General features: G+C 37.3%; 1 protein-coding gene and 1 long non-coding RNA gene across 3 annotated transcripts; one reads left to right on the forward strand and one right to left on the reverse strand.

Moving 5' to 3' along the window:
* Nucleotides 1–15,926: 15,926 nt before the first annotated feature.
* On the reverse strand, nt 15,927–18,286 carry LDOC1 (LDOC1 regulator of NFKB signaling). The gene has a single exon (XM_045804235.2). It carries the CDS (start codon nt 18,152–18,154, stop codon nt 17,714–17,716), a length of 441 nt encoding a protein of 146 aa, XP_045660191.1. The 5' UTR covers nt 18,155–18,286; the 3' UTR covers nt 15,927–17,713.
* Nucleotides 18,287–18,457: 171 nt separating this feature from the next.
* On the forward strand, nt 18,458–120,786 carry LOC148106820 (uncharacterized). Of its 2 annotated transcripts, none has more exons than XR_015723422.1 (3): nt 18,458–18,647; nt 19,271–19,467; nt 120,729–120,786. It is a non-coding gene; the product is annotated as an uncharacterized LOC148106820 (long non-coding RNA). The 2 variants fall into 2 exon arrangements; XR_015723421.1 differs by lacking the exon at nt 120,729–120,786 and adding an exon at nt 32,326–32,661.
* The last annotated feature ends 23,393 nt before the right edge of the window (nt 120,787–144,179 follow it).

The following is a 144,179-nucleotide window of genomic DNA, read 5'->3' on the forward strand; positions in this document are numbered from 1 at the left end:
ATAAATTAAAATTGAACCTGGATATGAAAATCTTACTGCTACTTAAATTGTTCCAGTGCATAGTAAAAAGAAAACTTTCATTTTGTTGATGAATGAAGCATAATGTTGATACCTCAACCTGATAAAAACACACACACGACAACTACAAACCAATCTCATGAATACTGATGGAAAACTTGGAGTTACATGTACAAGCAGATTCCAATTACACATTAAAAATAAAAAGATGTTATGACCAAATGAGATTCATTCCAGAGATGCAGGGAAGGTTTAAAATGAGAAAATTCCTTATCCATCATTTAAATAAATCTAAGGGAAAAAACTATAAGATTTTCTCCATAGATGCTGAAAACAGGCTACACAAAATTTAACACTGTGAGGTAACATGAGTCTCCCTCTCTCTCTCCCACTCTCTCTCACACACACACACAAACACACACATATATAATACACAAATATATATTTATGTGTTTATAAATATGAAGGTAGGGAAACATTATGAGCACTGTCACTAAGGAGCAGAACAAGGGAAGAAGTCCCTCTACCTCAGCTACAGTTTCACAACAAGAGAAAAAGGCCTGAAAATTGGAAAAGAAGTTTTACGTATAATAAAATAATAGTATATATGGAAAAACAAAAAAAAAATAAAAAGAAAAAAGTAAAATAAATACAAAACTAAATTAAAGTTTTTTTGACATGACATAAAATCAGCACAGAGAAACAACAGCATACACACACACACACACACACACACACACACACACACAGAAATTAGAAGCTACTTAGGCAACACAGTATTCAAAACCTATATAAGAAAATATTAAAACTGGGGATGCCTGAGTGGCTCAGTCAGTTAAGCATCTGCCTTTAGCTCAGGTTATAATCTCAGAGTCCTGGCATCGAGCTCCATGTTGGGCTCTGCTAAGTGGGAGCCTGTTTCTCCCTCTCCATCTGACTGCTGCTCCCCCTGCTTGTGCTCCCTCTGTCAAATAAATAAATAAAATCTTTTAAAAAAGAAAATATTAAAACATTCCTGAAAGGCCTGAAAATAAATCTGAACAATTGAAAAAGCAGCTCTTGTACTTGGATAGGATAACTCAACTTTGTAAAGATGTCTTCCCAATTTAATATATTAATTTAATGCTATCTCATCAAATATAAGAAGTTATTTTTTATAAAGGTAGACATGTGGATTCTGAAATTCACATGGAGAAATTAACATGTAAGAGCTCTGAGAAAAAAGAGCAATAAAAGGAGAACTAGTGCAACTAGATGTTAAAACATGCTCTAAAGTTTCTATAATGAAGATTCTGTAGTAACGGCAGATAAATAGGCCTACAGACTAATTTTACTGAATAGGAAGTCCACAGATAGACAAAATGATACACAGAAATTTAGTATACGATAACTATATCACATAACTGAGAAAAAGATGAATGTTTTAACAAAAGGCATGGGACCCCTACATAGCTATTTTGGGAAAAGTTAAATTAGATACATCATACCTAGAATAAACACCAAATAGAACTGAAATGTAAGTGTTCAAAAACTGAAACCACATAAATATTAAAAGAAACATTGGGGGGAGTACAGTAAAGCAGATCAACAGAACTAGAAGCTGGTTATTTGAGAGAATCAATAAAATTGACAGACCACTGGCAAGACTTACCCAAAAAGAATAGAGAAAGGACCCAAATTAATAAAATTATGAATGAAAAAGGAGAGGTCACAACCAACAACAATGAAATTGGAAGGATTATTAGAAACTTTTATCAACAGCTATATGCCAATAAATGAAGCAATCTGGAAGAGATGGAGGCCTTCCTGGAAACCTATAAACTACCAAGACTGAAACAGGAAGAAATTGATTTTTTAAACAGGCCAATTAATTATGAAGAGATTGAGTCAGTGATAAACAACCTTCCAAATAACAAAACTCCAGGCCTGGACGGTTTTCCTGGGGAATTCTACCAAACATTCAAAGAAGAAATAATACCTATTCTCCTAAAGCTATTTCAAAAAATAGAAACAAAGGAAAGCTACCAAACTCATTCTATGAGGCCAATATTACCTTGATCCCCAAACCAGGCAAAGACCCCATCAAAAAGGAGAATTACAGACCGCTATCCCTGATGAATATGGACGCCAAAATCCTCAACAAGATCCTGGCTAATAGAATCCAACAGTACATTAAAAGGATTATCCATCATGACCAAGTGGGATTCATCCCTGGGATGCAAGCGTGGTTCAACATTCGCAAATCGATCAGCGTGATACATCATATCAACAAGAAAAGACTCAGGAACCATATGATCCTCTCAATTGATGCAGAAAAAGCATTTGACAAAATACAGCATCCTTTCCTGATTAAAACCCTTCAGAGTGTAGGAATAGAGGGTACATTTCTCAATCTCATAAAAAGCCATCTATGAAAAGCCTACAGCAAATATTATTCTCAATGGGGAAAAGCTGGAAGCCTTTCCCTTAAGATCAGGAACACGACAAGGATGCCCACTCTCGCCACTACTATTCAACACAGTACTAGAAGTCCTTGCAACAGCAATCAGACAACAAACAGGATAAAAGGTATCCAAATCGGCAAAGAAGAAGTCAAACTGTCTCTCTTCGCAGATGACATGATACTCTATACGGAAAACCCAAAAGAAGCCACTCCCAAACTATTAGAAGTTATAGAGCAATTCAGTAATGTGGCAGGATAAAAAAATCAATGCTCAGAAATCAGTTGCATTTCTATACACGAATAATGAGACTGAAGAAAGAGAAATTAGGGAATCCATCCCATTTACAATAGCACCAAAAACCATATGTTACCTTGGAATTAACTTAACCAGAGACGTAAAGGACCTATATTCTAGAAATTATAAATCACTCTTGAAAGACATTGAGGAAGACACAAAAAGATGGAAAAATATTCCATGCTCATGGATCAGAAGAATTAACATAGTTAAAATGTCCATGCTACCCAGAGCAATCTACACTTTCAATGCTATCCTGATCAAAATACCGAGGACATTTTTCAAAGAACTGGAACAAATAGTCCTTAAATTTGTATGGAAACAGAAAAGGCCCCGAATCTCCAAGGAACTGTTGAAAAGGATAAACAAAGCTGGGGGCATCACAATGCCGGATTTCGAGCTGTACTACAAAGCTGTGATCACAAAGACAGCATGGTACTGGCACAAAAACAGACACATAGACCAATGGAACAGAATAGACAACCCAGAAATGGACCCTCGGCTCTTTGGGCAACTAATCTTTGATAAAGCAGGGAAAAACATCCAGTGGAAAAAAGACAGTCTCTTCAATAAATGGTGCTGGGAAAATTGGACAGCTACATGCAAAAGAATGAAACTTGACCACTCTCTCACACCATACACAAAAATAAACTCCAAATGGATGAAAGACCTCGATGTGAGACAGGTATCCATCAAAATCCTAGAGGAGAACATAGGCAGCAACCTCTACGACATCGGCCAAAGCAAACTTTTTCATGACACATCTCCAAAGGCAAGAGAAACAAAAGATAAAATGAACTTGTGGGACTTCATCAAGATAAAAAGCTTCTGCACAGCCAAGGAAACAGTCAAAAAAACTAAGAGGCAGCCCACGGAATGGGAGAAGATATTTGCAAATGACACTACAGATAAAAGACTGGTATCCAAGATCTACAAAGAACTTCTCAAAATCAATACACGAGAAAGAAATAAACAGATCATAAAATGGGCAGAAGATAGGAACAGATATTTTTCCAATGAAGACATACAAATGGCTAACAGACACATGAAAAATGTTCAAAATCATTAGCCATCAGGGAAATTCAAATCAAAACCACACTAGGATACCACCTTACGCCAGTTAGAATGGCAAAAATTGACAAGGCAAGAAACAATTGCTGGAGAGGGTGTGGAGAAAGAGGATCCCTCCTACATTGTTGGTGGGAATGCAAGTTGGTACAGGCACTCTGGAAAACAGTGTGGAGGTCCCTTAAAAAGTTAAAAATTGAGCTACCCTATGATCCAGCCATTGCACTACTGGGTGTTTACCCCAAAGATACAGACATAGTGAAGAGAAGGGCCATATGCACCCCAATGTTCATAGCAGCATTGTCCACAATAGCCAAATCGTGGAAGGAACCGAGATGCCCTTCAACAGATGACTGGATTAAGAAGTTGTGGTCCATATATACAATGGAATATTACTCAGCTATCAGAAAGAACGAGTTCTCAACATTTGCTACAACATGGACGGCACTGGAGGAGATAATGCTAAGCGAAATAAGTCTAGCAGAGAAAGACAATTATCACATGATTTCTCTCATCTATGGAACATAAGAACTAGGAAGATCGGTAGGGGAAGAAAGGGATAAAGAAAAGGGGGGTAATCGGAAGGGGGAATGAAGCATGAGAGACTATGTACTCTGAGAAACAAACTGAGGGCTTCAGAGGGGAGGGAGGTGGGGGAATGGGATAGGCTGGTGATGGGTAGTAAGGAAGGCACGTATTGCATGGTGCACTGGGTGTTATACACAACTAATGAATTATTGAACTTTACATCGGAAACCAGGGATGTACTGTATGGTGACTAACATAGTATAATAAAAAAACATTAAAAAAAAAAAAAACAAACATTGGGGGGAATTCATTTACAACCTGTATATGGGGCCAGTCTTTTAACTATATCTCAAAATCTGGAAACAATAGAAGAAAAGAATTGTGACTTTATCTACATAAGAATGGAAAACTTCAGCACTGCAGAAAATAGATACCATAAAAAGAGGAAAAAGACAAATGAAAAACTGGAAGAAAATCCATTCAACTTATATCATAAACAAAGGGCTACTTCCCAAGTATGTAAAGAGCTTTTAAATGACGAGAAAAACAAGATAGGAAAAGTGGTCAAAAGACATGAACAGACAATTCATAGAAAAAGAAATAAAAATAGCCCTCATGATAGGAAAAGTACTTCATTCACAATAATAGAAGTGTAAATTAAAACTAAACTGAGATGCCATTTAAAAAAAACCTATCAGGGCGCCTGGGTAGCGCAGTCGTTAAAGCGTCTGCCTTCGGCTCAGGGTGTGATCCCGGCGTTCCGGGATCGAGTCCCACATCGGGCTCTTCCGCTGGGAGCCTGCTTCTTCCTCTCTCACTCTCCTGCTGTGTTCCCTCTCTCGCTGGCTGTCTCTCTGTCACATAAATAAAAATTAAAAAATAAAAAAAATAAAAAAAAATAAAAAAAAACCTATCAGATAATTCAAAATAGCTCTTATCCTGGTAATGCTACAGGATAACAGGCAGTCTCATCCATTTCTGATGGGCATGTAAAATGGCAAATCCACTGTGGGAGGGAATTTAGAAATATCTGACAAACTGCACAGGCACTTACTTTTTGATCTAGCAATCCTTCTCTCAGAAACTTACTGTAAAGGTATATCTCCACAAATATAAAAATAAAATATGCACATTGTCGTTAATGGTGAAACATATTTGTTATAACAAAATATTTCCCATACATAGCACCCTACATGAAAGAATTATGAATAACTATGGCAAATCCACAAAGTTAATTATGCTACTGCACAAAAATAGGGATGGTATCTATGAATTGACAGAGTTACTTCTGAATTTACAATTAAGTGAAAAAACCAAGTGCAAAGAAATGTATGTAGAAAACTTCCCAACTCATTCTATGAGGCCAATATTATTCTCATACCAAAACTGACAAGGAAATCACAAAAAAATTACATGACATTAATCCGTATGAGTATAGACAAAAATTGGCAACAAGATATTAGCAAACCAAAGCTCGCAACATATAAAAAGGGTTATATGACATGACTAAGTGTGATTTATTCCAGGAAGGCAAGATTGATTCAACATATAAAAACCAGTCAATGTAATACCTCATATTAGAATAAAAAACAGAAAATACATGATCATCTCAATACATACAGAAAGAGCATTTAACAAAATCCAACATCCTTTCATAATAAAAACACCAAACAAACTAGGAGTAAAAGGGAATTTCCTCATTTTGATGAAGGACATCTATGAAAACCCACAGCTAACCTTAGACTTAATGGTAAAAGACTGAAAACTTTCCCTCTAAGATCAAGAGCAAGACAAGGATATTTGCTCATGTCACCTCTATTCAACATAGTACTAGAGGTTGTAGCCAGAAAAATCAGGTGAGAAAAAGAAATAAAAGGGATCCATATTGGAAAAGAAAAAGTAAAACTATCCCTATTTGCAGATGTCATAATCTTGTATAGAGAATCCTATGCAATCTGCAAAATGAACTATTAGAGTTAATAAACAAGTTCAGCAAAGTTGCAGGATACAAGACCAATAAGCAAAAATCAGATGTATTTCTATACACTTGAAGCAATTTGAAAACGAAATTTTAAAAATTCAATTATGAGTAATAGCAAAAAGAATAAGAAACTAAGGAATAAATTTAACAAAGTAAGTGGAAGACATACAAATAAAAACAGCAAAACATCACTGAAACAAATTAAAGAAGACCCAAATAAGTGGAAAGATAATGTTCATTAATTGAAAGACTTAATACTGTTAAGATGGCAATACTCCCCAAATTGATCTAGATTCAATAGAATCTCTATTAAATCCCAGTTGCCTTTTTTGAAGAAATTGACAATCTGAGCTTAAGATTCATATTAAAACGCAAAGGATCCAGAAGAGCCACAAAAAAAAAAAAAAAAAAAAAACAACCAACTCTTGGAAGAAGAAAAAAGTTCGAGGATTCATGCTCCGCAATTTTAAAACTTACTATAGAACTACTGTAATCAAGACAGCTTGAGACTGGCATAAGGATAGACATACAGCTCAATGAAATAGAGATTTCAGAAATAAACCTATACATCTATGGTCAGTTGATTTTCAGTAAGGGTGCCAAAATAATTCAATGGGGAAATAGTAGTCTTTTCAACAAATAGTGCTGGGACAACTGGGTATCCACATGTAAACGAATGATTTTACACTACTACCTCATACCAACTATGAAAGTTTAACTCAAAATGGGTCAAAGACCAAAATAAAAGAGATAAAACTTAAAACTTTGAGAATTTTGAAAACAGAGATGTAAAACATAACTATGAAAACATAGGTGTTAATTCTTGTGACCCTGCGTTAAGAAATGGTTTCTTAAATATGACACCAAAAGCAGAAAGAACCAAAGAGTAAACAGATAAATTGGATTTCATCAAAATTAAATACTTCTGTGTACCAAAGGACACTATCAAAAAAGTGAAAAGACAACCTACTGAATGGGAGAAAATATTTGTAAATCATATATCTGATAATAATTAGGCCTAGTATGCATAAGTATTTCTAACAACTCAACAATAAAAAATCAACCCAATTAAAAAGTGGGCATTTCTCTAAAAAAGGATATACAAATGGTCAATAAGCACAAGAGAGAATACTCACCATCATTAATCATTAGGGAAACACAAATCAAAATCACAATGCTATACCACTTCATGCCAACTAGGGTGGCTGCATCTAAAAACATGAACAATAGGTGTTGCTGAGAATGGGAAGAAATTGTAAAACCCATATAATACTCGTGGGATTATAAAATGGCAAAGCCACTTTGGAAAACAATCTGTCAGTTGCTCAAAATGCTAAACATAGAATTCCATGTGACCTAGCAATCCCAGTCCTAGATATAAACCCAACAGAATTGAAAACAGGTGTTCAAACAAAAACTTTTACATGAATATTAGAGCCAACAGTATTTATATTAGCCGAAATGTGAAATAAGCCAAATGTCCATTAACTGATGAATGAATAAACAAAATTTGGTAGTCATACAATGGAACATTATACAGCCATAAAAAAGAATGAAGTACTATGCATGCTACAACATGGATGAACCCTGAAGATATTATACTAAGTGTAAGAAGTCAATCGCAAAAGGGCATGTATTGTATCATCCCATTTGCATGAAATGTTCACAATAGGCAATCAATCTATCAAGACAGAAATTATAATAACAATTATTATAATCTCACCAGTAGCCAATATTTGATTTTATTTTTTGAGATGATGAAAATATGCTGGAATTAGATAGCCATGTTGGTTGCACAACTTTGTGAATATTCTAAAAATACTGAATCACCCACATAAAAGGGTGAATTTTATGGTATGTTAATTATAACTCAATAAAAAGAGTAATCTAGACATAAATGTTATGTTAAGGAATTCCAAAATTTTCTGAATGTGGGGATCACTGAAGGATTTTGAATAAAAATGTGGTAAATTAGATTTAAGTTTCAAAAAGACAACACTAACAGCAATGAGAAGAACAGGTTAGAAGGAAGAGAGCCAGTAAGAAGAAGGATCAGGTAGGAGTCCATTCAAATAAACCTGGCAGGCAATGAGCATCTGAACTAAGGCAACAGTAGAGGAAAAGGAAGGGACGACCTGAAGAGGTATTAGGGGAATGTACTGGTATATCCAACTGTACTGACCTGAGTTACCACTAAAGTAAATGTTTGAGTATAGCTTGTTTTCATTGATAAAACAGAGTTTTATTATCTACTGTTCAGTAGAATTAAAGTAACATAACAGAATTTATAAAACCAATTATCTGTATTTTATAACAAGTTGTGAATCAGTTTATGGTTCCTACAATATGAATCGTTGTTTCCAAAAGAGCACTATTTTATAATAGTACCAACAATTGTTTTTCATTTGCACCATAACTTTTCCAGAATAAGTGCTAATTCTATTTGTTTTCAATTACATTAGTACTCACTGTACTAAAGATGAGCAATATAGAGTAAAAGAGCAAAAAGATTCCTTTCATGCTACTCCCTCCTCTAAGGTAAACACTTGAAAATTTGGCATTTATCATTCTGTTCTTTTCACCTTTTATACAAAGGCATACACACATTCATACACATATAGGTTTTAAAATATTCATAAATGGTGGGGCACCTGGGTGGTGCAGTCAGTTAAGCATCTGATTCTTGGTTTCAGCACAGGTTGTGATCTCAGGGCTGTGAGATCGAACCCCACGTCACACTCAGCATGGAGTCTGCTTGGGTTTCTCTCTCTCCTTCTCTCTCTGCCCCTCCCCACTAAAATAAATAAATAAATCTTAAAATATGTGTAAATGGCATCACACTTTACATGCATCTGTGAATTACCTTTATCCTTAACAATTCCTATCAGAACTTCCCCTCATAAATATAAAGTAAATATTAGTTTTACCCCAGCATTGTACCTCATAGAGGGATGTAATTTATCCTAAATTATCTAAATTTATCTCCTTTGATAAACATTTTGGCATCGTTGTTGTTGTTGCTGTTAAAAAATAAAAGAGTAATCCCAGCATCTTTTTCAAAGTTCATAACAGTTCCTGCAAGTACTAGTGTTTGTATAAAATGGGGATGGACTCACAGAAGTTCAGAGTTGGAGGGGACAGGGGCCGTTGCTCATTCTAAGGGCTATTTTGTTAAATAAGAGAAGGACCTGAAGAGTTACCCACTAATGAAAATATTTCAGGTTATAAACAAGGAAGCAAAGATCTATGAGATAGAAACAACTTGAACAAGACATTACTTTCAAAGGCAACATGAAATTATAAAAAGAGCACCAGACTTGGGGTGGGAATTTCTGGCCCAAATTCTGACATTTTCTACCATGGACAAGTCCTTGAGCATCTCTATCCCAAATTGTAAAATGTAAATAAAAATCCTTCTCCTCTGAGTTGGTGTGAGTCTCAAAGAAGAAAATGAATACAAAAGTGACTTTTAAAGTGTTAAATGCTGTTCACATGTTAATTAATCTTTAATATCTACTCCTGTGAATTTCCCTCTGGTATTACTGTTTAATGTGTTAGATAGCTTTTCTCCTGATACTCCACATCTCCCAATATTAGTATCTCTCTGCCAGAACATTCGAGTCTACCATAACAGTCCATCTTACATTCCCATTTTACTAAATAATATCTACTGGAGAAAAGAAGAAATGAAGTTAACATTTACTGACTATCAGATAAGATACTATGCAGTTTTTTCTTGTATTAGTCCTGAGATGTAATTATTCCCATGATATAGGTACAGAAGATTGAGTCAAGTAAACTGTCTGGGGTTGGCAGAATAAATCTCTAACAAAGCCACAACAGGGATCAAAAGTCTTTCTGATCACCAACACATGCTCGTTGAACTCAAACTTTAAGAACAATCTATTCTCAACTCACAACAAACCGATCTTTCCATATATACTTGTCTATCTCTTCTAAGGTCCATTTTCTGATACTAATTCCAAACTCCCCAACTTTTATTCCAATGAATAACAGATTTCTTTCTTTTTCCCATATACATGTTGATCAGATTTCTACACAAGCAGCTCCTCTACTGTACAGGTGCCTAAAACCCTTCCAATTTGTCTTCTTGATACACAGGGGTAGAAAAGCTTGTTCCAAAACTTGGTAGTAAAATTGATTTATGAAACATACACACACACACACACACACACACACACACACACACACACACACACACAGCTGTAGTGAGGAAGTATTCTAAGTCATTAATATTTTAATTACCTTCCAGGTTCTTCCACCCCCAGAGCCGAGTCTTTTTCAATCCCTCTCAAAATTTAGCTTGACACTTCCCAGGAACATAGAGTACCTCAGGTGATTGAGATACCAGAACTACTGAGCAGCTGGGGTAAGAACAGAAAGTACAGAATGTTGACTCTGAAAATAATGTCAGAAATCATCTAGGTACATTCAGGTACAATGGAAACAGGAAAGTGCTATTGAAGCGACCCATGAAATGTTAAAACAAAGGGGTAGGGGGTCAGATTTCTTTCATCTCCGGAAAGTGGGAAGTATGCAAGGTACAAGCCACCAATGCCGACTTATCTGTGCCGGAGAAAATTATTTTGGGACTGGACTGAAAAAGACAAAGAAGGCTGACTATCCTTACTGAGGAAGAGTAGCATTACTAGGAAGTAGACAAAATCTTGAAAGGATTCTTGGAACACTGCCACAGGGGAGAAAATGGCAAATAACACTTCATAGAAAAATACTGCCAGGAAACAGATGTGACTTACCATATCACCGACATATATCATAATATCTCATATCACCATCAACTTTAAAAAGGAATCATAGCTACACAACAAGAGAACAAATCAGAGATCTGAGCTTCAGGAATATGCAGGAGTCAACAGAAGCTGAAACATGAGCTGGCAAAACTGGGCAAAGAAGTAGAAGAAAAACAAAACTATCACAGAAATAAAGTCAAATTGGAAGCAACACCAATAATGATGGATACTCCTGAAACCACTATAAGGCACATAGAAAACAGGATTGATAAAAGTAAGCAGAATAAAATAAAAATGAAGAAAACATTTTAAAAGCCTGAGAACAGGGGCACCTGGGTGGCTCAGTTGGTGAAGCGTCTGCCTTCGGCTCAGGTCCTGGGATGAGCCCTGTATCACTTCCGGCTTCCTGCTCAGCAGGGAGTCTGCCTCTCACTCTCTCTCTTTCCCTCTGCCCCTCTCCACCACTTGTCTCTTTCTCACTCTCAAATAAATAAATAAATTTTTTTAAAAAATTAAAAGCCTGAGAACATTTAAAATACCGAGGGTAGATAAAAGGGGGAGTCAACATAAATATCAGTATATATTATATGTATTTAAGAAATAATTCAGACAGCTTTTCATAAATTAATCAGGCCTTGAACCTACATATTAAATGGTCATACCAGGTTCCATAAAATATAACAAACAATAAATAACACTCAGATATACCCTATTCAAATGTAAAGAAAAAATATCTGGGAACTCAATAAAAATATCAAATTGATTATGAGTGAAAAATATTAGGGTGACCTCAGACTTCTACAAAATAACAGACAATGCTAAAAGTTAGTAGAGCAATGAAAGAAAAGAAAGTGTGTCCCACCAACTCTACCCATAACAAAACCACTCACCTTCAAAAATTCAGAACACACAGTTCCAGGAGGTTCTTTTTTTTTTAAAAGAAACAACTAAAAAAGGAAAAAAAAAAAAAACCTTGGCTAACCAAAAGACGTTGTGAAAATTGAAAAAGATAATTACTTCATTTATTAGATATATTAAGATTACAACAAGTGGGGATGATGGTCACAGAAAAATATGTAAATGTTACAAACATGAACACCATAGAAATGATGTAACTTACAAAGTTGATAGGGAAATAGAATTAGTGCATATGTTGAGTTCCTCATCTTTCATGGCTGAGAGTCAAAACAGATCATTCGTATCTGAAAAATAATAGAGGTATATACACTATTTAAAGGTATAAACACCAAGAGAAAAAAATGTAAGCACATAAACTGGGAAGTACAGAAATGGGAGGAGAGAGTGGAAAAAATGGAAATATAGTAAACATTTTCACAACAGCATGAAATATAAAGAAAGTAAAAAAAATGACAAACTGGACATAAATATTTGCAGCATATATCACAGGTCCCTAACAAATAAGGAGTTTCTAAAAACATTGAGAAACATCAACAACTCAAGAGAAAATTTGGCAAGGGTATGAAAAAATAAAGCAAATCCAGAATATAAAAAATTCCATAGGACAAATGACCCAGTTTTCTCAACAAATAAATTATAGGAAAAAAAAGGGGGGGAGGGGAACTGTTACCAATTAAAAGAAGGTTAAGAGATATATAAACCAAATGCAATGTGTTGACATTTTTTGAAAACTAATTCAAGCAAATAATTAAAAAGGCATTTTTATTTATAATTTAAAAGGTATTTGAATATGGATTGAGTATTAAATATTAAGGAGTTATTGTTAATTTTAGTACATGTGATGATGATATGGATTGTTTTTAAAACCTTTTCTGTTACAGGAACATACTGAAGTATTGAAGTTACCCTTCAAATTGATGTATCTGGAATTTGATTTAAAATATTCCAGGGGCGTCTGGGGTAGCTCAGTTGGTTAAGCATCCTACTCTAAATTTTGGCTCAGGTCATGATCTCAGGTGTGAGATCGAGCCCCCATGTCTGGCTCCACGCTGGGTGTGGAGCCTGCTTAGGATTCTCTCTTCCCCTCTGCTTTCCCTCTGCCCCTCCCCTCTCCCAACTAAAAAAAAAATAATAAAATATTCCATAAAAATTGTAAGAAAGAAAAAGGATAGATGTAGCGGAAATGTTCATAGATTTTGAATCTGGAGATGGGTTTAAGGTGCTCATTATACTATTCTCTCTACCTGTATATATGTTAAAAATTTAACATACATTAAAATGAACATTTCTTTTTTCTCTTCAAATGAACATTTCTAAAAGTCCTGTATGGCAATGCAATTATCTATGTCTAGAGAACAGACAAATCAGAAATATCACAATTATTTCAGGTACCATTGAAATATACTTCCCTTTGCTTTCCTTTACTGGTATTATTTGTTTTAAAACTAAAGATTTAAAATGACGCACATAAAAAAATTAAAAAATAAAATTTGGCACATAAACAGTCCTGTGACAGTTTTTGATCTTGAGCTGAGTGGTTGACTCTGAATTGGCTGTTCAATTAAACTAACTGTATAAAGACTTTGGCTAAAATAGAAGACATATTACTGCAATTTGTTGATGAAATAATTTACCATTTAGGGAGGGGAGGAAGTATGTAAATGTTGTAAATAGTATCATAAGAAAAATAAATTTGTTACGGATCACAACTCAGACACCAGCCCAAGGGTAGAAAGGGAGATACACAAACATTGCTCTCTCTGGCTATTCTGAAATCCTCTTTGCAGTACCTTGCCAGCCCCCACCCCATACACTCATCCAGGGGAGGGCTTCTGCTCCATGAACAAATCTTACTATGATATGCATAATTACTTCAAGCAAGCTATCCATCCCAGGGTAATTACATCATTTTAAAAAAAAGTCTTCGGACAACAGAACATCTGAAGACAAAAAAAAAAAAAATTCCTAAGAGGAATTTCAGACAGGAGGGGAAAAAAATGCAAGGGCCATGATCAGGTTTTCATTAAGGGAAGTAGGTGGTTACCAGCACTGTCAAAGGACACCAACCAGTTCACTGTATCTACCTTTAGACCTAAGTAGTCATTAAGACTATAAGAAATACACTTTACTCAGTAATGCAAACTACCAGACACTTTAAACACAACTTGAACAAAATTCATATTTCAAAGCAAATAATAAATATGCTCCATACAATTATCTCACCCTAATGACCTTCTCAGGACCTTGAATTGATGCCTCTTTATTAGCTTTAATTGCTTTAAGAACCTAGAAATTTTCTTAGAATTCATTCGTTAAAAAGCAAATGTTCCACTAATTTCAACAAGACATCTCCCTCTATTCTGCCTACTTCCAAATTACTGAGGTTTTTACTATGTTGTAATAGCAGAAAATAATCAAATACAATGTACATAATGTACCTCTAATTCATATACCATCCTGCAAAACACAGCAACACAGAAGGGATGGAAGCGTCTACCTATTCAAATGATTAAAGAACTCTAAAATACATTGGTAGATTTACTATGATTATAACCTTTAATATGATTAATTTCATTTCCTTGATGGATAATGTCTGTGACCATTTCAAGGCCAGTATGACCAATATGAGAATTCCGGAGTCTGAAGTTCATATTTGCTATTTCAGCGTTTCTACCTACATTTAACAGTTTGCCTCCAAGTGGTGTTTTTATCTTTAGACACGCTTATTTACTTCTTCATTCTCTTTTGCTCTGCCTTATGCCACTGCCGTGAATTTCATCCTGAGTGGTAGAGTGCTTGCCAAAAACCGTGCTTTTTTGCAGAATCTGTCCCCAAAGTAGCCAGATTCTTACACTGTTCTCTACAGCTCACAGCATAGCGTGCTCTTCCATGGTATAGGAAGGACATCACCCCCGCCCCACCACACACATCCACACACTCAGAGCAAGCTCATGCACGCGCACACACATGCATGCATGCACGCGTGTGCCCAGGGTTTGTGCATTTCATATCTCAGAAACTCCTTGGCCTAGCTTTTGTGGCTGCTACTCAGACGTTGCCTTGGCATGGCAGCCTCACTGTGCAGAAATCCCTTCCTTCCCCACAGAGTATGTGCTCACTTGATTTGGTGGCAGGGAATAAACCTCATCCACTCATCTTCGACTTCCCCCCACCTCCAGAAAGTTCACTCCCAGATCTAATCACAGTCCAGATTCTCTTTCTGGACCTTTACCTGTAGCTAGATACCATCCCAGTTCTGGCTCAAGGCACCATAAAAGCAACAACCTGGAATCACTGTGAAGGCAACCACCTTTCATTCACCACTCTAATTCCTCTCGGTATACCTGGACCACTGAGAATTCTGAATGACTGATTTTTGGTCTTCCTGGGTCCTTTACCCAGCTTTCAGCTCTTGCCTACCACTTCCCCCATCTATCCCCCGTTCGGGCCTCACCTCCTTTGCTAAACCATGTCCACCCATCCTTACCCTCCAGAAACAACTTTCCTAGACCAGATAAATCGCTCCTGCCCTAAACTTTCTCCTGTTGACCAAGTAAACTTTCTGACTTTATGTCAGATCCCAATGAGTAAATGATGTCTCACCATGCTCATTTCCGCTCTCCCTGAGCCTGTCCCGTTTCTGTTCACCCCTGACATTTTCCTACTAAAGCCAAACTCACAGCAAGACACCTGCTTCACAAGCTAGACTTTTAATCCGAGGTCTGGGAGTAACAGCCCATGTTTACTGAATGCTCACCATGTAGTAGGGACAACTGTAAATACCTCATGGGTGTGATCTCAACAAATCCATGCCTGTGAGGTAACCAGTATGATGACCAGCATCTCATTTAATCCACACTGTGAGGTTTACCAGTAAAAATAAAAGAATAACCAGCCTTAAAATGTCTTATGTAATAGGGAAGTTTATTACCTAAATTAGAGATCTTAAGGTAGGGCTGACTCCAGTTATGGTACAACGAGTGCATTTGGGCAGATATAGATGAGATCTCTGAACCCCTCAAATCCTCCTAAATGTTCCTGGTTGGCAGAGGTAGCTCCCACAAACCCCACAACCAAACTTCTCTGATTTAACATTTCAAAGAGTTCTTCTCAGCACCCACCCCACTCCCTCAATGCCTCTGAGCCCTTCAGGCCCACGAAGAGGTCTCAGCATAGCCCAGATAGCAGGACAAGGTCTAGGTGAGGAGATAGCCAGGCATCTTGCCAATTTCCACAGGCAGGAATCTGGGACATATGTAGGAGTGGGGATTCTAAGAGTGTTCCCCCAGGGTGATGAAATGTTAAGATCACTATTTACTATGGGTACACTCACCCAGGACCCAGGATTTCATGTTAGCTCAAGCACCTGAAAGGGGCATTAAAACAATATGCTACATCGTTAATTGAAGTCTGAACTCAGTAGCACCCCACAGGCAATAAGAATTAAGGGACAGATTCTCCGGCAGTGTTGAGGAAGGAACCCAAAGGCTCAGGAAGGTAGTAATAGTGTATGTGTCCAGATTTACACCCGTTGTCCCAGTCTAATTATTAGTAGTGTCCCCTTCACTCTCTAATGTCCCAGTTTGGGATGGTATGCCACCTGCTCAACCACCCTTACCCATGCCACCCTGGAGGCCCCAGAGGACACACTCCTCTTGCCAGTGCTTTAGGAAATGCCTTGGTGAGGAGAGTACCAGAATCCCTATAAAACCCTGTGGTAGCTGTCCTCTGTAGCCTAGAGATGACAGTGGTGAATACTGGGATTGAATTACGTTCCGTGATCTCTGGGGAAAGAATGGGAGTCAGAGTGATACTGGTAGAGGCCAGTGATAGCACTTAACCATTAAAAGACACTCCTTTCTTCTTCTTCTTTTTTTTTTTTTGTAGTGCTTGATATTTATTGAAAAGAACGTAAATGCTTTTTCCAGGTGGTACTGAGGAGCTGGGCTGAGTGCCTGTTTTTGTTTGTTTGTTTTGTTTTTAGTATTTTTGTCCAAATGCACACATCTGTTGGGACTGCTGCAGTTTTGAAAGAAAAAGGACAGCTGTGCAAAACTGGTGCATAGGAGAAAAGAAATGTCAACAATTTGGCTGCCAGGCACACTAGGCCCCTGCACCAATCTGGTGGGGAAGGGGGAGGACTCTGGGGGTAGGTAGGGAACTAACCAGGCTGAAAGACTGACCCCTTCAGGGGTTGGTGAGCTGTCCAAATTAATGTCCGAGGAGGAGATACAGCCAACTCAGGCATCTTCTAGGTTGGTCCTTATTTTCAAAGGCCGTGGTCTGTCGCTGGAATGTGGTGGATGGTGGTGAAGTGGCAGCGTAGGTCTCTGGGCAGATGGAGGCCTTGCAGTCAGCAGGGCAGAGCTGTGCGTAGTCTGACCAGTTTGTAACAGGGGCCTGCCCTATAGTTGGTGCTCAGGACAGAGTCCAAATTAGCAAGGGAGGGTCCTGGGGCTGGCCAGAGTGGGTGGCGGCCCGCTTCAGAGCGAGGCCCCAGCAGCAGGTAACTGGAGCACTGTTCCTGGAACAAAGGCAAGCACTACGGGGGGGATGAGGGAGAGAACCGGAGGGTAGGGACAGGGATCGGAGGGCGAAAGGGAGCTTGGCGGCTCCGGGCCGGGCCGGGGAGGGGGGAGAGGAGAGCGGCGTGCAGGGCCCTCCCCCCTGGGCCGGGGGGGTCTCCCGGCCTAGTAATCATCTTCTTCTTCGTCGTCGTCGTCTTCTTCGTCGTCATCCCAGCCAAAACACTGTTTCATCTCATCGAGGAAGGCCCGGTAATCACCTAGGATGGGGCTATCCATCTCAATGTAGGGCACCACCCACTCCTCGGCTTCCCCGGTGAGCAGGCTGATTAGGAATGCCACCTTCATGGCGTCGTTGCAGAATCGGTTCTCGTTGACGAGCATGTAAGACGCCGTCTGCACGATAAACTCGGGGAGCCGGGAGCTCTCGCCGCTAAACGTTTCGGGAAAGGGCACCGGGCAGCTCGGCGGACGTACCTGGCGCAGCAGGGTGGCCCTCTCGCACACCAGCAGCCGTAGCTGTTCCATGAGCTGGCTGTTCTCGATGCTCAGGGCGCGGTGCCGCATCAGGAGCGCGTGCAGCAGTAGCACCAGTTCGTCCACCATAGCGAACGACTTGGAAGTGCAGAGCTGGGTTCGGCTTGGTTCGGCTAAGGTGCGCACGGAGGCCTCGCAGGAAGTGCGTGTCCGCGGAGGCTCACGGTGGCCAGGGGCGGAGGGCGGTGCGCGCAGGGGTCCGGCGGCTGCGCAAGCTCCGCCCGCACAGCCACTTGGGCGGCCGGCGCGCCGGCGCGGCCCGGGTCGGGGGGCGTGGTCAGGGAGGCTACCGGCACCGCGTGGGGGCGTGGCCGGGGGGGGCCGGGGCGCCGAGACATGGTCGGGGGAAGGGGCGGGCAGGGTCTCCGGGTGGCGGGCGGGTAGCTTTCCAGGCCGACGCGTGTAAAGGCAGGGGACCCCGGTGGAGCCCCGGATGTGGGCCCGGCTTTAGCCAGGAACGAGTGAGTGCTAAAACCCATCTCTCAGAGAGGGTCAACCTGCTCAAGTTTAAAGGATTCATCGCCCTTCAACTCAGCCGACTCGCACAATTCAGTATTTCTTGGTGGGTCTGTGGCTACTAGATTCCACTTGAGTGTTTTGTTAACACATTTCCTTGCTTATTTAACTTTCACTCACCCAGAGAACTGTTAGCACTGCTGGCTGCACCGCGGGAGTCACACACTCTTTCAGAGTTTTGAAAGACGCTTAGGGCTCCTCTTTCAAAACAAAACAATATTTAAAAGGGGGATTTTTCTTTGGTTGGGAAATAATATTGTGTAGTTACCTCCTTTTAAAAAATTATTTTTCTAAACAGTGAAATATAAAAAGTTTTGCAAAATCAAAATTGGAGAACCATTTGCAGGCTCTTGCCTATCTTTGGCCCTGTAGTTCATGAGCTAATATCAGTGTCCCTTGGCCATCATTCAGACATTATTCGTTGCTTAACAATGAAGACTTGTGTTTTTAAATGGTTTTGGTGTTTTACTTTGAACATGATTATTCAAATAGTTGCTGACAGCTAAGTTGGGCCCAGGACCTTAGAGCTGACATTATATTGGCTCTGCTTTTAAAATATATCCCCAGTTTAATTACTTCTTGTAACTTCTACCACTAACACCCTGACCCAGCCTTCCTTTCTCACCCAGACTGCTGCAACGGTTAGCTTTCACTCTTCTCTTCCTACAGTATGCACAGGAGTTTTGCTTTCTGGTGGTTTCAGTTACCTGTGCCAATGGTGGTTTGGTCTCGAATCAGTTGACCCTCCTTCTGACCTACCTTCAGGAAGTCAACGGTGGCCTGATGCTGCGTCACAATGCCTATGTCATACACCTCACTGCATCTCATCACTAGGCATTTTATCACCTCAGATCATCACAAGAAGGGTGAGTACAGTACAATAAGATATTTTAAGAGATATTTTGAAACTTGTAGTAAAGTGTTATAAACATTCTATTTTATTATATTAGTTGTTAATGTCTGACTATGCCTAATTTATTGAAACTTTATCATAGGTATGTATGTATAGGAAAAAACATAGTCTATATAGAACTCAATACTATCCTCAGTTTCATTCATCTACTGGGGATCTTGGAACGGGTCCCCTGTGGATATGGCCAGGGAAGGGGTGGGTAGTGTCTCAGGGGAGTGGCTCGTATTTCTCTGTGCCCACAGATAAAGGCAAAGAACTTCTTCCCAGAGTAGGCACAGGAATCCTTTAGCACAAAAGTGAGAACTTTTTACTCCCCTACTCAAAATCCTCCCAACAGTTTTTCCCTCTCACTTGAAATAAAAAGCAAAGTCTTGGTCGTGGCCTCCCTGCCTCATCTCCTGTGCCTATTCCCATGATCATATTATCCTTCTTGCTTATTCTCACCACACATCTGGCCTCAGGATCTTTGCATTTTCTATCTTTTCTGCCTTACGAGGCTCTCTCCCCAGTTAGCTGCCCAACTCCTTCTCCCACGTTTTCAGAGAAGACCTTCCTGATCACCTCATCTATCAGAGCGCCCCACTGTCTATCAGTAATCTCTAACCCCTTACCCCGCTTCATTTCTCTACATAGCATTTATCATACTAGCAGCCATCATATTGTATAGCACTTTGTTCATCAGCTGGCCTCCACTTTAGAATGTAAGTCAATGTGAACAAAGACTTTGCTTTGTTAGCTGCTCTATCCTGAATGCCTGGAAAAGTGTCTGGGCCAGAGGAGAAGATCCGGAAATGTTTGGTGTGTGAAAGAATCTGAGGGTACAGATGTTGAGATAAAACATAGAAGTGGTGGCTGCACAAAGTGTTCAAAATACTCTTCAAATTGTCCAAAATGTTCTATCTCTGATCATGAAACCGTGAAATGATGACTGACATAATAAAAATGGAAAAATAATTTTTAAAACACCGTATTTAGTATTTTTACAATAGAATTGGGTGGGCATCCATGGAAGTGAGAGGCTGAGAGGAAAGAAACGGGGCAAGGTCCAAGTAGAAAGAGGGGGACAGATCACACTACTGAGAGAGTGCACAGGCAAGAGAGCATGTAGGAGGGACTACGAGGCTTGGACTCTTCTGTGATATGAGCTCCCGCACTAGATAAGAAGCCCCTGGGGGCCAGGCAGAGACCTCTCTGTCTTCTGTTCAGCATCTCAAAGTTTTTACTGGGTACCCCATGAGTGTTCAGTGGATGGAAAGAAGGGACAGGAAGTGTCAGATGCAGGTTTCTGGCCATTCTGCCCATTCACAGCTCTTGGTGGAGGGTGGACCTGCTGCACAGTAGTGAGTGTCCAGCTCTGCTTTCCATGTGTAGACCCTAATACAAGAAGAGATGCCCAGGGTTCTAGTCCCAGTAGCAAACGGTCTGTGGTGGGCACCAGTTCTGATGATTGAAAGGAGCTGCCTCAGTGACCCTTGAACAAGGACCATGCACAAGGATGAGCGCTCTAGGAGCCTGAGACCCAGAAGGGCAATACATTGGTGGCACGGTACCACAGTCTCAGCTTCTCTGACATGCACATGCCCTTCCATGGAACGATTGTTATATACTGGACTTCTGTGAATAAGGCAGGTCTGCTGGGGACCCAGAGATAATTAGGCTCGTGCTACCCTCATCCTCTTCCTTATAACCATATGACAGAGGAAGTCTGGAAGGAAAACAGAGGAGGCAACCACTAGTGTCACCTCTGAAGGGGCTCTGAGCTCCTAGAAAATAAGAAATGCCCTGACCAGAACTGATCACAGAGTTGAGCAGTGACTTTGGGAAGTGCTTCCCAACTTGGAGGGAGGGAGAAGAGACAGGCAGTTCATCAGTGACCCAAGGGGGAAGCAGCTGGGAAGAGGTGAGTGATATCAATAGCTAAATTGTATAGACTCATAATGTTCATGTTAACCAGCTTTCTGGTACCCCTGATACTCTCCCCACAATGCTAAGGCCTGCTAGCCCTTCCTTCTCCATTCACCTTGCTTAGGGCTGCACGTCACTCTCCTTACTCCCTCTCTCCTCTCAAGTGACCCTTGACTGTTCCTTTTCAACTGTGTGAAGATGCTGGGGGCAGAGGCAAAGTACACTGTGTGTCTTATTCAGGCTTAGGAACTTAATCAGGACAGCTCTGGTTCAGAATGTCCTGTAGTGTTTCAGACTCCAGTATTTAGCAGGAGCATCGATCTCTGGTGCTTATCTCTTCTACCACCTTCCAAGCCTTAAACTCTGCCCTGGTATAAACTAATAGCCAGACTTGTAACATTCCCTTGAAACAAACATGAAAGTATCCCTTGGTTCTTCAGCCTCCAGAGGGGTGTGCACAGATTGGGTAAACCAACCTGGCACTGGAATATGCAGCCAGGTGCAGAAAGCCCCTTTGGAGGGGATATCTGTGAAAGGGTCACATGGGTGCCACTAAGATCCAGGCTTCTGCCCATAGACCTCTCCCCCTCCTTCTCCTTAACCAAGTACACCTTGGACTACTCTTTACAGTAACAAGAGGGCTATGGAGACCTCTGGCTTAGAGAGAGGAATAAGAAGGTGTAGCTTCACCCTCTCCAGCTCACCAAATGTCCTAAAACATTTTTACATGTTTATTTAAGTACTAAATTAATGTATTCTTATGGTTGAAAGAAATTAATACCAGTGTGTTAAAATAAAAAGGAAACGTTCCTAGTACCTCTCCTTCCCCCTACAAAATCTCACTTGAAAATTCAAAATTCAGTTTGTCTCCTTCCAAATAGATACATGAGGTTCACAGAATCCAAATACACATAGCTCTGCTAACAAATATGTTGAATGAGTCATGTTGAGTGATCAAGATACATGTCAGGAGACACAGATAGGATACACAGATCTATCTTCTTCGTGATTGCATAATAGTCCACCTGAATTTCTCAGATACACTTCTGCCTCAAAACTAAAGAGACCCGACTTTGTTCAGATTCTCAGATGATGAAGGAGAAGGATAGTGCCAACTACAATCACAGTCCCAAAGATACAGAACTAGAAGATCAGATTTCTATAAATGAATGTCTTCTTACTGAGTAATTTGTGTTATTCATGTATGTGTTTCCATTGTGCTATAATCTAGACTTTATTTCCTTCAGTATATTGCGCTAGATTTTTATTCCCATTTTTTCTCAATCCTAATTATTTTAATATAATTAGTCACCTTGAACATACAAGAACTTATATACTTGGTTTGTTTCTGGCATTTGCATACATTTTAGAAAGTATCTGACATCGTGATAAATCTGAGGATACTGCATGTGACACATGCGTCATTGTGTGAGCGGTCATATCCAAGTGGACATGTGCATATTGCTGCCCTCTACCACCAACGATGCTGCTTGTGATGAGAACCGGCAGGGTCACAGTATGGCAAAAATAAAATCAAAACTGGCCATGTTTTCTCTAAGGGATATATATGCTATGTAAAAGGAGTGAAGCACATTTCAGGGCAGCATCAGGGAAAGAAAAGAACTTTTGAAATTTAGGTTCAAATCGTCATGCTCTTGTTTACTATGTGGCTTGAGCTAGTCACTTAATTCTTCTGAGCCTCGGTCTCCTTTTTAATAAATGTGTATAATAATAGGATCTAAATCATAAGACTGCAGTGAAGATCAAATGATAAAACATAAAAGTATTTGGCAAACCATAAAGTGCTATACACAGATTGCATATTATTTTTCACTGGAGAATTGTGATTTATTAGTCTTGCAGTGACTATATTACCTGCATTTTAAACTTAATGTGTAGTTAGTTCACCTCTCTTATTTCATCCTAGTATCTATAAATTTAATGATAAAACTTAAATTAAAAAATGTTTACTGTTGAACAAGAAGTAGTTGGAAAAATAAAATAAGGTTTCATGTTGGTCTTGCTTTCTGTCAGTTCAAAGTATGCTACTCTCATAATGATGAGACATGCTTTTTTAGGGAAAAAAGTGTCCATTGTAACATTCTGAGGGCTACCTTGTAACATTTTCTGTTTTCTCTCTCAATCATGGGTGAATTCCTGCTACATCTGGGTTTGGATATATCATGCTCTCACAGAGTAAAGAGGCAACTGTACTTCCAGAAACCTTCTTTCATCACTGTGCCCCCATGGTGGTCCTCCTGGGAGAGGCCAGTAGTCCCAGGGGCATCTGAGAGAAGGAAACAGTGTTTCTCTCAGCTCTAATAACATCTCTGGTTGGCCCTCAGCTGAGTTCCAGCACCTCCTCTCAGGTTCCCTAAGCTTTTCTGCTAGCCTCCTTCAGCACCCTTGGCTCCTCCGGTCCACTCCGTGCCTAGTTCTCTCAATATGGAAAATGGACTCTTTGAGTAAAAATCCTCCCTAGGTAAGAGGAGGTGTGTATCTTTCTCAAGTCTCATACTGGTTCCCACAAGCACCCCAGTGTTTGTGCAGAATGGGGATGGAATCACAGAATCTCAGAGTTGGAGGGGACACTGCTAGTTGCTCATTCTAAGGGCTATTCTGTTGTTAAATGAGAGAAGGACCTACAGAGTGGCCCACTAATGAAAACCATTCATAGCTGAGGAAATGAAGTTCCAAAGGAGATGAGTAACTTGCATAAGGCAAACATGACATGAGCAGGAGGGGTAGGGCAGAGTGAGAAGTTGAGAGAGAATCTTAAGCAGGCTCCATGCCCAGTGTGGAGCCCAATGCAGGGCTCCATCTTCTGACCCTGAGATCATGATCTGAGCCAAAATCAAGAGTCGGACACTTAACTGATTGAGCCACCCAGGTACCCCATAAGACATCATCTTTAAAGGCAGCATGGAATTGTAAAAAGAAAGTTGGACTAGGGGTGAGAATACCTGGTCCAGGTTTTACATCTGACATGTTCTTTCATAGATAGGCCATTGAGCATCTCTGAAACCCAATTTCCTTATTTGTAAAAAGTGAATAAAAATGCCCTCTCACAAAGTTGGTGTGAGTCTCAAGTGAAAACATGAATATGAAAGTAAATTTTAAAGTGTAAAGTGTTTTTCACACATTAATTCTTTTTTAAATTTACTTTTATTTAAATTCAGTCAATTAACATATAGTGTATTAATTACTTTCAGAGGTAGAGTTTGGTGATTCCTAAGTTGCATATAACACTCCGTGCTCATTACATCACGTGCCCATTACATCACTTGCCCTTCTTAATGCCCATCGCCCAGTTACTCCATCCCCCCCACCCCCTCCCCTCCAGCACCCCTCAGTTTGTTTCCTATACTTAAGGGTCTCTTATGGTTTGTCTCCTCTGATTTTGTCTTATTTTATTTTCCCCTCCCTTCCCCTGTGATCCTCTGTTTTGTTTCTTAAATTCCATATGTGAGTGAAATTATATCAGAATTGTCTTTCTCTGGTTGACTTATTTCACTTAGCATAATACCCTCTAGTTCCAGCCACCTCATTGCAAATGGTAAGATTTCATTCTTTTTGATGGCTGAGTAATATTCCATTATATATTTATATATATGCATGCCACATCTTCTTTATCTATTCATCTGTTGATGGACCTCTGAGCTCTTTCCATAGTTTGGCTATTGTGGACATTGCTGCTATGAACATTGGGGTGCAGGTGCCCCTTCAAATCACTGTTTGTATCCTTTGGGTAAATACCTAGTAGTGCAATTGCTGGATCGTAGGGTAGGTCTATTTTTAACTTTTTGAGGAACCTCGTACTGTTTTCCAGAGGGACTGTACCAGCTTGCATTCCCACCAACAGTGTAAGAGGGTTCCCCTTTCTCCTTATCCTCGCCAACATTTGTTGTTTCCTGAGTTGTTACTTTTAGCCATTCTGACTGGTGTGAGGTGGTATCTCACTGTGGTTTTGATTTGTATTTCCCTGATGCTGAGTGATGTTGAGCATCTTTTCATGTGTCTGTTAGACATTTGTATGTCTTCTTTTGAGAAATGTCTATTTATGTCTTCTGCCCATTTCTTGATTGGATTATTTGGTTTTTTGGTGTTGAGTTTGATAAGTTCTTTATAGATCTTGGTCACACATTAATTTTTAATTTCCATTCTTTTAAAATTTGTTTTGAAATAATTTCAAATGTAAAAAATACTTGTAAGATTTTTATAAATTCCTACGTATGCTTCCCTCAGGTGAACCAGTTGTTAACATTTTATCCCATTTGGTTTATCTTTCTCTCATAGTCAGTGTGTGTGTGTGTGTGTGGGAGAGAGGGAGAGAGAGAGAGAGAGAGAGAGATCTTTTTTCCTAAACCATTTGAGACTTGCAAACATGAAGACTCATTTCTGCTTATTACAGCATGCGTTTGCTATAAACAAGTACACTGTCCTGCAAAACCACAGCCCAACTATCAGAATCAAGGAGATTAACACTGATATAATGCTACTTTTAATAAATCCACTGACCCCATTAAGATTTTCTGCAGTTGTCACCAAAAGGAAATGTTTAGGTTGAGCATCCAGTCCTGGATCGTGTGTTACATTTAGTTGCCATGTCTCTTCAGTCTTCTTCAGTCTGGAACAGTTCTTCAGTCTTTCTTTGATATGACCTTGATAGCTTTGTAACTTTACAGATGTCCCTCAATTGCTCGTATTTCTCCATTATTAGATTTATTTTATGCACTTTTGGCAGGAATACCACAGAAGCGTCACTGTGTTTTTCTCAGTGCATCATATCAGAAAGGACACGATGTCCTTTTGTTCCATCGTTGGTGGTAGTAATTTTATCAGTTAGTTAAGAGAGTTTCTGCCAGGTTTCCCCCCTCCGAAGTTAAGATAATTACTTTGTAATTATAAAGAAATATTTAATATTAGTTTACATTCTACCCTAAAAGAGAGTTTTTCATCTTCTTTTATTCATATCTTTATTTTTATCAGTATGGTCCCTTGAATTCTTATTTTATACAGTAGATTATAATCCATTACTGTCTTTATTCATGCTGATGTTCAAATTTCCCAGATTTGAAGTGGGAACCTTTTTAAGCTGGACCCCTGTCCTTTTAACATGCTTACTTTATTCTTTAAGCACTTTCATTCTTTCTGAGACAATAAGATGTTCCTGGCTCATGTTGTACTTTTCCTGCCCCAGCTCTGGAATCAGCCATTTCTCAAGGAACCCTCATTACTTTTAGTGGAGAATGGTTTTCAGAAATAAAGATATCAGGGTTAGGAATGCAAATTGACATTATAGATTTTTCACTTCTAGAACAACTATATAGCCATATGGGAAAGAAAGATAAGCTTCAACTCTTACCTCACTTCATATATAACCATTAACTTGAGATAGATAGACTTAAAGTAAAAGCTAATAATATGAATGAAGCTTTTATCCATAAAAGAAAAACTTACAAATTAGATTCATAAAGATGAAAAATATATTGCTCATCAAAAGATGCTAAGAAAATGAATAATGCAGTAGAACTTAAGAGAGTATCAATTTAAAATTGACTGCTATATACATATATACATATGAACATCACGGTAACCACAAACCAAAAGCCTGTAACAGATACATAAAATGCAAAGAGAAATGAATCTAAACATAACACTAAGGAAAGTCATCAAATCAAAAGGAAAGAGAACAAGAGAAGAACAAAGAAACAGAGAAGAACTACAAAAATAACCAGAAAACATTGAACAAAATGGGATCTTTTCTGACCACTACAGTATGAAACTAGAAATCAATTACAAGAAGTAAAACTGGAAAAACACAAACATGTGGAGGCTAAATAACATACTACTAAACAAGTGGGTCAATGAAGCAATCAAAGAGGAAATCATAAAATACCTTGAGACAAATGAAAATGGAAGCACAATGTTCCAAAAATCAATAGGACACAGCAAAAGCAGTTCTAGGAAGGAAGTTTATAGTGATACAGGCCTACCTCAAGAAACAAGAAAAATCTCACATAAACAATCTAATTTTATACTTAAAGGAACTAGAAAAAGAGCAAACAAAACCTAAAGTTAGTAGAAGGAAAGAAACGATAAAGATTAGAGCAGGAATAAGTGAAATAGAGACTTTAAAGATGGAAAAAAATAAAGAATCTAAGATCTGGTTCTTTGAAAAGATAAACAAAATTGATAGAACTCTAGCCAGACTCATCAGTAAAAAAGAGAAAGGGACCAAATAAAAAAAATTAAAGAAATTAAAGAGCAGAAATTACAAATGACACCACAGAAATACAAAGGATTGTAAGAAACTAATGTGAACAATTATGTGCCAAAAAACTAGACAACCTAGAAGAAATGGATAAATTCCTAGAAACATAAACTACCAAAACTGAAACTGGAAGAAATAGAAAACTTAAACAGACCAATTACCAGCAAAGAAATAGAATTAGTTCTCCAAAGCCTTCCAACAAACAAAACACAAGACCAGACAGCTTCACAGGTGAATTCTACCAAACATTTAAAGAAGAGTTAATACCTATCCTTTTCAAACTATTCCAAAAATTGAAGAGAAAGGAATGCTTCCAAATTCATTGTATGAGGCCCACATTACCTTGATACCCAAACCAAACAAAGATACTACAAACATTACAGGCAAATATCCATGAAGAATACAGAAATCCTTAACAGTATTGGCAAACTGAATTCAACAATACATGAAAATGATCATGCACCACAATCAAATGGGATTTATTTCAGGGATGCAGGGATGGTTCAATATCCACAATCAATCAATGTGATACCCCCACATCAACAAAATGAGGTATAAAAATATGGTCATCTCAATAGATGCAGAAAAAGCATTTGGCAATATTCAACATCCATTCATGATAAAAATTCTTAACAAAGTGGGTATAGAGGGAACATACTTCAACATAACAAAGGCCATGTATGACAAAACCACAGCTAACATCATACTCAATGGTGAAATGCTGAAAGCTTTTTTTCTAAGATCAAGAACAAGACAAGGATGCCCACTCTCTGCTTTTATTTGACATAGTACTGGAAGCCCTAATGATAGTGATCAGACAAGAATAAGAAATAAATGGCATCCAAATTGGTAAGGACGAACTAAAACTGTCACTGTTTGCAGATGACGTAGTCTATATAGAAAACTGAAGACTCCACCAAAAAACTATTAGAGCTAATAAATGAGTTCAGTGAAGTGGCAGGATGCAAAATTAATACACAGAAATACGTTGCATTTCTATATACAAATATCAAACAATCAGAAAGTGAAATTAAGAAAATAATCCCACTTACAGTTACATCAAAAAATAAAATCCTCAGGAATAAATTTAACCAAGGAGGTAAAAGACCTGTACTCTGAAAACTATAAGACAGCAATGAAAGAAATTGAAGATGACACAAATAAATGGGAAGATTTACCATGCTCATGGATTGGAAGAATTAATATTGTTAAAATGTCTACACCACCCAAAGCAAATCTACAGGTTCAATATAGTCCCTATCAAAATAGCAATGACATTTTTCACAGAATGTGAACAAATAATCCTAAAATTTGTGTGGAACCACAGAAGACTCCAAATAGCCAAAGTAATCTTGAAAAAGAACAGAGGTGGAAGTATCACACTTCCATTTCAAACTATGCTACAAAACTATAGTAATCAAAACAGTATGGTACTGGCACAAAAACAGGCACATAGATTAATGGGACAAAATAGAGAGCCCAGAAATCAACCCATGCTTATATGATCACTTAATCTACAAGAAAGGAAGCAAAAATATACAATGGGGGAAAAGACAGTCTTTTCAATAAATTGTGTTGGGAAAACAGGACAGTTACATACAAAAGAATGAAACTGGACCATGTTATTGCACCATATAAAAAATTAACTCAAAATGGATTAAAGACCTAAATTTTGACCTGAAATCATAAAATTCCTAGAAGAAATGTGGATGGTAAACTCTTGGACATTGGTCTTAGAAAATACATATTTTTTGGACCAGTCTCCCCAGGCAAAGGCAACAAAAGCAAAAAGAAACAAATAGGCTACTTCAAACTAAAAAGCTTTTGTGCAGCAAAGGAAACCATCAACAAAACAAAAGGCAACCTACTGAATGGGAGAAGAGATTTGCAAATGATATATGTGGTTAATATACAAAATATATAAAGAACTCATACAACTCAACACCAAAATCCAATTAAAAAATGGGCAGAGGACCTACACAGACATTTTTTCAAAGAAGGCTTACAGATGGCCAACAGACACATGAAAAGATGCTCAACATCATCAGGGAAATGCAAACCCAAACCACAGTGAGATAGGAAAATATAAATTAACATGAATTAGTAAGAAAACAAAAAACAAAAAATCTATGATGAGATGTTATGTTGCACCTGTCAGAATGGCTATTATCAATAAGACAAGAAATAAGTGTTGGTGTGGATGTGGAGAAAGGGAACCTTTATGTACTGCTGGTGGGAATGTAAATTAGTGCAGTGGAATATAGTATGGAGGTTCCTCAAAAAATTAGAAATAGAAATACCATACAATCCAGCAATTCCACTTCTGGATATTTACCCAAAGAAAATGAAAACACTAATTTGAAAAGATATATCTATCCCTATGTTTATTGAAGCATTATTTATAATATCCAATATATGAAAGCAACCTAAGTGTCCATAAATAGATGAATAAAGATGTAATATCACGCACACACACACACACACACACACACAGTGGAATATTACTGCTCAGCCATAAAAAAAAATAACGAAATCTTATCTTGTCATTTGCAACAACACAGATGGACCTAAAGAATATTATACTAAGTGAGATAAGTCAGACAGAGAAACACAAACACCTTATGATTTCACCTATATGTGGAATCTGAAAAACAAAACAAAACAAACAGACTCATAAATACTGAGAAAAAAACTGGTGGTTGCCAGAGGGGAGGAGGATAGAGAGATGGGCAAAGTAGGTGAAAGGAATTAAGAGGTACAAACTTCTATTTATAAAATAAATAATTCATGAGGATGTAAAGTACAGCATAGGGAATATAGCCAATAATAATCATAATAGCATTGTATGGTGACAGATGGTAACTAATTGTGGTGATTATTTCATAGTGTGTGTACATGTTGTGTCACTATGGTGTATACCTGAAACTAAAATAATATTGCATGTCAATAAAAAATCTATATTTTACAAAGCTTGCTTTTATTTGGAAGCCAATATAAATAAATTTCAAATTATCAGAAAAAATGAACAGATAAACCACTGAACATATATATACACACATAAACACACCAAGGACTAATATATATAATAGGCAAATATATTTTAGAATATATAAATAGGACATATATATCAGGAATATATAAGTAAGTAAGTTCTAAAAATCAAGAATAAAAAGACAACCCTTAGGAGATAGTTTGGCAGTTTCTTATAAAGCTAAACATATTCTTAGTTAATAATAATGTGTCACTATTTGCTCATCAATTGTAACAAATATACCACACTAATGCAGGATGTTAATAATAGAAGGAACTTGTGAGGTGATGGTTGAGGAAAAATGTGAAACTCTATACTTTCCACTGAATTTTCTGTAAACCTTAAACTGCTCAAAAAATGAAGTCTATTTACTGAAAACAAAAGGCAAACAACTCAATTTTTTTAAATGGGCAGAAGTCTTGAATAAACTAATTTACAAAAGAAGACATAGGAATGGCTAATAGGTATCTGAAAAGGTGCTTACTATCAGTAGTATAAGGGAAGTAGAGTAAAATACTATTTTATACTCATTAGAATGACTTTTTTAAAAAAAACCTGATAATTCCAAATGATATTGAGAATGTGAAATGATTGCAATTTTTATACACTGCTGATAAGAATGTAAAATGATACAGCCATTCTTGAGAACTGTACTATTTGGTAATTCCTTTTACAGTTTAAAATATATCTGTTCCTAAAATAAAAATATATTCACAAAAGATTTCTCCTAGAATGCTCATAAAGCATTGGAAACAACCCAAATGTCTATCAACAGAAGAATGGATAAAACAAATTGTGGCACTTCCTATAATCAATACCATTCAGCAAAGTACTAAAACACACAGCACAAGATGAGTCCCCAAAGCATTTTGTTGAATGAAAGAAGCCAGCCATACTTGTGTGGTTCAATTTATATAGAATTCAAAAACAGACACAACTGCTCTGTGGCGATAGGAATCAGAACAAAGGTTGCTTGGGGCTGGATGTGCAGGAGAGATTGACTGTGAAGAGACACAAGGGAAATTTTGAGAGTAATTAAAGGGTTCTAATATTTTAACTGTGGTGATTGTTACATGGTTCTATACAATTGTTAAAGCTCATCCAACTGAACACTTGAGATCTATGCCTCCTAATTTATATAAATATGCCTAAATTTAGGGGGAAAATATTGGCGTGTTCAAAGATCTTAAAAGAAAAGCTGACATAAGAATTCTAAGCATAGCAAATCTGACATTCAAATATTAAGACACAGAGTGTTTTTTGCACTTAGGGGAAAGTAATGGAGCATATTTCCCAAGAGTCATTTTTGAAGATACTGCTAAAATTCAAAATTTAGCTATATCTCTGTGAGGGTCTGTTCAGGTAAACAAAGGACACTCTCTTTTCATACTATTTATATATGCACAAATTTCAGTTATTGTGTGTTGTGGGCTGAATTGTGCCCCCCCCCACACACACACCTAATTCATATGTTGAAGTCCTGAGCCCGGAACTCAGAATATGACCTTATTTGGAAATAGGGAATTTAGAGAGGAAATTAAGTTAAAATGAGCTTATTAGGGTGGGCCTTAATCCAATATGACTGGAAAATTTGATTGCAGACACATATAGAGGGAAGATGATGTGAAGACATGGAGAAAATGGCCATCTACAAGCCATAGAGAGAGGTCTGGAACAGATCCTTTTCTCATGGCTCTCAGAAGAAACCAATCCTGCTAACACCTTGATCCTGGACTTTTAGCCTCCAGAACTGTGAGAAAATAAATTTCTGTTATTTAAGCTGCAAATCTGTGGTACTTTGTTATGGTAGCCCCCAAAAACTAATGGACTGCGATTTAGTTAATTAACACCACTGCTCAAAAAATGGTTCAAATGTCAGTTACCACAGTATATCAATTGAATAATTGCATAAAGTACAGATTTTGCTGCTAACTCTTCGGTCCACATATGACTATGTAAATAACAAGTATGCATCATGATGAATGACCATATTACTTCTTACACAGTCTGTCAGTGACTGGTCACTATACACTTGATATTCAGTTCAGGCACAGACAGCAAAGCCTGCTAATTGTGTTGCATATTTTCCTTCCATTGATAAAGCTATGTGACATTTTATAAAAATGGATAATAGAGAGATGGAATTAATCAACAAATGAAAGTATATCAAAGAAACAAACAAACAAATAACACCTAGCGTGAAATGGGAAAGTGGTTGTAATGAGAAAGATAAAAATGTCACGAAGAAGTGACATGGGCAAAACCCCTCACATTAAAGTAACTCTTAAAGAAATTTCACAATATTGAAAAATGCAAAGGATAAAATGTTGGGAGCTGATCTATACTTAGAGAAGAGTATGATAATTTGCCAAGGTATAGAAAAGATGTTTGTTTTATATCATCAGTTGTATTACTCATATGCTGGGAAGTTATTGTGATTTTTCAAGAATCTTGAGGAATCTCCCAGTATCTATCTCTGTCTGCCACTACAAAGCAGATGTCTCTCAAGAGCTTATTAGGAAGTTCCTGTAAATCTCACATCTGCCTGTGCATCTGGCTGCAACTGCTGATACAGTGTAATATACTGCTCTGTTCCACCTTCTAAATCTCATGCAAGTGCCTCTCACAGGCAAAATTTAATACAGAACCATTTAGGAAAAGGAATTCTGGGAAATTTGTCTCTGGCTTCTCTTCTATGATACGAAGAAAACCTTAAAATGGTGTGTGGGTTGTCATAGGCAGAATAATGGCCACCCAAAGATGCCCAGTTCCTGGAATCTGTGAATATGTTACCTTTCATGTGAAAAAGAACTTTGCAGATGAAGTTAGGGTTACCTTAAAATAGGGAGATTATCCTGGATTATCTATGTGAGCCTGGTGTAATCATATGAGCTCTTATTAAAGCTGGAAGAAGGAGGCAGAGGAGTAGAGCTCTACAAAGCCAGCAGTGGTGGTTTGGAGTCCCTCTCACGCTGAATGTCTACAATCTGTCAGCCAAGAAGGAAACAGGAACCCCAGCCCTACAATTACAGCAACTTGGATGTACAAGGAAACCATTGTCACGTAGAGCATTCAGCAAGGAATGCGGCTCTGCTGACTCGCTGATTTTTACCTAAGGAGAAACTTGTCAGACTTTGACCTACAGAACTATAGAATGATAAATTTGTGTTGTTCAAGCCACTGAGCATGTGGTTATTTGTTACAGCAGCAGTAGAAAACTAATACAGTGGTCATGCTGCATTCATGAGGAGATGAGTGAAAAATCTGGCAAAAAGACTAATAGTAAGCATTGAATCCATTGAAATGTAGGCCTAAAAGTAAAACAAATATGGAGATTATAATTACAGATAAAAAAATACAAATTCCATAAACCCTGTTAATGTAGAAAAGAGGTCATTAAGGAAGAGAAGGGCTGGAGTAAAATGGCTTGTGTTCTTTATAGTAGCAGGTTCATCTTTCATAACTGAGGTCAAATCATGGTATTCTAATTTGATAAAATAATTCATGTATCCAGATATTTTAAAAGATAATGATAAATACTCGGATAAATAAGATAACTAAAATTTGAGTAATAGGTAGAAAAGAAAGATGGAGAAAGTGAAAATACACTAATTCCACCAAAGTTCATTATCAGCAATGACCACTACCTGAAATAGCAGAGGATTAAGTGTGTTCTTTATAATTAAAGGAAAACTACAAGATTAAAAATGTAATCTTTTGAAAGTATCAGCAGAAATACACAAAGAAATCAAAGAAAATATATTAAAGGCAGTAAAAACGGAAAGCATAGCATATAATAATTTGACAATACTAAGTCCAAATATGCTTGCCATTTCAATTTTTTTTTAAATGGGCTTGAATAGACATTTCTCCAAAGAAGAAATACAATTAGCCAATAGGCACATGAAGAGATGCTGAGCATCATTATTCATTAGGGAAATGCAAGTCGAAATCACAATGAGATACCATGTCACACCAACTAGGATGGCTATAGTAATAACAGTAATAAAAAACACTAAGTGTTGCTGAGGATGTGGGGAAACTGGAACCCTCGTTTATTGCTGGTGAAATTGTAAAGCAATGTAGCTGCTTTGGAAAAATCTGGCATTTCTTCAAATGGTTAACCATAAAGTTACCACTTGATCCAGCAACTCTATTCCTAGAGAATATTCTCACACCTCTGAGAAATGAAAACATATGTCCACACAAAAATATGTACACTGTTGTTCATGGAAGCATTATTTATAGTAACCAACAATGGAATTAACTGAAATGTCCACCAACTGATTAGATAAGTAAAATGAGATCTATCTATACAAGGGAATAAAAAGGAATGAAGTACTGATACATACAACATGGATGAACCTTGAAAATACAATGTTAAATGAAAGAAGCCATTCAAAAAAGACCATGTATTATATGATTCCATTTATATTAAATGTCCAAAATAGGCAAATTCATAGATATAGAAAGTAAATTAGTGGTTGTTTAGTGCTGGGTGGGTGGCAAGGATAGATGTGACTGCTAGAGGATATGGGGTTTCTTTTTTTTGTTTTTTGGTGATTTTTTTATAGTCATTTTTTTATTATGTTAGTCACTATACAGTACATCATTAGTTTTTGATGTAGTGTCCCATGATTCATTGTTTGTGTATAACATCCAGTGCTCATGGGGTTTCTTTTTGGATGAAAATATTTTAAAATCGATTGTGGCAGTAGTTTCACAGCCTTGTGAATATAATAGAAATCATTACATTGTACACTTTTAAAGGGTGAATTTTATAGTATGTAAATCATCTCTCTCTCCCTCTCCTCTCTCCCTCCTTCTCTCATATATATATATATATATATATATATATATATATATATATATATATATATATGCATATACATATAAGTACTCATAGTTACACTCAGTTTAGTATAGGATTATGCAGTGTGGCCGTCCATGCACATCATCACAGATCTACTTCCTCATCTTACTGGCATAGGTATTAGAGGCAGGTTTGCAGCCCCTTCAGCTCCCCCTGGACCTTCAGCTTCAGCTTCTCTGACTTCTGGACCAGGTGTGTGTTCAGCTTCCTGAAAAAAGACATTGGCTCCCCGTGCCGCTTATTTGCATCATCAAAGAGGTGGCAGGAGACTGACATGGCTTCTAGCTTATCCTTGGAGATTCTGGTTTCTCCTTTCTTCCCTCCATTTAACATGCATCTTTCCTTCCTAACTACCTGCCCTTCTATCTTCAGGGCAAACACAAGACTCAGAAACAACAGATGTATAGATATCACTTCACCAGTCCCCACATTAGCACACAATCAAATAATTCCTATAATGAGTGCTTTATTCGATATAGAATAAATATAGTGATATAACTTGTAAAGGTTCTGATGCAATTGCCATATAGGTCTGGTTCATAGCGTTTGTGTCACTGACATCTCTCTGCCTGAACAATATGATTGCGCACGTCCCTTACCCACATTACTAAACTACATGGTGGTTCTTTCAGACAGCTTTTACCTTATGACAATATTCTCTCAAAGCAACAGATTCCTTAAATCATGTTTTGCCTCTCTCAGTATCTTCCACAAGACAGCAATATGAAAATAATACTTATTATATTGATTTAAATGTGCATTATCAGATCATTTTTTGTACTCCAACTATTCTCGGCTCTGTCTTATAAGATCTCCTAATCTATGAACTTTTTCACTTAAAATGAGAATTTTATGTCCATAGCTTTCATTAAAAGACTATGTCCTCAGGCTGAGTGGAGGTGAGAGAATATTAGTGTCCACACATACAGATTTTCACACCAGTGAAAACCTGGTAATTTCTCTGCTAGTTTTGGGCAGATTTATTTTGGCAGCCTGGTAGTGACTCTTAGAAATGATCAACACAAGCCTTAGATATGGCAGAAAGTAGAGATAACACTCTGGGGTTTAAGCTAATCTCCTGTGAGATATGGTTTCTCTTTTCATTTAAGAATGCTATTTTGCTTGGCCTCAAAGACAATAGAAAATCATAGTTTAAAGGAAGAAATGATCAAAATAAAACCAAAAGCACTCAGTTTCTCTATATTGAAAAGCCCAGTCTTGCTATTAAAAAAGAATGGCCAATAAACCCTTGAGTAAATTGGGCCCATTTTGTGAGCAAAGTAAAACAGAATTGCAATGTGGAGAATTTAGCACTACTTGTTCGTATAACAAATTAAACTAGATATGCACATTATTTCAGTGAACAACTGCCTTAAGTGATTCTTCAGAGGAGAAGTTCATTATAAACAAAGAGATAAAATATGAAAGTAGCAGAAACTGATAATGATTTTTCAAAATAACTCTTATCAGACTTTCAGAAGAAACCACTGCAGACAATGATAAATCATAACTTTTCAATAGCAGGTCCCTAGGCTTTCAGAGAAAATAGGATGGATACACCGAAGGTAAAATTAAAGTTTGCATTGCTGTTAACTTTTAATTAATCAATTCTAACTACATCTGAAAATATAATAGCACTGTATGGACAAAACCTGTGTGTTACTTCTGTGTGATGAGACTCATTATCACATCAGAGCAGCCCAATGCCAAAAGGAGCTTTGTGACTTAACCAGAACTGAGGACAAAGCCATCTAAGTAAACACTGTGTTTCACTAGGGTTCAAATGAAGGAGTGCTCTCAGGCATTTAGATGATTTGGAAATGCATTGCCTCATTATCTCGTGGAAGCCTACAGTTCTTTTTATTGAAATATATTTGACACGTAACATTGTGTATATTTAAGGTGTACGACATGTTGAGTTGATATGACTATATTCACTGTGTTATGTGTTAAATATCCAGGATTTATTTGTTTATTAGTTGCGAGTTTATACCTTTAAACAACATGTCTCCTATTTCCCTACCCTGAGCCTCACATATAAGTGATATCGTACAACCTTTGTGCCCATCAACGGATAAAGGGATAAAGAAGATGTGGCACTTATGTACAATGGAGTATTATTTATTCATCCATAAGGAAAAACGAAATCCTTCCATTTTCGATGATGTAGATGGACCTTGAGGCATTATGTTAAGTTTGATACGTCAGAGAAAGACAGATAGTAGAAACCTATAGTTTTAGATCGGGAAGGACCTTGGAGGTCACAAAGTCCAAGGCCTAGAATTTGTAGTTTTGTTCCATTAACAAAGGTAGAGGGCAAAAATTACTAACAGTAAGGAGTTGTATGCACTTGTGAGGAGATAACCACAGGACCAAGTGAAGGTGATTGGAGGATGGTTTTGAGTCTCAGTACTTTCTGACCTTGCTGCTGTGTACCAGGAAAAATATAGGGTTACCTTATGCACTTGGGGGTAAGCCATCAACATTATGATCACTCCACTTCCAATATATTCAAGATCTATGGGAAAGGACCTTCAGAATGAATGAGAGACTTTTCTGAGGAAGGTTCTTATTTTACATGTGGATCTTCTCACTGAATCCTTATCTATTCAGATCAGAAAACTAGAGATAAGACTATTTTTCTGATTTTTCCTTTCTTTTACTTTTTTTTTTCATTTTTCTTTCTAGTTTTATTAAAATTGTTCTGTTTTGAAAATCCCGGTTTGTCATATCTTTGTTAAAAGGAGCGAAAAAAGTTTTATTATTATCATTATTATTATTATTATTATTATTATTATTATTATGTTAGTCACCATACAGTACGTTATTAGTTTTTGATGTAGCATTCCATGATTCATTGTTTGTGTATAACACCCAGTGCTTTAAAAAGCTTTTGTTGTTTAGTCTTTGGCCAGTAAGAAAGTGGGTAAAGCTTTCTCTTGACATGGGATATAATGAGACAGTAGGAAGAGAGAGAGGCCAAGGGGAAAGCACAAACTCAGAGTGAAAGAAGAGAGGCCTACCAGCCTAACCTCTCACAGGGACTTCATGAAATTGCTTTAGGAGTATCTCTTGGCTCCAACCATGAAGAGCTTATAAAAGGTGGCAGCAGGGGTGCCTGGGTAGCTCAGTCAGTTGGGTATCTGACTGTTGATTTCAGCTCAGGTCATGATCTCAGGGTCATGGGATCAAGCCCTGCATCAGGCTCTGTGCTCAGCATGTAGTCTGCTTGTCCCTCTCCCTCTGCTTCTCCCCTTGCTCTCTCTGTCTTTCTCAAATAAATAAATAAAATCTTTTTTTAAAAAGGTGGCAGCCTTAGAGTAATGGTAAGAACACTGTGGATAATAATGGGTAGGTTTAAGTTAAACACTGGTGCTGCCATCTGATTTTAGGTAAGCCCCTTGACTTATCTACTACAGCTTCCCCTTAGGAAAAATGTAAATAATATTGCCAAACTTGAAAAATTATTATGTATATTAAATAAGATAATGTATATTGAAATAGCTCACAGATAATAAGCATTCAATGGATGTTTATTATTGTCACTATTTGAGTATGGGTGAAATAGAGTATTTCTTCTAAACACATTATATTAGTTTCTTTGGCAGGTTGCTCTTTTTTTAAAAAGATTTATTTCTTTATTTGAGAAAGAGAGAGAGAGAGCGTGCACGAGCAGGGGGAGGGGCAGAGAGAGAGGGAGAGAGAAGCCTCAAGCAGATTCCCTGTTGAGCACGGAGCCCGACACGGGGCTCCATCCCAGGACCCCAAGATCATGACCTGAGCTGAAGTTGGATGCTTAACCAACTGAGCCACCCAGGTGCCCTGGGCAGACCGCTCTTAACACAGAAATGTTTGGGTTTTTTGGATTCTCATATATGTTTTTAAATGTCAGTTTTGGACGTTGACCTTCCATCTGATTTTTGTCATAATGGAAACCGTCTTCCATTCGATTTTGTAACTCTCTGTGTTCATTATAATTTGTGGCTATTGTAGAAGTATTCACAATGTAACTGACATGCCTATTACCCACCAGAAATATAATCTAAACTACCCAGTTGAGCTGGAACTAAATCAACTTTTCCAAAAATGAATCATAATCCTTACTAATATACTTTGACTGCTGTTCATTATGCTTGTAATTGTGGCTGATACATTTATTGAAATATTTCCATCTAATTGGACACTCTCTGAACCAGTTAGCATATGATAGATACTCCCTCCCTATCTACTCTTCTAATACTGAGCAAGAGTAAGGAACTAAATGCCAAGAAAGTTCTAGGTTTAATACTCATGGTCCTTTGTATAAGCCATAAAAGAAATTCTCTCTTAAAAGGAAAAAGGATATTTTCTATCACTTTTGTAAATCAATAGATTTTTTTTTATTTTAGAGCAGCTTTAGGTTTACAGAAGAAAATGAGCATAAAGTACTTCTCTCTCATTTTTCTGTGTTGTGAAAACCTGATGTTGAACCATTTCAGGTGAGAAGTTTATTGTCTGCTCCTTTCATTCCTGAAGAATTCATTTTCAGTCCTGCTCCAAAATGAAATGGCATTCAATAATCACATATTACTTCCTATTATGGGCTCATCAGAAGTGTAACTTTCTACTACTGATAACCAGTTCCAAAGAAGAAAAAGAATGAAAAATATAGGATTTGCAGTTCTGAATAAGAAAAGTATCCAAAAGAGATTTCTGTGAAATCTTCCTGTGCCGATAAAAACGCCAACTTCAGTTCGAGGAACGTAACTGACCCTGTGAGCTGAAAAAGTCACTTTACTGGCTAAGTCCCACTTTCCTCAGCCGCAACATGAAGAAGTGAGACCAGCTCTGTGGTTCTCAACCTTTGCAGAAGCATATTGTAGCCTTCTAAAATGTTCCTCGGTCTCGCTGTGGCTGGGCATCAGAAACAGTTTGTATAATATAGGATCATCTCTTCCTGAAGGTTTGGCAGAACTTGACTGGGATGTGTGCATATGGGTTTGTGTGTGTGTGTTGGTGGAGTTTTCACAGGTAGATTTTAATCTGCTGATTGAGTTTCTTTAGTGGTTATAGGTTTATTCAGGTTTTCAGCGTTTTGTGAAACACTTTTGAGAAGTCTTGTTTTTCTAAGAAATCATCTATTTCATGCATGTTTACATGTTTATTGGCACAAATTTATTACTAGTACTCCGTTATGCTTTTTGAGTCTTCTGCTCTATTTTCAGTAATGTTCATATTTTTTTGCTCTTAATATTGTTTATTTGGCCCTTTTGTCTTTCTTTTTTGAGCCATGTTTCCAGAGTTTTATCTGGTATACTTACTTTTTATTAAAAAAAACAACTTTCTGTTGTTTCTCAGTTTTCTTTTTCCTTTATTTTTGTTTTTTGTATTCATTTTCTTCTTACTTTCTTTAGTTTTATTTTGTTCTTTTTATAATTTCTTGTGTTGCAAATTTTGCTTACTGATTTGAAGTCCTTTCTCTTTTCTGATGTATGCATATGAGTCTACAAATTTCCCTCTTAATACTGCTTTTGCTATATCTCACAACTTCTGATATGAACTGCTTTCATTATCATTCAGTTTGTCGCATAAATTATTAGAAATGTATTTTAATATTTCTAAGTATATTGGAAGTTGGTTATCTTTTAGTTATTTATTTCTGTTATTTCATCTCATATTAAGCAAAACGAATACTGTCTGGTCTATATGATATTGATTGGTATTTATTAACATTTTCTTTCTGACCTAAAACATAGTTAATATTTTTCTTGATGGAATCTGATTTATTTATTTATTTTTACATAACTTTCCATCTTTTATTGAACTATAATTGACAAATAAAATTACATATATTTAAGGTATACAACTTGATGTTTTGATAGACATTGTGAAATCATCAACACAATTAAGCCAATTAATATGCCTTTTACCTCACATAGTTACCAGTTTCCTTTTTTTCTTTCTTTCTTGCTTTTTTTTTTTACATGGATGAACTTGGAGAACATTATGCTAAGTAAAATAATCCAATACTGCATGATCTTCCTTGTATGTGGAATCTAAAAATAGAAAAACTCATAAAAGCAGAGAGCAGTAGAGTGCTGGTTACCAGGTGCTGGGGTGGGGTGGAGAATGGGGAAATGCTGCTCAAGGAGTACAAAGTTTCAGTGATGCAAGATGAATAAGTTCTAGAGATCTAATGTACAGCAATGTGAATATAGTTAGCAATATTTTATTGAATACTTGAAATATAAAAATGTAGATATTAAGTGTTATCTCCAATAAAACTATTTTTTAAATAAATGTTCTATTTGTGCTCTGAAAAAAAAATTATTCTCTAATTGTTGGGTGTGAGATTCTAAATATGTCCATTAGGTAAACCTTGCTAATTTTGCTATACAAAATGTTATAGCCTTAATACTTTTACTGCTTGCTTCATTAGTTTCTGAGAGATAAATATTAAAATCTCACTGTGGTCATGGATTTGTGATTTTTCTCTTTGTAGTTCTGATATTTTTGGTGTAATGTATTTTGGTGCCATCTATGTATTATATGATTATAAATACCCAATAATATGTCTTTAGTATATCTTTTAGCATTATTTTATCCCTAATAATACTTCTTTCACCTTAAAATTGATTTCATTTGATATTGATGTTTCCATGGTATATGAATCCTGATGTATTTTCTTCCATTTTTTATCTTTAGCCTTTCTAGGACTTTGCGTTTTAGGCATATCTCCTATAAACAACATACGGCTAAATGTTTCTATATGCAGTATAAGAACCTTGATTTTAAGTAACAATTATAGGCATTTATATTAATTGTGATTACAGATATATTTGGATTTATTTCTATCTTTTTTTTTTGCTTTTCTTCTTTTCTATACTCTTTCTTTGCTTTAGTTTACCTCTCTGTTCTCCTGCATTCGCTTTACTAATCCACTCTTCCTTGTTTACCTTTTTCCCTTCTACTAGTACAGTTGACCCTTGAACAACACAGGGTTAGGGGTGCCGACCCCCTGTGCAGTCAAGAATCTGTGTAACTTGATTCCCCAAACACTTAACTGCTAATAGCCTACTGTTGACTGAAAGCCTTACCAATAACACAAATAGTTGATGAACACGTCTTGTATGTTATATGTATTATATACTGTGTTCTTACAATAAAGTAAGCTAGACAAAAGAATACGTTATTAAGAAAATCATAAGGAAGAGAAAATATATTTACAGTACTGTACTGTAAAGAAATCCATGTATAAGTGAACCCGTGCAGTTCAAGCTCGTGTTAAGGAGTTGTATATAAAGAACACATTTTATTTCTGTTATTTTAGTTGTTAACCTTAATATTTTAAGGAAATGGTTTAGACTATAAATTTTAGCAGTATCTCTGCCCTCCTTTTGGACAATTCAAAAACCTTAGAACATTCTTACAGAGATCATTTTCTTTCATTCTTAGATGTCTGGTATTTTAATTCCATTTGGCTTTATACACCCTCTGAAATTAGCCATAATTATTATTGTATATAGTCCATGCTTAGATTACCCACTTATTTATCACTTTCTTTTTCACCATTGCTCCTTACATCTCACTCTTTCTGAGCTGAATTTCTATAATATGAAGTAGTTCTGTTAATAGTTATTTTAACAAGTGTCTAGGACTGGTGAACCCTCATTCTTTATTTCTTTGGAAGTATGTTCATTTTTTTTTAAAGATTTTATTTATTTATTTGACAGAGATAGAGACAGCCAACGAGAGAGGGAACACAAGCAGGGGGAGTCTGAGAGGAAGAAGCAGGCTCCCAGCAGAAGAGCCTGATGTGGGACTCGATCCCATAACGCCGGGATCACGCCCTGGGCCGAAGGCAGACGCCTAACTGCTGTGCCACCCAGGCGCCCCGGAAGTATGTTCATTTTTACATTACAAATTAGCTAGTTATAGAATGTTAGGCTGACAGTTACTTTCTTCTATTACCTGCAGGAATGATTTCATTGTCTTCGGGCTTTTATTACTGCTTTTCAGAAGTTTATGCCTATCTAATGGTCTGCCATTACTTTGTAGGTAATCCTTCTTCCTCTGGTTGCTCTTAAGATGTTTCCCTGTTGTTGGTCTACAGATTCACTATTATATATCTACAAGTAGTCTCAGTTTTATTTATCTTCTTGTGATTCATTATACTTCCAGAGTCTGCAGATTTATATTCATAAATTCTAGAAAAATATTTGAATATTGCCTCATCCCTATTCTATTTTCTCTTTCCGGAACTTCCGTGAGATATATATTGAAATATTTCATTCTATCTTCTATGTCTCTTGATATCTCTTTCACATTTTCTATTTCTTTATCTCTTTGAAATGAGCTCTAGATAAACTTTAAATGTCTGTATTCTAGTTCATGAGTTCTAAATGGATAATAGACAGTTATGCCCACTATATTGTGATTTTAAGTTCAAAGACCATATTATTTATTTCTGAAAGTGCTTTTTGGTTATTTTCCAAATATACTCATTCCTTTTCTTTTTCATATCATCTTGTTATTTCTTATGGTTTTTATTCTAACCAGATTTTTAATTATCATAAACATATTTATTTCATAGTCTCTCAGATTATTTTAAAATCTACCGAGTGGATGGAGGAATGAAGGAAAAGTAGGAAGCCTCTCTTTTGCTGTTTCTGCTTATTCTCACTCATGACAAATTATCTCCTCCTGTGTTCTTAAATTTTGGATTGTGAGTTATTTTCTGTAGAGCCTTGTATGAAGAAATTGTGGGTCACTGGGCTGGAGGCATATCCCTTCAGGATGGTTTTATGTTTGCTAATGTCCAGGGATAGTTGCAGCTCACCCCCAATCTTATGCTGTTTTCTTGGCTTGGAATTTCTTGCATCACACAGGTGGAGCATAGAGTTCTTAACTGAAATCCACATGTGGTACAGACCTAGAGTTTTTAACTATTAAGAGAGATATTTTGATATTTTTCTACCCAGGTATATAGAGACAGAAATTCTTCCTCATCATATCCCTGGGCTGTTGGGAACCTTGATTTGTTTTCTTTCTTTTTTTTCTCATAATTCATCAGTTAGCTGAAAATGCAGCTCATGCAGCTCAGTGGTCCTAGCTTTAAACCAGCTTTTTACTTCAAATTATTTTTCCTGTGTGAGCCCAAGGGCTAATCTCCCATCCTCAGGTGGATATTAAAAAACCCAGCCCTTAGATTATTGATACTCATAACCCCTTATCCTTTCTATCCCTATAATACTTAAGGTATTAACTCATGTACTTCCTGCTCTGGTTTTCAGTTTTCACTTCGTTCCCGATGCCAGAAATATGATCTCATCTATGTACATGAAAGAATTTTTGTTATATCCAACTCAGCATTACTAGGTGTTCATTACAGGAATATTTTCAATTTTCTTTGTCATTTTGCCACAGTCAGAAGACTATTTTGGGGTTCTGTCATTTACAGTAGACTGAGAACTTCTCCAGGTTACAACTAGAGTCAATACTTCATGGAATGTGTGGCAGGGCATTCCAGGCGATGATAACAGAATATTCAAAAACATGGAATTAAAAAGTCTATACTGTTTTCTGGGAATAGTCCAGTGTAGTTTATCTTTTGGTTATGTGAGGATAGGTAGAGGAAGCTATGACAGGTACCAAAGGTGGTGCTCATTTCATTTCATAATGAAGAATTTGGATTTATCCAACAGTAAAACTGAAGCCATTAAAGAGATTTAAACGTGGGATGACATAACCAGATTCATGTTACAAGTTGATCACTCCAGTTTCTAAGACTGGATTGAGTGTAAGAGACAGTAGATGTGAGGAGACCAATGAGATTACCACCATAGTACAGGAAAGAGTGAATTTTTAATGAGTTTTTTTAGTAGTACAGTTTGACCTCTAGATTTCTGGGAAGCAGAGAAGATACTTTATAGAAATGTACTGTGCACACATATACCACCACTTACCCCAAACTTGAAATAAAACTTGGCATGTTTCCATACTCAATAAGTCATTAATTACTAATTGATTTGACAAAGCAATCTACTATTCCATAGCTTCACCCCAGCTACAATATCAAGCCCTTATGAATCATATTAATCTTCCCAATAGCATGAAAAGAAACTAAAGTTTAAAATAAATAAAAGATAATGAAATCCCTGAGAAAACTCAAGTCAGAAGACATGAACATACACTTCTCCAAAGAAGACATACAAATGACTAACAGACACGTGAAAAAATGTTCAACATCATTAGCCATCAGGGAAATTCAAATCAAAACCACATTGAGATACCACCTTACGCCAATTAGAATGGCAAAAATTAACAAGGCAGGAAACAACAAATGTTGGAGAGGTTGTAGAGAAAGGGGAACCCTCTTACATTGTTGGTGGGAATGCAAGTTGGTACAGCCACTTTGGAAAACAGTGTGGAGGTTCCTCAAAAAGTTAAGAATAGAGCTACCCTGTGACCCAGCAATTGCACTACTGGGTATTTACCCCAAAGATACAGATGAAGTGAAAAGAAGGGGCACATGCACCCCAATGTTCATAGCAGCAATGTCCACAATAGCCAAACTGTGGAAGGAGCCGAGATGCCCTTCAACAGATGAATGGATAAAGAAGATGTGGTTCATATATGCAATGGAATATTACTCAGCCATCAGAAAAGATGAATACCCACCATTTGCATCAACATGGATGGAACTGGAAAGGATTACGCTAAGTGAAATAAGTCAAGCAGAGAAAGACAATTATCATATGGTTTCACTTATATGTGGAACATAGGGAATAGCATGAAGGACATTAGGAGAAGGAAAGGAAAACTGAAGGGGGAATCAGAGGAGGAGACAAACCACGAGAGCCTCTGGACTCCAGGAAACAAACTAAGGGTTTTAGAGAGGAGGGGGTGGGGGATGGGTTAGCCCGGTGATGGGTATTAAGGAGGGCACATATTACAATGAGCACTGGGTGTAATATGCAAATAATGAATCATGGAACACTACATCAAAAACTAATGAAGTACTGTATGGTGACTAACATAACATAATTTTTAAAAAAAGGGAAAAAAAAGAAAACCTGTCAGAAAAGTAGCTATATGCTTATCTGTGGGAATGGTGCTTGCTCTATTCTGGAGACATTCAGCTAAGCTCTATCACTCTGCTGGCATACTGTGGCACTAAATCAATTGCTTGTATGGATAATTATTTCCTTCTATCAGTGAATTAGCAAGGGTATGAGAGTTCACCCTCCTATCAAGTTACTCTAAGACCTAAAATAAAATCCCTCCTTATATAAAAACTTATTGTCTTCTCTAAGTAACCCACAATGAATGATTTCTGTAGGAGAGAAGCTGGCTGTCAAGATCGGTCTGTTTTCTGAATCTCCCATCTATCCTCTAGTGAATACCTTTCAGCACATACTCAGGCTTGCCTTTCTCAACCAATTCCCTAGGTCGTCTGATGGCACAGAGATCTAGTGATGTCTAAACCTGTTTTAGTCTCTTCAAACAGCTACTGAAGACAGGTGGAGTCCACACTGGTCAGCTCAGAAGGAAAAAAGTTATATAAAAATATACCCAGGTGGGCACAACATGACATATTCTTTCAAATATTCTGTACTTGTGGTCTCCCAAACATTTCAAGAATATTTTCTACCTTATTTGGATAAGGTTTTCCTGAATAAATGAGCCATACAAAAAACACCATGAATAGGATAAGAGATTGATAAGGTATTGAGAATTAGTAAGCAAGCTGTACTCATAACACTATCCATATACTGTTTACTCAGCTAAGAGTACCGTGACTTTTTAAAATTTTTTATTTTGCTGAGAAGATACACTTTCTATCTCTCATCCTTATTTATCTCATTCATGATTTTTAAGGCTCATGAGCAATTCATTGTTTTCTTATTTACAATGATGGCCTGTTGCTTTTAGATATGAATATTATGTCAGGAACAGGAAAATTTCCTTGAGAATACTCCATCAACAGTGCTGCACAATTCTAGGAAGGAAGGGTATGGAGACATACAGCTAGTTGTGATGATCATGGAGAAACATCAGGTATCTTTGGATACCCTTGTGTGGCAGTCTGTGTTTTCAGTGGGTGCAGTCATTGCCTGCTGGTACAGGGGTCTTGTTAGCCTCTCTTGAAGAGGTTATCTTCCATAAGTGCCATCCACTGAGCCTATGTGTGCCCTATCCTTTGTGCATTCATTTAGCAAACATGTATTGCACTCTTAACATTCACCATGCTCAAGAGACAGTATAACATGATGGTTTGGACCAAGAGCTCTGGATCTGGGCAGTCAGGCTAAGTTCAAATCTTGGCTCAGGCAGTTATTGCTTTATGACCTTGGGCAATATGCTTAATATCTGTGCCTTGCTCTTTTCATCTGCAAATCAGAGGGTAAAAATACCTCTTAGAGTTATTTGTTAGGATTAATTACTTAATATACAGTCAGTGCTTGGAAAAGTACACCAACACTAAAATACTGGTTTATTATTGCCAGACACTGGCCTAAGCACCGAGGATATCCTTATCAGGGTCCCTGTTCTCAGGAACCACAAAATCCACCTGGAGAAATAGATACCTAAACTGGAATAACAAGAATATGGCAAGTGCTTTGAGATGGAAGTTCAGGGGGTTATAGAAACTCCTATGAGGAGGATCTAATAAATTCTCAGGTGAGTCATGGACAACTTAAGTGGCATTGAAGCTAAGATCTCTGAAGGATGATTGGAGTTAAAAGATTATGCATGTGGGAGTGTGTGCTCTTATTGGCTTGAGGGGGGGAAGTTCAGGCAGATAGAAGCTCATGTATCAAAATCTGAAGAAGATCTTGATATGGTGCAGAGTAGGAAATGAGAAAGTTTGACTGGGCTAGCTAGGCCAAAAACTGTGAGTGAGTTTGGGTGCTGGGGAACATGTAGGGATAAGGGCAAGAAATGAAAATGGAGATGACAAACAGATAATGCAAAGCCTTATAAACCTTGTAAGACATGCAAACTCTGATTAGCCATTAAGAGTATGGATTTTGCCCTGAGAGCAGTGGGAACCCCTGAAAGATTCTAAGCAAGGAAATTATATAGTTCTTTTTGAGTAATAGGAATATTGTTTTGGTTGAAGTGGCAGGATCTGTTCACTTATTCAACAATTTTTTTTCATTTAAATTTTAGTTAATTAGCATACAGTGCAATATTGGTTTCTGGAGTAGAATCCAGTGATTCATCACTTTCATACAACACCCAGTGCTCATCACAAGTGCCCTCCTTAATATTACATCACCCATCTAGCCCATCCCCTACCCACCTCCATCAACCTTCAGTTGGTTCTGTATCATTAAGAGTCTCTTATGGTTTGCTTCCCTCTCTTTTTTTCCCTTCCCATATGTTCATCTGTTTTGTTTCTTAAATGCCACATATGAGTGAAGTTGTATGGTATTTGTCTTTCTCTGACTGAATTATTTCACTTAACATAATACAGTCTGGCTCTATCCACATCATTGCAGATGGCAGGATTTCCTTCTTTTTGATGGCTGAGTAATATTCCATGTGTGTGTGTGTGTAAAGATAGAAGCACTATAAGAATTAAGACTGCTGGGGGTTGGCTTGAAAGTTTAAATGGGCCTCATTTGAGAAGGTGGTATTTGAGTAAAGGCTTGATAGTGAAGAGGAAATGAACCATGTGTCTGTAGGGGAAGGGTCATTCTAGACAGAGGAGATAACCAATGAAAAAGCCCTGAGGCAGAAGTGTGCCTTGCATAATAGTATGAAAGCTAAGGAGACTAGAATGCAGTAAGTGAACTAAGAGGGGTCATAGGAAATGAGGGAGAAATATAATGGTGGGGTATGGGACCTTTGCATGCCATCATAAAATTGGCTTTGATGACATAAGGAACCTTTGAAGGGTTTTGAATATAGGAGTGATTCAATCTTACATTTCAACAGAAACATTTTGACTACTTGGTTAAGAATAAATGATATGATGACATGTAAGCAGGGAAACCAGTTAGAATATTACTGCAATAATGCAGGTGGGCGATAAAGATGGCTTTGAACTCAGTGGGACCAGTCTTAGGCTACCCTAAAATGTGTGGTGCTTAGGGAAAGAGTCTAAATGAAAGCCCACATGTGTTAAATATGACATAGTCTTTCTTAGAAATATGCCTTCATATCAAGAATTTTTTAATGTATAAATATATACTTTTTAAATAACTGAAAGCTGGAAAATGTCTAATATGACCAAATTTATATATTATTGTGTGTATCTGGGAGTTCTGTTAGTGGATTAACAGTGTATGTGTTATTAATAGCATAAAACATGTATTTCATGGTTTATTATCTATTTATTCTATATATGTCTATTCTATAAATTTTTTCTTGTCTTTATTTCAGCAAAATCATTGTTGTTATAATCAAGATTTTAACATAATATTTGTTCTGTTCATGACAATGGCAGATATCCTTTTTTGAGTCATTATATTATTACTATATTGTTTAACCTTTATCTGTGAGGCAGTAGCAACTGCAATTGCAATAAAATTGTTAAAGCAATACATAGATTCATAAATGAACCATAGATTTTACTTACCACATTCAAATACTGTAACAGAGTTCATTTGGCAAATCTTCATTATTGCAGAAAATATTACAATATATTTAAATTTCATCATTTAATTCTCCAGGACATATACAAATTTCACAAACACTTAAAGTAATATATAGATGTGTATGGTAGTTTTTAAAATTGGTTTCATGCTTCCCACAAGTTAGTGAAAATTTAAAGAAATTTACATTTTAAATTTAAGCAAATATGAATTGTCTAATATGAAAAAATATTCCTCAGATGCCATGTCCAATTGTGAACACTGAACTAATTTATAACTCCCTCTGGAACCATGAGCTAGAACACAAAAGAAAGCAAGAAAGCGGACACTTGGCACTGCTGGGAAACCGTAATTTCTTACTCAAGATTCTATTACATGTATGCTATTTGAGAGGGAGGATTTGCTAAGTTAATTTGTTCTTTTCATTATTTAGGAGCTTCTGCCTCTCCTATCCTCCCTACACTGTACTGCAGCGTCCATCTTCAATTTCAGCAGCCACACAAACTGTGATTCTTCAGAGCATTTATATGCAGTTACTCATTTTTTCAGAATACAGAGCAAGTAACGTAAGTGTTTCTCTGGTGCCTGAATGATATTAATCAGGAAAATAGATATTACGGTTACAGGTTATATTTTGTCAGTGCTGAATGTTTGTTCTCACATAACAAAAGTGTCCATGTGTTCCTTAATAAATTTATTTTTGTGTGTTTGGGATAGGCAGGGCCCTCTAAAGAAGTAAGCCAAGAGAAAAGCCACCTCATTTCTGGGTCTGAGGGTGGTGGCACTGGTAAAGAGGTTCAAAAGGAGGCAGATTGAGTTATATTTAAAATCTAGCCAAAGAATCTGCCATTAACTGAGATGGGCAGGACTGCCCTGGGAGCAGGCTTTAGCGTGGGAAGATCAGGAGCTCTCATTTTGAATCCTGAATTTGCGATATCTATTAGACATTTATTAGACATCCAAGTGGAAATGTCATGTAGACAGCTGTATACAAAAGTCTGGAGTTTAGGAGAGAGGTCTAGGCTGGAGATATAGAATTGGGAGTCATTAGCATATAGGTCGTATATACATGAGATTGGATGAAATCACCGAGAGAGTAAGTGTCTTTTAGAGAAGAGCTAAGAGTAAGGATCCCTTGGTCCTCCTACCTTAAAGGTTGGGTAGAAAAGGAGAAGACGGCAAAAAAGAGTCAGAAAGAAAAGTCTATGAGGTGAAAGGAAAAGAATAAAAAATACCATAGAAGCCAGATATTTTAGCCAGAAAGTGTTTAAGAAGCACTATTCAAATGCTTCTGGTAGATGAGAAGTGAGACTTGACCATTGTCTTTAGTAATGTGGTCATCATTGGTGACCATGAGAAAAGCAATTTGGTGTAAGTAGTAATAGTGAAAGCCTGGTTTGAAGATGAGAGAATGGAAGAAAAGGAATTGGGTACAGCAAGTATAGAAGACTCAAGGAATTTTGCAAAGGATAAAAAGAAAATGTGGTGATGCCTGGATGGCAAAGTGTGGCCGAGATTATTTTTTAAAGACAAGAGGCATAGCAACAGCTTTGTATGCTAATGGGAATGATCTGGTAGAATGGAGAAAAATAATCATGTAGGAGAGATCAAGAACTGCTGGAGCAGTTCAGTGTCTAGAGTAAGTGAGAGGAAATGGGAACTAATGCATACACCAGAAGGAATGGCTTGTGATAGAAGTACGCATAATTAATCAATGGTAACAGGTGGGAAGGTAGAGTATGTGAGGACAGCTGCTGGTAGGTGAGTGCCATCAGGTGATGGTACAAGTATGTGGAAATTTGCTTCTGATCACTGCAAATTTCTCAGTGATAGAGTAAGCAAGTTCATCAGCTGATAGTAAAGGTGTGGTACGCAGTCGTAGAGGTTTAAAGAGAGAAGACATAGTAAAAGTATGAATGTTGGAGAGTGAGGGAGTGTATGGATTACATTAAATATCCACATGTACTTACTGGGCATGAATTTAAAGTAATTCCAGTAAGCATAGCTCTGTGATATTATCCAGCCACATTCGGTTGCATAGGTACTGGTGCACAAGAGGAAGAGAGTTGGTTTTCACCAGGTTATTGTCCTTCTAGGGGAGTACAACAAAGTAAGAGAGTAGCAAGGGAGTTCAGGGTCATTGAGAAGGAAAGATTTTAATATTGGACTCTGGAGTTTAATCTGGTCAAGGAGGTAAGAGAAAACATGAGGATTGAAGAAAACATGAGCAAAGCTGGTAGAACGACTTATGTCAACATGAGTTCAAGAATCATTTGAGTTGATATAAGAGAAGGAATCAGATGGACAGATGGGAGGTAGTGGACAGAGAGTGTTGATTAAAATGGAGATTATGGAAGAGCGGACCATTAGTTATGATAAAATCAAGGTTATGACCATGAGAACGAGTATCCAAGTGAGACTAAAAACAAAATCATTAGAGGAGAAAGCTTTAAGGAATTGAGACATTAGAATGTTGGAGTTTCACTTATGGCTATTATGAAATTGTTAAGAATTAAGACAGGAATCATTTTGGGGCGCCTGGGTGGCACGGCGGTTAAGCGTCTGCCTTCAGCTCAGGGCGTGATCCCAGCATTACGGGATCGAGCCCCACATCAGGCTCTTCCACTATGAGCCTGCTTCTTCCTCTCCCACTCCCCTGCTGTGTTCCCTCTCTCGCTAGCTGTCTCTATCTGTGTTAAATAAATAAATAAAATATTTAAAAAAAAAAAAAAGACAGGAATCATTTTAGAGAAAATGTCAACACACCAGGAAATAACATCTTTGGGAAATGTTTGGGGAATAGCCCAGCAGCCATTAGAAGTCACAACAATGAGGGGCGCCTGGGTGGCTCAGTGAGTTGAGCGTCCAACTTGATTTCGGCTCAGGTCATGATCTCAGGGTCGTGAGATCAAGCCCTGTGTGGGTCTCCCTGCTCAGCAGGGAGTTTGCTTGAGATTCTTTCTCTCCCTGTCCCTCTGCCTCTCCCCCTACTCTCGCTCTCTCTCTCTTTCAAGTAAGTAAATAAAGTCTTTTAAAAGAGTCACAACAATAGGGCAGAATGAGTAATTTAGCCTAGTGACAGGAGAATTAAAACTGTCAGTGTTTAGGGAGGAGTAAGGGAGAGTGGTCTGGATACAATAATGAGAATTCAAAGTAGACTGCACTCTGACCTTCAGATATAGTGTAAAAGGAGACAGTGGGAGAAAAATGAAGCACAGTGTAAGAAGACAGCAGAAGAGGGGCGCCTGGGTGGCACAGCGGTTAAGCGTCTGCCTTTGGCTCAGGGTGTGATCCCGGAGTTATGGGATCGAGCCCCACATCAGGCTCCTCCGCCATGAGCCTGCTTCTTCCTCTCCCACTCCCCCTGCTTGTGTTCCCTCTCTCGCTGGCTGTCTCTATCTCTGTCGAATAAATAAATAAAATCTTTTTAAAAAACAAAAAAAAAGAAGACAGCAGAAGAAGCAACGTGCTCATGGGAGATATAGGTTTTAGTTAGAGAAAGGGGGAAAGGGAAATTTCAGAAAAGAGATGGTGGGTTTTGATGATGATGGAGTAGTAAGTTTCAGAGGACATAGAGGAAGGCTTTCCAGAGTCAGGGAAAGGTCGGAGAAATGGACAGGATGGAGGTGGTGGTGTGGAATTATATGGAATTTAGATTGGGGGAGATGAACCCTGGGAATCTAGGGCTTCATGTGTGTAACTGATGTATCAGGGATAAAGTGACATAGTTCTGGTGGTCTCAGGACAGACTGTGGTGGTGAAGCTGAGTGTCAAAGAGTGTGGAATGATGAGCGTTGGAGAGTGAGAGAGCACATGGATTGCTTTAAATGTCTGGGACTAACTCTTGACCCAGGAAATGCAAGAGTATGAATTGGATTAGTTTGTATGTATATGTATGATTTTCAAGAAGTTCTATTATAAAACAGATATCAGTTCTTCTGCCATTGGTTTAGTGACTACCTTTGATTTGTTTGTGTGTGTTTCTGCATGTATGTATGACCATCTGATGCCATTAAACCAATTGTTTTCATTAATACTAATTAATTAATGAATTACTGGTATATTCACAGAGCAACTTCCTTGGACCAGAGTGCCAGCCACAGGGACTGAGAGCGGAATATTGCCCCTACTTTTAAATAGCTCACAGAACATTGAAGTAGAATGAGTAGAACAATGATTACAGTTATATATAATTAAAATTCCTAAATGTGGTATAAAAATAGGCTAATATATTGTCCACCAGACAGATGATTGCTTTTTAAAATTTTCCTTCAATGACTCCATTTACTTTAATTTGTTGATCCATAAAAATAAAAATTACATCTAGATACCAGGTGTCACAAGGCTCTTTTCAGCTTACTGTCCCAAGGAATCTTGGGCTTGAGTGGCAGGGTATTTAATATAATTCGTGCTTCATGTCAGCAGAGTGCTTAGTGGGAAACAGACTGGAATGGGAACAGGAAAACCTGGCCTAGCTTCGTGGCCATATATTGGATCTCTGTTTTCTTCCCTATAAAATGAGTGCATTGCCACTAACTTAGGTACAAGAGTGGGCTTAGACATTAATTCACAAGGCATTTATTGAGTACTTATTATGTATAAGTATTTCTAGTAGAAAGCAGGATCAAAAAAGATAAGTTTCACCTCATACTCTGTTGCCTAATAATTTCACAAATGCACAGTGTGCTTTTCATAAAGAAATAGAATTTCCTCATGAAAAAGCTTAGAATAAGAAAAAAAATCCACCCCCCTTTGTTTTGGCAGGCAGGGCAGTAGAACTCATTCCTGCTGAATACCATTTAAATCCCTGACAAAAGCTTGACTGAAGAACTAGGTATTAGTCTCCAATTAGCTGATAATTAAGGTGCTAACTGAAAATTAGGGGGTTGGTTGATAATGGGTCAATTTTTTAATACTCCTAACCCAATTATGTTGTTGAAGGGTGGAAAGTGAACAAAACAACATGCTGCTTTCTTGCATTTCCTGTTCCAGCATTTCATTGCTTAGCAATGGAGAAAGTGTTATTTTCCAGGGTTGAGGGGTAGTATCCAACTTGACACCAGCCCTTTTTCTTTTGGTTTCATGCTTCAGATGCCTTGGCATATTCCCTTTCAAGGGAATTGAAGACAGAAAAAAAAAAAAAAACAGAAAGAAAAGATGCTAAACCCTGCCCTACAAGAAACATAACTTTACAGAAAACAAAAACAAACAGCAACAGAAAATCACCCTGACAATTTCTATTTCTCCATAGCTTTAATTCAGATACATAAAACATCACATTACTTAATACCATTGCTCAGGCTATTTAATCAAGAGGGTGACAGGGACACCTGTGAAAATGCCATTGCAGCCCAGGAAGGTATTCTTTAAACCAGCTGAACAGCAAAACTGATTTTATGCTGCTTTATCTTAAGGTAAAACCAACAGTTTTACGATGCCTATATGCCATCACTAACACAATGTAATGTTTTGGAGGTGGAGGAAAACCTGTAAGAGAAACGAGCAGTGATTATCTTTGAACATTCATTGGAAAGAGCTGCTGTTTCAGAGCTCAAATCATGCTCACCTGAGAAAAGCCATAGTCTCTAGGTAGAGGGCCAGCTAATACCCCAGAGGGAAAGGTATTTTTATGTGCACTGAGGCTCAAAGAACAGTCTTTACATTCAATATTTGTTCACTTGTAAAGGTTCAGCCCTTTAGGGACAGGATTTTTGGAGCTTTTAGTCTTACCCAATCTTCCTGGGGGGAAAAGAAGACCATCTTTCACAGTGGCTTTGTCAGCTTTGGCCAGCTTGCCTCTTTAGAGTTAGCAAATATAGGTTGTCGGTGGGGAAGCAGGAACTGAACTAGAAGTATACTTCTGGGAGAAACGTAGCTGGAAAGACTTCTAATTCTTCCAGGAAGAAGACAGTGTCAATATTAACAACATACTGGGTAAGGCAACCTCCACGACTGACAAGAACCTTTATTCATGGATTTATCCATATATTTAACAAACAGTACAAAGTACCTATTGTTGGCAGGCTCTACTCAATCAATACAAAAGATAAGTAGGTGAATATTAAACCATCTCTACCATGTAGGAGGTGTCTAGAGTGCAAGATTAGTAAGTAGATAATTACAATATAGTACAAACAGGGTTTTGATAGGGTAATCACAGCTTGCTATGGAAATACATTGGAGAGTCACCTAACAAAGACTTAGCTGGTATGTGATGGGGTATAGGGAAGGTTTTGCAATGTTTAAGCCCTTTTATTTGTACTCAGGTGACTCCTTCTTGTCTTTGTGTCAGGGGAAATCAATTATTTAACTAATCCATTTAATAAGTATTTACTGAGCATTCACTATGTTTTAGGTACCATTCTAGATATTGGAATAATGAATAAGAAAGAAAAAAATTCATATAGTCTAACAAACAGAGTCAGGCAATAAACAATATAAATAAGTAAAATGAATAGTATGTTAGAAAGTTCAAAGTGTTATAGAGAAAGTGCAACAAGGAAGGGAAATAAAGAATGTCAGATGGGCAGAGTGTCAGATGGGGGGAAGGTTGCAAAATTTAAATGCTTTTACTCTGAGTGAGATATGGATGAAAAAATTATGTTCTAGCAGAGGAGTGACAAGATTTGATTTCTCCTTCAGCAAGATGACTCTGGTTGATGTGTCAAGAATAGACTTATGAGGCCAAGTTGGGAAATAGAGAAGCTATTAGAATAATCAAAACAAGAGAAGATGATGGCCTGGATTAGGTTTATAGCTACAGGAATTGTGAGAAATGGATAGATTCTGGATATATCTTGAAGATATTACCCAGGAGCATTTGTGGAGGGTTTGGGATGTGAAAGGAAAAAAAAGAAATCAAGGATGACTCCAAGAATTTTGGACTAAGCAACTAGAAGGATGGAATCACCATTAACTAAAATGAAAAAGAATGAGGAAACAGCAGGTTTATGAGGGGAAGATGAGAGATCAGGCATTCAGTTGTGGACTTAATAAAAGGTTGAGGTGCTTATTAGCCAAGTGGAGATGTTGATTAGGCAATTGGATAGATGAGTCTGGAGCTGAGGGGAAAGCTTGGAGGAGAGATATAAATTTGGAAATCATTAACTTATAGATATTATGTAAAGGTCTAAGGCTGCATGAGATCACCTAGGAAGTGAGTGTAGACAGAGGAAAGGCTCAAAGACTGGATAAACCCTATGGCACTACAACATTAAGAGTTCGGGGAGATGAGAATGAACTAGCAAGAAAGACTGAGAAGTACTAAGTACTGACCAGTGGGGCAGCAGGAATATTAGGAGTATGATGTCAGCAGCTAAACAAAGATAGTGTTTCAAGAAAGAGAGAGTCATCAACTATTTCAAATGCTGCTAAAGATGAAATAAGTTGAGCAAGGTAGATTGAACACTGGATTTATCGATGTAGAGATGTTCCCTGGCCTCCACAAAAGTAATTGTGGTAGAATGGTGGGGTCAAAAGCCTGATCAGAGTGGATTCAAGAAAGAATGGAAAGTGAAGAATTGGAGACATTACATAGACAATTCTTGGAACATCCTCTGTTTGATATGTAAAGGCATCCCCAAGTAACCCTCCATTCTTTTCCTGTACTTTGGAGGACATGGAGTCTGAACTAGGAGCTTTCTTTTACAGGAGAGAGGGAAGCAGGGAAAAACTATTTGGGATGGAATTCAGTAGGAGGTTCTCAAATTCAAAGAAGGCAATAATGTTATTGGAATCTTTCAGTTTGCAAGGAACAGAAATGTGTTCAGGTTGACTGAGTTCAAAAGTGCTAATTGGAAAAATACACAGAGAAACGAAGGACAGGAAAGAGTTTCAATAGCAGCCCTTGGAGAGCTGGAATATTACTCAAGATACAACAAGCAGGGACCCAGTCTTATTGCCATCCCCTCACCAACAGATGTTCATTGCTCCCTATTTTAACAACTCTACCATATTCCTAACTCAGCTTTTCCCTCTCTCTGCTTCCATTTGTTCTACTTGGGCTACTACTTCTGGACATCTCTGTACTCCCTTATCTCATGGCTTCTGAATAATTATGAACTCTACTGCCTTGTTCTTACACTTCCTGTTTTGTCTCATCCAGTTTCTGCCCAACAACCAATCACTAACTTTTTCTGTATCTCCAGATTAAAATTCCCCAATAGAGGGGTACTTGGTGACTAAGTTGGTTGAGCATCCGACTCTTGGTTTCAGCTCAGGTCATGATCTTATGCGTTGTGAAAATGAGCCCCAAGTCGAGCTCCCCACCTAGCGGGGAGTCTGCTTGAGATTCTTTCTGTCTGCCCCTGCCCACCCCCTTTCTCATAAATAAATAAGTAAATAAATAAATCTTAAAATAAAACTCCCCAATATAGAGAGGATTATATTGATTTACCTAAGAGAGAGTAACCATTCTAATGGGCAAAGTTCTTTTTTTTTTTCAAAGTTCTTGTTCTATATATGACTGGTTCTGATCTCTGGTTGGTTTTGGTCGGGGTGTTGGACTCATGCTGTTCCTATTCATTAAGAAAGAATCATGGGAGTGGTGTCAGGGGCATTGGTAGGCATTCAGAGCTTCACGAACTTTTGAATACAGTTGGCTGAAGGCAAAATAAGTTGGAAAAGTGATAAATACATGGAAAATATGGTTAAAATGACTTCAAATTCAATTGTATAGAACTTTTTTAGAAATAAAAGAACTATTATGTGTTATCGAAGTATCTATATAAACAAGCATAAATGCAGAGGTGGATCATATTCCTATATAGAAATACTCTATATTATAAAGATAATTCCTTCCAATTAAGCCATCAGTTCAATTCAATTCAACTGCAACCGAAAACCTAGTGAAAATTTCTTTTGAAACTTGACAAGTTGATTCTAAAATTCTTATGGAAGAGAAAATATGTTGAGGGAATTTTGCCCTACAAATATAAAAATCTACTATAAAGCTACAGCAATTAAAAGAGTATGATCCTGGAACTAAATAGAATAGACAAATAGATCAGTTAAACAGATGGAGATTCCACAAACAAACAAGCAAAAAAAATGTGTGCGTTGTAATTCAATATGCGATAAAGGTTTCATTTTCTGTCCTCATTAAATATATAACGATGACACAACAAGCTGGGGGAAAAGGAATGAAACAGAGTTAAACTGTACTTCATACCATACATCAACAAAAAATCCACATAAATTAAAAATATAAACATAAAAGTTGAAACCGAAAAATAGAAGAAAGCAAAGGAAACTATTAGTATAATCTTGGAGTAGAGAAGGCTTTCCTAAACATTAAATCAAACATATGTATTAATACATAAGGGAAAATTTCTTGTATTTGACAACATAAAAATTAAAAACTTGGGCAAAAGTTACCATAATAAAGTAACAACAGCAGCAAAATATACAGGTGGGAGAAAATATTTGCCGTATATGTGAAAACCAAAAGGTTAATGTACAATACACAATGATACATTAGGAACCCGGCAGAAAATGAGCAGACATTATGTCCTATCCCTTCTCTTTTTGAGGTTCAGAAAAGGGTATGGTGTCCATAATTAGAAGTGGTGTGTACAGATACATGTTCTGCTATTGACAATGCAAGCAAACCACATCATTTAACTTGAGATACCAATCATACCTAATTCACGGGGAAGGGGGCACTTACTTAATTCAAAGACATGAATCACCAGTGATGCCATTTCAAATATCAATGCAGGGCTACTTGTTACCATGGGACTATACCATGACCTTCAAATGACATCTATTCACTCTGTGCAAGCAGATTCAAAAGATCTCAGTAAAGATTTTAACTTCTCTTCTTAGCTTCCTTAGGCCCTTCAAAATAGTGAGTAATTTCTGTGGGTAATTTTATTACCCAAATCCTTACCTTCCAGCACTTAAAGCCTCTATCAATTCACCCTGGATGCCTTGCTTACAAATGTACCTAAGTTGTAGAGTACAGCTCCCAATTGGATCATAAATTTTTCTAGGGCAAGTACCACATCCTTGGCTTCTTTTGTATTTCCTCCTGGTATTTAGTGGAGTTCTCTTCACACACACAATGAATGGTTTTTGACTACATATATCCACATCTACTTCCAGACACAGCTACAAAAGGGAGCTTTTGATGGTAATGGAGAGTAGAGTTACAAATGAATTCCTTATAAGAAATGAGTTTCCCTCTAATTCAGGGTTATATGTGCAAAATCCAAGGAGACTTTGGCTTAATTGATTTTTCACTATAACCATTAAACCTACATTTTTCTGGATTATTTTTATTACTAATTCTTACTCTATAGAAAACTAAAGTGTGAGTTACTCTTCAACATGTGTGAAAACAAAAGTAAAAATATTAGCCCCAGTATGTCTTAACTGTTATGGGCCTGATTGTTCTTTTTCAGCTGCACAGTGAGGATATTAGGGATGACATCACTGTGTATATACAATATATTTCAAATCCCCATTTGGAATGCAGTGACAATCCTAGTGCCATGAAAGTATTATACTACTAAATAATTAACTAAGAAATTATGAAAAACATAATGGAGAATAAAAGACAACTGCAAAAGCATCTATCACAACAAAATAGTTGTCTTTTATAATTTATTCTGTTTATTTTTCTGTGACTAAAGAACAAAATATCAATTATGGGCAGATGGCCATTAGCATAATCCATAATGCCAGAAGACAAAACAATGCTTTGTATCTATCACCTTTGATTAGTAGCATAATGTTTTATTAGACTCTGTATAAATAACACCGAGTAACAGAATATGGGCCTTGACAAAGCAACAGTTTGTTTTCAGTAGTAGCATCTCTGTTAGAAAAGAAAAGAAAGGAAGAAAATACTGTCTAAAACCTCAACCATAGATCAAAATGTAGGATGTTCCTAGGTCCCTTAAGAAGTTAAAAATTGAGCTACCCTATGATCCAGCCATTGCACTACTGGGTGTTTACCCCAAAGATACAGACGTACTAAAGAGAAGGGCCATATGCACCCCAATGTTCATAGCAGCAATGTCCACAATAGCTAAATCGTGGAAGGAGCCAAGATGCCCTTCAACAGATGACTGGATTAAGAAGTTGTGGTCCATATATACAATGGAATATTACTCAGCTATCAGAAAGAACGAGTTCTCAACATTTGCTACAACATGGACGGTACTGGAGGAGATAATGCTAAGTGAAATAAGTCAAGCAGAGAAAGACAACTATCATATGATTTCTCTCATCTATGGAACATAAGAACTAGGATGATCGGTAGGGGAAGAAAGGGATAAAGAAAGGGGGGGTAATCAGAAGGGGGAATGAAACATGAGAGACTATGGACTATGAGAAACAAACTGAGGGCCTCAGAGGGGAGGGGGGTGGGGGAATGGGATAGACCGGTGATGGGTAGTAAGGAGGGCACATATTGCATGGTGCACTGGGTGTTATACACAACTAATGAATCATCGAGCCTTACATCGGAAACCGGAGATGTACTGTATGGTGACTAACATAATATAATAAAAAATCATTAAAAAAAAACAAAAAACAAAAACAAAATGTAGGATGTTCCTGATTTGCTCAAACCAAGAACACACACTCAGTATATAGCAGTCCACTTAAAAAATTAACATTTTCATAAAAATATTCTTTAACAAGATGAAAAACAATTTGGGCTTTTTAACATAAACCACACAGCTTAAGATGAATATATCCATGTTCTAAGTGTTTGAAGGAAAGTTTATGCTTTCAAACATGGCGGGTTTGGAATTCTCGTCTTAGATTTTACCTAATAGGCCTTAGACAGCTTCTACTCTATGTGGTTTTCTTTTTTTTTTTTTTATTATATTATGTTAGTCACCGTACAGTACATCCCTGGTTTCTGATGTAAAGTTCGATGATTCATTAGTTGCGTATAACACCCAGTGCACCATGCAATACGTACCCTCCTTAGTACCCATCACCTCCATTGCCCTCCACTCTATTCACATCAGGAGGGAAAGAAATCAAAGGCCACAGACAACAAAGCCTACAGAGCTTCCATCCTTAAAATTTAAGATACTCCTGTGGCTTAGATTGGCTGACTCACAGCTAATAGCAAATTCAGGTGAACATCTTTTCTAAATAAAATCTCAGAAGGAAGAATGGGCAAAGGCTATAAAACATGAGACTGCAAGTTCTTTAATTCTACTTGAGTACAGAAGTTACAACCATTTTATAACCTTCATGAAACAGAGGAAAGCACCAGCAAACCTGCAAAGAGACCAGTTTTAACTGGAACTGTGTCAGCTAAGGGGATGGTTGCTGGTAGAGAAAGCAGAAGATCTCTGGGGGGGAAGGGGACGCTCAAGTGATGGGGGAGGTTCTTTGAGGCAGCACTCAGCAGAAACGCTTTCTTTCCTCTACCTAGGTCCAACAAGGTAGCCATTTTGCAAATACATTTTTCAGCAAATGCATTTTGCCAATGGCGTTGGCAGAGCCAGTTTGCACTAAAGGAGAGTTGCAGTGCCAGCATTCCATAAATCTGTGAAGATAGCAACTACAGTCATAGAAATATAAAGACAGGATGTTGAGCAACTGCCATTATATAAAAACTCTCTGCAGTTAATATTCTGGAACTTACTGTCTAGACCTTGCACACCAAGTAAGGAGCCCCTTCTCATTATCTGATAGTACTTCCCCTCCTAAAAATCTCTATCGTGGTCTTAACATTTACGGTTTTATTGTGATCATGAGTACATATGTGCTCAACATGGAAATTGTAAAACACCTAAAAATATTTTTTAAAAGGGAATGAACATTCTATCATCCCAGGATAATGCAGTTTCCATGTTGGCATATATTCACCCAGGATTCTTCTTTCATTTTTCATTGTGTGTGTGTGTGTGTGTGTGTGTGTGTGTGTGTGTTTCAAAACTAGATCATATTCCAGAAATAATTCTGCATCTTTTTAAAATGAGTGCATGAGATTCATCTCCCTTGTCATTAAGTATTCAGATTTTCCCCCTGCGTACTATTCAGTATAACTATTGAGCATTAGTATAAAAAAAATTTTGCTCTATCTGTAATTATTATTTGGAATATTAGTTAATGCAATAAGACAGCAAAATTAAATATGTAGTATACATTTTAGAACATGAGACAAAATCAGTATTATTTTCAAATATTATGATTGTGTACCTAGAAAACTCAAAATCACCATGTAAATCAACAATCAGGATAAGGAAATTTAGGAAGTTGACTAGAAGTCAGATGAACCTTATTTATACTGACAATATACAATTAGAAATTGAAATGGAAAGAACAAGAAATTTATTAACAATTGCCACAAAATCTATGAAATACCAAGGAAGAAATTTTATAATGAAAAATTGTAAGAACATATTGAAACCATATTAAAGTACCTTAATAAATAAATAGACATCCATGGTCCTTAGAAAGGAAGAGAGTACCTTAAAGATGTAATATATTCCTAAATCTAAAGTTTCTGTTTCAAAATACTATTGAGTATGTTTAAAATGTTATGAGATAAAATGTAAATCACGTGGCTTACATGAAAATAATTTTGGAGGGCTCTGGAGATCACCTCCAGGAATAAGGCAAGTGCCCTTCAGAGCAATTAACACTGAAGCACAAGATATCCATGTGACTACTCATCAGTAATGACATGTAGGAGGCTATAGAGACAGAAAATATGTAAGCAGCAAATCACAGGATCAGACATTATGAATTACAGATTTTGATTTGCAGTCAACATGATTTTTCCATCTGAATAGCAGTCTTTAAGCTTAAAGAGGTAAGATGTATTTGTTTAGTAGTAGTTGATAATAGCAAGGCTGGGCAATGGAGTTAGTATATTAATTCATTTTCAATCAAAATCCAAGTGGATTTTTTTTTGCAATTATAAAAAATAAATTTAGAGTTCTTATGACAGGAGAAATGCAGTAAGTGCCAAGATTTTTTAAGAAGAATACTGTGGAAGAACTAGAACTATCAGATACCAAAATATATCATAAAGCTTCTATGATCAAAGGACTATGCTATTGACGAAAGAATAGATAAATGGATGACTAGAACAAAAAACAGAGTCAAGGAACAGATCCAAACACATACAGGGATGAAATATATTTAAATGGAAGTAATCAAAGATGTGAGGGAATGAAGGATTATTCAGTAAATCTAATTGGGCCCATTGGAGTATGTTTGGAAGAAAATATATTTATATTTTGTTTTTTAATTTAAATTCATATACATATATTTTAGAACGATTAAAACTGAAATGGAAAAAAATCAATGTTGTAAGAAGATAATAATTTGTAAATTCGCATGGATAAGGATTTCCTAGCAAGATAAAAAAAATATGGTTTCACTTATATGTGGAACATAAGAAATAGCATGGAGGACATCAGGGAAAGGAAGGGAAAAATGAAGGGGGTGGGAATCAGAGGAGGAGATGAACCATGGGAGACTGTGGACTCCAGGAAACAAACTGAGGGTTTCAGAGGGGAGGGGGGTGGGGGGATGGTTTAGTGTGGTGATGGGTATTAAGGAGGGCACGTATTGCATGGAGCACTGGGTGTTATATGCAAACAATGAATCATGGAACACTACATCAAAAACTAATGAAGTACTGTATGATAACATAACATAATAAAAATAATTAAATAAATAAAGACAAAAATATAAAGGGAAGCCAAAAGAAAAAATCCAGAAGGAATAAAAACCTGATCACTTTAACCACATAAATATTAAAATTTCCTGTATATCAAAAGACTCAATAAATAAATTCAAACAACAAAAATGAGAATAAAAGATTTTTTAAAATACAACAAAGCATTCACATCTCTAATAATACAAAAATCTAGCAAATCAATAATTAATAATCTATTATACAAAATACAATTAATACAATATAAAATAGGCAGTGTGAATACAGTATTTACAGAATTAAAAAATAATCAATAAACATGAAAACATGCACAACCTCAGTAGTTTTCAAGGAAATGAAAATTGAAATATCAAAAGCATATGATTTTTTTGAAAATTAGAGTAGAAAAAATAGGTTTTATGGTACCTACTGATAGTGCAGCTACAGGAAAAGGGCAATATCTCACAGATGTTGGCAGGAATATAAATTTGCTCTAAGCCTTTTGGAAAGTAATTTGACAGTAACTATGAACATTTTAATAGTGCATACCTTTTGATCTAGCCACTTTACTTGTAGGAATCTACCTCACTGGTATAAATGGATATGTATGTACATGAATGCTCATTATAGCACCCCTGAGATTCCTAGACGTTGCAGAGGCTCTTTATTGTCCAAAATCACTTGAAATAATTTGTTTTTCTGATCCAAGATAATTGACCTTTGAAGTTTTACCCCAAAAGCAGGCATCCAAATAATGCTATCAGGCTGGTACAACCCACCCTTAACTAACTAAGGCAGTCAATCCTTTTGTAAAATGTATTAAAGCACATTGAACTTCATTGAAACACTTTCTTAAAATCCCAGCAGTAGACATGGGCATTAGGGGTAGACAAAAAAAAATTGTTCAGTCTGTACCATTGTTAGATCTTTCATCCAGCTTCATCCCTTTAATTCTTTTCCTGTGTATAAATCTTTAGATGTGGAGTTAAAATTTATGATACCACATGATATAGTGTGATTCCAGTCTTCCACTAATCTTCTTACTTCCCAGTTGACAGAGATATAAGATGAACTCAACTATTAAAGAAGTTTGGTCTAAATACTTTTAGTAAGTTAGTTTGGATATTTATATTACAATATCACCAGCACAAATTAGACCCTCAATAAATTTTGATTGAAAGGATGAACAAATAACTTTTATTGAGGGGAATAAAAATATGAAACATGGGAGGGGAAAGACAGAAACAATTTACCCAGATATTTGTGGTATGTCTTAACTTATGTTTTTCTCCAAATATTTGTGATGCACACTTTGTGTCAGGTACCGTTCATTTATTTGATGAATATTTCTTGAATACCTACTATATGCCAGGCACTGTTTTAGAAACTGAGGACACAACAACGAATAATATAGATGATGGAGCTTTCATTGTATGAGAAATCCTAGCCTTATACATACACTACTTACCTAAAAGTTTTTCCAGCATGTTTCGGAACACACACACACACACACACACACACACACACACACACTCGTTTGTGCATCTCCCAATAGGAACTTCCTTAAAACTGCAAATTGTTTTAGATTTCATTCATTCAATCAAAACATATCTACTGAATGTCTGCTACTGTGAGTCAGGCACTGTTCTTGGCACTGGGGAAACATCAGTAAATGAGAAAGACAAAATCTTCGTCCTCAAGGGGATTGTGTTCTTAAAAACAAAAAAGATAATTTCAGATATTGATAAATGGCATGAATAAAATAAAGAGGGCTATATGATAAAAGTAACTGAGGAGAAGGGCTAAAAGCTAGGGTGATCTGTGGTGGTGACATCTGAGCTGAGACCTAAATGACAAGAAGGAGCCAATCATGGGAATATATAGAGGAAGAGCTAGAGCCAGATCTTTCTAGGTGAAGGGAACAGCTTCTGCCAGAATGAATAAACTTGAGGTGTTCTAGAAATAGGCACAAAATGATCAATGGAGAGAGTGGTAAAAGATGATTTCAGAGAGATGTCAGAAAGGCCAAATCATGCTGGACCTTGTAGGCTAAGATAAGGAGCCTTACTTTTATTTTAATATATGCTGGAAAGTCATTGGAAGGTATTGAATAGGTAGGAGAATGATGGAATAAGATTTACATTTTTTGAAGATTGCTCTGGCTGCTCTTTAGAGAGTGGGAAATAGGGAAGTAAGAGTGGAATCAGTATTGCATTATCCCAAATGACAGATGATGGTAGTCTGGACCAGAGCAGGAGCAGAAAAGATGGTACAAAGTGGTTAACTTCTGGACATATTTTGAAGATAGAGTGTTTCAGGGGCCCCAAGACCACCTTCAACTGTTGGTTCACTACAAGGAGTCACAAGATTCAACAGAAATTCAATGTGAATGGCAAATTCATTACAGTAGAGGCTACAGAGCAAAAGCAACAGGAAAAGCTATGAATTGGGCAAAGTCCAGAGAGGCTAAACATAGGCTTTGAAGTCCCTCCCCATCTGGGGCCACACAGGACATGGTTTCTATCTAGCAGCGAATGTTGGAGACAGGTGTGCAATATATCGGTCTAGGGAAGTCCATTTTAGTCTTTTGGTCTGAGGCTTTAATTAAGATCAGGTAACATAGGCACATCATGCTACACGATGGTACTCAAGCCACCATACCTACCTCCCCATCTGTCTTGATCCTGAAAAGTAGCCACACCACAGCAAATGTGCAGCAGAATATCATGAAGACCTAAGGCCCTAAAGCATATGGGTTAGAACTGAAACAAATAAAATGGTGAAAAGGGAAAATTTAATAGCCCTTCACATTTGAATAGATTTACAGTATACAAAGCTTTTGTTTTCATGTACAAATTTCCCTGATTTATGTAGCCCAGAGTTTGAAGTAGGGGTGCAGTCATCATTTCCATGGTCCTTGTACTACTAGCCTCTGAAAATTGCCAACTAAGCATGGCTTCTTATCCTGATCTAGAAGCCCTGCACTGCGCACTGCTTCATCCATTGAACATACCCACCTTTGGTGAGACCCACTGCTGTTTCCATGGGGCTGCCATCTCCCCCAGAAACAACTGGTGAGATCAATTCCCTAGCGCCCTCAAGGTGCCAAAGCTTCGGAGTTTTATAGGGAAGTGGGGGAAGATCACTTCTTTATCCTCTTCTACCATAATCAGAGAAGTCCCAGAGCAATAAATACTATGTGGGTCCTAATATATTACGGGCTCTTTTATGAAATACCTATGTCAGTTTTTGCTCCCAGTTCTCTACTTTCTTTGGACACAGACATAAATCTGTTGGCAGGAGTGGATGTGGAGTGATGTCCCTTCCCATGGCATCATGTTCCTAAATGGAAGGACCTGCACTAGGGTAGCACTCTCAGCCTTTCTTCACAGGAGGAGGAACATCTTCACTCAGCTCAACACTTCTTGCTTCTCCCTTTGAGACAGGCCTTCTGTCAGGGAACAAATAGTCTTAATTCTGCACACCATGAATTTTATAAATGCAAGTCCCCATTGAGGGGGGGTGTGCTGCATTTGTTTAGTGCTGCCTATGACTAGGCAAATCTAGCTAATTCTGGGTGCAGTACTAGGAGTATGTTGCTGTACACATAAATTATGTTCTCCAAACCCAGCAGGTTTTAGAAATAAAGATGATATTTTTTATCTTCATCTCCCTGAGTCTTTTAGTTCTGAACTCAGGTGGAAAAGAGTTATTCCATTTCTTGGGCCCACCAAATTCCGTGGTCTATGGGAGCTAAGCTGGAGAGAGTTTCCAGTGACAGACTTTCCTTAGAACTACTGTTCTTCTCTTGTCACTGTATTACTTTTCATTAGGCTAACTAGTTGCCTATAATTTCTTAGGAGAATTAAATATAATGATATTTGCAGTGTTGTGTTGAGCTCCCCATTTCTTGCCTCCTATTTGCCTTCAGTAATATTTTATTGAATGCATATTCTGTTCCAGGCACTGTCCTTAGCTCTGGCAATGCAACAGTGAACAAGAGAGACATAGCACCTGCTCTCATGAAGCTTAGAGTCTAGTAGTCCAAAAGACATTAATGATCACCCAAGGCTTATAATGTATAATATCAACAAAATGAGTGCTGAAAATGCCCTGAGCTCTAATATAGTCTGAGGGACCAAGGAAGTCTTCCCCCCGGAAATGATGCTTTAGCTGAGATCTGAAGGATGAGTTGGAGTTCACAAGACAGAGGGATGGGGTAAGAGCAAGAGAGTATTTAGGGAAGGGTAAAGGAACAAACAAAAGCCCTACTGTCGCAGGGAGGTAGTGTGTTACTATGTGCCAGAATTTGTACACATCTGTCATTTCAATTCTCTCAACAATCCTTCCTACCAAGTACCTAAGAACCCCATTTTACAGATGAGGAAAACTGAAGCACAGAGAGTTACTAGCAGCATGACCTTGGGTAAGCATTAGAGCTAGCATTTGAAGCCAGGATTGAATGCCTTTAAGGCAGTGGTTCTCAATTGGACTCCTTCCCCTAGGGCACATTTGGCAATGTCTGGAAACAATTTTAACTGTCACAACTCCAGGGGTGGTGCACTACTAGGCTGAGGCCAGGGATGCTGCTAGACTCCTACAATGCACAGGACAGCCATCACATTAAACAGTCCAGCCCCAAATTTCAGTCGTGCCAGGATTGAGAAGCCCTGGCACTATTGAAATTTCGGTTAAGCCCAAACTCAACCCTTCCACACATCTGCCTTTCTCCCTTGAGGCTTCTCAGTCCTTTGCGCAAATAGACTTCTGGTCAGTCAGCTCCAGTTAGCCATACGTGCCATGGTGAGCATGGACCGGACTGAAGCAGGGACCTCTGTGACCCAGCAATTCCTTCAGTGATGCACACCAGCTTTGTATTATCAATCCCATCTCGTAGATGAAGAAACAGAGCTGAAATAACATGCCTCGAGTCCCAGAAACCACAGTGACAGAGCAAGTGAGAACAGCTCTTTTAAAATTGTATCAGATACCGTTTTCCCTTCATAACGCAGCCCTTCAAAGGACAAATGCTTCCTCTCAGCCTCCTCAGGTAACGTCTGGGTCTGGACTGCCGGAGTGCTATCAAGAGTTTGTCAAGTTGAGTGCCTGCATTATTTTTTTTTAGGAGCTTGAAAATCAGCCCCATGTTATTCAGTTTGAATTCTTCTCTTGCGAGTCTCAAAGCACACCAGACACACAATCTGCTGTTTGTGTTGAGAATGTGTCAGGAGAGAAAAGAATAGCACCCACATGCGAGCATCTGCTCGAAAAATCCATCTCACCATTAACTATACAATTGAGTGAGAAAAACATCTGTGCCTGCTATTGCAGATGTAATCATAAAACCCAAATGTAGCAATGGAACAAACTAGAAGGGGGCAGAGGACAAGAAACAGGAGAAACACATAGCTTTAGTGTCAGAAGGGGATAGGTCTGTGTCTGGGCTTCTCTACTGAATACTCTTGCCTTCACCTTTCAAACACGACACCATCTGTAGGAAATAGCAAGATTGTAAGCAGGAAAATTAGGCAAGACAGCTCCAAGGAAGTAATAAAGAAGACAGAGGAATCCCAGAGACTGTAAATCAATAGCAAAAGATATACCTAACTATATGTTGGTGGTATTTCAATGTTAAGGCTAATGACTTAGAATCATGGAGCTAGAGAATGTAAAAAATGGCAAAGCCGAAGGGCCCTCAGAGATCAACTAGTTCAATCCCCAGTCTTACTCATGAGGGTGCTGAGGCCCAGAGAGGGATGTGACTGCCCAAGGTCACAGAGTTAGTTAGTGGCAGATGATTCTGGGTAGTTCTGGGAAAATATTTTTTTTTCCAGACTGGCAAGGGAAGGAACACTTCACAAAACTTTACAAATAGCTGAGAACATCAGCTTGAAAGTATAACTGCATTGAAACAATATAAATTTATACCTTGATTCTGGGAGCCAAAGCCAATGCTGATTACCCATCTTCGCCCAAAGTGCTGAGGTATAATTCTGCCACTCAGAGTGGAATAGAAACACCTACTAGATCACAGCAAGTGACACTGCACATCTGCTTTGCAAACATTTCTCAAATGTAAATGTGGCTCTGCATCTGCTGGGCTGCCCATTTTAAAATAGCACACAGTGCTAATCTAAAGGTGGGGAGAAAGGGCAACCAACCAGTCCCATGGCACCCCATGAAGAATCTGCATCTGGAAAGTCAGGATGGCTTTAGCTTCCGGTTCTGCCTAGAGCTAGCTACATGACCATGAAGCAAATACAGACCACTTGACTTGAGCCCTCCAAAACCTTTCTCTTCAGGGGAGAAAGGATAAGAAGGAGCAAAAGGAACCGAGAAAATAGAGCAATGTATGGGAAGAGATGGTGGGAAGAAGCAGGGTTGTCCTCTTTCCCTGCCCCATGCCCCCAATTATCAGCATAACTAGGAATATTTTATGAAACCTAGGCAATGCCCCTCTTAAATTTGGCCTTGGTTGCATCATTCATTTGATGGCCATTTGTGGCCATCTTCTTTTGTGAAATATCTCTTCAAATCTTTTGCCCATTTTTATAGGTTGGTTGTTTTCTTATTAATGAATTATATGAGGTATTTATATATTCTGGATACAAGTCCTTTGTCTGATATAAGGGCTCTGAATATTTTCTCCTATTCCAAGGAGAAAATTCCATCATTTTCTCAACAATATCTTTCAAACAGTAAAAGTTTTAAAGTTTAATCACATCAAATTTATCGGTTTTTTATATTTTTGTGCTTTTTGTGTTCTATCTATGAACTTTTGCCTACCCCAAAGTCACGAAGATTTTCTTCTGTTTTTTTCTAGATGTTTTAGAGTTTGGAGTTTTACATTTAGGTCCATTTAGAATCCATTTACCTTTGTTATCTATCTTGAGTTGATTTACATGTGACATAAGGCAAAAGTTGGTGTTCACCTTTTTTTTCTGTATTGATATCCAGTTAACCCAGCACTATCCACTAAATTGCTGTGGCACCTTTGGTCAATTGACCACGTATGTATGACATCTTTCATTTTTTAGCAGATCTATCCTTCAAGGACACAATCAAGGAGGATATAAATCTATGTGTACATTTGCTCTAATTATGTCTTAGTGGGGCTCAACTCATGAGGCCTGACTATCCAGGACTTCACAGTTCTGCCCACAGGTGAAGGGGGGGGTGGAAGGACAGGAGGCCACTCAGAAGAGTAATTAGAACAGGTACAGTTGGGGGGCACCTGGGTGGCTCAGTCGTTAAGTGTCTGGCTTCAGCCCAGGGCATGATCCCAGGGTCCTGGGATCGAGCCCCGCATCGGGCTTCCTGCTCTGCTGGGAGCCTGCTTCTTCCTCCCCCACTCCCCCTGCTTGTGTTCCCTCTCTCACTGCCTCTCTCTGTCAAACAAATAAATAAATATTAAAAAAAAAAAAAGAACAGATACAGCTGGGACAGTCCTTTTCTGCATTTCATATGCATCACATCATTGATCCTTCAAAACAATCCTATGAAAAAACAATCAATACGATCTCCAGGATTTAAAGTGAAGCTCTGAGAGGTTACCTTAACTAAGGTCATATAGAGCTGGAGAGCTGGAATCTGAACCTAGCCTCTGATGCCAGAGCTATGCCTTCAATTACTGTTTCTGTTGCCACATTACTTTTACCTCCGTAATGCTTGGTGATGGTTCTCACTTGAAGCGATCTCATGTTGTTCCCTTCCATCCCAGCTGTTGAGGGCTAGATAATAAAAATAGTCACTATTTGTTGAATACCAAAGGGTTCAGTCTTGTTACATTTATTAACTCCATCATCCCAACTGTCCTAAATGAGTTATATACTATTGTCATCTTCATTTTAATGGTGTGGAAACTCAGGCTTAGTAAGTTTATATAACTTGCTCTAGATCACACAGCTATTAAATAGCAGAGCCAGGATCTAAAGCCAGATTTACCTTCCTCCCAAAATCTCTTGCTCATAACCATTACAATACACTGCTTTCTAGACTTCAGGTAGATTGTCCCTGCATGGTTGCACAGGATGAGATAAGGACACTGGTCAATCACTAATGTGCTGTCACAGGCCACACACATTGGGGAAAAAAGGTATTCACCCTTTCCCGGTCAGCACATAGTGGCTACTGTGTTTTTGCAATTCTGTCCTGTATGACCTTATATATTTTATCACTCAAAGCCATAGTGGGGAGGGATGAGCACTCAGGAAGTTATTACAGCAGACTTAGAATTTCCATGGAACTATCTACTCTCGGAAGATCTAAGGCTTCCATATTATAAAGCTGTATTCTGCTTTGAACTTCAAGAAGAACAACATATGCAAAACAATTCATTTTGGGAAGCTGGTATGACCTAACCTAACAACAAAGAAATTATTCAGGATTTTCCTAATAATTTTTTATGTTTAATCTTTATGGTCTTTAAAAGCTTTTTCATCAGTGCTCTCTTACTTGGTGTTTCATAACCTAGCAAGACAAGCAGAAGAGATCCTACTATCCCCGTTTTACTGATAAAGAAACTGAGCATCCCATGGAGATAAGTGACTTGTCCACACAGCTAGTATACAGTGGAGCTAAGACTGAACCCTAGGTCCTCTGATAACCTGCTACTTATTTTCAAATTAAAAGCCACTGATATAATAATCATCGTCTTTTAATATTATATCTCAGCATATTCAGATGGAGTGTATAGCATCACCAAGGTCTCTAAATATTTTCTTTAATAATTCTTTCCCCAAATTGTGAGCATCCTAGTATCACTCCCTGGACCACTAGGATAGAGACAGCTGCTCCCATGACTTTTCAAGTGATGTCACTTTAGCAAGCTTTTAAAACAGAATGGGCCAAAGAAAAAGATTCCTGAGAGGAAGAACATGTTACCTTGAAGAGTAATCAATTATGCGAATGGTTTCACTGCCTGTTATACCATGGATTATGCTTTCATTTTTCATATTAATGTTCTTTATGTTTTTCAATTAGTCACGGCAAATTACCTGTCCTTCGCCTTGGCAAGGGCAGCTCAGTGGTCCTCGGTGGAGTATTTTCCAAGTTCTGTCAGTGAATTCTTGATCAAATTCTTCTTGAGGTATTAACGTGTAATTTTTTGAATGAATGAATGTGTTCCATTTGACACCATCTCATTCATGTAGGAAATTGCCTATTGAATAAGGAATTGAAAAAATTTGCCTTTCTTTTTTTGCAATGGTGCATTGCAAAAAAATTATTTTCGCTTAAATATAAAAAAAGAATTAGAACATTAAAGAAAATTAAAATTCATCTAATAATTCTTAGTCATTCTAACAGAGAGGGCTTGTGGCATGGAACATATGCAAAGTAGCAGATACTCCAAATTCCTTGTCCACCTCCATTTCCCCCTGCCAGACCCTGGCAAAGTGCCTGCCCCTCCTCTGCACTCCATTTCACTGCCCTGCATATTTCCCATACCACAATACCTAACTATCTGCATTTTAATAGCCTGTTTAATAGTCAGCTCCTGCCGCCCCCCCCCCCCCGAGTAGATGAGAAACTCTAGGACAGGAATAATGTCTTGATCAGGACTGAATCTCTATCTCTTAGCACACTGCACAACACAGAAGTAAGTACTGAGTAAGTAATGGGTGAATGAAGCCATTTGCCTTTGGAAAACATGAGTACATGCTTGTTAGCTACAACCTTATCTCACAAATTAGGCTTTGCTCAGTCTGTAATTTAACCATTATGTTGTATTTCCACAATCTTCTCTGGGTGGGAAAACCAAATAACTTCTCTGCCCTTGAGGATTTCACAGTCTAACAAAACTCTGCCAAATGTTACCTTTCTAAAGGCCATGTGGTAGCCTCCCTTCAAAATACTTTGTCAGGAGCTGCCATTTTCCTTTTCCTTTGATGTGTGGAATGTTCCTTAAAATTAGCAAACTCCTTCAAACACTGCTAGGATGGTGCCTCATAAGTCAAATACTTTGCTCACAGGCTGGTCATTCTTTGGAAGGACTTCAAAATATGGTGGGGACAAGGGCAGGCCTCTTCCTCAGACTGGTTTTGTTATATTTTGTAGTATTTTTGGCTGGGGGGTGCACTGTAGAAACTCCAACCCAAGGCCTACCCACAATTATATCTTTGGTCTTCACCAGAGGATAATTTAAATTTTTTTACACTCCAGTTCCTTTCCTAGTGTCATTTTATGACTTTCGGGAGGGGAGGAGGAGAGAGCCTCTGTGGACTCTCTGAGTCTCTAAAGAACTCTGAGTTATTCTTAAACCAATATCTTTACTACTAAAATCCCTCATTGTTATTAATAATTCTTGCAGTCACCAGAGTGGAGAATTCTAAAAGAAAATGTTATTATTTGTTCAAACTTTAGGTTAATTAAGCCAAACAAATGATATAAACGTAGATCTGAAAATATCTCTAATTTTTATGCATTATGCAAATAAATGAAAACAAATAACATCCACTGAGTGAGTGCTTACTTCACTTGAGATACAACTAAAGTGCAAAAGACCTGAAAAAGAGCCTTTAAGGTCTCTCTTCCCAGAGAAGTCTCTAAGTGATACTCACTGGTAGTGGAATAGCATGTGGAAACCATCAGAGGAATAGTAGAGTTGAAGAGTTGTGAAAAGCTTAAGAGAATGTCTGTTTTCCTTGGCTTCAGTAGAATGTACGATCAGTGTAGTTTGGTACAATAGAGGATTATTTGCCCTTCTCTAGAACTCTCCAGGAAGCAGAAATGCCACATAACCCTCAGTTACCCATTCTTGCAACTTAACACACCAACAAGGAAAGTTCCTTCCTATGACTAAAGAACACTTTTCCTGCTTTGATGTAATTTCAGTTCCTCTTATTGTGATGTTTTGCTGAAAAGAATACAACAGTTCCCTATTCCTTTTGTGGAAATTTTTCATGCCCTTTAAAACCATAAATAAGATGACTCTGATCCTCATAATCTTGACGAGACAAAATCCATCTAGTTCGTTTCCATCCTTTTTTTTTTTTTTTTTGGTAAGTTAAAGCTAAGTAATTTATTTTATTTTTTTAATGATTTTTTATTATGTTAGTCACCATACAGTACATTTCCGGTTTCCGATGTAAGGCTCGATGATTCATTAGTTGCATATAACACCCAGTGCACCATGCAATACATGCCCTCCTTACTACCCATCAGCAGTCTATCCCATTCCCCCACCCCCCTCCCCTCTGAGGCCCTCAGTTTGTTTCTCATAGTCCATAGTCTCTCATGTTTCATTCCCCCTTCTGATTACCCCCCCTTTCTTTATCCCTTTCTTCTCCTACCGATCTTCCTAGTTCTTATGTTCCATAGATGAGAGAAATCATATGATAGTTGTCTTTCTCTGCTTGACTTATTTCACTTAGCATTATCTCCTCCAGTACCGTCCATGTTGTAGCAAATGTTGAGAAATTGTTCTTTTTGATAGCTGAGTAATATTCCATTGTATATATGGACCACAACTTCTTAATCCAGTCATCTGTTGAAGGGCATCTCGGCTCCTTCCACGATTTAGCTATTGTGGACATTGCTGCTATGAACATTGGGGTGCATATGGCCCTTCTCTTTAGTACGTCTGTATCTTTGGGGTAAATACCCAGTAGTGCAATGGCTGGATCATAGGGTAGCTCAATTTTTAACTTTTTAAGGGACCTCCACACTGTTTTCCAGAGTGGCTGTACCAACTTGCATTCCCACCAACAATGTAGGAGGGATCCCCTTTCTCCACATCCTCTCCAACAATTGTTGTTTCTTGCCTTGTCTATTTTTGCCATTCTAACTGGCATAAGGTGGTATCTCAGTGTGGTTTTGATTTGAATTTCCTTGATGGCTAATGATTTTGAACATTTTTTCATGTGTCTGTTAGCCATTTGTATGTCTTCATTGGAAAAGTGTCTGTTCATATCTTCTGCCCATTTTTTGATTTGTTTATTTGTTTCTCGTGCATTGAGTTTGAGAAGTTCTTTGTAGATCTTGGATACCGGTCCTTTATCTGTAGTGTCATTTGCAAATATATTCTCCCATTCCGTGGGTTGCCTCTTAGTTTTTCTGACTGTTTCCTTGGCTGTGCAGAAACTTTTAATCTTGATGAAGTCCCATAAATTCATTTTATCTTTTGTTTCTCTTGCCTTTGGGGATGTATCATGAAAAAGGTTGCTTTGGCCGATGTTGTAGAGGTTGCTGCCTATGTTCTCCTCTAGAATTTTGATGGATTCCTGTCTCACATCGAGGTCTTTCATCCATTTGGAGTTTATTTTTGTGTATGGTGTGAGAGAGTGGTCAAGTTTCATTCTTTTGCATGTAGCTGTCCAATTTTCCCAGCACCATTTATTGAAGAGACTGTCTTTTTCCCACCAGATGTTTTTTCCTGCTTTATCAAATATTAGTTGCCCAAAGAGCCGAGGGTCCATTTCTGGGCTCTCTATTCTGTTCCATTGGTCTATGTGTCTGTTTTTGTGCCAGTACCATGCTGTCTTTGTGACCACAGCTTTGTAGTACAGCTCGAAATCCGGCATTGTGATGCCCCCAGCTTTGTTTTTCCTTTTCAACAGTTCCTTGGAGATTCGGGGCCTTTTCTGTTTCCATACAAATTTAAGGACTATTTGTTCCAGTTCTTTGAAAAATGTCCTTGGTATTTTGATCAGGATAGCATTTAAAGTGTAGATTGCTCTGGGTAGCATGGACATTTTAACTATGTTAATTCTTCCGATCCATGAGCATGGAATATCTTTCCTTCTTTTTATGTCTTCCTCAATGTCTTTCCAGAGTGATTTATAGTTTCTAGAATATAGGTCCTTTACGTCTCTGGTTAGGTTACTTCCAAGGTAACGTATGGTTTTTGGTGCTATTGTAAATGGGATGGATTCCCTAATTTCTCTTTCTTTGGTCTCGTTATTCGTGTATAGAAATGCAACTGATTTCTGAGCATTGATTTTGTATCCCGCCACATTACTGAATTGCTCTATAACTTCTAATAGTTTGGGAGTGGCTTCTTTTGGGTTTTCCCTATAGAGTATCATGTCATCTGCGAAGAGAGACATTTTGACTTCTTCTTTGCCGATTTGAATACCTTTGAAATCAATCAATCAGAAACCAGAAGTACAGTAGAGCAGATCAACAGGACTAGAAGCTGGTTCTTTGAGAGAATCAACAAAATAGACAGACCACTGGCAAGACTTATCCAAAAGAAAAGAGAAAGGACCCAGATTATTAAAATTATGAATGAAAAAGGAGAGGTCACGACGAACACCATTGAAATTGGAAGGATTATTAGAAATTTTTATCAACAGCTATATGCCAATAAACTAAGCAATCTGGAAGAGATGGAATCCTTCCTGGAAACCTATAAACTACCAAGATTGAAACAGGAAGATTGATTTCTTAAACAGGCCGATTAATTATGAAGAAATTGAGTCAGTGATAAACAACCTTCCAAATAGTTCGTTTCCATCCTAATTCCCTTTAATTTTACTTCTTTAATCCTATTTAAAGACCAAAACAACAACAGCTCCAGAATCTACTTTCTCTGTTCCTGGTTCTCAGAGCTACTGGAAACTGATACAAACTGGGTCCTCCACCCACAAGTCATTATACTGTGTCTACAACTGCACATAAATAATTGCCTCGCTTGAAAAAAAAACCAGATATACAAAGAATCCTGGAAAGAGGCAGGCTCTGTGTGTGTGTGTGTGTGTGTGTGTGTGTGTGTGTGTGTGTGTTTCATTAAGGGTTAGAATGGAGTAGACATGCAAATTTTGTGGCATTAACTCTGAAGTGGACAATTTCAAAAATGAACAAGAAATTAAGGGCAGCTAATTTGGAGATATAAATTTGATGGCCAAAAAATAGGATTTTTCAGATTCCTAGAGAAAGGCAAATCACCATCAGTTGAAATGCCCACTAGACAGAAAGTTCAATAGTATTACACAGACGTGGTAGAGAAGAAAAGAGGGAACTAAGGTTTATATTTTGTCTGATGTTGGGTAAGTCTCTTAATCTCTATTATCCTATAGTAAACACCTCTTGGAATGGTCTCCCAGCTGACAGTTCTCCTTCCTCTGAGAATGGCCTCAATATGCAGGGATGATAGGCCACCGGTGCTCATGTTAATACTTTGAGATCCTGATTCCTTCACTATGGTTATTGCTCCAGGGTTGGGCACAGGATCCAAACCAAGTAAATAAGATTCTTTCTTTCAGGATTATAAATCTTGAGCAGAAAGGCACAGTGTACTGTTTGCAGTTTGGTGTCGAGTCCTTATTTCATTCTGCCTAGCCCATCCACAGTAAGTTCTTTGCATGTCTTTAACTTGGATAGGATATTAATTTCTTTCAGGTCAGGATCTTTGTCATATATCCCTCTACAGGATAACAGAAATTCTTTTATATTGATGTAGATATTCATTAGTTTGACTATGATGGTGAATTCCTGAGTCTATACCTATATCAAAAACCATCAATTTTTGCACCTTAAACAAGTACAGAATATTATTTATCAATTAAACCGAATAAACCTCTAAAAAATCTTATGGAAGCCCATGGGAAGGAGCAATTAATTTTGACTGGTGTGAATATGGGAGAGATTTGTTTCAGATAAGAATGTTTTATGGTTTTCCAGTCCGCTCTGAGGATTTTGTGCCACACTCACTGTCCTCTTCTAAGGGAAACTGCTCTTTCCATAGTCCCTGCTAATGAAAGCGTCATCAGGCTGCTTCTTGAGCAAGGGATAGTACTTACTGTATCATCACTGGACCACCTGACCAGAAGATGGCTAATCCTATTAAGTAATTAGCTAGACCAATCAAACTCTTTCCAGCCAGAAATTGATTGGATAATAATATAATCTTGTTTGTAATAGAAGAAAATGTTTGGAATGAAGAGAGAGAAGTCAAGATGCCATGAGAGAGAGAGAGCACCCTGAATCAACAATGACACCTTGGTGTCCCAAACAGAGTATCAGACCAGTTACTATGGCAGCTTACAATAACTCCGTGATTTAGGGTAACCTGAGTGAGACTATAACTTTCTAATTAAAACACTTGAATTATCCCAACTTAGCATTACATTGTCAAGATGCCCACCTGGGTCGGAGCAGCACGGGATCTGATTAAACTTCTCCCTCTTGCCATTCCCACTTCTTGTCAAATAAGAACACTTCTTAGGAGAAGAAAGGGATAAAGAAAGGGGGGGTAATCAGAAGGGGGAATGAAGCATGAGAGACTATGGACTCTGAGAAACAAACTGAGGGCTTCAGAGGGGAGGGGGGTGGGGGAATGGGATAGACCGGTGATGGGTAGTAAGGAGGGCACGTATTGCATGGTGCACTGGGTGTTATACGCAAGTAATGAATCATCGAACTTTACATCAAAAACCAGGGATGTACTGTATGGTGACTAACATAATATAATAAAAAATATTATTATAAAAAAATAAAATAAATAAGAACAATTCTTTAGCAGTAGCAAACGTACTGGTGACTTGCAGCATTAAAAAATCTGCCCCAGTTGATGCTGTACATCATTAGTTTCAAGCAAGTTGTTTTAAGTCACTTTTAGAGTAGATGTTCCAAATTTACCTGTTTGGATATGAAACAGTTTTATTCCTTTTTTGGCAGGGGGATGGTGATGGACAATACTGGATGTTCACTGTTTGCTCCCTCAGGATTCATTTTCTGTCTTTCTCTGCCCCTCTTTAAGCCCTTTGTTGACTGACATCATTGAGTGGCTCATCCAGGCTCCCTTATCATCTGGCTTTCATTTGGGTTCAGCCCGTGGGAAGCTCTAGCAGAAGATTGGAGAGAGGGAGGAGGAAGAGTTGGCAGGGGGTGCTGTTGGGCAGGGCCTGTGTTCTTCTACCTAAGACCACAGTTCCTATATGGCCCCTCTTCTATAGCTCTCAGTATATTCCAGTAATGGTCCTCTTAAGCTTAGGGATGATAATGGCTTCCACCATTGCTAAAATCTATGATGCTTCACTATTCCTTATTGGTTACCTTGCCTTTAAATAGTTCTTTTATTAAACTCTTTTCAAATACTCTTTTTGAATATGTCATCTATTTCTAGTGGGATCCTAACACAGGGGACTGATCAAATTTAACTGTGTAAGTTTGGAGCACCAATGAAGCTTTTCTTTTCTATAAACCTGCTAACTGACAGTAAGGGCCAACATACACCTCCTATTCTAGACACAAGGAATCTGTTTGTCTTTGTATCATTTACCCCCAACACCATACCTGGCACAGAACAGGTGCTCATCAAAAGTGTACCAAAAGATATCTGTTAACGGATGAGTGATTTTAAATTAATTTGAATTCTGCAATTAATGCTTGGATAACGGTTTTCTGAAATTTTACATGAACTGTTCTAATTTGTGACAGAAAACAAACTGAGCTACCTCAGTAGTAATTTAGGGAATGCAAATTAAAACTGCAATGCTGTAACATTCTGCACCTATTAAATAAACAAATTTAAATTATACCACCAAATGCTGGTATTGTAGCAAAGCTGTATATTCAAATACTGATGGTAGCTGTATAAATTGGCATAGCCCATTTTAAAAGCAATATGGCAATATGTATCAAAAGCCATAAAAATGACCCAGTAATCCCACTCTTGGGGCTTCATCCTAAGGATATAATTGAGGAGAAGCAAAAAGCCACATGCGCAAAGATGTTTAATGTAGCAACACCTATAACATCAGCAAAACTGGAAACCACCTAAAATACCCAACATGCATTCCAGTGCATCAACCTAATGGAACCCTCTGCTCCCCCAAAAAACATGTTTCCTATAGAGGTGGTAACAAAAGAGAAAAGAGTTCCATATATAAAAAGAAAGAGGAAATTTGGGCACATAGACACATACAGAGGGAAGACAATGTGAAGACACAGGGAGAAGGTGGCCATCTACAAGCCATGGAGAGAGGCCTGGAATGGATCCTTCCCTCATGGCTCTCAGAAGGAACCAACCCTGCCACTACCATGATCTTGGAGAACTATTAGAAAATAAATCTGTTGTTTAAGTCATCCATGCTATAGTATTTTGTTATGGCATCCCTAACAAACTAATACAGAAGCAAAATTCAAAATTATGAGTGCACTATAACTATTAAAATATAGATATATGTCAATGGACAAAGACAAAAAGTGAATATACAAAGCCAAAATACCAAAATTAGTTATGGTAGTGGGATATGTGTGATTCCTTTATCTTGTCAAATGCTGCAATAGCTACATTTGTCCATTTAAAAAATTTGCCACAGGGAGGGAAAAAATGTGTGTCAGAAGTTTATCGCAGCAGCATTTATGAAAAACAGACTTGATGGCAGACTTTGTACCGATGATTAAATGTATCCTATTCTTCCTCTCTCCCTCTCTTTCACACAATTTCAATAGCTTTGCATGCTGTACTTGTGTAGTCACTTGTAAGTGATGATCTGTTGAATGACTAAAACATGGCAAATGCAAATTAAGGTGGGTGTTGTTCTTAATAATTTTTTTCCCCTGAGGAATTAAGGTTTATTCCTTTCCCCTAGGAATAGGCTGGAAACAGTTGAAAACTTCATGCTGTTGAACCACAGCTCTACAGTTGGACCTCTGTCCCTGTCTAGCAATACTTTTGCCCATCCCTAGAGAATCTTGACTGGCTCTCAACTTCTTCGGGCCTCTCCTTTCAACACCTGGGGTCATCAGCTTGTGTACCTATGAAGTCAGCCATTGCAAACCAAATCTGACCTCAGGCAGGGGAACGTAAACAAGCCTGGGACAGTTTGGCAAGGCACCTTATTGTGAGTGTGCCCTTAACCTTGTGTCACAGCCGTCTCTCATAATTGGATCTTGTCTTATTTGTGCTTGAAGCTATATATTAATAATGTATCAAGTACCTCGGCCCTCTCAGAGGCCCCTGTCTTATTCTATCTAATACTCAGAGTTCAATTTCTGACCCTCAATCTAGAGTTTGTAATCCTGCTACCTGCAGTAATTGCTATCCTGTCTGGTCTCCCTGATCCTGGAATTGCCCCTAACTCCAATTAACTACCACCATATCTACATGAGGACCACCTGCATCTGAAAAAAAACTTCTCAGTTCTTAAAATGCACATGTGTGAGTTCCATGCTCTCTTCTCTGGGAGTGGAACCCATGAATCTGCATTTTATAAGCTTCCTGGGTTATTCTGAAGATCACTCAAGTTCAAGAACAATTGTTCTTCACAGCAGCCAGAAAGATCTTCCTAAAATTCAAATCTGACACCTTCTCTGCTTTTTTAAATAATTTTTATTTTGTTGTATTAGTCACCATACAGTACATCCCAACCTTCAATTTCTCATTACTTCTAAGTTTAAGTCCAAAATGCTTAAGACAGTTTTGCGAGGTCTTCCAGGACCTGACTCCTGTCTGCTTGTCCACCCTCATGTCTTTCTGCTCCCTGTTGTTCCAGTGATACTCAACTGCTACAAGTATGTAATTGTACCTACCATGCTGCTGTAAGCCTCTGTGCCTTTGCTTAGGCCCCATCTGCCTGGTGAATATCCATTCTTCAAAACCCTATTCAAGTGCCCTATACCAATACTATAAAGCCTTTACAAACAACACACACACACACACACACACACACACACACACACTTAATTGCTCTTTCTCCATCCTTACTGTGTATGTCATTCTGGTGTTGCATTTAACCCAGAGAACCTGCATTTCTTTTATTTATTTTTACAACTCTTCTACCCATCTCCTGTCACTACTCCACCCTCCACTAGCCTGTGAGTTCTTAGAGGGCAAGGACACTGTCTTAATAATCTCCATACTCAGAGTGCCTTACACATAATAGGTGCCTTATAAATGTTGACTAGAACTCGTTTGCACTCTTAAAAGCATCCAGATTCCAGATTCCAGTGAAACTCTTTCTGTTATGATAGTTAATTTCATGTGCCAGTTTGATTAGCCACAGGATGCCCAGATTAAACATTTCTGGGTGTGTCTTCAAGGGTGTCTCTGGATGATATTAGAATTTGAATCAGTGGACTCAATAAAGTAGATTGCCCTCCCCAGTGCTGGTGGTAATCATCCAATCCAATCTATTCGAGACCTGAATAGGACAAAAGGTGGAGGAAGGAGGAATTCAACCCTTTTCTTTCTGTCTGGTTGCTTAAGCTAGGACATGGATTTTCTGCTGCCTTCAGTGCTCCTCATTCTCAGGCCTTTAGGCTTAGACTGGAGTCTACAACATTGACATCTCTGGTTCTCAGACCTTTGGACTTCGACTGAATTACACCACTGGATTTCCTGGGTCTCCAGATTACGGATGGCAGATTGTGGGACTTCTCAGCCTTCATAATTGCATGAACCAATTCCCTATAATAAATCTCTACAGATTATCTTTCAGGATATATGATATATATATGTATCATTCTGTTGTTTCTGATTCCTCTGGGGAACCCTGACTAATACATCCATGATATACTGATCTAGGAACAATTTCTGACTATCTTGCCTCCTGGATTGCTACTTTCATGCATGCCACTTCCTCTTTATAAAGTTTACTTATTCCACATGACAAAATTAGGTTTATTTTTCAAGTCCCATTTTTGGTACACAGCATATCTCTTTGCACCTCTATTGTTGTGATGATCATGCTCTGTTTAACACCACGGTTAATTGAGGACCTATAGTTTTACTCAACATTATGTGTTCAATGACTGCCGCCTAGTAGGTGCTCACTAGTTAGCCATTGAATTAATAACTGACCATAGACGTGATGTTCTTTTGCAAAGGTCATGAAATCTTATTTGATTAGAAACCTAGAAATGGTTTCCTTTATTCAGCAAAGACTGTAAATAGTATGTGACATCGATTTTATTTTTTGTAGATTGAACTGTGACATTGATTTTAAAGTATTTTGCTTCCCCTTGTCAGTTCTTGATTAGATGGTTCAGTGTAATCCGTCATTTTGTATTTGGTCATTCTCAAAATTAATTAATTAGTTAGTCCCAAGTCTTCATGGCAAGCAGGTTACCATTCAGAAGTACAAATAACTCTGATTTGAAAAGTGATGCCTTTAGATGTTATCTTGTGCTCTTTATAAGATTGAGATAAAATATTAAATTTCATTTAACTTGTCTTACACCGAAAAGTACTTTGGGATGAAAGGTAGAGGGTGGGAAGGAAGATAATTAGCATTCCCTTAGATCCTACTATGTTCTTACTGTAACACGGCAATATAGGTATTACTGTCCCCTTGACTGTTAAGGACAATGCAGCTATGATACCAATTTCCATTTTAGGAATGCAAAAAAGGAAGTTAAGGAATATGAAGTATATTTCTATCACTCAACTCAAGCAGAAGAGGAAGGATTCAAACCCAAGTCTGACAGCCACTAAGACTATACACTTTTCAGGAAACTAACTGCATCATCTGCCTTAGAGCTGTTAAGCCTTTCCCAGTAGCAAGATAAACAATGAAAATAAACTGTTAGATAAAACCTTTGCCACAGAGAGATTAATACCTGATCTTTTGTATGTGTTTTCAACTTTGTGTGCGCTGTTCATTCAACAAATAGGTACTGAGGGTTCTCCTTGTGTAAGCCACTGTGCTGGGAGCTGGGGGTACAGCAAGTTCAGAGACTAGCACAGTCTCTGCATTCAAGAAGTATACATTTGAGAGGGAGACTTTAAAAAAGAATTACCAAGCAAATCTTTCATTACTATTTTCAGTAAATGCTACAAAGGAGAAGAACAGGGTGCTGTGGATCATAGAAATGGGCCTGACCTCCTCTGGATGTGTTAGAGAAGGTTTCTCTGAGGATGTATGTTTTAGAAATAAGATTTGGTGGGTGGCAAAAAGTTGACCAGGCAAAGGATGAGAGAGAGTTACAGACAGTGGGAACAGTGTGTGAAGATCTTTTGAGGCAAGAAAGAACATAGAATTTTAGAAGAACTGAAAGATAAAAAGACAGACAAAGGTAGGCATAGAACGAAGATTTGCATCCTCAGCCTCAGCAGTGCTAAGCTTCTCCAAGTCAGCACTGGGTCCAGCCAACTAAGGTGAAGCATATGCCCACACTCAGTTGCAAGGAAAACAGGGACAGCTGGTGAGATGAGCAACAAAGTGGGTACATGCCACAGTTCATTTACCCTGGGAAACAACCCAACATGGCAAAGAATTCCAGGCCCTTCACTCCTGAGTCATCAACACCATCCTGTGTTCCCAGTGAACATCAAGACTCTGCTCTTGTATTTGAGATGAGAGCTGCCCAACTTCCTTCTCATGATGCCAATTTTTTAACCTACTCGGTGTATCCATCACCTGAACTAAACCTAGAAGGGTCATCCCACCCAGCTTTGAGCTAAGTAAACTGTTCTTCAGAAGTTTTATATTCCTATTTCTATTCATGACTATTTTCTAGTCATGAATGGTAGACGCGATCTCTCAGGGCCACATTTAGTGTAAAAAAAGACATAATTCAGTGAAGATTTTTCTGAGTCTCAGTGCCCTGAACAGTAAGGAAGTCAATAAAGTGTTGGTTTATGAGGATTACAGTATAAGCTGAAGTTGATCAAATCCCCAGGGAAGTCATCTAGAAAGAATACATTTAGATAAAGTTGTAAGTCAAGGCCCAACAGCAGAACAAACTGTGGAGCCTTTCAGGCCAACCAATTCCCAATTTTTATTCTTGAAAAGTAGTGTAAAATGATCATTCTAAATGAAAAAACATGACATGAGTAATCATTTTTCTTAAAATTCAAGAGGAAAATTAATTCAAATATTGCTCTACTTGAAGTGCACAATTAGCAAAGTTTTGGAATGGCCCCAAGTGACAGCTTCAATCTTAGCTCTTCAAATAAAAGCCAACATATTTTTAGACAGAAGAACTGACTGAGATATAAGTGGCTCGCAGTTAGAGTAATTGCATATCTGGTGGTGGTAAGTGAATTATAGAAGTGACAAATGCTGTACTTAAATAATTTCAGGCAAACAACATCTCCCTTCTGCACAGAACACGTTCAAAAGAGCAGAAGTCAGTAAAAACATCTGCCTCATTTATTCTGTTCTTGCCTACATGGCTGAGGCCCAGTTCCCAGTTTGAGCTGGAGTTACCCAAGCACACAATACTGACAGCAATGGCCTCCAACCACTACCCTGAAAAGAGCAGATATGTCAAGATTGATTTCTAGCAGCAGTCAGCTTACTTTTCTTAAAAGTGAAAACATGATGAAAGTATCTCTAAATGTAGAACATTCAACCTTGACAAAAACTTTTCTTCCAGTTTCAGTGAAAAGGACTCCACTGTCCAAGAAATGTGAAGAATACCACTCTGCCTGGAATGCTTGTCATTGCCAACTCTCCATGTAAAGCATCCTTTCTGTCCTTCAAGGCCCAATCAAATTCTACTTCTTCCTTCAACACTTGTCGCAGTGAATTTCCCCTTCCCTTGCTTTCTATAATCCTCGGTCACGTGCTGGTGCTTGTCATTCTGTCTTCTTTTAGCTATGCAAGAATCCATCTCTCTTCCTAAATAATTTGCTAAGTTATAAGGTTCTAGAAGACAGGTACCATGATCTCAACTCCACCACCAATATCTGAAAGACTTTTGGGCACATAGTATCATTTAATAAGGGCTTTTTGAATTAGATGCCAGGATTTAAGATCTTCCTTAAGCCAATCATGCTGAGAATTTTGAGGTAATACTTTGAAAACAGGTTGCATCAACATGCGTAGTGAAGAAACTATTTCTGAACTATTCAGCTGACCCTCTTAGTCAGAAACCAATCGACCATGATCCAAGTATGCCACAGTGACTAGGGCTCTACATCTTTGAGTCTCTATCAATCATGTTCTTCTAGAATGTTCCTAGCTGCTATGTTTGACAAATTCATGATTGGATTGGTTTGGGGATTGTTATGCCACCCATGTGGTAAACAGAGCTTCTATGTTAAAAGAAGACAAACTTTAATTTCTGGAGATTTGAGGGGAGAGGGCAGGAGGAGGAAATAACAAAAATTACAAAAGAAAAATTCAATTCTGGTATCTCTCTCTTTTTAAGCTCACAAATATTTATTTCCTTGGAAAGTACCAGCCTAAAGAGCACTAACTTGCTCTTTAGAATAATTAAGAATATAAATTTGTTTGATATGTATTTTTTGATTATCACAGTCATTGCATTGTTTCCATTAAAATATGCAACCAGATTATTGATTAAATGCTTGTTTACTCGTTCAGCTAAGCTAATAAGTTATGTAGCTTCATCATCAGCTTCTGCAGCTGGATCTCTGAGATATGAAATTGGATCAGCATGGTATAACATTTTGTTAATAAAATATGCAGGAAAGGTAGCAAAGTGTATACCCTGATTATTAAACTTGTAGACTCAATCAGCATAAAAGTGTGATTATGTAAGTGCAGGGCAGAATCGATGAAGTGTGCCATATGAGCCACGCGTTCTGCAGCATAATTCTCAAATTACACCCCTTTGTCACTAAGCTTATCTGGAACACTACAAAACTGTATCAAAAAACAGGAACAGATACCTGCCCGTATGACATTTATGGGTCTTCCAAAAGAGAAAGTTTTTTCAACCTCATTTCTTTCCTCCTAAGATTTTACTTGGCAAAATAGTGACACTTAGTGAAATTGGCAAAGTTATATCTAAATATATGCACAATTTGGCTAGACTTAGGCATCACTCAGAAAATCCTTAACACCTTTATAAAACTCTTTTTGATCAAGGGTGGTAGGAGCTTTTCACCTTTGCACTTACATAAGGAATTTTTTGAAGGTTATTCTGTCAGTCATCTGGAGGCTTAGGTCCCACCAACCATTCTTAAGTACATATTAGATTTTTTTTCTTGAGGTTAAGTGATGCAGTGGGACCAAGTACCTTAACACAGATATTGGTCTTATTTACTCATAGAATGAACTTGTGGACAAAGGAAGCAGACTTCTTTCTCTTTCCCATCAAAGATATTACCTTGCCATCACCACTTTCTCTTCTGCCTTGTACTGATGTACCCTTAAGATATACAAACAGTTGGATGGGAAGCTAAACATTACCCCAGTCTGGAGAAATTTAGGAGTACAAATAAAATCCAAGTATCTAGCACTTTCTTCAGTCTGGACTATGATATTACAAGATTCATATCCTAGGATTCACATAATCCTTTTATTTATCTATGTACTTTCCAGTTTCAATGAGATATAGTTGACATTTTGCATCGTGTAAGTTTAAGCTGTGCAGCGTGTCGATTTGATACATTAATATATAGCAAAATGATTACCACCATAGCATTAGTTAATACCTCCATCCCATCACATAATTACTATTTCTTTTTTGTGGTGAGAACATTTAAGATCCGCTGTCTTGGCAACCTTCGAGTATATAATATAGTATTATTAAATATAATTACCATGCTGTGCATTAGAACCCCGAACTCATTAATCTTATAACTAGAAGTTTGTACCCTTTGAACAATATCTACCCATATCCCATACTCCCCAGGCCTTGGTAACCACCACTCTACTCTCTGTTTCTCTGAGTTTGGCTTTTCTAGAATCCACATATAAGTGATATACAGTATTTGTCTTTCTGTCTGACTTGTTCACTTAGCATAATGCCCTGAAAATTCATCCAATTATCACAAATGGTAGTATTTCCTCTTTTTTATGGCTGAATAATATTTCATTGTGTGTATCTACTGCATCTTCTTTATCCATTCATCTGCTCATGGACACTTAGGTTATTTTTATACCTTGGCTATTATGTATAATGATCCTGTAATGAACATGGGGGCATAGGCATTTTTTTGAGATCCTGTTTTCCTTTGTTCTTCTTTCTCTGGATAGCTTTTGCTCTTCAGTGTTTTTTTTTCTGGCTCCATGCAAATTCTAGTATTATTTTTTCTATTTCTGTGAAAAATGCTCTTGGAATTTTGATAGAGTTCATTGACTCTGCAAATGGCTTTGGGTAATACGGACATTTTAATAATATTATTCTTCTGATGCATGAACATAGGATCTCTTTACATTTGTTTGTGTCTTGTTCACTTTCTTTCATCAAAGTCTTGTAGTTTTCATGTACAGATATTTCACCTCCTTAATTAAGCTTGTTCCTAAGTATTTTATTGTTTTTAAAGCTATTGTGAATGGAATTCTTTTCTTTAGTTTCAGATGTTTTGTTATTTTATATAAACACAAATAATTGTGTGTGTGTTGATTTTGTATCCTGCAACTATACTGAATTTGTTGATTAGTTCTAACAGTTTTTGGTAGAGTATTCAGGATTTTGTATATATAAGACCATATCATCTACAAAGATAATTTTCTTCTTCCTTTCTTATTTAGACATTTTTTATTTGTCTTCCTTAATTGCTCTGGCTAGGACTTCCAGTACTATGTTTAACAGAGTGGTGAGAATGGGCACTCTTGTCTTGTTCCTGATCTTGGAGGAAAAGCTTTCAACCTTTCACCATTGAGTACACTGTTGGCTGTGGGTTTCTCATATATGGCCTTTATTATGTTGAAGTGTGTTCCTTCTATACTCCATTTGTTGAGCATTTTTATCATGAAAAGATATTGTATTTTGATAAATGCTTTTCTACATCTATTGAGATGATCCTATGCTTTTTATCTTTCATTCTATTAATGTGGTGTATCCCACTTATTGATTTGCATATGTTGACCCATCCTTGTACTCCCATTTCATAAATCCCATTTCATCATGGTGTATAATACTTTCAATGGGCTATTGAATTCAGTTTGCTAATATTTTGTTGAGAAATTTTACACTTATATTCATCAGGAATATTGGTCTGTAGTTCTTTTTTTAAAATATTTATTTATTTATTTTTGATGTAAAGTTTGATGATTCATTAGTTGTGTATAACACTCAGTGCACCATGCAATACATGCCCTCCTCACTACCCATCACCAACTTATCCCATTCACCCACCCCCCTCCCCTCTGAAGCCCTCAGTTTGTTTCTCAGAGACTGTAGTTCTTTCTTATTATAGTATTCATGTCTGGTTTTGGTATCAGGATAATGCTGGCCTCATAAGTTTGAGAGTGGGCCCTTCTTTTCAGATTTTTTGGAAGAATTTGAGAATGATTGGCATTAATTCCTCTTATAATGTTTGGTAGAATTCACCAGTGAGACCATCTGATCTTGGGCTTTTCTGTTTTGGGAGGTTTTTGATTACTGATTCAAACACTTTACTCATTATTGGTCTGTTAAGATTTTTCTATTTCTTCATGATTCAGTCTTGGTGATTTGTATGTTTCTAGGAACTTATCTGTTTCTTCTAGGTTATGCAATTTGTGGCATATAATTGTTCAGTTATTTCTTAAAATCCTTTATAATTCTGTGATATCAGTTATAGTGTCTCCTCTTACATTTCTGATTTTATTTATTTGAGTCTTCTCTCTTTTTTCTGAGTTAGTGTAGCTCAAGGTTTATCAATTTAGTTTATCTTTTCAAAACACCAGCTCTTCGTTTTGTTGATCTTTACTATTGTTTTTGTGGCCTCTCACTTATTTCTGCCCTTATCTTTTTTATTTCCTTCCTTCTGCTAACTTTGGACTTAGTTTGTTCTTTTTTCTAGCTTTTTGAGGTGTAAAGTTAGGTTGTTTACTTGAAATCTTTCTTAATGTAGGCATTTAGCACTATAAACTCCCCTCTTAGAACTGCTTAAGCAGCCTCCAATAGGTTTTGATATGTTGGGCTTCCATTTTCATTTGTTTCATAGTATTTTATTTTCCTTTTCATTTCTTCGTTGGCCTTTTGATTTTTCAGGAGGATGTTGTTTAATTTCCACATATTGTGAATTTTCCAGCTTTCCCCCTATTACTGATTTCTAGTTTCTTTCCATTGTGATTATAAAAGATACTTAGTATGATTTCAATTTTCTTAAATTTGCTAAGACTTTTTGTGACCTTTCCAATGTTCTGTCCTGGAGAATATTCCATGGACACTAAAAAGAATGTGTATTCTGCTGCTGTTGAGTGGAACGTTCCATGAATGTCTGTTAGTGCCATCTGGTCTAAACCGAGGTTCACATTCAGTGTTTCTTTGTTGATTTTCCGTCCAGATGACCAATCCATTATTGATAGTGGGGCATTGTTACTATATTTTTACTAATTATTATTATGTTGCTTTCTGTCTCTTTAGATCTGTTAATATTTTCATTATATAGTTAGACACCCTGATGTTGGGTGCATGTATATTTACAATTATTATTTACTCTTGATGGATTAAACTAGGTTTTATCCTCCAGACTGATAATAATTATTGTGTATAGATGTGGTATCCTTCCTTAGTTAAAATGAATTCCAAATGAAGAGAGGATAAGCTCTACTAATCATTTGTTGTATGGTAATATAGTTTATAAGGAATGCATATGTGATGATTTGCTTATTGTCGCCTATAGGAATCTGTACCTACTATGGCAATGTTGATAACATCATGGGGTGGAACCCCATTGAATTTTGTTTTGGATTCTTTTATATTAGCACTTTATCTATGCTATGTTATACTTCAATTTTTTTAGTTATTATTTTTTTCTCTTTTTCCCCATTGGATTGGGTACATGTATTTCTACTGGTAACTGAATAGCACCATTCTGGAAACAATCTTGTATAAGGATTAATTGAAAGATATAAGTATAAAGTTGCTGTTCTATTCCCTACTCCCCTGCTTGGATAGCCTGACCCAGTATGATGATAGGCATGAAGATCAATGCAAAGAGCAAGCTGTCTAAACTGTTGTAAACTTCAGGGTGCCTGGGTGGCTCAGTTGGTTAAGCATCTGCCTTCAGCTTGGGTCGTGATCCCAGGGTCCTGGCATTGAGCCCCACCGCAGACCCCCTGCTTAGCTGGGAGCCTGCTTCTCCCTCTACCTCTGCCACTTGCCCTGCTTGTGCTCTCTCTCACACGCACACTCTCTCTTTCAAAGAAATAAATAAAATCTTTAAAAATAAATAAGTAAACTGTTGTAAACTTCATACAGTGTATCAGGAGAGTGTGTGTCTCTTTTCTCAATTTAAGTTCCCTAATTTCTCAAGTCTCTTCCTAAGTACTGATGACAGAGTAGACCAGTAACATGGTGTGTATGTATAACTTTTATCTAACACTGATTCCATCAAAATTAGAGAGAGAAGCAACAATGTAGTAAGCATGTAGAAGTATGGGCCAAGTTAAGTTTTGTATTTAAGTCTCCCTTCGTAACACAATTTTTTTTTTTTTTGCATCATGTATATCTCTAAACTTCTTTCCCAAAGTTCCCTCAAGGAGGAACTAGCTATGGCATGTCACTCCAGCCCAATTATTGTTTACTTTATTTACTTGTAGTTTTCCTGTTGTAATGCTGTTAACATAAAGATGGAGACCTAGTGCTAAATAGCTGAAAATGGACTATGAGCAGTACAGCTTTGACTAAGACCTTGCACTTTGTTAAGATTCTTATTCTGCTCTTGGCCGTCAGCATTCTTATCATTAGTAGAACTCAAGCCATTATTCAGCTCTGTCTTTTACTCTGTGTGTTTGTCTCTTTCCCTCCAAGGTCTTTCTCTTGCCGCAAGCTCTGGCTGACCAAAATAGCTTGCTTTCACTTTATTAATTTAAGTCCTTTCACTTCTATGAACTTACCCACATGCCTTTCTTTTCGTTTAGTCAATACTTTTCTTCTCTGATCTATAATTTCCACTTAATATTAAGTACATGTACTGAATAAAGAGAGCTCTCAATTACTAAACACTGCACATTTAATTTTAGTTTTTAATAAGTACAGTTGCAAAATAACAAGGCCAAAAAAAATCAAAGGCAGGAGGAAGGAGCCAATAATGATAAAAGCAGAGAGTAGTGAATTGGACAGCAGTAATTAATAAATTAAAAAAATGGTTATTTCAATAATTCCAATAACTTAGACAAATCTCTGGCAAGTTTAATCTATTCAGCATTAGCTGTAAAATGGTTGAGGGGCAGGTTATAACCACTATACCACATTTTAAAAAACACTACTCATATATAATGTTAAAAGGTATAAAATTCTCAAGGAAATAGATCATTATTTTTTAAAACAAAAATTAACGCTGGCTCAAGAAGTAAAAAATCTGCAGTAGACATGGGGAAAATGGGAAAGAAGTTGTAAAAGAACTATCTCGTATGGATAAATGGATAAAAAAGATGTGATACACACACACACACAGAGCCATAAAAAAGAATAAAATCTTCTTATTTATGACAACGTGGATGGACCTTGAGGGAATTGTGCTAAGTGAAATAAGTCAGACAGAAAAAGACAAATAAGGTATGATCTTACTAATATATGGAATCTGAAAAACAAAACAAATGAATAAACAGAAGAAAACTCATAGATACAGAAAGCAGAATGGTGGTTGCTAGTGGGGAGGGTGGTTGTGTGGTAGATAAAATTGGTGAAGGGTGTCAAGAGGTACAGGCTTCCAATTATAAAATAAGTAAATGAGGGGCATGTAATGTACAGCACAGTGACTATAGTCACTTAAAAAAAACCCTAACAAACTAGGGATTTCTCTTTTTAAACTCTGTAATTTCTTACACTTAAAATTAGAAAATTCTTTCCTAGTTTAAAAACTTTAAAAAAAGAACAAAAGAACTACCTCAGTAAAATCACCAAATTCCAATTGTTTTACAGATATTTGTTTCAAATCTTCAATAAATGTACAATTTCTATGTATTACATTGTTTTAGAGCACATGAATACATATATATTTTCTTTTCAAATTTGAATAGTTTATGTAGCATAATAAAGTCCTGGCTTTGGAGTCAGGCATATCTGGATTCAGTTCCTAGTTCTGCCAGTTACTAAAATTGCATGCATTTGAACAAGTCAGTTAACTGCTCTGAGCCTTATTTTCCTCATTCGTAAATAGGGATTACACCTTTCTCTGTCTTGGTCTCTCTCTCATGAGTTCTTTTTTTTTTTTTAAAGATTTTATTTATTTATTTGACAGAGAGAGAGACAGCCAGCGAGAGAGGGAACACAAGCAGGGGGAGTGAGAGAGGGAGAAGCAGGCTCCCAGTGGAGGAGCCCAATGCAGGGCTCGATCCCAGGACTCTGGAATCATGAACTGAGCCGAAGGCAGACACTCAACGACTGAGCCACCCAGACGCCCCACTCTCACACACATTCTTACCTCCTCATGTTATTGTACAAATTAAATATGTAAAACATTTTACATTTTGCCTACATCTGGTAGCGGTATGAAAGGAAAGCAATTACTATTAACAATCCCATTTGTTAAGCTAATAAAACCTGATACTGAAACCTGACAACAATAGAAGAAAAAACTACCCATAGATTGCACTTACAAATTCACATGCAGAATCTCTGGTTATAATAGCAAGTTATATCCAGCAGAATATCTAAAAAAAAATCTTCCAAGTAGATTTTATTCCAAAAATGGCTCAATATTAAGAAATCACTTAGTATATTTTATACCATTAATAGGTCAAAGGATAAGAGCCACATTATCATATCAATAGATGCCAATATGATAAAAATCCTAATACCATTTGATAAAAATCTAACATCCTTCTCTGATAAGAAGCCTGTTCATAAGTAGTAAAGAAAGATACTCTCTTACCATGTTTTTCTTAAAAATACCTAGATCAGATGGACATTGGGGAGGGTATGTGTTGTGGTGAACACTGTGTGTTGTGTAAGACTGATGAATCACAGACTTGTAGCCCTGAAACAAATAATACATTATATGTTAATTTAAAAATACCTAGATCAAGCATTCATCTAGCTTCATATTAAATGATCAAACAATTGAGAGATTAATTTTAAAGCTATGGTGAGAAAAGACCATCATTATCTCTATTATTGTTTAATACTAGCCTAGAAGTTAAAAGAAGAACCAAGAACCATGGTCTTGGTTCCTAGATTCCAGTAACCTTCACATTTACTTCACTCTCTAGACCTTGTCATCAGCTGGAATTGGTCCACTGTTGACATCTTACAATTCAAATATGCAGTTCTCTAGCTATTATTTTCTACCACTCCTACTCTCTTATTCCATTATTCCCATTCTACTTGGTCCTTAACTTCCTTTCAGTCCCCCCATTCCTTATCCTCTTCCACTTCCTCCAATCCTTTTATCTCTTTGCCACCTACATTCATAAGCCCTGAACTTTACAGTTAGGTGCCACCACAAATCCATGGTCTCCAACCTTAGCTGGACCACCAACCCTGCTTGGAAGCTTATCTACATGTTCCTGATCGGATTTCTCATTCTCATTGCCTACCTTTCTTTCCCCACAAATGATCTTATTTCCTACTTCACTGATTAATTAGAAGTAATCAGACATGAAAAGCCCTAAACCTACAACTCCTTCCCAGGCAAGATAAATTTCTGTATCTAGAATCTTCTGTGTCTTAAGTGTATTATTAATAATAACTAATTGTGTGCCAGGCACTGTGCTAATGTATGTGCTTAACATGTATTATTTCACATAATCCTTCAACAACCCTGTGGGTTAGGAACTATTATCATGTCCACATTACAGGTAAGGAAAATGAATCCCAGAATGATCAGGTAAATTGCCCAAGATCACACAGTTAAGAAGTAGTGGAGTCAATGATGAGTGGATAAAACAGATGTGGTAGATATATACAATGAAATATTACTCAGCCATCAAAAAGAATGAAATCTTGCCATTTACAACTATGTGGATGGAGTTAGAATGTATTATGCTAAGCGAAATAAATCAATCAGAGAAAGACAAATGCCATATGATTTCACTCATATGTGGAATTTAAGAAAACAAGTGAACATATGGGAGGGGAAGAGAAAGGGGAGAGGGAAAAAAACCATAAGAGACTCTTAATGATAGAGAACAAACTGAGGGTTGCTGGAGCAAGGTGGGTGGGGGATGGGCTGGATAGGTAATGGGGATTAAAGAGGGCACTTGTGATGAGCACTGGGTGTTGTATGTAAGTGATGAATCCCAGAATTCTACTCCAGAAACCAATAAAGCACTGTATGTTAACTAAAATTTAAAGAAAAATTTAAATAAAGAAGTAATGGAGTCAGAAATTAAACCTAAGTCTGATGTACTTCCATGCCTGTGCTTTTCAATAACCACTCTATCATTTACCAGTTATGAACTTTTCTCTTTGTCTTTAACATTTTCTCTTTATTGGCACCTTTCCTTTATAAATACACTCAGTCCTCTCCTATCTAAAAATGCTTTCCTACACTGATCTTATATTTCACTCTACTTACTGTATCCATATCCTTGCTTCCTTTTGCTCCAAGCCCAATTTTATCTGCTTGGATCGGCACTGTCCAATAGAATTATGTGAGCCATATGTGAGCCACACATGTATTTTTAAAATTTCTAGTAGCCACATTAAAAAAGTAAGAAAAAATAGGTAAAATTATGGTTAATACTATACTTTAAGACAATATATCCAAAATATTATCATTTGAATGGAGATCTGGGTTCTTTCCATATTTTGGCTATTGTGGACATTGCTGCTATAAACATTGGGGTGCAGGTGCCCCTTCGAATCACTATGTTTGCATCCTTTCGATAAATACCTAGTAGCGTAATTGCTGGGTTGTAGGGTAGCTCTACGTTAACTTCTTGAGGAACCTCCATACTGTTTTCCAGAGTGGCTGCACCAACCTGCATTCCCACCAACAGTGCAAGAGGGTTCCCCTTTCTCCACATCCTCGCCAACATCTGTTGTTTCCTGACTTAATTGATTTCTGCCATTCTGACCAGTGTGAGGTGGTATCTCATCATGGTTTTCATTTGTATTTCCCTGATGCCAAATGATGTGGAGCATTTTTTCATGTGTCTGTTAACATGCACATTAAAATTTAAGATGCACAGATCTCTATAGCTATTCCCCTCTGTTGCCTTTCTGTATTATGTTTTCCTGGAAATTGTATTGTTACTCTCTAAAATTCAGCTCAGGTTTTACTTCTGTGAGGTCTTTTCTAAGAACCCTCTACATTCCCCCTAATGAAGAGCCAGGTACCCCCCACTTCTCTTTGCTCCCTGTACATTATATCTCTATTAGTGCATCTATTGTATTGGAGTTATTTTTCTACTTAAGTGTTTTTCCCAGTAGAAGATGATCTCCTTGAGGAGAAGCATTTTAAGCATTTTGTTTAGCCCTTCTGGGATCATTCATCTTCATGCCTTCATTTCAAGTTTCTTGTATATATCGGGGGCTCAAAAATGCTTGTTAAATGAAAGAGCAGTGGGACATGGGCAAATAACTTGCCCTTTCTGAACTTCATTTTTTTTCTGACTACAAAATGAATTTATTAATAATACCTCCCTTAATAATAACAAGTTGTTTTGAATAGTAAATCAGAACAAATACAAGCTTTCTGTTTCCTAAGTAAGGAAAACCACCTTAAAAGTCAGTAAATAGACAGGTCAAGTCAATCCAAATAAAGATCTCAAAATACTTGCATCTAAGTTGGGTTTTATAGATATACTCACATTTCAAACCCCTTCTGTGATACCTCGTTATTAGGCCAAAATGCAAACTCCATTGAAGTTCTGGAGTTCCTTACTTCTAACCCCCTCCTACAATATCCTGAATTTCTTGACTAGAAATAAATATGTTTTGATTTATTAAATTCTTTCATCATTAAAGTAGCTGGTGAGAAAGAACATAATCATGACCAGTAATTTTAGATTGAGTTCCTTTCACTAGTTGCTCTGCTAAATCCTTCCCCTGCTTAAAAAGACTCAGAATCACCAAGGAAATGTTGACAAAGAAAAACAAAGCTAGGGGCATCACGTTGCCTGATTTCAAGCTATATTACAAAGCTGTAATCACCAAGACAGCATGGTACTGGCACGAAAACAAACACATAGATCAATGGAACAGAATAGAGAGCCCTGATATGGACCCTCAACTCTATGGTCAACTAATCTTCAACAAAGCAGGAAAGAGCATCCAATGGAAAAAAGACAATCTCTTCAATAAATGGTGCTGGGGAAAATTAGACAGCTATATATAGAAGAATGAAACTCGACCATTCTCTTACACCATACACAAAGATGAACTCTAAATGGATGAAAGACCTCTATGTGAGACAGGAATCTATCACAATCCTAGAGGAGAACATAGGCAGAAACCTCTTTGACATTGGCCACAGCAACTTCTTTCAAGACATGTCTCCAAAGGCAGGGGAAACAAAAGCGAAAATGAACTTTTGGGACTTCATCAAGATAAAAAGCTTCTGTACAGCAAAGGAAACAATCAATAAAACAAAGAGGCAACCCATGGAATGGGAGAAGATATTTGCAAATGACACTACCAATAAAGGGCTGGTACCCAAAATGTATAAAGAACTTCTCAAACTCAACACCCAAAAAACAAATAATCAAGTCAAAAAATGGGTAGAAGACATGAACAGACACTTCTCCAAAGAAGACATATAAATGGCTAACAGACACATGAAAAAATGTTCAACATCATTAGCCATCAGGGAAATTCAAATCAAAACCACATTGTGATACCACCTTACACTAGTTAGAATGGCAAAAATGGACAAGGCAAGAAACAACAAATGTTGGAGAGGATGTGGAGAAAGGGGAACCCTCTTACATTGTTGGTGGGAATGCATGTTGGTACAGCCACTTTGGAAAACAGTGTGGAGGTCCCTTAAGAAGTTAAAAATAGAGCTACCCTATGATCCAGCAATTGCACTACTGGGTATTTACCCCAAAGATACAGACATAGTGAAGAGAAGGGCCATATGCACCCCAATGTTCATAGCAGCATTGTCCACAATAGCTATATTGTGGAAGGAGCCGAGATGCCCTTCAACAGATGACTGGATTAAGAAGATGTGGTCCATATATACAATTACTCAGCCATCAAAAAGAACGATTTCACAACATTTGCAGCAACATGGATGGGACCGGAGGAGATTATGCCAAGTGAAATAAGTCAAGTAGAGAAAGACAATTATCGTAAGGTTTCACTTATACATGGAACATAGGGAATAGCATGGAAGACATTAGAAGGAAGGGAAAAATGAAGGGGGGGGAATCGTAGGGGGAGATGAAACATGAGAGACTATGGACTCCAGGAAACAAACTGAGGGTTTCAGAGGGGAGGGGGTGGGAGGGATGGGTTAGCCCGGTGATGGGTATTAAGGAGGGCATATATTGTGTGGAGCACTGGGTGTTATAGGCAAACAATGAATCAGGGAACACTACATCAAAAACTAATGATGTACTGTATGATGACTAACATAACATAATAAATTTTTTAAAAGCTATCTTCACCCCTAATATTTTCAAAAATTTTAGAAAGAACCATGTCATAGTTTTATCATCAGCTCTCTCTGGAACCTTCAGAAAATGAGTAGTGAAGATTTTCCTCTGATTTTCTAGCACCTCTGTACTGCAGAGTGCTCAGTTATCCCTTAGAAGTCTATTTTGCACATTAATGGTTTGCCTTGTTTTTCCCCTCTGGATTTAGTTTCTAGCAGTTGTAACTGTATTCCATCCATATTTTGCAGTGGAGTAGTTTCCATCTCATTGGTCTGTTCGTTTTCCCTTGACGAGTTTGTATTATATGTCTTCCCAGCTTTATCTGCTGTGAAAGCAGAAGGGAGGTAATGATCAAACCGGGCAAATATCCTGATCTCTAGAGGGGTCATGCATGCTGGACACTAGCATTACCAAAGCCAGCTTGACTATTTCCTTGTTCAAGGGCAATCATGATAACACAATGTGTTTCTTTCTGAAGAGAGACCATGGAGTGCAATGAAAAGGCTTCTCTTACTAAAATTTTTAATTGTTTTTATTTGACTACAGCAGCAAACAAGCTTCTCCAACACTGCAAACAGGTGGGCTGGTGATCTGGGGGAAGAATAAGCAAATGAAAAAAATACAAAAGAAATTTAGAAAACAAGTCATTTGATATATATAACATGACCTCTCCTTTGGGTCTTACAGTTTAGACATCAGTTGTCTACTCAGAGTGAAAGAGGTAAAGGCTTGTTTTAGTTCTTCATTAAAAATAATCTAAGAGTTTGCTAATTTTTAAAGCATACACCACACACTTATTTCAGTTAGAGGTAAAGAAATAAAATGTAAAAGTCAAATCTTTATTTGCAAGTTCTGAATAGTTCTTAGGACCATTGACTGTGTATGCCTTTTCCTCTTTTTTAGTTAGACAGTTTTCAGCTCTGCAATTCACTGGCTCTATGAATATGGCCTGTTACTCCACTCTCTGAACCTGAGTGTCCTCTTATGTAATATAGAGAAAACAAGCCGATCTTTTGGCTTTTTGTGAGGATAAAAAGGATGTTATATTCTCTAACCCATGGAGCTATACAAGTTTTATTAGTAATAACAGGCCCTCACAGAGGAGGTAGCAGTTGAATTAAAAAATGATGAATGGGCCACATGGGCAGAATGAAGGGAAGAATATTCAGGAACATTCACATAATGCCTAGTATGTTCCAGGCAACATGCCAGGCACTTTTCCATGTTACATTTCAAAAACTGTGAGTGAAAGCATGGAGGTAGAATTTTACAAGTTGTCACTGTGTGAAGGAGATCAGAGAGGCATAGCTAGAAATGTAGGCTGGAGCCAGATAGCTGAGGTCACAAATACCAAACTCGGGACTTCCATTTTTCACCTGTTAAGCAACAGGGCCATATCATTGCCATTTGTCTCAGTGTTGGTAGCCTCACCATGACTGGTAGTGGCACTGATGAAGGTGAATTTGCTTGCCAGCGGATGGGGAGAGTGGGAGAAATAGTGGTACATGTAAGATGCTCTTGAATTAGTCCAGGATTGAAGTATTTTGGCAATCTAAAAAAAAGGGGAGGGGGAACCCTGAACATAAGATGGAATTACTTTAATTTTAATTAGAAATAAAACCTTGAATTTTTTTCACACAGACTTCTTTTTAAAAGCCATATGGAAATGTCACCATGTGCAGTTTACTTAGGCTAGGATACAGTTGGGCCTGGTTACAGATTTGCCATCTATTCCAGGAGGATTCAGGATAGACACCTATTCTAGCGTTACCGTATTGCTCCTCATCTCAGATTGTCTGGACCGCTGGCTTTGTCACATTGGTAACAAGAAAAGGGCAGTTCCTAGGAAGAACAATCTTTGCACAGCATTTAGGGAAGGGAGTGAAGAATCCACATCTGCATGGACAAGTTTTATTGATCTTTCAACCATCCCACCTGAAGCTATGTTTATGGCTTGAGAGTTGTCACGTTTGCAAATAGGCCACGTTTCAAAAGCTCATTTGGGAACCTATAGAGTCTTTTTATAGGCCTCAAATGAGCATGAGGAAGCCATGAGGAAGCAACAGGACAGAGAGTCACACCTCAGCAGCACACTTGGTCCAACTTGCCCGAAAGTCCCTTGGACAGTCCAATAGCACAGGCACAGCACTCTAATCAGAGAGATGATCAGCCATCACGTGGCTGCCTCCTCACACCACATCCACAAATGTACCCAACAGATGGCTGGTTACCAAATAGAGACTGGCACAGCTGCCTCCATGAGCTGTACACAGAAACATGTGCTACTGAATATGCAGAACGTTTCAGAGGCAGCCAACTCCAGGCCCAGCAGTTGCTTCTTTCGTGCTCACTTGAAAGGGAGATTCCAAGAAATAAATCCTACAGACAAAGATTTTCTGTGATGCTTCTCTTTATTAGTTTTGTATCCTCTACCCTCACACAGATGTGGACACTTTGGCACCAGTAGTGGAGAAACATTCACTTACAAAGCAAAGTGCTATTTGCAGCCCAGATGCCTCCCTGGGAACTACTTTGCCTTGACCCCAGGAAGGTGTAATGGATGCCTTGCTTTTTACTTTATGAAGGCTTTATACACTCTTTGCCAAGATCCTTCATGAGTGGCACTTGGTCTTTGCTTTAATGGAAGATCAGTGGAAAGCCTTTGTGTGGTGAATGTCAGCATTTATAGTTTAGTACCTTGAGACTGGGAAATTGCTTTACCAAACTTCTTCACCCTGCCACTGAAGGCAGTGGCAAGGGTAGGTAGTGGGGGAGGCTGGCAAATTGGGAAAACTACCCTAATTGTCCCCAGGCATAGCCAAAGCAGACTTTTACTTTGAAGGTCTAAGGTCACTAATTTAAATCCTAGCCCCAAAGAGGTGAAGATTCATGTTGGCTTAGCAGATCATAAAACAGCTAGAACATCAAATTTGACACAACCCACAGTATTCTGCACATAAGAATACAAAATTAGCATTGTGCTTTTTCCTCTGTTATGGGCAAAGGGAAGAGCTCTATAGATGCTCAAAGGAAGTAATAAAATAGATGAGCAAGGAAAAACATAGTACACGTTCTAGGCATACACAGTTTTCCCAGATTCAGCACCAAGGTAACTACTTTCGGCCCTTTACTTCTCTGCATCACCCCCTCACGATAAAAAAAAATAAGTCAAGCAGAGAAAGACAATTATCATATGGTTTCACTCATTTATGGAACATAAGAAGTAGGAAGATTGGTAGGAGAAGAAAGGGAAGAAGAAAGGGGGGGTAAACAGAAGGGGGAATGAACCATGAGAGACTATGGACTCTGGGAAACAAACTGAGGGCTTTGGGGTGGGGGAATGGGATAGACCGGTGATGGGTAGTAAGGAGGGCACGTATTGCATGGTGCACTGGGTGTTATACACAACTAATGAATCATTGAACTTTACATCAGAAACCAGGGATGTACTGTATGGTGACTAACATAATATAATAAAAAAATTATAAAAAAAAAGAAAAGAAATTTAAAACTAAGCTTCACACACTTGTATGCCTGGACGTGACCCTGAAAGACAAATATGGAGTAGCTTTCTAGAATGTTACATTAACTTGAAAGTTTGGGGTGGAAAAGCACTTTATTTTATTTTTTTAAAATTTTTTTATTATGTTATGTTAGTCACTATACAGTACATCATTAGTTTTTGATGTAGTGTTCCCTGATTCATTGTTTGCCTATAATACCCAGTGCTCCATGCAATAAGTGCCCTCCTTAATACCCATCACCGGGTTAGCCCATCCCCCCACCCCCTCCCCTCTGAAACCCTCAGTTTGTTTCCTGGAATCCATTGTCTCTCATGTTTCATCTCCCCCTCTGATTCCCCCCCTTCATTTTTCCCTTCCTTCTCCTAATGTCCTCCAAAGCACTTTAAACAAAATAAAAATAGATATACTAGGAGTTAGAATTTTTAAATCATATTTTTTTGAAATAAGGAGAAGTCTTCAAAAAGTTCGGGGCTTATAGCTGCTGCATCAGGTCATACAGAAGTCCAAAAGGGCCGCACATTCCCATTCCTCTGCCATTAGCAACTTTTGCTTGGAAGAATTTTCAAATGACTGCAATGAATATAATTCCCAATCCCTGGGAATATTTCTTGGGTCTTTAAACCGTACAATTTTTTTCCTGATCCAATGATTACCTTTGTTAAAAAAAAAAAAAAGTCTTCTCTAAAATGGGATTCAAACTGGGGAATTTGGGGGCTAAAAATGAAATCCTCCGTAAGTAGGTAGGGTAGTTATTTAGTCATTATTCTAATTTTACAGATGAGAAAACTGAGGTGCGGTGATATAAAATGGCTTGCCCAAGAGCACAGCACTAGTAAGCAAAAGAACTGTGACTAAAATGGGTTGTTTCAGGGAAGGTTGTGCCCCACAGCAGGCTACTCCACGGGGAATGGCACACACCACATATGCTGCTGCAAGCCAAGGCCACAGCTAGTTAGGAGCCCTTGCAAAGACCTTATTTTTATTCTCAAATGATATGTCACGTTGCTGCTTCTGACGAAGGACTGACATGAAGGTCACAGGGATTGTCTCTGAGAGAAAAATCTCCTCAAAATTTCACTTTGTTCTTGGAGAGTCAGTAGAAAGATAGGATCGCAATGAAAATCCCTTAGCCCAGTAGATCAAGTTTGACCTCCACTTCACTCAGCTTTTGCCTCTGGCTTCTCATTAAAAAAAACCAAATCTCCAAAATAACCATAACTGATACTGTAAATGCATAAATAATAATAATAATAATACTTGTCTTTATGTTCTTTTAGCTTCTTTTTAAAAATCTTTTTATTTGAGTACAGTTGGCACGCAATGTTGCATTAGTTTCAGGTGTACAACATAGTGATTCAACTTCTCCATACATTATGTGTGCTCACCACAAGTGTAGCTGCCATCTGTCACCATACAACGCTATTACAGTATCATTGACTCTATTCCCCATGCTGTGCCTTTTATTGTCATGACTTATGTTCTTAATATATAATGGTTTTGTGCTAAGTACTAACTAAGCCTGGGAAATTCAGAAAGAGTTTTCTGGAGGGAGAGATATTATATGTAGATCTTAGAGCAAATAAAAGGAATTCGACACAGAGAAAGGGAAAGAACATTCTAGACTGATGAGATAGCATACGCAAAGGCTGGTGTACCTGGAGAAGTTCAGTGTAGGAAAGGTTGAAAAGATAGGCTGGAGTCAGTTTGTGAAAGGTCCTGATTTTAGACTTCATCCTGAAGAAAATAGAGTGATGGACTGTTTTTATACATGGTGGTGCCATGTTCAGTTTTCCTAGTTCAGAACAGCATCCCTTGGGTCAGATGGAAAGTGAAATGGAAGAATATGTGAATTTAGGGACAAGGGAGCAACTGGAGGCAGGGAATGAGGTTGAAGGTTACTACAAGAAAAATACTCATAATAATATGAGTAATGATTATACCAGTTACTTACCATTTATTGAACCCTAGCTATTGGCCCCATGCTGTCCTAGGGCAACAGCAGTGAACAAAATGGACCAGAAATCTCCAGGGTTCCTGATGACAGATTTTTAAAAGCTTCCCGGGTGAGTTCTTATCCACAGCTAAATTTTAGAATCACTGGACTAGAGCAATCACTGCTAAGTCTAATCTGTGAGTAGCATATATTAATTCATTTAACAAATATTTATGGAGCACCTATTAGCAGAAAGTAGGAAGAAAATAAGGGGAAAAAAAGAAAGTTCCTACTTTCTTGGAAGTCACTTCCTGGAAAGAAGAGAATGGCTCAGGGCACAGGGCAGGGTGTGGGAAGTACTTTAGATCTGGTGACCAGTGATGACTTCTGAAAGGAGGTAACAGTTGATCTAAGAAGAGAACTGAAAGGCAATAAGTCATGATCAGAGAGCAGTTGCATATATTACTTGTTGTAAGCATGTCTTCATAAGTTGGTAATATGTTTTATATGCATGCTTCTTTATTTGCAAATGGATGCTTCTCTCAAACTCAGACTGAATGTGTGACTATTCATATAGGCATCCTGGAGCACACACACAAATGCACACATACACAAATGCATGCACGTGCACACACGCACACACAGTAGTCTCACATTCATACATTTAAGGTGGCCAAAACTGATTTCTATGGAAGTTATGCAAGTGCTACTTGGACAAACATTTAAGAATTAAAGCCAAATTTTCTTTAAAAAAAAAGACAATTTCTATAAATAGTCCGGAAAACTAATGGCTTTCTTTCTGTTAACATACAGTTTAATATTAGTTTCAGGTGTACAATATAGTGATACAACACTTCCATATACAATACCTGGTGCTCATCATGACAAGTACACTCCTTTTAAAAAAAAATTTTATTTTTTATTTAAATTCAATTTAGTTAACATAAAGTATATTATTAATATAGACTTCATAGATTGGACTACTCATAAACTTCAGGAGCTATATAGCCATTGTTATAAAGTTATAGGGTTATTATAGAAAAGTCAGAGAATCATAATTGTTACTAGAGGTAAATAAAATTATTTGTCATGATAAAAAGTGTAATAATCTTTCCATTTAAGTCATATCTGTTATGTTAGAAGAGAAACCAAAGTGAAGGTCTGTGATTAACACTGAGCCTTCAATTTAGACACAATTGTTATGTTCTTAACAAGCTTTTGTGAAATATGCCAGTAGACCATTTAAAATACATATATTCTGTAGTAAAAGGAGTTGCTACTTTTATTTTTTTATTTTTTGGGGTTGTCACTTTTAAATCAATGATATTTTATTAATTACTATAAAGAATAGCTTTTAAAGATGAGGCATAACACAAGTGGATTTTATATTTATTTTCAAAGGATATTGTATATAAGTAAACTGATACCTTCTAAAGCTTAATGTTATTACAATAAAAGAATCAGTAATCATGTGAATCCCTAATATTATTAGTAGTAATGGTGATTATGACAATGAAAGATAAATTTTATGGAGTGCCTATTTATAATACAAGATATTATACTAAATATTTCATATGCATGATCACATATATTCTTTGCTATATCCTTTCAAGGTAGTTACCATTGCTTGTCCATATTTTGCAAAGGAAGAGGCTGAGGTTGAATATTTCACACAAGATTATACAGCTACCAAGTGAGATTTAAATCCATGTGGTCCAATTCCACCACCTAAATGCTTAACTAGCAGAGTGCAATAATTTTCCGAAATGATGCCTTTGTTTTCCTCTGATTGTTCTCTTAGAACAAAAAATGGCTATTCCAAGTAATACAGATTAAGTTGGATACATTGCTTCTGACTGGAGAATAAAGGAATACATGGAGGAAGTGAGATGTGGGTGAGGTTTCATAGACTGGAAAGGACACCCACAGAGAAATGTGAGGGGGAAAGAAATGTCAGGAAAGGGGAACAATCAGAAATAACACATGGAAATGAGAGTACAGAACAAATTTAAGGAATGTATTAATCATTCTGCAATTACTGATAACAAGAATGTACTACACACCAGGCACTGTCCTATACCAGGAGGACACAGTTTACAAACAAGTTCTTCAAAGGTCTAACCTCGTGGAGCTTCATAAATTCTAATTAGAGGAGACATTCAACAAAACAAACAAAACATCTGGTAACCATAAATAATATCGAGAGAATTAAAGTATTGAGATAGAGATGGAGGGAGTCCTGGGTGGTACAGAAAGTGTTTCTGAAGACATTGATCTAAATTAAGTAAAAGTCTTCCTCCTCTTGCACCCAATGAACCACTGCTTGATATACTTGATCCTGGGAAGGATTAAGCACACAGTAGCTGAAATGGATTGATACCGTTGGCGGTTCACTAAACAAAGTTCATGATGTTCTGGGAGTGGTGGTGGTTGAGCCCATGCAGTGCCTTAAAGGAGGCATGTTCTGTCCAAGTCAACTTAAGTGTGTAATAGCACAATTTTACTACATGCCCAGTGTTACAAGGCTAGATTTCCTCTCTGCACCATGAGTCACATTCCACACGCAATTAATTCTGTTTCTCCTGGCTTCTAATTTTCAATTTGTTCTTACCGTGATGTTTTTGCCTTGCCCATTCCACTCTATGCTGCTTTTGTTCTCTTTCTGGCTTATGATTTAGGCTTTCCTCATGATAATACTCTTCTCTCCACTGTCATTCAATAACGTAGTGTAGGTTGTCATTCTTCAGGCTTGATCCATCCCAAGTGCTCACTTGCTTGCTTGCTCGCTCGCTCTCTCCTCTCTCTCTCATATCCTACTCCATGGAGACAGCTTTCCATTTGCCCTGTCTGAGCTTTGCTGGAAACTCTGATGATAATTGTGACAATTTAGCTATTAACATTTGTTTCCTGAGCACCTACCATGTGCCAATCGTCTCAACAGCCCCGTGAGATAGTTATTACTTGATTTGCATAGGCTGAGGAAATTAGGCTCAGACTAGCCGAACCTGCTCAAAGATCACAGAACTTGTAACTGACAAAACTTGGCTTGAGATCCAAGTAGGTCTGAATCCAGAGCCTGAATCCAAATCCAAATCCAAATCCAGGTAGGTCTGAATCCAAAGCCTGAATCCAAATATTAACCACTGTTATATCAGAGCTTCTCGAACTATAATGTGCCACTTATTCACCTGGGTTCTTATTAAATGCAGATTCTGTTTCAGTAGGTCTGAGATGGGGCTTTAGAATTGTTATTTCCAATGAACTCCCAGGAAGTGCCAGTGCTGTTGGTTCTATGCACTACTTCATGCAGTAAGGAACTCTACGGGTTGGAACATTTCAAAGAGATGGGTGCTTCAGGAATCTCTTCTACCTGCAGTTTACAGAAGAGATGCTATAAATCCACCCCCCACCACACACACACATCTGAGCATTCTTCATGGTAGGTGAGGGATGAGATTGCTGGCTCTTCCAGGCAATACAAAATGCCCCCACTTTCCCCATTTCCTGTCACTATTATAAGTGCTTTATATACTGACTCACTTAATGTCTACAGTATTCCTATGCAGAAAGTCACACACTAGTATAAGGAAAAGAACTGGAATTTATATCTAAAGAATCGAGTTCTAGGGCTCGCACATAACCAATATGCTGTCCTTGAGTATCGAGAATAGTCTAAGGACATTTTAGGACAGTGGCTATGAGAGTGGGTTCTGGCACTGGGTTTGAATCTTGGTTAATTACTTCTTAGCTGTGTTACCTTGGATATGCTCTTTAACCTTTCTGTGTTTATTTTTCCTTTATACCACTTCCAGTTCCCGGTTCGGCATGTAAGGAACTTAGGGATTGCTACCATGTTTTAAAAATTAGTGTAAAGCTGAATGAACTTAAAAATCAACAAGTCTTCTTAGATCCATAGGAGGAATGAGGTCACAGGATAAATGGCTTTCCCAGGAACTGGAGAGACAGACAGGGAGATACAGAGAATTAAACTTACAGGAACAAAAACCTCTGTAGGAACCAGTGCCAGGATGGGAAAACCTAAGAACTGTAGGTGATGAATTGCTAGAAGCTCTGGATGAACTCTCAGGTTAAAAACTCCACAGGCCCATTGTAGCGGGGTCCCCAAACTTTTGTGAGATTTACCTCCATAACTCCACCAGGTGCTCACAGTGAATATCAAAATCCCCTAGTGCTTTCTGCAGGGAGAAGGAAAAAGGAAGTATTTTGAAATACACCAGAGCATTCTGTCTTTCGTAACAAAGTCTTCCCTAAAGAGAAACTATTTTACTAGAGTTTAACCTGCTGGGGTTTTATCAGAGCTTAATCTTCCTGGCGGGGGGTGGGGGGGGGAATACCCAACTCCAGTGCCCTCTAGCCATCCAGTCCCACCTAATGGGGAAAAACAGAAACACTCATGAAGTTCATAGCCCAGAGGCAAATACCAAAAGACTGAAACTTAATCACAGGAATATAGAATGCTTCCCCTCCTTCACACCTTACCACCACGTTACTAAAGGCCTATCTATAGAAGTCCCTTTTACACAGTACATTATATCCACCTACCAAGAATAAATTACAAGACATACTAAAAGCTGAAAAACAAAAGACAGAGGGAACATCAGACCAGATTCAGGTATGGCAAGGATGTTACAATTATTAGACCAGGAATTTGAAACAACTATGATTAATATGTTAAGGCCCTATTAGATAAAGTAGACAGGAAGCAAGAAGAGATGCGCAATGTAAACAGAGAGACAGACATTCTTCTTTTCAAGTTTCTGTTTAAATTCCACTTAGTTAACATACAGTGTAATATTAATTTCAGGTATACAATTTAGTGATTCAACAATTCCATACAACACCCGTTGCTCATCACAACAAGTGCCCTCTCTAATCCCCGTCACCTACTTAACCCAACCTCCCACCCACCTCCCCTCTGATAGCCATCAGTTTGTTCTCTATATTTAAGACTCTGTTCCTTGGTTTGCCTCTCTCTCTCTCTCTCTTTTTTTTCCCTATGCTCGTTTGTTTTGTTTCTTAAATTCTACATATAAGTCAAATCATATGGTACTTGTCTTTCTCTGACTGATTTATTTTGCTTAGCTTAATACTCTCTAGCTCCATTCATATTGTTGCAAATGGCAAGATTTCATTCTTTTTATGGCTGAGTAATATTCCATTATATATATATATATTCCACATCTTTATCCATTCATCAGTTGATGGACACTTGGACTGTTTCCATAGTTTGGCTATTGTAGATAATGCTGCTATAAACATTGGGGTGCATGTATCCCTTTGAATTAGTATTTTTGTATTCTTTAGGTAAATACCTAATAGTGCAATTGCTGGCTTGTAGGGTAGTTCAATTTTTAACTCCTTGAGGAACCTCCATACTGTTTTCCACAGTGGCTACACCAGTTTGTATTCCTGCCAGTGGTGTAAGAGGGTTGCCCTTTCCCCACATCTTTGCCAATACCCGTTGTTTCTTGTGTTGTTGATTTTAGCCATTTGGACAGGCATGAGGTGATAACTCATTGTAATTTTGATTTGTATTTCCCTGGTGATGAGTGATGTTGAGCATCTTTTCATGTGTCTATTGGCTATCGGGATGTCTTCTTTGGAAAAAATGTCTATGTCTTCTGCCCATTTTTTAATTGGATTTTTCATTTTTTGGGTATTGGGTTTTATAAGTTCCTTATATATTTTGGATACTAACCCTTATCAGAAATGGCATTTCCAGATATCCTCTCCCATTCCATAGGTTGCCTTTTAGTTTTGTTGATTGTTTCCTTTGCTGTGCAGAAGCTTTTTATTTTGATGAAGTCCCAATAGTTTATTTTTGCTTTTATTTCCCTTGCCTCAGGAGACACGTCTAGCAAGAAGTTGCTATAGCCAATATCAAAAAGGTTACTGCCTGTGTTCTCTAGGATTTTGATGGGTTCCTATCTCACATTTAGGTCTTTCATTCACCTTGAATTTATTTTTGTGTGTGGTGTAAGAACATGGTCCAGTGTCATTCTTTTGCATGTTGCTGTACAGTTTTCCCAACACCATTTGTTGAAGAGACTATCTTTTTCCCATTGCGTGTTCTTTCCTGCTTTGTCGAACATTAACTGACTATATAATTGTGGGTTTATTTCTGGGTTTTCTATTCTGTTCTACTGATCTCTGTGTCTATTTTTGTGCTAGCTACCATACTATTTTGTTTACTACCACTTTGTAATATAACTTGAAGTCAGAATTGTGGTACTTCCAGCTTTGATTTGGTTTTTCCAAGTTGCTTTGGCTATTCAGGGTCTTTTGTGGTTCCATATAAATTTTAGTATTGTTTGTTCCAGTTCTGTGAAAGAGTATGGAAGACAAAAATAGGAACAAGGGCAACAAATAGAAAACAATAACATATGGTACATATTAATCCAACTACAGCAATAATCACTTTAAACATCAGTGGCTTAAATATACCAATTAAAAGAGATCATCAAAGTGTCAGAGTAGATCAAAAACAAAACTCAACGCCTGGGTGGCACAGCGGTTAAGCGTCTGCCTTCGGCTCAGGGCGTGATCCCGGCATTATGGGATCGAGCCCCACATCGGGCTCCTCTGCTATGAGCCTGCTTCTTCCTCTCCCACTCCCCCTGCTTGTGTTCCCTCTCTTGCTGGCTGTCTCTATCTCTGTCAAATAAATAAATAAAATCTTTAAAAAAAAAAAAAACAAAAAACTCAAGGGGCACCTGGGTGGCTCAGTCAGTTAAGTATCTGCCTTCAGCTCAGGTCATGATCCTGGGGTCCTGGGATGGAGCCCCACGTCAGGCTCCCTGCTCAGTGGGGAGCCTACTTCTCCCTCTCCCCCCTGCTCATGCTCTCTCTCGCTATCTCTCTTTCTCTCTCTCTCAAATAAATAAAATCTTTCAAAAACAAGAACTCAACTAAATGTTTTCTATATACTAATTTTAAATACAAGAACACATATAGATTAAAAGTAGAGATTAAGGAAGAGATACCATGCTAACAGTAATAGGGAAAAAAAGGAATAGCTATATTAATTTCAAGAAGAGCAAACTTCAGAGCAAGGAAAGTTATCAGAGATAAGGAGGAGCATTACATAGTGATAAGGGGGTCAGTTCTTCAAGAAGACCTAACAGTCTTCAATGGGCATGCATCGAACAACAGAGCATCGTGACACGTGAGGCAAAAACTGATAGAGCCTCAAGAAGAAATAGATGAATTCACTATTATAGTTGGAGACATTTTTTCTTTCTGTAGAATAGGAATAATACTAGTGTCTATTCAATAGGACAGGTATGAGGATTCAATGAATTAACACATACAAAACCCTTAGAATAGTGTCCTGACACATTTTATGAACATGAAAGATCCTAGCTGTTATTATTACTATTATTATTGTTATTAATCTATCCAGAATCATTATTATTTTCTATGTTTGACACATAGATTACTAGACTAATCTGTCACTTCTGCTTTTCTTCTGGAAACCTGGTAAAAAGGGAAGTGAATAGAGGAGTATAGAGATTTTTTTTTCTAAATCATAGAGAGAAGCCATGTATTCTTCCACTCTTACCCTCAACATGCCCCCTACTGAACTGAAGGGGAAAAGAAAATAAAAATTGAGCTACTCTATGATCCAGCAATTGCACTACTGGGTATTTACCCCAAAGATACAGACATAGTGAAGAGAAGGGCCATATGCACCCCAATGTTCATAGCAGCATTGTCCACAATAGCTAAATTGTGGAAGGAGCCGAGATGCCCTTCAACAGACGAATGGATAAAGAAGATGTGGTCCATAGATACAATGGAATATTACTCAGCCATCAGAAAGAACGATTTCACAACATTTGCGCAACATGGATGGGACTGGAGGAGATTATGCTAAGTGAAATAAGTCAAGCAGAGAAAGACAATTATCATATGGTTTCACTCATTTATGGAATATAAGAAATAGGAAGATCGGTAGAAGGAAGGGAAGAATGAAGGGGGTGTAAACAGAAGGGGGAATGAACCATGAGAGATGTGGACTCTGGGAAACAAACTGAGGGCTTCAGAGGGGAGGGGGGTAGGGGAATGGGATAGGCTGGTGATGGGTAGTAAGGAGGGCACATATTGCATGGTGCACTGGGTGTTATACGCAAATAATGAATCATGGAACATTGCATCAAAAACTAAGGATATACTGTATGGTGACTAACATAACAATAAAAAATTATAAAAATAATAAAATTAAAAATAAAATTAAAAAATAGTATGGTGTAGTAGGGAAGGTGGCATGTGAATTCATAAAAATGGAAACAGAGTAAAGATACATTTGGAACAAAAAAATGTAAAAGAAGAGAACAACATATATTTATAATAAAGGCTAGTAGGCAGTATTTTTGGGGTCGCTCTTGAAAGAAATTTTTGTTGCATAAAAACTTCTGAAAAATTCAAGTCTAGAGGAACCCTGCTTTGTTGTTGTTGTACTCTAATTCCTGTGTACAAGGGTTCATTAGGTGTAGATGCCATGCCCTTATGATAAGAAAAAAGAAGGAAGGCGCTAACCTTTATTGAATATGTACTATGGAAAAGGTGCCTAAATAAGTTTATAAAATTCCCTTCAGTGGAGTGCCTGGGTGGCTCAGTCGGTTAAGCATCTCCCTTTGGCTCAGGTCATGATCCTGGGGTCCTGAGATGGAGCCCCACATTGGGTTCCATGCTCAGCAGGGAGTCTGCTTCTCAACTTCTCCCTCAGCTGCTCCCCCTGCTTGTGCTTTTTTTTCTCTCTCTCTGTCAAATAAATAAATAAAATCTTTTAAAAAATCCCTTGAACAAACCAGCAAGGTAGATTTTGTTCATTTTATATATGAGGAAGCTGAAATGCAAAGAGATTTTAGTAAATTATTGAAGTTCACATAGCAAGTCAGTTGCATTTCTAGAATTCAAACCCACATCTGTCTGATTTCAAAGAGTCTTTCTGATGCTCCCATACTACCTTCATTTTTTTAAATGTGCCCAAGAGAGGGATTTGGAGCTCCCCTAGAAAGGTAGTATGTGATATAAAGTTGTATTTCTTCATACACAACTAGCCTTAGAATATAAGTTCTGGTTCCTGATGCCTGGAAATATTCATACTAGTCCAAGGTCATCTTCATTCATAACTCTTCAGGTATATGATGTTGACTCCCCTTGAGACAAGGCTTGTCAAGCATGCAGACTGGTATAGCAAAAAGAACCTGGAGTTGGAATCAGTCCTGAGTTCCAAAATTAGTTTCATAGTTTGATTGTCTGTATCATTGGGCAAGTTTCTTAGGTTCTCTGAGCTTTACTGCACCCTATTTAATTCTCTTTTTCAATCTCCCTTCTTCCTGATCTCATTTATACATATACATAAGAGGCATCTGACTTCTTATCTCTGGTTTATCCCTTGTGTGTGTTAAATATCACCACCCACCATAATTATGTGTAACAGTCCTCATCCAAACTGTGGCCTAAAGTTATCATTTATTCTCAGGAATCTGTAGGTTGCCTGGGTGTCTCTGCTTCAGTGGTATAGCAGCTGGGGAAGTTCTGCTCAATGGGTTTCCTTCTGGAGCCCAGGTTGAAGGGTGAACATGAACAGCTATCCTGAGGACTTTCTTTTCATGGTCATTGCAGAGGCACAGGAGGGCAAGCAGAAGCATGTGAGAGTCCTCTTAAGTTATAGGGCATACTGTTAATTCTGCCCTATTCTCTTGGCCAAAGCAAATCAAAAAGCCAAGCTCCAAAGCAAGGGGCAACAGTGTACCTTTTGCATGCATCAATAGCAAAAGTGTGGATACAGGGGAAGGTGAAGAATTGGGGTTGATGAGTCAATCTGTCACCCTCTGAAACTATTTGAAACTTTCTTCATCTTTCTCAAGCCTATTTTTCTACTTCGTGAGGAATAAACTCTTTCAATTTCCTCATTTCCCACTTAGAAGTCTTTTGTATCCAAACTTACCAGCCATTTTGTCTTTTCTTCCATTCTCAGAATAAGATAATGTCATTCAACCTGTGCTTTGAATTTCCTTCCCTTTTCCTGCCTCTGGGAATCATCAATTATCTTTTCTTTTCCCCACATACTCAACTTAGACTTTTCTGTTTTCTCTTTCTTTTAAAATGCTAGTTTTCCCACTCTTAAACAAAAAACAAAAACAAAAAAAAGTTTACTTGACCGATATTTTCCCTTTCCTTCCTTTCTCATACAAGCTTCTAGAAAGTGTCAATTTCACTTTTTCATTGCATTCACTCCTCAGCATACTGAAATCTAGCTTCTGCTCCCACCACTCTACTGATAATGTTCTCTCAAATGTCACTGTGGATTATTCCTTTCCTGAAACACTCTTCCTTGGTTTACATAAAATTACTCTCTTCCTATTCTCCTCTTATATCACTGCATGCTTTTTCTCAGTTTCTTTCACTGAATCTTCTTCCTTGCCTGTTTTTAAAATGTTATTTCCTAAGTGTCCACTGACGGATGAATGGATAAAGAAGAGGTGGTTTACACACACACACACACACACACACATGTGCACACACGCACACACGCACGCACACAGTGGAATATTACTCAGCCATAAAAAAGAATGAAATCTTGCCATTTCCAATGATGTGGATGGAACTAGAGGCCATTATGCTAAAGTGAAATAAGCCAGACAGAGAAAGACAAATACTGTATGATTTCATTTATATGTGGAATCTGAAAAACAAAACAAGTGAACAACCTACACCAACAACAATAACAACAAAGAGAGAAACAGACTCAAAAAATAGAAAACAAACTGATGGTTGCCAAAGGAGAGGAAAGTGGGAGGATGGGCCAAATGGATGAAGGGGATTAAGAGGTACAAACTTCCAACTATAAAATAAGTTTTAGGGATGAAAAGTACAGATTGGGAATATAGTCAATAATATTGTAATGTACTTTTTATGGTGAGTATTTTATAGTACATATAATTGTTGAAGCAAAAATAAAATAAAATGTTGTTTCCACAGTCCTCATCTTATTCATTATCTTTTCAACAAATTATCTAATATTCACCAGGTTTTATCTATCTTTATCTTAAGAGCACACTTCTAAATTCCAGGTATCTCCAACTGAATATAATATAGATAACTAAAACCAAATCCAACCATTCTGAATTCACTACTTCCTACATAACACACATTTACTCTTACAGGTCATAGAGGGTTAATGTTGCCAGTTTTTGTCACTCAGTCTTCCAAATAAAACCTGGCACTCATCCTTGCTTTCTCCTTTTTCATCTGTCCATATCCAGCCCATTACCAAGTTAGATCAAACTGAAATCAAGCCTTCACTACCCCTGCCATAGTTTATCATTTTTGAGGTTTTTTTATGGTTGGTTGTTTTATTGTTTTGGACAGGGGCTATTTCAGTAGCTTTCTAATTGGTCTCTCTCCATTTGGCCTTTACAGGTAACATTTTTATCATTGAGCGCCTACTACAGTATTTGATACACATTAGGTGTTCAGTGTGAGTTAGATCTTTCTCTCTCATTCTCAGAGCAAACTCATAGCACTAGGCTTGACCCAAAATGAAACTCACCCTGTGACTTGATGACTTGTTGACTCTTGAGAAAAGGTTCATTTGGAAGTGAAAATTAGATTTGTTTCTGGCATCTCTGGTCTCCCATTTACTTTTTGGACCTTGTCTTCTTTGCTTGGATTTCAGAGTACTTACTTGGGGTAGGATATGATTAACACCATCAGGATGATTAAGCTGAAGGAGAGGAGATCCTAAAAGTTCTCATTACCAAAAAAATAGTGTGTGAGGTGATGGATGTGTTAATTGACCTTATTATGGTATCATTTTGCAATATATACATATAACAAATCATCACATTATACACCTTACACTTATGCAATGTTATATGTCAATTATATCTCAATAAAGCTGGAAAAATCAGTGCTGTGTATAACAAAGTAATGAGTTAGTTATTAGTTTTAGTTGCCAGGGAATTTTCTTCATGGAAAAGTACATTAAACATGGCTCTTTCAGAAGGATTAGTGTTTCAAAGCTTCCAAAGCCTTAAACTAAAGGAGAAATTCTCTAATAAAAGAATGTAGGGACTCAGTAATTGATTAATGGAATTGTTTATGGATGATATTGGGGGTGCCCCAAAATCATAGCCATCTCCATGGCCTCCCATTCTCAGGCTGGCTCTGTACCTTGTTAAAAGTTACTGCTATAAACAGTGATTATTTAACAGTCTTCTCTCCTGTTTGGAGAGTAAGGTGGATTGCAGTGGTAGCTCAAGTGCCTTCTGCCATCAGGTTCAGATGGAGTTCAGTTTCCTCCAGTGGCTCCCAAATTGTTTTTTTTCTAATTAGTCAGTTAATACCCATATCACTATTGGTGGATTACAATAAAATATCACTGACAATAATTTCTAAACAAATTGGAATGTGAAGGTGAATTTGATTGTGAATCTAGACTGTATTTGAATTAATTTGTAAAATAATAGTGTGTAGTACAGCAACATCAATTCTGAACATATAATCATGAAATTCAGTGACCCTGAACAAAGATGATTTTGGAAAAATTAGGTTACATAAAAAAATAGTAATGACTAGTGGATAAAATTTATATGCTGCTAATTTTGGCTACTGATTTAAAATTTGAAATGGCAGCAAATAGCATTGTTATCTTCATTTTGTTTTCTCAAATAAAAGAATAAGTGAGAAGCTACATTGATTTATGAAGCATGCTGAAATAATTGCTAACAGGATGCTTATACTGCTTTCTTAAAGATCAAAAGAAAAGATCTCCCCTATCATGAAAGATATTTTAAAGTGAATTTGTACCATGGTTTGTTCTGTCTGCTTTTTTCCATCAAGTTTTTGTCAAAGCCTCTTCTCTTGTTTTATCCATGGCCTCCTCTTGTTGGCAGAGTTGGAAAAGAGAATCTTTATTTGCTTTTTTTGTTTGTTTCAAGTTTTTGTTTGAATTCCTCCTTGTTAACATACAGTGTAATATTAGTTTCAGGTGTATAACATAGTGAGTCAACACATCCACACATCACTGGTGCTCATCATGACACATGCCCTCCTTATTCTCCATCACCCATTTAACCCATCCTCCACCCACCTCCCCTCTAGCAACCCTCAGTTTGTTCTCTATTGTTAAGAGTCTTGTTTTACGGTTTGCCTCTCTCCCCACCCCCCATGTTCATCTGCTTTGTTTCTTAAATTCCACATATGAGTGAGATCATATGGTATTTGTCTTTCTCTGACTGACTTATTTTGCTTAGCATAATACTGTCTAGCTCCATCCACATCATTGTCATTGCAAATGTCAAGATTTCATTCTTTTTTATGGCTGAGTAGTATTCCATTGCATGTATATACCACAACTTCTTTATCCGTTCATCAGTTGATGGACATTTGGGCTCTTACCATAATTTGGCTATTGTTGATAGTGCTGCTATAAACATCAGGGTGCACGTGTCCCTTTTTTGTAGCCTTCGGGCAAATACCTCGTAGTGCAATTGCTGGACTATAGGGTAGTTGAACAAAGATACGAAGCTGCTCTTTGAGAATTCATTTCAAGTCAGTCTTTACACAAGTAAACCAATTTCATTACCACAAAATGATAACTTAGCCAGAGGCAGAATTAAAATTAGGTAACCACGTTTGATCAGCAACTTCAAATATTTTTTAATGTAAATTTCTCTTTTTCTTTTCTGGGATTCCAAAAAAAAACGCATATCAAAAGACTTGATATTGTCCCTAACTCATATGTCTCTGTTCATTTTTTTGGCTCTTTCTCTTCTCTGTGCTTTAGTTTGTAGAGTTTCTATTGCTATGCCTTCTATTTTACTGATCTTTATTTCTGCAGTTTCTAATTCATTATTAATGCCATCCAGTGTATTTTTAAATTTCATATATTGTTTTTCATATCTGGAATTTCCATTTGGTTCTTTTTTTTTTAAGATTTTATTTATGTATTCGACAGAGATAGAGACAGCCAGCGAGAGAGGGAACACAAGCAGGGGGAGTGGGAGAGGAAGAAGCAGGCTCCCAGCGGAGGAGCCTGATGTGGGGCTCGATCCCATAATGCCGGGATCACGCCCTGAGCCGAAGGCAGACGCTTAACCGCTGTGCCACCCAGGCGCCCCATCCACTTGGTTCTTATTTATAGTTTTAATATGTCTCTACAACTCTCAAAATCATAGGACTACCTATATAATCTAACATTTCAGTTTAACCATTAGTTACAAATTGTTTTGTACTCTGGGTTTTGTATTCATTTTTGAGTTTGAATCTTAGTAATCATTTTACCAAGAGAGCCTAGTTAGATCTCTGTGGTTAGTTCATATCCTTCCTAGCACTTGCACTTTTCCTTCATACCACTCATCAGTGCTGTAAATAATATACATTTGGGTGCAATTTAATTAATATCTATCTTGTTAAGTAGATTGTATGAACGTCTCTCTTTATCATCAGTCATATATTTTCAGCACTTGGGGCATTGTAGTACCTGGCATATTGTTTGCATTCAAATATTTCAACAATGCTTCCAGGAAACTGAAAGACTTAGAATGAATACTCAAATATTGTCTATTTAAAGCCTTCAGATAAAAAAAAAAAGCCCCAGAGCTAATGGTATAAAACCTCACATATAATAATCAGGACCATCATGGATCATTTTTGTAACTTTTCAGAGCTTGAAAGTTATAATTTGTAAAAGTATTGTAAGGCATATCTCTAACTTATTTATTGATTTTGTTGTTTGTGAAATATATTCCTCTCAATTAAAAAAACAAACAGCCATAACATACTGTATAATGTATTAATAATCATACTTTCAATTGATATTTGAAGAATACACGGAATCTTAATTTTCTCTCATTTTAAACTGGGAAAAATATAACTTCCTTCTCAGGAAATCAATAAAGGTATTATAACAACTAATTAGTTTGTATTTTAGTTGACCAGGCCAAAGTTTAGACTTTAGGAATTGCCAGTAAAGCCATTTTTATAATGATGCCAATGTCATTACCACCACCCTGCCAGCAGTGCCACTTACTGAATATCTGTTAATGATCAAGTCAGTAATATATCTATATATACTATCTTGAATCATTAAAACATTCCAACCTGATTGGTATGGTTATCTCCTTTTTTCTAGTAATGGAGAATGAGACTTCGAGTAGCGAGTCACTTGCCCAAGATCACACAGCTGGTAAGTGTCCAAGTTGGTGTTTAAATCCATGACCACGGCTTACAAGTATTGGCTTTTATTTTATTCCATTAACATGTTCATAACATAAAATGTACCATTTTAACCATTTATAGTGTATAATTCAGTGATACCTAGTACATTTAGAATGTTGTACAACCATCACTACTACTTAGTTTCAAAACATTTTCATCACCTCAAAATAAAACCCTATGCTCATTTAGCAGTCACTTCTCATTCCCTCTCAATTGATTTTTGAGTATTGATTATGGACTCTGCAATTCTGCTACAATTGTTTATTTGCTCTACATTTTTTGTGAATGAATTTTAAAGGAGTGTCTCCATATGATCATGTCACCTGTGAACAGAGCTAGTTTGACTGCTTCCTTTCCAGTTTGAATGACTTTCTGTTTCTTGCCTAACTTCTCTGGCTAGAATTATCTATTCAGTATTGCGTAGCAGTGGTGAAAGTTGGCATCCTTGTATTATACTGACCTTAGAGGGAACACTTTCAGTCTTTCACTCTTGAGTCTGACAGTATGTGAGTTCTCCACGGTGCCTTTATCATGGTGAGAAAATTCCCTTTCTTTTTCTACTTTGCTGAGTATTTGTGTTATGAAAGAATGCACAATTTGGTCAAATGCTTTCTTTTCATCAGTTGAGATGACCATGCATTTTTTTCATTTATTCAATTGACATGGCTTATTAAATTGAGTGATTTTTATATTTTGAAATATTAAATACCTCACTTTCATTCTCACAATAAACCCTGGTTTGACATGTTGTATAATCCTTTTGATATGCTGCTGGATTTGGTTTGCTAGTATTTTATTGAGGAAATTTGTGTCTATATTCGTAAGGGATATTGGCCTCTAGTAGTTTTTGTTTGTTTGTTTTTACTATGATGTGTTTGTCTGGCTTTAGTGTGAGGGTAATGATGGCTTCCCAGAATGTGGGAGACTGAAGACCTAAGAGCGGGAACCCATGAAAGGCCTGACACCTAAAACACAAGGTGTAAGACCTAAGATAAAAACCTTAGCTTGAAGATCTAAGATCCAAGGATGGAAGGCCCTATACACGCATAAAGACTCAGGACTCCAGCCACTCTAGATGAACAGAAGGCCCAAGAGAGAAAGATATCTCAAGGCTAAATTAGGTGGGAAGCTGGAAGCCCATGACCCAAAATCCAGGAAGGATAGAAGCCCTAAAACCAAAGGAAATCCCAAGTTGAAAATGCTAAATCCCAGACTCTTGGACATTTTCATTTCTCCCTTTCCTGTTCTCATGTGTCCATTGAAGCCCACTTCTTTTGAGATGCTTTTATTGATGTTGCTGTTACCTTAAGGAAACATATCTTTAGGTTGTCAATATTATGCCTGGGCCAGTCTTAAGCCAATTTTGATCAGTTTTGAGCCATTTATTGAGTGTTTGTTTTTTAATTTCCATTTCTCTTCACCTCCACTCCACTTGAGAGAGACATTTAGGTAACATTGTATTTCAGACTTCCCTTTTCCTTAGAAGCTCTAGGCTTATGAGAAAAGGAAAGCATCAGGCTGATGGGGAGTGGGGGGAGTTATAGACTGTCTGGAGAAAATGTGAAGAGATGTTCCAGGCCAATGACAAGAATTAGACAAGAAATACCCAGATGTGCCAGCCTGTTGAGAAGCACCAGCCAGCAACACCTTGCTTCTTTGAGCTTGGTTTCTGGCATCCTCAGACTACCATTACTGATAAGAATAAGAGAACAATACTATCATCATCTGATTTTTATGGAATAGTGAAACTGTGAACACATCCATTTTTAAAGGAAATGGCTTTGTCTCTACCCTTCTACCCAAAAGGGAATCTATGCCTAATGCTCTGATAAATGGGAAGATACCCTTTGACTTGGGAACTGATGTGAAATGCAGAATCTTTGAGCTGTGAGTGTTTTGAAGATTGAAAAATCTTGCTCAGCATGGGCGACCACCAAAAGCAATCTAAAGCCATCTGCATGTCATAATTGAGACAAACTGGGGAATGTGTTGTCTGATGTCAAATAAAATGTACTGTTTTGAAAGAAAAAGGAATGAGTTAGGAAGTACTCATTTCTACCTTTTGGAAGAGTTTGAGAAATATTGGTGTTAATACTTGAAAATTTTGTAGAATACTCATTCGTAAAGTCGTCTAGTCCTGGCCTTTTTTGTGTGTGTGCTCTTTGGTTGCTGATTTAATCTGTATATATTATACATCTATTCAAATTTTCTTTTTCTTCTTGAGTCCATTTTGGGAAGTTGTGTGTTTTTAGGATTTTGAGTCTTCCCTCTTTTTCTCTTAGTCTTGATAATGATTTGTCAATTTTGTTAATCTTTTCCATGAACAAGCTTTTTGTGTAATTGATTTTTCTCTATGTGTTTCTGTTCTCTATCCCATTAATCTCTGCTCTGATCTTTATTTTCTTCCTTCTGCAATTTTTGGATTTAGTTTGCTCTTCTTTTTTTAGTCTCTTCAGGAGTAGAGTTAGGTTGAATATATGCATTTATAGCTAAAAGTTTCCCTTGAGCACCACTTTCTTTGCATCCCATAAATGTCGGTATATTGAGTTTTCATTTTCATTTGTCTCAAAATATTTTCTAGTTTCTCTTGTGATTTCTTCCTTGACCTATTGGTTATTTAAAAATGTGTTGTCTAATTTCTACATATTTCTGAATTTTTCAGTTTTCCATCTGCTGTTGAGAGGATAGTTTGCATGATTTCAATCTTTTAAAATTTATTTGAACTTTATAACCTAAAATAGTCTATTCTGGAGAGTGTTCTGTGTGCACTTAAGAAAAGCGTGTATTCCATTCTTGTTGGGTGGAATGTTCTGCATATTTTTCTTAAGTATAACTGGTTTATTGTGTTGTTCAAGTCCTTTGTTCCCTTATTGATCTTCTGTTAGTTGTTCTATCCACTATTGAAAATAGAGTATTGAAGTCTCCACATATTATTGTACAACTTTCTGTTTATCCCTTCAATTCTGTTATTCTTGCCTCATATATTATGGGGCTTTGTTGTCACACATGTATATATTTATAATTGCTATGTCTTCTTGATGGATTGACCCTTTTATCTATATGTAATGTCCTTCTTTGTCTCTTGTAACAGTTCTGACTTAAATTGCATTTTGTCTGATATTAATATAGCCATCCCATCTTTCTTTTTTTTTACTAATATGCATGTAATATAATTTATACTTATTTTACTATCATCCTATTTGTGTCTTTCAGTCTAAATTGAATATCATGTAGTCAGCATGTAGGTAGATCTTTTTGCATCCATTCCGCCAATCTCTATTCTTTAACTGGAAAATGAATCATGTCTCCATTTAAAGTAATTACTAGTAAGGAAAGGCATACTTCTACCACTTTGCTTTTTGTTTTCTATACATCTTATATATTTTTGTTCCTCTATTCCTCCATTGTAGCCTTTCTTTTGTGTTTAATTGATTTTCATAATGTACTGTTTCTGTTATCTTCCCAAGTAGATTAAAAGATGCTCAATATCACTAATTATCAAGGAAACGCAGATCATCACTTCACACCTATTAGGATGACTATTATCAAAAAGTCAAAAGATGATAAGTCTTGGCAAGGATGTGGAGAAAAGAGAACCCTTGTGCATTGCTAGTGGGAATGTAAATTGGTACAGCCATTATAGAAAACAATATGGAAGTTCCTCAAAAAATTTAAAATAGAACTGCCATTTGATCCAGCAACCCTCTTCTCAGTATAGATCCAAAGGAAATAAAATCACTATCTCAAAGAGGTATCTGTACTCCTGTGTTTATTGCAGCATTATTCCCAGTAGCCAAGACATGGAAACAACTTAAATTTCTGTAGACAGATGAATGAATAAAGAAAATGTGGTATAGATATAAATGGGATATTATTTAGTCATAAAAAAAGAAATCCTGCCATTTGCGACAACACAGATGCATCTGGAGAACATTATGCTAAGTGAAATAAGCCAGACACAGAAAGACAAATATTGTGTGATCTCACTTCTGTGTAGAATGTAAATAAATAAAATAAAATAAAATAAAATAAAATAAAATAAAATAAAATAAAACAAAATAAAATAAAGCTGAATTCATAGTAACAGAAAGTGGGAGGTGGTGGAAAAGGAAAGATTAGAAAAAAAGTAGGATAGTGGTTTCTGGGGACCAGGGGAAGAAAGTCATAGGTAGTTATTGTTTTAGAGGTTCAGAGTTTCAGTTTTGCAAAATGAAGAGTCTGGAGATGGATGGTAGTGATGGTTGCACGACAATATGGTTGCACTTAATATCAGTGAACTGTATACTTAAAAATGGTTAAGATAGTAAATTTTATATCACATGTATTGTACCACAACAAAAGATCTTAAAAAGAAATTTTTTCCGTTTCATCCAGTTTGTCAAATTTATTGCCCTAGAATTATTCCTGGTATTTCCTACTATCTCTTTTATTTTGTAGAATTTGTAGCGATGGCCACTCTTTTGTTCTTGATACTGGTAATTCGTGTTTTCTTTCTTTATCTTTTTCAGTCCAGCAAGAAAGAGGCTTATTGATTTTATTGATATTTTCAAAAAACCAGATTTTGGTGTCATCAATTTTTTTTTGTTATTTTTTCAATTTTTAATTGATTTTGCTTTTTTTTCTATGATTTCCTTCTATCATTTTACTTTGGCTTTAATTTCCTCTTCTTAATTAAAAAAAAATTTAGGTGGGAACTCAAATCCCTGATATTAGATCTTCCTTATTTTCCAATATGATTATTGGAAGCTATAATTTTCCCTCTAAGCACTACTTTAACACTACCCCACAAAGGTTATTATAATGTATTTTTATTATTACTCCTTCAAAATAGTGTCTAAATTCTCTTGGGATATTTTCTTTGTCTCTTGTATTATTTAGAACTACATTGTTTATTTTCCAAGTATTTGATGTTTTCCTAGTCATGATATTATTATTGATTTCTAATATAATTTATTTGTGCTAAGAGAACAGATTCTATATTAGTTCAGTCTTTTTAAAGTTATTTAGACTCTTTTGTTTTATTTTTTTTTTAAAGATTTTTTAAATTTATTTGACAGAGAGAGAGACAGCCAGAGAGAAAGGAACACAAGCAGGGGGAGTGGGAGAGGAAGAAGCAGGCTCCCAGTGGAGAAGCCTGATGCGGGGCTCGATCCCAGAACTCCGGGATCACGCCCAGAGCCAAAGGCAGACGCTTAATGACTGAGCCACCCAGGTGCCCCTATTTAGACTCTTAAAAGAATAGATTGTGGTTAACATAGCATGTTCTCTTGAAAAGAATGTGTTATCCTGTCATTGCTGGGCACAGTGCTCTGTAAATATAAATGAAGTCAATGTCATTGATAGTGTTGTAAAGAACTTTTATGTCATTAGTTTTTTGCTGTTCGTTTAGTTGTTCTATCCAATTCCAGGAGATGAGTGTGTTGAAAAATCCAACTATGAATGCAGAATTGTCTATTTTCTACTAATTTCTGTCCATTTTTCCTTCACAGTTTTGAAACTTTGTTAATAGATGCACAGTCATCTATTATAGTTATATCTTCCTGGTAAATTAACATATTATTATGAAATATTTCTTTAGTTCTAGTACTACTTTTTATCTTGAAATCTATCTTATCTGATATTAATGTAACGACTCCCTGATTCTAATCCTTATTCTTTGCATAGTGTATCTTTTCCCATCCATTTACTTTCTTTTTTTCCTTCCATTTATTTTCATTCTATATTTGTCCTTATATGTAAAATGTGTCTCTTTTAGAAAGTATATAAATGTGCCTTTTGAGATTTTATTTTTATTTATTTATTTATCTGACAGAGAGAGAGAGACAGCCAGTGAGAGAGGGAACACAAGCAGGGGGAGTGGGAGAGGAAGAAGCAGCCTTCCCAGCGGAGCAGGGAGCCTGATGTGGGGCTCGATCCCAGGGCCCTGAGATCACACCCTGAGCCCAAGGCAGACACTTAACGACTGAGCCACCCAGGCACTCCATAAATGTGCCTTTTAAAAAAAAATCTGTTCTTCCAGTTTTCCTTTTAATTGGGGTGTTTAGTCTACAAATATTTAATGTAACTGTTGATATCGGTGAATGTTATAGGCTAAATTGTGTCCCCTCAAAATTCATATATTGAATTCCTAACACCCAGTACCTCAGAATGTGACTGTATTTGGAGATAGGGTCTTCCTAGAGATAACTAAATTAAAATGAGGTCATTAGGATGGGTTCTAATCTGATATGACTGGTATCCTTATAAGAAGGGGAAATTAGGGGGAGCCTGGGTGGCTCAGTTGGTTGAGCATCTGACTGTTGGTTTCAGTTCAGGTTGTGATCTCATGGGTGGTGAGATCAATCCCTGCGTGGGCCTCTGCGCTCAGCAGGGAGTCTGCTTGAAGATTTTCTCCCTCTACTCCTCCCCCTGCTTGCACTCTCTCTCTCTCTCTCAAATAAATAAATAAATCTTTAAAAAAAAAAAGAAGGGGAAATTAGGACACAGACATGTACAGAGGGAAGACCACATGAAGACACAGGAAGGAGATGCCATTTGCAAGCAGAGAGAAACCTTAGTAGAAACAACCCTGCTGACATCTTGATCTCAGACTTCTAGTCTCTAGAACAGTGAGAAAATACATTTCTGTTGTTTTAGCTACTGAATCTGTGCTACTTTGTTCTGACAGTGCTAGCAAACTAATATAGTGAGTTTGAATCTACCGGTTTACTCTTTTTTCCGTGTTCTTTGCTTTCTTGTTCTTCAGTCACTCCTTTCCTGCCTTCTAATCAGATTAACTATATTTTCAGGATTGTGTTTTACTATTCTTATTGGGTTGTTAGCTAGACTTCTTTGCATATTTTTAGTTTATTCTAGAAATTTCAGTATACATCCTTCACTTCCCACAGTTCATTTTCAGTTAATATTATACCACTTTACATAAAATATAAAAACATTCCAACAGGCTAGGGCCACATACACCACTCCTTCCTTTATTTTAGAGTTATTATATGTGTTAAATCTACTTACATCAAACACCACAGGGTAATACTGTATATTTTCCTTTCAATAGTCATACATATCATAAAGAATTAAGAGGGAGAGAAAAGCCAAAATGATAGTCTTTTGCATGTACTTTGACATTTACCATTAAAGATGTTCTTTATTCTTTTTTTGAAATTGTTACTTTCCATCTGGTATAATTTCCCTTCAGCCTGGATAATTTTTACCGGTATTTTTTTTAGTAGATCTGCTGGTGATGAATTCTTTTTGTTTCCTTTTCTTGGAAAATCCCTTTATTTTGCTTTCATTCTTGAAGGATATTTTTGCTGAATATAGAATTTTATACAGACATTTTCTTCCTTTCAGTATTTTAAAGATGTTCCATCTGTTCTCGCCTCCCTTGTTTCTGATCAGAAGTCAGTTTTTAATCAGATCATTGTTCCCTTGTATGCAATTCATCGTTTTTCTTTTACTATTTTAAGCTTTGTTGTTTGTAATTAGTTTTCAACAGTAAGACTATTATGTGTTTTCTCATGGGCTTCTTCATGTTTATTCTGCTTTGTTTTCTTGAAGCATCCTGTATATGTAAAATTTTGCTTGTCAGCCTTTATTTCCTTTTTCTTAAAGATTTATTTATTTATTTGAGAGAGAGAGAGAGAGAGAGAGCACATTGGGGGCACAGAGAGAGAGGGAGAGAGAGTCAAACAGGCTCCGTGCTCAGCGTGGAGCCCCACATGGGACTCAGTCTCACAACCCTTAGATCATGACCTCCGCCAAAACCAAGAGTCAGATGCTTAACCGACTGTGCCACCCAGGTGCCCCAGCCTTTATTTCTTCAAGTAATTTTTTCTGTCTCATTCTCTCTCCTTTGTTCTGGAGTGTCGATTATACATATGCTGGAAAGTTCAGTATTATCCATTAGTTAACTGAGGTTCTATTTATTTTTAAAATTTCCTCTCTCTTTATCCACATTGAATAATTTTTTTCCTTCTTTTGATGGTTAAGATCACATGTATTGGGACACCTGGGTGGCTCAGTCACTTAAGCGTCTGCCTTTGGCTCAGGTCATGATCTTGGGGTCCTGGGATCGAGTCCCACATCAGGCTCCCTGCTCAGCAGGGAGCCTGCTTCTCCCTCTGCCTGCTGCTCTCCCTGCTTGTTGTCTCTCTTTTAAAAAAATCACATGTATATTCTTTTGCATATATTTGGAATTTTTAATTATGACATATTACACATAAAATCCACCATAAAAAATGAACAAAGAAGAGAAATTTTTTACTAAGTATTCTAAGCATTCTATTATTACACAAGAGTAGTCCTTAATAATATATTTTCTTTTTTCAAGTTTTTTTTTTAATTGAAGTATAAATATAACATGGAGTATTATATTAGTTTCAGGTGTACAATATAATGATTCAACAATTCTGTGCATTTACTCAGTTCTCATCATGATAAGGGGACTCTTAATCCCCTTCACCTATTTCACCCTTCTCCCCACCCACCTCCCCCTGGCAACCACCAGTTTCTTCTCTGTATTTAGGACTCTGGTTTTTTTGTATGTCTCTTTTTTAATGTGTTTGTTCATTTGTTTCTTCAATTTCACATAGGAGTGAAATCATATGGTCTTTGTCTTTCTATGACTGACTTATTTCACTTAGCATAATACACTCTAGGTCCATCCGTGTTGCAAATGGCAAGATCTCATTCTCTTTCATGGCTGAATAATATTCCATTATATATATACCACATCTTTTTTTTTCATTCATCTATGGTGGGCACTAAGGTTGCTTCCATACTTTGGCTATTGTAAATAATGCAGCAATAAACATAGGGGTGCATATATCTTTTTGAATTAGTGTTTTTGTATTCTTTGGGTATATACCCAGTAGTAGAATTACTAGATCATATGGTAATTTTATTTTTTAATTTTTTTGAGGAAGCTCCATACTGTTTTCCACCATGGCCACACTGAATAATTCCTGTTGATTTATTTTATGGTTCACATATACCTTTCTGTCATCTCCATTTACCTGTCAGATCCATCAAGTGAAGTTTTTAAATTTCAGATTCTCTGGCCAGAAAGACTATGATTTTTCTATTAGTGCCTCCACCACTTTATGCATCACACATGTAGCTGCACTTAATCTCAGGATAAAATACACGAAAGGAGGAACTTCATACAGCTACTCACCTCTTTTCTGAGAATATACTTCTTACCGGAATCTGTCTGCTTCTGTTGACACTCTTGTACCTTCATGCAGTTGCTTTCTATATTGAGTCAACATTTTATAATTATTTTCTGCAGGGGACTTTGGGAGTGTCTGAGTCTGTCAACAGAGAAATCAGAAATCCTCCAGGTGGTTTTTATTTGACTAAAGTGTGGGGTTTGAGTGAGTAATGGCGATAAACTGAGAATATGCAGTTGAAGTTTTATTGTGAAAATTCCTTGAATATCAGCTTGAGGAGTTTGTGCTTAATTTCGAAGTTAACAAGGAGTAATCAGAGCATGGGAAGCTGGCGGTATGTTCTTTAAAAATACCTATCTTAGGGGGCGCCTCGGTGGCTCAGTCAGTTAAGTGTCTGACTCTTCATTTCGGCTCGGGTCATGATCTCAGGGTTATAAGATCAAGCCCCACATTGGGCTCTGCACTGTGCATGGAGCCTGCTTAGGATTCTCTCTCTCCCTCTCCCTCTGCCCCTCCCCTCACTCTCTCTCTCTGTCAAAAAAAGAATACCTATTTTAGTAAGCTTGGGCTGATAAAATACCATTGAATGGGTGACTTATAAACAACAGAAATGTATTTCCCACAGTTCTGGAGGCTGGAAGCTCAAGATCAGGTGGCCAGTATGGTCAGGTTCTATAGAGAGCTGCTTACTTCTCCTTGTATCCTTACATGGGGATATCAGAGTGAGCTACCTTTCTAGCCTCTTCTTACAAAGCCACTAATCCCATTCAGTTCCACCCCCATGACATAATCCCCTTGCAAAGTCCCCCCGAAATACCATCACATTGGAAGGGTTTCAACTTATGAATTTGGATGGGGGGTGGGCACAAACATTCAGTCCATAGCAATACCTGTATGTTGAACTTAATTAAAATAGTACACAAAAAAATCATTTGTGAGAATAGATATGTTTAGAAAAAGTTTCTGTATGGATATGTCTTTTCCCAAAGTCTGTGAAGAGATTTCAGAGAAACACAGAGGAATTACAAAACACACTTTCCTTCCTCCTAGGGTAAGCAACTCTGAGGCGGGAGCAACAGGTGGCCAGCACATTGAAATTCAGTAACTGACTTTCAATTTCACAGATCATAATTCTGAACTGACAGGAAGCAACAGGGCTCAAACTAAGGCCCTTTAGTGGAGATGGACCAGTAATTATGTGGGGTGCTACATGTTCTACTTTTGTTTGCTAAATAACAGGATACTCTAGGGTGCTATCATAATTACATCATAGTCACTCATTCAATGCACTCTGCTAGCTACCAACCTTGAACATTTTGAGTTGTTTCTAGCCAGGTAAATGAAAATGATGGAAGAAAATAATTACTCTAAATTGTCTGAAACCCTTAGGAAAAATTAGTTTTATCAACCTGATGCCTGAGTCATCACAGGTACTGTTTTTGAAAAATGTCCTTCAGTTTGGTTTTATAAAAGAGCCTTCTTTTTGTTGCTTATTAATTATCAGCAGGGTAACCAATGTTAGGTAGCAAAGAGACACTGAGGAAAGGGGTTTGGGAGAAAAAGTCATTTTATGATTAGCCTTTTATTCTTCCTAATCATCTCTTCCATTAGTAAAACTCCCAAGGATAGCAATGGCACACAAGCATTTGAAGTGGCAGTGAAAGCCTAAGTAAGCTAAAATAGTAGTTTCTCTGCTGCATTTAAGACTCAACAGAGGCAGCAGTACGTCGAGGTTAGTATGAAGGTGAACAAGAAAAAAATAATAGGATACAATTGAAAAATAGATTTCTTTGTGGTTACCACCCTGGAATGGGAACAATTACTCCCTTGCAAAGAGATTTTTACTTTATCACTTCTGCTCACCTTAGGGGCCAATGAAGGTGGGTTAACATGGTCTACAGGGCCTTAGGAAAGCATTTACAGTCATGAGATTGCATTTACCTTTATATAAGTAAGACCTTAATTTACCCTGCATTCGGTTATCCTTCACTATAGCTGGGAAAATCTAAAATATCTCTCTTGCCCCTGTCCTCCTCTTGAACACTATGACAATCTTCAATTGGATTTGTACCCCTGTCTGCCTCTTAAAAATAGCTTTACAATTGCTTGCAAAAGTGGTACATTATATATTTTATAGGACACAAATCTTAGTTTGAATGCTGATGCAATATTGTAAATGTTCTCTAATTGTTTTTCTCATAATGAATTAAGAAATATCACACATAAAACACAGTATTGATGTTGTGAACCCTACGTATGAAGTGTGAATGATGGTGCTGATAACAAGAGTACTATGATAAATTGAGTGACCAAACATATACTTCATTGTGCAAGCTGGGACATTTTGGGGAGTGAACTGGGATTATTGATAATTATATGAAGAAATAAGAATAAATTAGGACTAATCACAAGTTGCAGTCAAAACTATTTATAAACCAAAATAAATGATTGATAGGAAGCCAATTAAAACTATTGTGTGGATATATTAGTTCCAGAATAATGGAATAGAGCCCAGGGAAAGAATTCCCAGATGTGAGACAGTGAACAATTTTAAAATGTTTTTATTTGTTACTTGTATGAAAATCATGCATATTAATTGTATAAACTTTTAAAATATAGAGAAGAGAAAAATAATTTACCACCATGGATTTTTTTTTTGTATTTTTCTGTATTTTTCCAGATATTTTTCTTGTGAATATATATAATGTTATATAAATAATACAAGTAGTATCATACTTTAATATAATTATCTTTTTATTTTTTATTGTTTCATCAACATTTTCCCATTCCTCATTCCATTAAATGTTTTCCCACATGATTTTTATTGAATTGATACTAATTTATTAAATTAATATTTATTAGAGTCTACATAATACATTATATGTGTGAACTGTATTTTACTTTATTTTTTTAAAGACATTTTATTTTATTTTTTTTAAAGATTTTATTTATTTATTCGACAGAGATAGAGACAGCCAGCTAGAGAGGGAACACAAGCAGGGGGAGTGGGAGAGGAAGAAGCAGGCTCATAGAGGAGGAGCCCGATGTGGGGCTCGATCCCATAACGCAGGGATCACGCCCTGAGCTGAAGGCAGACGCTCAACCGCTGTACCACCCAGGCGCCCCTACTTTGTTTTTTTAAATATTTTTTTATCATATTATGTTAGTTACCATACAGTACATCCCTGGTTTTTGATGTAAAGTTCGATGATTCATTAGTTGCGTATAACACCCAGTGCACCATGCAATACATGCCCTCCTTACTACCCATCACCAGCCTATCCTATTCCCCACCCCCCTCCCCTCTGAAGCCCTCAGTTTGTTTCTCAGAGTCCATAGCCTCTCATGCTTCATTCCCCCTTCTGATTACCCCCCCTTTCTTTATCCCTTTCTTCTCCTACCGATCTTCCTAGTTCTTACGTTCCATAGATGAGAGAAATCATATGATAATTGTCTTTCTCTGCTTGACTTATTTCACTTAGCATTATCTCCTCCAGTGCCGTCCATGTTGCTGCAAATGTTGAGAAATTGTTCTTTTTGATAGCTGAGTAATATTCCATTGTGTATATGGACCACATCTTCTTAATCCAGTCATCTGTTGAAGGGCATCTCGGCTCCTTCCACGATTTAGCTATTGTGGACAATGCTGCTATGAACATTGGGGTGCATATGGCCCTTCTCTTCACTACGTCTATATCTTTGGGGTAAATACCCAGTGGTGCAATGGCTGGATCATAGGGTAGCTCAATTTTTAACTTTTTAAGGGACCTCCACACTGTTTTCCAGAGTAGCTGTACCAACTTGAACTGTATTTTATTTAATGAGACATTATTGTTAGACATTTAGATTATCTTACTGCTTAGCTATTATGAATAAGGCTCACATAAATATCTCTATATGTAAATCTTTGGTTTTCTTTCTGACAATTTTCTAAGAACATACCCTAGAATTGGAAATCCTAGATCTGATGATATGTGTATTTGTAAGACTTTTAATATACTTTGTCAAATTGAACTCCAGAAAGAATATATAATTTTTTTGTACAGTGCCTAAGACAGCCATCTTACCCAACACTTACCAGCATTTAAATATTTTCCTTTAGAAAATCTTCATGAATTTGAAAGGCAAAAATATATGTTCTGTTTACTGTTGTTGACATGTCTCTTCAATTTGTGCTAGTATCACACTGTTTAAATATTGTCTATTGAAATAAATTTTAATATCTAGTTGAATTCCTCAACTGTTGTTACTTTGCTTTGAAAATTATATGTAAATCTTGGCCATTTGTTATGCTAAATCAACTTCAAAACGTCCATTTCCCTAAACTTACAAATTAATTTGAAAAGGATTAGATAGATTTACAATATCAAGTCTTGCCATTCGGGAGCATGGTCTAATTTTTCAAGATGTCTCTTGTTTTCCTTAGAAAGGTTTTGTAGTTTACTTCATATATATCCTGCACAGTCTTTTTCATTTTTAGGTACTTTACAGTTTTATTAGGATTGTGAATCAAATATATTTTTTGTTATTTTTCAAACTCATTTGTGCTGACATATATATGAGAGAGAAGGAGGAGCCATGTTTCCTTGTCACCTATAAAAGTTGCCAAATTGTTTCCTAAAAATTTCTTAGGATCCTGTACTAGATAATTTTCAGTACCATGAAAATTATAAAAGCATGTTCTTTTGAGTCTTTATTATTAAATTTCCTTTTTGTTGCTCTTCAGTGGTTTTTCATGGGCCTCAATTTTTTCCCTTATCTATCTTCAAGTAAGAAGTGATCCCTCCAGAATTAGTGTTTACCAAACACAGGCCAGACGCTACTTCCTCTTTGCTATCAAACAATTTAAGCTGTCTTACAGGGAAGGGTGAGGGGGAAGCACGGATACACCCCTAATTAGGTTTCTTCATCCAGGTGCACTGACCTTATAGTTATTATGAATTACATTGAATTTTTAAGAATTGTTTATTTTTAATTTTCCTTCTTTCTATGCCTTCCTTAGTATTTTAGCAAGAATTTGGCAGAGACACTTTAAGGAGATTTATAATCAGATAACGTTTTGAACAAAAAGTGAGAAATGGGCTGCTGTTAAATGTTTCTCCTCAAATTTTCCCATATTTTATACCCTCAAATAAATGGAACTTTATCCTCTCCTCCAAAGAGCTCTGAGGGAAAAAAAATGGATACATTAAAATTTATGCTTTAGATAAATTTTTAAGAAGAATTAAAAATACATAAAAGAAATATTAAATGAGGTCATCTCATTCTGATTTACTTCCTATAAGCATGTGAAATTTACTCATGTGGCTTTTTTATTTGAAACTACTATAAATGTCCAGTTTGCTCTAGTGAACAGGTTTCATTGAGATCTATATTGAAAATTCCACTTAAAAGACAAATATACTAATTAAGACTCTGGTTTATAGATGACAGAAACTCAAATTAACTTAGGCTAAAAAAAATAATGTATTGGAAGAAAATCTGGTGGGTTTTTCTTGTCTTTTTTATTATTTTTTTTTAACACAAAGCTATTGAAAGGGTATATGTATTAAAACATAGTAGGGACAAGGCTTCAGAACAAGTGGAAGCAGAAGTTTCTTTCTGTTTTTCATTTGTTTTTCTTTCCACGTATCTGGTTATGCTCAAGTTTTGCATCTTATAGTGCCCATTACCAAAAAAGGACTACCTCACTATTCAGGTTGGAAATATTCTAGGGAAGGACTGTGGTCTGATCTGGGTCAGTTACTAAACCCTAGAACACTCAACTAAGGTTATGTGGTGAGCAAGGTGATTGATGCATCACCAGTATTGAGCACATAGCCATGTGTATTTGGGAAATCATTCTAAGTCCAGAAGCTACACCAAGAAGTGAGTTCAACAGCAGTACTGCAGCATGCCATGGAGGCGAAGGCATCCCTACACTTTTGGTAATTAGAGAAATATTACAGCTCGGAGCCTAATAGGAATATCTTTCCTAGGCTGTTGTGTGCATTTATGAAATTATTAGACAAAAATCCTAGATTGGTAGATTGTGTTTTGAGTCTTTCAGTCAGTTCTCAAGGTGTTAGGCAGAGCTGATCCCTAGAAAATCAAATATTTATTTCTCTTTTAAAATTAATACAACTATGGAGCTTCATATGTAATTTTCTCAAGTATGTATTACAGAATGCTTTTTTTAGAATTTTTTAAGAGATTGTTATTATCCTATTTAATTTTAAAAGTTATTTTCTTAACATATGTAGACCATTATAATCCAATCACCCTCAAGTATTAGAAATATTGGGGAGTTATTTTCCTTTTCCTGTCTTTGTTTTTTTTTTTTTTTTTAGATATTTTACAAATCAGAACCATGACCTGTGATTTTAAACAATATCCTCAGTCAGGCAGATTTTCAAAAGGAGAAATAATCCTGAAATATATGGAACCAATGGAAAATTCAGCATCATATTCTCTAAAAAAATTCATACATTCCGTTTGTAAATTCACTGGGTGGTGGCTTGCAGTGACATTCTGTTTCTTCCACACCATCGTACCAATAACAAAACACCAAATGACGACACAGCTGTCTCAGCTGGCAGGTACAATCTGTAACTTTTGATTATTTCAATTCAATTCTGCCCATTTTTCTTACTGGATAGGTGGAGGATCTACTAAACAGATATACAAATTTGAGTTATGTCTGCTTATGTTGAAGAATACATTTAAGGAAACTTCAGATTTCAGAGGATTTGGTAGGAAAAAACAATATGTAAGACCAAAAATATAGATATGACTACATGTGGTGGATTGAAAATAGCACTGGGCGTTAGTCCCAGCTCTACTCCTGATGTGTGACCTTGGGTAAGTTGCTTCCACTCTCTGAGCCTTGGTTTTCTCATCTATAACATAAGGTTGGGAACAGATGATCTCTTGTAACAGCTGATGTTTTGGTGAAATGCTTTATTTTAGTGTGCAAAGACACAGGTAGTTTAGAAACAATTGGATATTATCCCTGGCTAATTGTGCAGTTACATATGAGAGAAGCTTCAGGAAACTGAGTGACTTTTTCATTTTCATTTTTTCATATTCTGAGGGAAGATTTGGCTCATAACCCACAAAGACATTATGAAAATGACCCTATTCATTTTGTCTATGCCATGCACTTTTAAATAATGATTACTTTCTACTGTTTCATTATGTAGCCAGGAGAAGTACTTTCAATTGCATGTTAACTCTTTCTTCTCATCCAATAATTTTCTCTGTACATTGCTGAACTATATTATGTGTAGTTATGGAATAATAAAATTTCCACATATTACTTTTCTCACGTAACTGTTTTAAATATGCTTCTTTCAGTGGAAACTCTTCCACAAAGATTTTTTTAATGAGCCAAATGCAATCCTTATTTTAAAATCTTCAATAGCCATTTTGTGGGATATATCTAGTTCATTCTCATTACCCAGGGTTTCAAAAGAAAGAGCACCATAATGGGGTAACTCCTGTGGTGTGAAGCACTAGGCAATGAGGGACAAAAGATAAATCTCTTCCTAATAGACACAGAAAATGGAATACTTTCTGTCCTGTGTGACTCCAGAAGGTGTGCTACATTTTGAAGGTTAAGGGCAAAATCAGTTTTGCAATCCAGTGATAGTTCAATTCATATTTCTTGGCCCTGATTTGATTTGTTTCCAAGTTATACCAATAGGTGGTTATAAAATAAAATGTGCTCCATCACTCACAGTCCCTCTATGTTGACACTCTCAACTCTTTATTATTTGAGCGGATTTTATCCTTTAGCAGCTGGTCCCCAGTATCCACACACCTATTAGATATGCCTAAACCATGTCGATTACTCCTATTTGTATACCACGTTGTAGTTTACAAAGCACTTTCACATCTATCTCCTCAAATCTTCACGGTGACCCTCTGAGAGAAGCTGGACTAGGATTATCAACCCTCTTCAATCACATCCACTTTTATAAAGTTAATTTTAGAAGGTATTTTACTTTTATAGACAGGTGAGTTTTTTGAATAATCTGTTAATTTCCTATTCCATCAACTGCAACATAACTGCACATGTTATCAATGTCTATGTCCAGTACCAATACCTGAAATTCAGCATGTCTAAAACCGAACTCATTGTCTCACCACCCTTTCCATATCCTGCTGACCATCTACCTGATGTAGACCAAAGGTCATCATCCTCTTTTTTAGGTTTACTTCATTTGTCACTATCTCCCTAATCTTCCAATCTAGAAACCACTTTCTTTTATTTGCCCTCCTGAGTCAAATCAGTTACCTGGCTTTGTTGCAGCATTATCAGCAACAACTGCTATACATTTCTCCCCTTCTCCTCTACAGCCACTGCCACAGCTCTATTGCAACAGCCTTATAATTTGATTCCCAGTCTCTAGACTTGCTCTTCTTCATTTTTCATGCTGCCAAAAATATGCTTTTCTTAAAACATGGCTTAGAACCTGTTACATCCCTCATCAACTATCCTCGGTGATGAGCAGCACAGATTAATGTTTTGAAGTACAGTGGATTTAAATTTAAATTCCTTCTCAATGATTTAAATCTGGGTGTGTCTGAATCCAAAGCATGATTATAATGTGCTGACTTTCTGACCGTTCGGGTGGGCAGGGAACATAAAATTGGGTGTTCAAGTAAAGAGCTAAGACCTTAGATTAAGGGACATTAGCTCTTCTTGTTTGAGTCTGGTGGTGCTTGCAAACCTCTGTGAATCCCACAGTCTTACTTAGGCTGTGGCTGAGAGCTCTTGATAGTCAAAATTGGAACCCTTGCTCTAACCATAGTCCTCATCTTGGTCTCTCTTGCCCTGCCCTGCCCACTTCCTTAGGCCAAGCATGACAAACGTTGCCCAAAATTCTTTTAGTTAGCCTGGTAGAGAGGACGGTGTACAAAGGAGATTGCTCAGTGTTCATTAGGTTTGTTTTTCTCCGTCTTTGTTGAACCTCATGAGAAATTATCAGCATTGCTTGCCTAGAAATTGTGTGGCATAGTGGACAAATATTGGCTTTGGGTTCACAAAAACCCAGGTAGGAGTTCTAGAACCTCCACTGGTTAGCTGTCTAATTTGGGGGCAGGTCATTTGACCTCTATAATCTTCAGTTTCCTTTTCCTAACATAAAGTAGGTATATGTTAACATCTACTGACTGGCAGAATATGCAATGATAAAAATACTGTCGCAAATTAAAGAACATTTTAAAATACATTTACATTTTATTATCTAACAGTGCATATATCTATGAGGTATGTTGTTTATTCCATTTGCAGTTAATACTTGGTATCGTCCTGATTTTGTGGTTCCTTTGCCATAATTCTAGGATCACTTGAGCTCCACAGACCACTTGTTGCTGTGACAGGTACTGCTAATTGGCTTCCAATATCTATTCTCATATTCTAATATGATCAAATCACCTTTAGGTGGCCACATAGCTGCCTGAATAACGATTTCATTTGTTGGCCTCTCACGCAACTATGAGTGGCCTTGTCACCAAGTTATGACCCAATGAGATGTAAGCAGAAGTGAAATGTGAAACATCTGGAAATGCTGATAAAGAAAAAGCACGACCTCCTCATTTATCATCCCTTTCCTGCTATCTGGAATGCCGAAGTGATATCTGAAGCTGGAGCAGCCATTCTAGGTCATGGCTTGGAAAACTATGTTGAGAAAGGTAGAGCACTGATACTGAGATCCAGACCCACTGATTGCTGTGGAGTGCCCATACTAGCCTGATCCACCACACTGGGCCTTTATGTGAAAGAAACCAATTATTATTTTATATTTTTCCATTGAAACAGCTGAACAATATTCTGATCAATGCAGTTGGAAACCACTGGAATAATGTATCTAAAAGAGCTGATCAGTGTTAGTGACTTCTTGTAATTGCTTAGGTCAGTTCCTCCCTTTCTTGAGCTAACTTCCCTTGGGTTTTTGTCCTGTTACCATGTAATACTGCTGGGTTAGGGACTTGTGGGCCTCTGCAAGATTAAAAAAAATCTCCCTTCCCTTAGGCAGCACATCCCATGCTATATTAGTTATTTTGACCTTCATGAACAGTTATGCATAGCAGTTCTCTGAGATGCCATCTGAATTCTCTGAAGCTATAATATGCAGTACTTTTTATAAGAGGCACTTTTGATTATTACCTTCACTGAAAGTAATAGGCAGGCAGATTTGTGGTGCTGTCTGTTTCCATGTGTATTCAAGATTGCATTGCTACTTCATAATGTTCCTCGTTATTTGCAAGCTGATTAGATAGAGTGTTGAGACCAAATGGAAAATGACACAATTTATTACCTTTACAGAGTGTATTATAAAAATATTATAAACAATAAAAAATTCTTTGGAATTAATAGAACATAAAGCACTCTTTTTTTCATAGTGAAATTATAAATGGAATTGGCTCATATCTGGGTGGTAATGAAACATCCTGTTAGCTTTCGATTATGGTCCTGAATAGCAACTCTCTCTACCCCACTTTCTCTCACTCCCCCCACCACCACCCCACCCCGACCTGGCCTGGCTGCCCCTCCTCTCCCTCTCTTTCTCTAATAGATATTACAATCAGGGGTTTAAACTAGAAGATAATCCAATTGACTGAACATTAAATGCATTACATAATAATTGTATTCTCATGTATTAATAGGCACCACAAATGTACTAAACTATTTAGAAAGCCAAAATCATATCTGAACCAGAAAATTTAGTCATTGTAGGAAGAGGCATATTGGTTGGGCCACAAACAATAAAATATCACCACATTCTCTTGTAAAGTTCCCTCAATTTTATAATGTTAGTTTGAGATATTTAATGCTGTTAACTGCTGCAATGAGATATTGAGAAGTTTTGTTCTTTCTTTACTAGAAATGAGGATATGTGTCTACAACCAAATACTTAAAGAACTCTGTGCTTAATGTTCTGCTCCTAACTGCAACAGTGCATCACTGTGGCACCTCCATTAGCTTGTTCAATATTCTAGAGACTGCTGTGGCTGGCAATTGGAGAGCATCAGGAAGATAAACTCTATGACAGCCATCTATTCATATATGGAGCACATCTGTTGACATCTTAAATGCTAATTAATAAATAAGGGACTCAGGCCTCGTGAATAATTAAGACAAACTGAATTATCTCTTTTTTCTCTCTCCAAATACAAAACTTGAATGGAAACTGAACCAGGGTTCTTCCTTCCCTAAGCCAGTTGTGTGTTCAGTTCGCAGAGTCGGAAAAACAATTCTCAAAGCATAGGTTTCCTTTCAGAGAAAGAGAGAGAAAGAACTTTTGAAAAGACATGGTATTTGGCTGTCACTGTAGGCAAATGCATGAACGATTTTATAGGCCATGCCCAGAGAAATGTGGATACTTTAGGGGCCACATGGACCCAATTGCTAATTAGGATGCTGGCTGTGAACCACTGCTACAGGTTTCAGAGCCTGTACTGACCAGTCATATCAAAGAACTTTAAGAGAAGGCCATTAGCACGCACACTATAAAAATATATTTAACCTCACCATCTTCAAGGCTACAGCTTATTTTTTAAAAACACACCTTTAAATGGCAACACTGTTATAACCAGAAAGAGCTCTATTCACCTATGTGGTAGAATATACTTCATGGCAATATGTTTTATTGACACACGCATGTTTCTCTATTTAGATTTTTGGAATGGAGAAAACTGCTGTTCTACAACAGTTCCTAAGTAAGCTATATTTAGTATAAGAAGGAAAGAAATCTGAGCCTTCCTTGCACAGTTGTAGTCACTTGATTGTTATGTTTGAGCTGAATCTGTAGGTGTACTAATGCATTTGTGGGAAAGAAAAAGTGATTATATATTTTATAAAATTATAAGGTAGTTTGTTCTCTTATCTCAGACTTGCTAACACTCTAGTCATCCCCCCCCCCTTTTTTGTCAAGAGGCCTGATTTGTCAGGGATATAGATTTTTGTCTAGTTAAAGGTCAGGTGCTGAACAATTGATTTGATTGCTGAGCCATTGGGTCATTAAGTTGCCTGAAATAACCTTGTTGCAAATGTTCATTAGTGATCCAATCTGGGACTCTGTACTCAGGGCTTGCATTAGCATCTGTGGAAAATATTCAGTTGAATTTTGCCTTTGGAATTATAAAAAAAAAAGTAGAGTTGTGTATGTCACAGAAGTAAAAGAGTTATATATGAAACTGCTTGTGATTTGAGCATATACAAATGTCCCCTTCCTTTCCAAGCATTTCTATGGCCTAAAAATCCACTACTAGAGATTTTTTTCTTGCATTCAAAAGTGTGGCATCCCTGGGGAGTGAGATGACAAAGATCTGGAATACAAAGCATTTCCCATGAGTGCAGCAGTGCTGACTTGTGAGCAGAATAGGAATGCTGAGCGCCTGGAGGAAGATAATGAAAAAATGGACAAGGAGGCCAAGGCCAAATTATTCCTTCTTCAAAATTTTGCTAAGGAACAGATTTTTCTGATCCTCTACTATAGAATCCAAAGAAATTTAAAGCTCATAAGAGGAGGATCACTGGACTTGGAGTCCAGGGTCCTAGTCCCAGCTATGTTCACCCACTATGTGCCCAAGGACAAGTCAGTGAACTCCTATGAGAAAAGTCTGCTTCCTCAGGTAAATTATGGTAATTTGAGCTGATGCTCTCAAAGCTCCAACATTCTATATTTTACATTTTAGATGGCTAGAATTTGGTCCAGTATCCATTGAAGGACAAAACATCTAGCAAACTGATGAATTATGTTCCCTTTTCAATTACTCTTGTCCAGATTAATTGTTTAAACCATACAGTCTTTTTGATTGTTTTTGAGGACGACTTTGAAGTTATGCTTCTGCTTGGGAATTTTGGAAAGGGTGTTGTATTTCTACATATGTCATAGTGGAAAGGATATCTAGTTTCAACTTTACACTAAGCTTCAAAGAATTCCACTTTACTCCTTCCAGCTTAGTTTCATTATTTCTAAGACTTTTTTTTTTAGCTATTGTATCCTTTTCTAATTGCTCCACATACCAGTCCATTATAGATGTATACACTTTGGCCTTTACATTTTTTTTTCAGCAAAAGCCTGAATTTAATAATTCTAGATGGCTGTCATATAGTGATGATTTAAAAGAACAACTTTTTGTAGTCCCCAAAGTATTTCTGATGTAGCTGTTTTTGCCAGCTCCCTAAGTCCCATTCATAAACTACTTATGGGGGTTTTATAGCCCCTGAGAGTGAGTATCCTTATGTTAGACAGTTTAAGTGCCTACATTATAACATTTTGGTAACTTAGTCATTTCCCTCTGAGTCAACCATTTCTGGCCGCTTATATGCTCCTGCTGTTCCAGCTTCCATGCCTAGAGAATTTTTTATATAGATGATAGATACAGATAGATATAGATATAAAGATAGATGTAGAGATAGAGATAGATATAAATAGTAAGGTGACTCACATATGGGGAAACTTGAAACACATTGGTCTCAATTTGGATCAATTTAATACCATTTCACATTTTCTGAGTATTTACCATGTTCATTACCCTGTTAGTCTGAGGTAAAAGATTGCTTTTGACCTCAGGGAGATCCCAGTCTAGAAGGTATTATAAAGTCTTTCATCTTATCATTCTTGTGGAGATTGATTTTAAAGGGAAAACTATTGGGTTTGAAAACTTGCCCAATAAATCTATATTCTCCTGGATATATATCTGACTTTGCATTTATGCTTAACTCTTGTGGGGAAAAAATGAGTTGATGACACTCTCTGGAATCTAATACGATTATCGGTGGTCAAGCAGTTTCACATAGAACCACATCTCAGAGGACCCCACTCTTTCCTTTCAGTGATGATCATGGACCAGCTGATCATGGATCAGCTAAAATTTTAAATGGACAAAGGCGTTGGGGCACCTGGGTGGCTCAGTCAGTTAAGTATCCAACTCTTGGTTTCGGCTCTAGTCATGATCTCAGGGTTGTGAGATCGAGCTCTGCATCAGGCTTCACGCTCAGTGCAGAGTCTGCTTGGGATTTTCTCCCTTCCTCTCTCTCTGCCCCTCTCCCTGCTCGCTCTCTCTCACTCTCTCTCTCTAAATAAGTAAATAAAAATTTTAAAAAATGGACAAAGGCCTCACACCTACAAGTTTTAAGGTATCCTCACAGTTTCATTTATTTTATTGGTATGCTTGATGTAACTTGAATCAAATCTGGGGCATTT

The sequence above is a fragment of the Ursus americanus genome, chromosome X, assembly GCF_024610735.1.
Source record: "Ursus americanus isolate L20-20 chromosome X, mUrsAme1.1.p, whole genome shotgun sequence".
Taxonomy (NCBI): Eukaryota; Metazoa; Chordata; class Mammalia; order Carnivora; family Ursidae; genus Ursus; species Ursus americanus.

Bases quoted from the DNA above. Each gene is read 5' to 3' on its own strand.
- LDOC1 (XM_045804235.2), bottom strand. From the start codon at position 18,154: ATGGTGGACGAACTGGTGCTACTGCTGCACGCGCTCCTGATGCGGCAC.